This window comes from Trichoplusia ni, chromosome 1, assembly GCF_003590095.1.
Source record: "Trichoplusia ni isolate ovarian cell line Hi5 chromosome 1, tn1, whole genome shotgun sequence".
NCBI lineage: Eukaryota > Metazoa > Arthropoda > Insecta > Lepidoptera > Noctuidae > Trichoplusia > Trichoplusia ni.
In genome coordinates, this window is record NC_039478.1 from 10159566 (window position 1) to 10276321 (window position 116756).

The 116756-nt window shown below is 34.2% G+C and overlaps 6 protein-coding genes across 7 annotated transcripts; all 6 read left to right on the top strand.

The window, feature by feature from the left end:
- Window positions 1-13149: 13149 nt before the first annotated feature.
- On the top strand, window positions 13150-24499 carry LOC113494128 (alpha-tocopherol transfer protein-like). Its single transcript, XM_026872304.1, has 7 exons — window positions 13150-13224; window positions 20160-20334; window positions 21533-21686; window positions 22038-22158; window positions 22788-22919; window positions 23432-23645; window positions 24273-24499. The coding sequence occupies exons 2-7, from the start codon at window positions 20166-20168 to the stop codon at window positions 24425-24427; spliced, it is 945 nt and encodes a 314-aa protein (XP_026728105.1). The 5' UTR covers window positions 13150-13224; window positions 20160-20165; the 3' UTR covers window positions 24428-24499.
- Window positions 24500-30365: 5866 nt separating this feature from the next.
- LOC113494130 lies at window positions 30366-38229 on the top strand. Its single transcript, XM_026872317.1, has 6 exons — window positions 30366-30558; window positions 33363-33519; window positions 34082-34199; window positions 34497-34631; window positions 36715-36928; window positions 37482-38229. Exons 1-6 carry the CDS (start codon window positions 30396-30398, stop codon window positions 37634-37636), a joined length of 942 nt encoding a protein of 313 aa, XP_026728118.1. The 5' UTR covers window positions 30366-30395; the 3' UTR covers window positions 37637-38229.
- Window positions 38230-43527: 5298 nt separating this feature from the next.
- On the top strand, window positions 43528-51916 carry LOC113494139 (alpha-tocopherol transfer protein-like). Its single transcript, XM_026872329.1, has 6 exons — window positions 43528-43741; window positions 48698-48854; window positions 49209-49326; window positions 49781-49915; window positions 50542-50755; window positions 51279-51916. Exons 1-6 carry the CDS (start codon window positions 43582-43584, stop codon window positions 51431-51433), a joined length of 939 nt encoding a protein of 312 aa, XP_026728130.1. The 5' UTR covers window positions 43528-43581; the 3' UTR covers window positions 51434-51916.
- Window positions 51917-58237: 6321 nt separating this feature from the next.
- On the top strand, window positions 58238-63330 carry LOC113494148 (alpha-tocopherol transfer protein-like). Its single transcript, XM_026872341.1, has 6 exons — window positions 58238-58467; window positions 60016-60172; window positions 60795-60912; window positions 61678-61812; window positions 62289-62502; window positions 63135-63330. Exons 1-6 carry the CDS (start codon window positions 58305-58307, stop codon window positions 63287-63289), a joined length of 942 nt encoding a protein of 313 aa, XP_026728142.1. The 5' UTR covers window positions 58238-58304; the 3' UTR covers window positions 63290-63330.
- A 5366-nt stretch (window positions 63331-68696) lies between these two features.
- Window positions 68697-85242, top strand: LOC113494156 (alpha-tocopherol transfer protein-like). 2 transcript variants are annotated; one of them, XM_026872352.1, is made up of 7 exons: window positions 68697-68882; window positions 78498-78722; window positions 79613-79772; window positions 80329-80449; window positions 81461-81595; window positions 83663-83876; window positions 84691-85242. In XM_026872352.1, the coding sequence occupies exons 2-7, from the start codon at window positions 78554-78556 to the stop codon at window positions 84843-84845; spliced, it is 954 nt and encodes a 317-aa protein (XP_026728153.1). In that variant the 5' UTR covers window positions 68697-68882; window positions 78498-78553; the 3' UTR covers window positions 84846-85242. The 2 variants fall into 2 exon arrangements, with proteins under 2 accessions (XP_026728153.1, XP_026728162.1); XM_026872361.1 differs by lacking the exon at window positions 68697-68882 and adding an exon at window positions 78116-78294.
- A 5701-nt stretch (window positions 85243-90943) lies between these two features.
- LOC113500424 lies at window positions 90944-109931 on the top strand. The gene is made up of 12 exons (XM_026881218.1): window positions 90944-91240; window positions 96445-96601; window positions 97226-97343; window positions 97756-97887; window positions 101690-101903; window positions 102684-102836; window positions 106145-106309; window positions 107015-107171; window positions 107539-107656; window positions 108167-108298; window positions 108789-109002; window positions 109701-109931. Exons 1-12 carry the CDS (start codon window positions 91078-91080, stop codon window positions 109853-109855), a joined length of 1878 nt encoding a protein of 625 aa, XP_026737019.1. The 5' UTR covers window positions 90944-91077; the 3' UTR covers window positions 109856-109931.
- The last annotated feature ends 6825 nt before the right edge of the window (window positions 109932-116756 follow it).

Below are 116756 nucleotides of genomic sequence, written 5' to 3' on the forward strand. Positions count from 1 at the left end.
TTAACATTAATTACACTGCTCAGATAGCCGAGTGGTACAAATCACCAAGCTAAATCCAATGTGTGCGAGTTGTAACGGACCCGTGTCACTTGATTTTTGCAAAATCTTCTACGATAAAAAGAAATAAATTTTAAAAAATAATCCTTAATGGAGCTTTTTTCGTTTCTTCGTTTTTTTTTTGTTACAAAATTACTATATTTCTAATGACATGTGTCCTTTTCTACCCAATTTATCTCATTTTCAAGTACTTCCAAGAAAAGTGGGGGATTCCTGAATATTTTACTATTAACCCTCATAAAATACGCGAAGTCTTATTCAATGGGAGTCCATTAATAATGTATAACCCGAACGTAACTCGTTGACATACCAAATTGAATATTATTCGCAAATTGAATCCGTCCGTACTTGTCAACTGGATTCATATTCTGTGGACGCTACTATAGTTTGTCGATTGGAACTCACTTCGACAATTATTTCATAATATTGTGGGTATATATCTCAGAATCGATTTTAGGTTTTGTACCGCGTAATTCAGTTTTTAGAACGTTAAGGTCAAATCGATCGGTCGAAACATAATAGCTACAGGCTAAAATTCACAAATATTTCTATTACCGGTATCAAACAAAATAGAATTTTAAATGAGAGATTAAATCAATATTAGAGGTTTAGCAGCGGTCGTCACAGAACATTCATGAATTTCATTTCGTTTTGACGAATCATCGGTAAAGATGATCACAAATCACAATCTTTTGAAACCTGTAGTAGTGGTTTCACCCACTCTGCATGGTCAGACATCGGACGATAAAACGCCCTCTACATCAGCCAGATTTTATACTCACCGGCGGAGGCTGGGATGGCATCAGATTTCATTTGAACTTCCCATACTTTTGTGGTTTCATTGACCTGTGGGGTTACGGCAACCTGTGAGGTTACTTATAATCATGGAGAGGATTTTTGTAACAATTTTTATTTTAGGGAATAATAATCGTGTCGCGGTGGTTTTCTCAAATATTCAATTCACATGCACAAAGAAACCCAGTTTCAGAACAAGTATTTGTGGATCACACATTTGCATGTCTTACGCGGGGATCGAACCTGCGACACATCGAGCACTGTTGTTTTGGCGTATTGGCCTCTACCACTCCGTTCAACCCGTGTAGAAATGAATTCACCTTGATCGACAAAGGTAAAATTACTGCCAATTTTTTTAATCCACTTCGCAATTCTTTCACTCACACTGAATGAATCTGGACAAAATTTGATACACAGATAGGTAAATATCCTACCTAGTATAAATTATAGTTATATTTTTTGTTTAATGAAGGAATACCAACACAGAAAACCTACTATACCGAACCTATTTTCGAAGTTGTCATCGGCTTTCTGTCAGAACTCTAAAACAAAAGAAAATCTAGCTCAATTTATGCCATGTTTTATAATAGACAGACAACAGCAGGTACCTGATGGTATTGTAATCGAATCTCCGACATGTTTTCCAGAAATCCGAGAGCCACACAGCTACCAAGCTAAGTCGTACATATACAAAGTGGGACATGTCAGCTTGACTTCACTTCACTAAAAGCTCCACTATCTACGAATTTATAAACTCCGAACTTTATACTAGTGACTCTGAAAGCAATAACAGCGACTAGTTTAAAGCTAACTGAGCTATGACTCAGGTTAAGCCACACTTGATAAGGTCCGTCCGTGGATGAGTGATCGTCTGTATAGAAACGAGTTCATTTTGTTTGGCACTTTCATTACTCTTCATCACATATTGAATTACTGTTTTAGTCCTATTTATCATAGCGTGATGGTATATTCTCTATAGCCCTCTTCAATAAATATACTTAGTTTGGGCTGATTAGTTTCTAACTTCACGTGAATGTGGACTGAAATCCAAAACACAAGGAAGAAGTGCTAGCGGGCTCTTTTAAAGGCAAAATTTTAAAAATTTATTTTGATTCTTATTCACGTGTCTATAAAGTTCACATTCATTCGAAGGCCAAGGAGTCAAGGCTGCTCCTTGCTGCTGCTTTTTGGGTGGGTATACTCCTATAGACAGCATTGGACGTATGCGGTTTGGTGTCAGTAACATTTAGGTGTCTGATAAAAATAGTTTCAAATTATTTTAACAACACACAAATATAGATACTATATACTCCGTTTAATATTATACACTCAAGTTTCACAACTACAGCTTACTTCAAAACAACTATCAAAATAATAACACTATAACACCGAACATATTCACCTTTCACACATTCTACGAACAATATTCTCGTTTATTTTATCACATACTTTGAGCAAGATAATCCTTAAACACCTCTAAAGTCAGCTAAAAGATTAAACAGTAATTTGAAGTTACATTTAAGACCGTCTCATTCTGTACAACTATGTGTAGTATGTAGTAAGGAGAGACCCAAAGGGAGTTGCTTATTATTAAGCTGAGAACACATTAAGGTAGATGCTATGAGTTCAATGACCGATCTTAAGGCTGTTTATACACTAGGCAACGTCATTCTTGATGAAATCCAGGATAGTGTTAGTAAAACGTGGTATTAAGGGCCTGTTTCACCACAGCCACAAAAGTTCCCTTTGAATTACTGGACAGAGGTTTTCATACAAAGATTGACAAATTTTTTAATTTATCGACCAGAATATAAACATGAACCTTGCTTTTTTTTCAATTAAGCCATATTTGTTTGTTTGTTTTTTGAACCGATTATCAAGGAAGATGTATCGTTTTTTCTGCTTAATGCAAATAATTTGTAACATTTTTTTCGTTTTTATGCTAAATTTATAAAAAAATCTCTCAAAAATAGTAAGCCACGTTACTCACGCTAGCCTAGTATCATAGAAAAATAAACCCAAAAATTCCATACCACAAAATGAGGGTGGGTTAACTTGTACCTATTCAATAACACTTAAATGAATAACTTCAAAGCTACACTGCACTTATGATCACCTAAAACAATATCAAATATCTAAAAATAAGCATTTAAACGGTTGAATTGAGCAACCTCATTTTTTAGAAGTCGGTTAAAAACTCCCTGAGGTAAACAAAATACAATTCACAAACGAGTTATAAAATCAATTTCGGAAACTGTAGACTTATTATTCATACGAAATATTCACTTGAGACCTAAGTTTGAAATACTCTCAGAAGTATATAAAAATAATAAAACTTTTATTGTGTTTTGCTCGAGAGCGATTTTGCTTTAGCTTTTTGTGTAGGCGTTCAATTTTTTTTGTTTGACATACGATGACTTTGAGATTCATGATTCGTTTTACGTTAATTTAGTCAATTATCAATATCTTTAATCTGTTGGTTGGTCTACTAGTTAAAGATGTTTGGTCAAATATTCGTGGGCGTATGGTTGTTCTTGAAGCAGAAATATCAGAACCTTGATTTCAAAGCAGGTAGCGAATACGCAAGCAAAGCTTCGGGTAGAACCTAGTGCACAATAAAGCGATATCAATAAACAGCGGACTTTAACGCTGCGGTTATTAAAGTTACTCGTGAAAACACATATAATAAAACAGAGCTATACCCCAAACCGTTATTCATAAGCCAATTTTCAACAACAAAAATTTTACAACCTACTTTATAACCCAAATAGCTACGGCTAAATTCCTCCCTGGTTACAGCGAAAAATAAAAAAGGGAAGAGGCTGAAAAATCTAATATTACTCAATTCCGAAGCAACGCAACAATTGCATCTCATGAATTTTAAGGAGATGTTTTCTTTGAGCCAAAGTAGGTTTAATCTTGAGAGAGCGATAGTGAAAAAACATGTAGTTATCAGCTTATATCTTTTTTTTTGAAGTTGAAAATTGAAATGAAGCTCTTTGGGAGGGACGGTGAAGATCTTTTTGAATATTATGAAATATCTGACTACATATTGGCTATTTGGTTGCTTAGGAGAATAACCAATTTTCTCCATACCCATGGTGCTATCTTGGTATACATCAAATTGGGCTTTATACAAACTATTCCTGAAATAATCTGAGACTTTGAAAATAATCTCTACTACTCTAAAGAAAGACATTTATTTTGTTGAAATTTTGGAACTATTGCCAAAAAGATTACGATTTGAGACCACTTATTTTACCGTTCAATATCCTTGCCGTTTGCTAGGATTTCGTGGTCTTTATGATAACATAACTATTGATAACATATACATAAGTATAGCAAACTTTCTATGAGTAAAACTAATAAACAAAAACTTTATTTCAAATTATGCTAATTTTTAGATAGCTAAGAAGTCTGACATCCAGTTTTTTTTAAGAAGTTCCAATAATAAACAATTGTTTTTTGTAAAACAATGGTACTTAGCATCTGGTCAGACTGGGAGCAGCCCGAAACTTGGCTGATGTAGTTAGCCAGCAATTGATTTTATACCCAAAGTCGCTGTATTCATAGCATGTTTCACGTTTTCAGCCAAAAATACAGTAATTAATACCAGCTAACAAAGAAATAAAGCGATAATGGATCAACATTGTGCTATATCACATCGTCCAATACGTTTAAGAGCAAACGAACAGTTCACAGAACTAGCACATACTGGTTTATGTAAAAAGGAATGACCCAGTGCATTAGTGAAACGGATGCCTTACCCGTCTGTGTACCAGATGAGACCTAGCTAGTGATGTGACCCAATACTGTTTTGTCGATAAAATTTAAATTTAGCTTTAATTTTTTGGTGTCGTCATTTTGGGTAATTTTTAAATGAAATTGAATCAAAAGTTATATAACTTTAAGTTAATTTAGGGTCATTGATGCGAAAACAATTATTTGCAATCCTGAACTGTCCTTTTTATTTAATGCCAGTTTAATCACGGGTATTTTTCAGGATAGCCCGAATAGTTTAGGACCCAAAGGGAATTCTTAATCACGAGCTGATGTGGTAGCTACTCTGATAAATTAAATACGCGTGGAAAATCCGTTATTAAGTTAATAATTAACTCCGCTTCAAGAAAGTCTTTAAAATAATATTCTTAACATTCACATTTAAGCTTATAGTCATATCAGTTTATGATATTCACAGACTCAACTAAATCTTAAATTTTCAAACAATAAATACTTTTCTTACATTATTTTTCAACTTCCCAAATCAAACAATAAATAAATGCATTTTCCGAAACATCCATAACTTTTTATCGACATTACCCCATCCCTATCAAATGTCGTGCCAGAAGATTATTATCCCAGAGATTACCATTCCACGAGACACAGCCAAAATACTAAAAAGAGTAGCAAATCTGCATTGCTGACTTCGAAATTAGGTGAATGTTTTATCATATGACTGGAATTTTCGTCTTTTTACATTGCGTTATATGTAATTAAACATTTTTTTTTATTCTGTGTGTAGAGGCTTATTAAGTCTATTTTTTCGGTAATTTAAATGTTTTATTGAGCGGTACATCCTATTTTTTATGTGGGGGGCTTTGAATGGGAAGTCGAATATTCATTTTCGAAATACCTCATTTGCTCAAAGCAAGTTGTTTATTCACATGTACTGACTTGGCATTTAAAATTGAAGATATATGTTCAAAATCATGAAATATATCGACTAATTTCACAACCGTATCTCATGCAAAAAGGAATTACAAAACAAAACTTAATAAAAAAATCTAGTCACTACTAATAACCTCACTTTACTCTACCTACCAAAACCCGAAGCTTTTAAAGCTTTATAAAACAGATTACCAACACAAACATATTAATGGAATCCAAATAAAAGCTCAATATTCACTCAATTAGTGAGTTCGAATGAGAGACGGGTGTCATTATGAATTCAGTCAATTTTAATGTGAAATCATCGAGCTGACCGCGTCGCTCTGTAGGCGGTGATGGACCCCCCCTATTGTGGCAAGCTCGTGTTAATGCACTTGATATATTGACTCTCTGACTTATTTTTAACGCTTTTTTAATGATGTCTTCTTTTTTTGTGTTTATGTGCACTTAGGTTTGAAGAGGACACAGTATTTTATAGTAGTGTACAAAATTTTTCTTTCAGCAGATCTAAGACAGAAGAAATTGAGGCCACTGTGCGGAAACTCACATTGAAATAGTGCATTAACAACATTTTATAATTTGGAACAAGATTTTAGACCTCAGTCGATATCCAACTTGTAGGGGTTTGCGTATAGCAAGAAAATTTATACCTATTAATGTATTTAGAAATGTTTGAATAGGACTAAACTAAATAACTTAATAACTTTACAAATCATGTGTATTTAAAAATGAATTTGGATGATTATTTGAAGAATGTCTGTTTCACACATAAAAACGTCACTTGCTTAACATCTCCGGTGAAAACGAAGCCTTATCTTCGCCTCCTTGTTTACCTACTGAAAAAGAAAAAAAATATAATATGACTCATTTCTAGACGAAAGATATTACTTTTGAGCTGAAGGTTTCACGGGGTCGTCCTGGTAAACAAAATCTTAAAGAAGATATAAATGTAAAAAAGATAGCCAAGTTCGGTATAAACTTGAGTGCAAGACTAATGCTTTTGTTTACACGTTGCTTTAAATTACGCTGTAATTTATGATGCCTGAAAAAAAAAATAACCTATGTTTTCATAGATATGTATGAAAATATAAGTTGCTTTGTACTTACGTAATGCGTTTTTATATGTAAACATATAAACATTAGAACTTATTTGCCTTTTTTGCTCCACTTTAATTAGGTTTAGATGTGTGAATTTTATTTCATACTTAGCTTATTCAGATTAAAGACTAACGTGACCAGGGACTAACATGCTTACGCTAGTTAAGGGTTCGCACCATTGTCTGTCTGTCTTTCAGTGGGCCGTAAGTAAAGAACTGTGTTAGCTACGCAATTTCACTATGCAAAAAATAATGAAAATACTCGTTGAGGTTAATCAAACGGTCGGTTCGGTCGGTCATTGGTACGGTCATAAACGTGACGACAATGACGGGTGTCCATTTTCTTTATTTTAGGAAACCTTAATTTTCAAAAGTCTGACTCGCACGTGACCGATTCTGTTTGTCGGACTTGGCCTCAAAACACCGTACACCCAGAATCCCGACAAAAAATTAACTTTTACACAAAGTGAGATTACTTTTTGATTAACATCACGACGCTCACTCGCTATATTTCGACCTTTCCAAACTTATATTAAGAAGTCCAATATTTGTGTATATTTTGACAAATGCTGTAAAAAAAAATATCATTTTTCAACTTGAGATATTTCACTTAAAAGTTTTGTGATACATCTTCTTGTAAAAGTCTGATTTGTGATGACAATTGTATTGTGATTTATAAGTATTTGAATGTTAATCATTTTCCTTCAAAGCTTTTTTAACAAGGTTTGTAGAATATTAAAATAGTCGAACGTTGTCATAAGTCGTTTTATTAGAACTCGATCTTTAAAGTCTTAGTTATTTTTATTATTTAAGCAGGTGCCTTAATGTGTGATGAAGAGATGCAACTAAGTCAACGCCTTCTGGTAGTAAGATGCTGTTTTGCACAATGTAGTTCGCCGTCCTGGTTGAGAAACGCTTGTCTTTACTGTGCATTGAGCTATCTCGCTTCCACAATTCAGTATTTATTAGATTTAAAAAAAACTAAAAACCAACGTGTTTACTCAAATTGTATCAAAATCGATCCAGCCGTTTTATAGTTGTAAATTGCATTGTCATTGAGTTTGAAGCTACCCTGAAAAATTCAGCCTGCTGGCTTATCGGGATGTGCCTCAAAATTGAGTTGCAAAAATCCAACTGGAACGACAATGAAACAAACAAGAAAAGTGAGTGTATAAAAACGTGGAAAAAAATCTCTCTTCACTAGTTCATAGTACGGAGGGCTACCATCACGTAATAAGATTATTATTATTGCAGGTGTGAGAGAGAGATAGCGCTCTACACCGTGTAAAGCGCTGTCACGCTCCCACAACCATATCACTCTAAGACGTGATGGTAGGGTCTCATTTATGGCTGGTTCAGAGAAAACTAGTCGTAACACAAAGAATTTAATTTATTTCTCCTCTTTGAGAACTGAAATAATAGTAATTTCCTGCATAAATTCTGCTGAAACGACGGCTAATGAAACGAAAATGATATTTAATTAATGTGAAGCTTGTAGTAGTTAATTACTTCTATTATGAAATATCTGGGCTCTTTATGTCACTGTAAACTTTGAACTATATGGCGTTATACCATAATTAAATGTCTGTCAATTTTAAGTGGCTGTTGAGCTTCGTCCTATTTTTGGGACTTTAAAGTGTCAATTAGATCTCAAAGTTAAGTTTTGTTTCCAAATTCGAAAACAGGTATTTTTCCAAATTAAAGGTGATTCATAAGTATAACACTCTTTATAAAGCTGAAGAGCTCTTTTTATTAGCTTACACGGTCTAATCTCAGGAACTGGTGGTCTGATTTGGAAAGGAAAGGAAAGAAAGAATTGAGAGGAAAGTTATAAAGAATATACCTACCATCACCCAAATGATACAAACACGGAAAGAAGATGAGTGCACTCTAAAACTATTAATTCGATTTATAAAAAATGTATATCTTTATGGCCAACAGCTAATAGTTCGATCATTTTTTAAAAACATATTCTTATCTAGACATTGAAAAAAATATTTGAGAATACCTACCATTTAATAGTTTTCATGGTAATCTCATTCACCCTGTATAGCATAACCAAGTTTTAATGTTTGTTTACGTCATAATAACAAGATGACAATCGAGATCTAGTTGTGTCTCAGATAATGCATCATAATTATGGTTTATTAAGAAGGTCGAGAGCATGGACACCGGACCATTTCAAAATAATTGTGTTTTGAAACTGTCATTATTTAGTAGGTAAATATTATGTAACATTTATTTTTATGACGGAGTTTTTGAGGTCATAATCTAGTTTAATGTAATTGTGCTAGGTTTATGTTTAATGAGTCATGAATTAAGGAATTTAATACTTCTGTTGAGGAAGTTTCACAAACATTCAAGTCACATACACAGAGACACCCAGACTTAGAACAAGCATTCGTGGATCACACAAATTATTGTCGTTGATCGAACCCACGACACTGTCCTGGACAGTGGATTTTTCGGAGTGACCATAACCACTCGGCCTAAAGTGTATTCAAGTTCTGACAGATTATAAGTTATGTCCTTTAAACCAGAAACTGCAAGAGTCCAATTTCCGATAGCGTTCGTGTCCAACCAGACGTACACAATCCAACAAAAAGACCTCTCAATCAAGAAGTTTTGCTTGTCTTCGACACAAAAAAACCGATTCTATTCAATAAAAAATCATTTAAAGTTTGGTCTTTGCGCAGGAAGTCTTAGATACAATTTGATGAGACTAATAAAGTCATTGCAGGCAAAAGAAGCGTCGGTCGTCCGGGAGCAAGATGGGTCGATGACATAGTAAAGGTCTCGGGTCGAGTCTGGATGAGGCTAGTACAGGACCGTAGAAATTGGCACGAAAAAGGGGAGGCCTATGCCCAGCAGTGGGAGGATAAAGGCTGTGGATGATGATGATGATGAATAAAGTCATATATAATAATTCACATTAGTAGAGTACGTTTTAGTCCCTAGAAAACATCAACTAATGCAATGTTTCCGTATTTGTTTTCTACATCTAAATATATTTCGGAGTCTGCATTATTTAATCCATATCTAAATTACATAACTTATGCATATATATTTACTCGAATGCGGTGTCTTAATTCATTTGACACTATTTTAAAATAAACTGGTTAAGTGCGAGTCGGACCTCGAAACTTAGGGTTCCGTACAAACGAATAAAAATTGATCCGCCTAAAAATTTATGGTCTTACCAACCACTTTTCCACGTTTTTAAACACTCATTTTCCTGGTTTGCTTGTTTGTCCTTCCGTTTGGATTTCTTGCAACCCAATTTTGAGGCATTTCTCGATAAGCTAGCAGGCTGAAATTTTCAGTATAGCTTGAAACCCAATGACAATGCAATTTTCAATATCAAAAACGGCTGGACCGATTTTAATAAAGATATTTGATTTTTAAGAGAGATTTTTTTAATTTATTAATTTTTATAATCCTTATTTATTGTAATAGCGGATACAAAACAAATAATATAAGAAAATTTCAACTGTTAGCTATCACAGTTCCCGAAATACACCCGTTTTGGTACCCCAAAAATATACTACAAAAAATACATACGTCACGTGCCAATAATCCTTTGCAAGAATGTCGTCATCCGCGTTTATATTGATACGAATTTAAAATTTTATTCATCCATGATTGGGTAGACAGAGGTCATTGCCCAAATTAACCATGTCCCACTTTCGTAGCCTCGTGCAAAAAAACTAAGTTATGTTTGAAACTATTTTAATATTCAAGAAGCATGATCTACTGAGGGACTTTAGAAATGAGTAAACTTGGATAAAAATGTAAGCAAGTATTTTAAATTAGTTGGCTGTTAATGAAAAGTAGTTTACTTAAAATGTGAATGGAAAAATATATTATAGGATGATGAAATGAAAAGATGCACGTTTCCATTTTTGTTTTAAATGCAGAAAACATCACATACATTGTTCTGAACCCAAAGTAAGTTGCTAAAGCATTTGTGTTATGGAATTCAGATACAACAAAGGTACCACAAACTCCCAGACTCGAGACAATGTAGAAATGTGGATTTTTACATTGACCCGACCGATGATCAAACCCGGGACCTCAGTGCTAGCGACACCTTGAAACCGGGGGGAACCGCGTACGCCATTCGACCACGTAGATCAACGTTTGCAAAGTGAAGTCCAGTAAAACAAGTCACAAAGCTCTGATACTTTTTTGATCTGATGACTACAATTTTGTTCGCTAATATTTCGCAAACACTCGTGCTAGGTGAGGATCGAACCCACAACCTAGGTTATAGCAGTCGAAGCCTCCAACCACTAGACCAACAGGCCAAACTACAATAACAATGAAATATAATATCTCTTAGCGTATCATTAAATACTTAGTGCCTTCATAATGGGTGAGTAATTATAACACCAAGAAACCTCTGTACTTTAGAATAATACAGTTATTATAACTTCCTTTTTTTGTAAAACCTTTATAAAATTATATTATGACGGAATAGGTAACAATTAGGTTGCTGAGCGATTGTTGTTTGCTCTAGAATTAAAAATCAGTCAAGGGCGAGTCGGAATCTTAACCCTGAGGTTCCTTAAAAATAGGATAAATGGGTGTAAAATAATTTTGTCATAAACCTCTACCACAAGTTTATTTGTGATCCATCAACAAATATTTGACTTAATCAACCTGTCTATCTTTATTTTTCCTATGTTTTTATACACTCAATTTCTTGTTGAATTTTTGCAACTCAATTTTGCACTTCCCGATAAGCTAGCAGGCTGAAATTTTCAGGTTAGCTTCAAACCTGATGTCAATGCAATTTACAACTACTGAAACGGTTGGACCGTATGTGATAAAATTTGACTGAAGTGACATTTAAAATATGGAATTTTAGATTTTTTATTTATTTATCATGTGTAGTTATTGTAGTTGATATCCCGAAAGTAGAAATAGATCACCTGTGCAATACAGCCTGGTGTTGGAAGGACCGTCGGAGACACGGAGAGGTGGACGAACAGAGGTGTCTTAGTAATGGGATTTCGATTTTGATCTTTTGTTTCTAATCGTAACAATAATTGAAGGCCTAGATTGCAATTATTACAGTACAGCTTACATTATAACTAATTAGACTTATGTTATCACCGGGGCTTTTTTCACCTTCTCTTTAAATTACGAATATATTAAAAGTAACCTTAAAAAATCTTAAAAATAGGTCTAGAACTAAAAAATTAGGCAAAATTGAAGCAATAGACGTATTACAACCTCTTAAAGTAAGGCCGTTTCTGTTTTGGAAGGCTCTTCAACATGTAGTGCTATCTCGCTTCCACAATCGCAAAAAATATTTTAAAAGGATTGCTTGCATATCGAATCTGCATTTTTGTGATCCGGTCATTGAACTGCAAGGTCACCGACTCTTGATTTAAGATGAAGGTAATTTTTTTCAAGAACCGGTTTCTTTGGAATCGAGATGGTGTAGAGTGGTGACTCTCTTTGCATACTAAGAGCAACTGCTCTAAGACGTTCTGGTATCCCTCTAACAATAATGATAGAAATTTTAGGAAACTGTTTGCTTTAATAACTAGCAACGCACTAAGTCTACCCTGCACTTAGTAACGTTGCTAAATTAGGTAATGCTAATCTTTGCTCTGGCTGAAGGCTAGTCATTTCTCGCCAATAAAGCCGATGATGCAAGCGCAGCCTGGGCCCAGGTTACCTGCAGACCGGCAAGATTATCCTAAAGGGTTACCACGGCCCCGGTACACAAATTGCAGGAAGGAACATGGTTGGATTTTGCTCAGTAAACATCTGACTCCCTCTTTCGATCCGAAGAGCGAGGATTCATTTGATGATTTCTCATCCCAGAAAGGTTAAGGTCTACAGTATAATTCCACTCATAAACTGATACCTTTTCTCTGTTATGGAGTGAACTCATGGTCTCATTGAAGGTAACATAATTGACGTACATCTCGTCACAAAGTACAAAGACATCCTCGCAAGTTACTCTCAAGGCGGAAAACCAGAACAAATATTTGCAAGGTATGCTACGCAAGATGTGTTCACATCTAGATGCTAGACCAAAGAGTAGATTGAAGATGTGACACTGCTTTGCAATTTTAATTCATTAATTTCACTTTCTGACATTATTTATTTATTTGTTTATTATAACAAAACTACAGTCACAGATAAACCAATGCGATGTTATATAATTATGTACCTTGGTATGAATGCTAATGGGCTAAACAACTCGACTGGACTAAACTACCCGCCTTCCTGATAAAGGAAGTGGGTTGTACTGGCTAAACCTAACTGCTTTGCAACCTCGTCAGCGTTTGGCAATACTAATTAGACGAAACGTAAAATGTCAATAATATAAATTACAAAAAATATCAATTCGCTATATACCCTTATATTGATCTGTATTAACCTACTAATTAATTGAAACAAATGTTTGTACCATACATACGCAATGTATGCCTCTCAGAGGCAATAGGCACAAAACTTTTATTGTGTCTTATCTGTATGATATTCTTCAACTCTTCCATTCAGCCGCCAAGTAGTCCAGTCAACATTATATTAGCGATCTTAGTTGGACGTTAGTCGTTTGACCATATGTGTGTGTGATCAAAACCGGGTAAGTGACTTTTATATGTATAAAAAAAAACTTGTGCTAATTTTCTTGTTGGTGGAAAGTGTATGTTTTAATTTAAATTGTAAAAGAAGAAGATTTCATATATTTTGTAACTTTTTATGCGATTTTAAATTTTTGACTAGTTTGAAATAAGTGAAAACATTACCAAAATTTCAGTGCTAAGACATTACAGATAAAAAAAAAATCAGAAATTAAGGGATTTGTTTACTTATGATATTTTAGTTTTTTTAATTGTTGAATACCTTTTGAAACTGGTTACCAACTAAGTTTCATCCTATGTAACGTCATTTTAATCATTTCGATCGGTAGAATTTTCTGATACTTTCGTCAACCACCAGAGTGCATTATACACAGTACTGCAGGTTCAATACCCATGTATGCCAAACATTAACGGTAGTATACTCCAAGTACGTACCAAAAAAATATTTTTGGTAGTCTATTTTTACTGCCTACCCCTAGAAATAGCTGCTCCAAGTGTATGTGTTATCCGTATAAATTATATTAATGTTTGAAAAACAAGAAATAAGACAGAATGCTACAGATATCAAAGTATTCCATTCAAAGAAATAATAATATCAATCATTAAAAGGAAACTCATATATCTAATAATTCATATCCAAGAATATACATATTAATCTTACTAATATTACAAACGCGAAAGTTTGTATGTATGGATGTTTGTTCCTCTTTCACGCAAAAACCACTGAACGGATTTGGACGAATCTTTGTACACGAATAGTTTAAACCAGGTGCAATAGATAGAATATTAATTATCCTGAATATAATATGTTTTCGTGCTATCATTTTCGGTTTGTAGTGGGTGGGTCTGCGGGCAACAGCTTGTGTCATATTCCACGTTTATGGTTTCCAGTAATCTATTTTACGCAATTATCTTTATAAATACTTGTTACAAGAAATAAATATCAGTCACAGTTTATTATATAAGTTACAATGGTATGTATTGTATCAATTTACAACATTATTTATCAACATCCTCTTAGCCTATTAAGGTTCTAAAGGAGAAGGAGAGAGTTGTTTTTAAATTCAATCTTCTTCTCTCATATGTTAATGTACTCTTACTATTATAACAATACTATTTTGTTGAATCAGCAAACTTTTTTCAATATAAGCTACTTAAAGGGAATTTGTGGTGCAGAAAACAACATAACTTACAAAGAAAGTTAGAGGTGGATCACCCTTTAAAAAAAAATTGTTTATTTGTTAACAGTTAAGTTAACATAAACATAAAATCTTACAAGGAGACCTCCTTTTAAGTAAGTATTTACCTGTGCTAGGAGGCCTCGCTCTACCTAATAACATCATAAACACCCTTAACATTTAGGAGTTAAAAAATAAACTTTATCCAATCCTCAGACCTACCCAGTATGCACAAAAATATCATAGGTTCGGTTATTAAGCGGACGGTTAAGCCTTTTCAGAGGATTTTCACCACAAACATTCAACACGAGAATTTGTATACAAAATAAAGTTAAACTAACAACACATAACGGTCCTCTAACCTCACTTAATTAAATCAATGCTTTAACCATATACCATCTATGAACAAGTTAACAAAACAATGCAAACAGGATTTACCGGTAATCTCGCATAGTGTCTTGGAAAACCGGAATCAGACACATTAGGGCCGGACTTTTGTGAAACAAGTTTAAAAAAAAACCTACTCACAACTGACTTCAAATAAAACTAATAAGCCAAACTTGATGAAATTTCGAAGAGACCAAATGATAGCTATTTCTTGTTACATACAAAACCAAAAAATCGATTCATCCAGTCTGAAGATCTGATCTGGAAACATAAAAATAAAAAAATATAAACGAAATGAGACCCTTCTGTTTTTGGTCAAAGTAAATCGGTTGAAAATGAATAAGTCTTCTGACCCAAGAAAATGTAATTTTTCATTATACGTTATTTTCTTTGAATAATTATATCGCCTCGTAAGTAAAACTCATAGGCTGGTGAAATAACAGAAGAAGAGGTCGATTAAAAATGAATTTAAAGTAAGCAAATATATTTTGAAACACGTTAGATAATAGTTTCGACCTTGCCAAAGTTTCTCCGTTCTGGCCAATTTTTGATCTCGTAATCGTGTGCAATAAACCTGATCTTTAAATTACTACGAGCTATTATGATATTTATAAATTAATTATTCAACAAATTTTAACACTTGAGACCTTAATTATAATAACCAATCAATGAAAAACAGTGAATTTTCCACAGCAAGTTACCGGTCAATAGCAAGTCGTATTCGCAACTCGCGGGTTCCGTACAAAGAAGATAAAGAAAAAAAATTTACAATTGTCACTCAATTTTATGTCCGCACCATGTTTAACCTTCACTGATATTTTCATTATTTATTGAAATATCTACCGGCAGCAAAAATATATCATCTGCCTAGCTATATTTGAGATAGGTACAGTCTTGTGATATACCGACAGCCTACCGAGCCTTAAAAGGGTTCCAGTTTTACCCTTCACACAGAACTCTAAGAAACAAAAACATAATAAAAATGTTACTACATAAAAACAACGTGTCAAATACAAATCTGTGTGTTTAGCAAGACTATATAGTTATTATCATTTTATGGAGATCAAAAACCGGAATTCAAGGCGAACTGATATCGTAATATTTTTAAAAGTTGTATCAAGAACGTTCTGGTTAGCTAAGAATTTCTCCTACTCATTTGAAATAACTAACTAATATTGCTCGATCTGTTTTTTTGGATTTCAACGATTTAGCTATAACCGTTTGTGAGATACATCCCGATGATGGACGGACGGACGCACGGACAGCCGATCCTCAGTAATAGGGTTCTGTTTTTATCTTTTAGTCAGGACCTTAACAAGTGTAAATCCCCATTATTATGCGTATTATATGCTTAAATGTCAAAACAATTACTTAACTATGGCAATTATTTTGTTGACGACAATAGAGTTATTATAAATTCCCCGGACTTAGATCACATGTAGGTATTAGTTATTTTTAATTATCAATCTAATTTGCTTAGAAAAAATACCCTAGACTTCATTAAGGATCTAATGGTTTTGTAACGGGAGTTTAATAAAATCCAAATAACTTCTTTTTCGCCTCTTTACCGAATTTAAACGTTGTTTTGAGGAAGGTTTCAAAAGCATTCAAGTCACTTGCATAAAGACAACCAGACTTGAAGCAATCATTAATTTACAATATTGTGTAATATGTGTAATAGTTAAATAACAAAACACAATACTTGATGCAGTGATCGAACCCGCGATACATCGCGCGCAGTCCGTTTAGCGTGATGACCTTTACCACTCGGCTATCCATGCAATCACTTGCAGTAACCACGCAATACATTCAGATTTAGAACAAGCATTTGTGGATTATAATAACTAAAATGCAATAGTGATTGACGATAAATATTAAAATTAAATTAAATTAATCAAAAAGCTTTTAGTTAAATTGGTTTGAATGACGCAAAAAATATGAAAACAAAGTAAAAAATATAGAATATATAACTTGAACATAGTTATCGATTTTCATGCCACGTAACTAACTTCACGATGTAGAATTTCAGGTGTCGGTGTGCGCGCGCATCGTAAAATCCACTTCCATCATTTTTCTCCATAGCGCCAAAAGAATGAATTCAAAAATGCTTGTCCAAAGTAGGGATCGAACCCGCTACTACTGTTATTAATCTGTGCTTTTGGCCATCCGTGCTGTAGAATTTCAGCATCCAAGCCGCGAAAGGTTACAATGACTCACGCTATTATTGGCGTTAATAGATCGTCGCTAACCAATTTTGTTCAATTTCAATCGATGACTTAAATTGCTTAGTTTTGTGCCTCAAATTAATAAAATTTTATAATATCTCTTTTACAAACATTCACTTAAGTTCTAAAGTTAAAAGGCAACGTTAATTCTACGATACCTAACAATTTTCGTCTCCTAGCAACTAGAATCACTCGCCACCTAACCTCAAATAATTTCATATCATTACTCGTCCACGGAAATCGAAAAAAGAAAAAAAAAGACATTATAATTAATCGAATAAATATTTTTAACGGTAACATTCCAATTCCAAAAAGTATTCATTTAACTTCACAACTACGTCAGACCTCGTACGGATATAGGTATTATTCAAATCAAAGTGTCTTGACACAAGTGTACACATTGACGACATGTGTGTATGTTGGCAATTAGTGTGTGCATGTTATACACAAACCATGGTCAAGCATAAGCGATGTTTGTTTGTATCACGTGAGCAGGCAAATGTTGGTACGCAAACATTGGTTCAAATGTTAGGGCCGTTATATGCTGGTGTGCCCGGATTTTGCGTGAATAGACGAGTGGTATATCACGCTGAGCCCAGTTTGATTGAGTTGGAGAGTTCGTTGAATTTGGGTGTCAACACGCGTCTAAATTAAGGAAAGGATTCAATTCTTTATCGCTAATAAATATATACAAGCCTAAATACGTGCTAAAGAAAACTTATCAAAACTAATAATTAAAAAAAAGAAAATACCTTAACAGTCATGAATTTTATAAAATGTCTATCTTTGGGTAAAAATTTTCAACCTCCTCTTCATGAAAATTCGTTTATAGAACCGCAAGGTCACCATGATATGGCCAACATGAGGTAAACGTTGTTTGTATGCTTTTGTTATTTCATTTTTAAGGTTGCTAATTAAATAAACATTTAGGACGTAGCCCGCGATGGCAAAGTACAAAGATGAGTCACTGCCGGGAGGTTTATTATAAAAAAAACTTGCAAAATCAAGTTCATTTACTAAAGAAAAAACTAAATCTTTCTAAGAAAAAAAACTACTCTCTTTACAACAACTGCGAAAGTCTGTTCAGTATTAATTTGAATGCTAGTGAGTTTAAAAAGTCCGTCAAATCATTGAAATCAATCAATCATTTAAAACTTTCTTTTAATATTTTAAAACACTATTGAAATTTTGTAAAAAAGTACGATGTAGCCAGCTGACTTTCCAAAAAAGAAAAGAGGCAAGAACAGACACACAACAATAGGAAACAGTAAATCTATCTCCAATCGCAAATCGCATTGTCTCAATACAATAAACACCAATATAACCTTGCCCTTACATTGTAGTTGTGTGGGTGTTATTACGTTAAAATCATCAGCATATTGCATCATGATCGCTGATGTCACAGGTCGAATTAATGTCCGTACAAGGCCCATGGTTGAGGCAGAGTTATTGAATAACAAAGATTCGATCTTAGATAGTAGGTTAGGTTAGGTTTTGCTCTGGAATTAGATTAAAATGATCATCTCAAAGCATTTTCTAACCATCATCATTCAACTGCCCTTATCCTATTTTTTTATCTTGTAGCATGTCTTCTTTTTCCATACCTTTCTATCTTTCGTCATTTCACAAGTAACTCTTTTTGCAGCCATATCTTCTTTCACACAATCCATTTAGCGTTTCCTTGGACGTCCTCTTTCCCTATATCCATATCCGTCGACATCAACACCTTCCTCGCCACATTTCTAATGGAATGCTATAATTAGCAAAATATTGAAAATCAACCTACGTAGTAGTTCGTAGATAATTCGAAATGGGTTCCATATTTTAACTATCAAAAGCAGTTGATTTAAATTGGACTATTTGTGAGTCTGCATCATAAAAACAGTTATAACATGTTATGTCCGTAAATAATCCTAATATCCTTTGACAAACAACTGGTCAATGACCTGACATGCAATAACAATTTATTATACTATTTTATTGAAGGTAGATTGTCAATAGTTTCACAGTTATTCGTACGCTCAGTATTTTTTTGCCTCTCTATTGTTTATTACTGGTAAATGTTTATAGCACCAAATTACCAAGACAATATTACAGTCCAATATAGAAGTTTAAGTTTATGGGAATTATGTTTATTCATGATTAGTTATATAATTATCTATTTGTCACAAATATTGTTAAAAACAAGTGTAAATTTGAACCTACTAGCTTGTCCGGTTAATGAGCAGTATATAGGTTTCTTTTTGTTAGGCGGGGGAATCCTCATAGACACCCACTCCCTCGGGAGAGGACATGGGTAGTGTCAAACTCTTACTGACTAAACCTGAACCGCTGTGCTACGTCATCCGCGTTTTTGTGTCGGTGTATGACAATGCGTTGCAATCCTTCATACACGAGTATTATATACCCTGGTAGCTGGCAGACAGATAGACAGCCTTGGAAATAGGGTCCCATTTTACCTTTTGAGTAAAAAAAAAAAATTGATTCACTGACGTTTTGTCAAATGAGCACAGCAAAAAAAAACAAATTGAAACCAGATCACAGTCACTACATCAGTTAATATAACATTAGCAAGGATAACCAGTTTCTTACTTGTATATATTTATTTACATATATGACATATAGAGATCAGTGTCACAAGTCTGAATGGTTCCACATGACTTACGGAAACATAGCTTGCCTTGACTAAGCCCAGAACTAGTTGAGTAAGAAGGAAACATTATGTTTTTTTTAATAGCCTATAAACGTATTAAGGTAAAACACGTTGGTTGTCGAATTAAAATTCGCACTGAGTTGAATGCTGCTTTTAAAGTCAAAATATCAGTATCATTGTGAAGTGTAATTTGACTGTACGGATAGCCCAGTGACGTAACACACAGAAGGATAAAAGTAAGGGTTCGTTATGCATAAAAAAACATAAAGTGTAAATAGATATTAAAATTTTCGAAATAAATATGAATCCAAAATGTACCTAATTTTACAAAATATGAGGCTTATTCGATTACAAAATCCGAAAAAAACATTACTAATGATACTGAAACCGTAATTTCCTTTGATCTAAAGCGCTATTGTAAATTTTAACCAACTTCTCGTAACAAAAAAAATATATAAATATAACCTTCTCAATGAAACGTTTCTTCTTTTCAGTGCAAAATGGAGAAGATCCCGCATCACTCGTTGATCACTATAACGGAGGAGACGGTGAGGAAAGTCCGAGAACAGAGTGGCATAGAAGATGTTCAGAGGATCAAACAGAGCGTGGACATTGTTGAAGCATGGCTGCAGAAGCAGGACCACTTGGCTGAAGCCAACAAATATTTAAGTAAGTATATAATTTTTAACTCCCGACGTAAAAGAGTGAAGTTATAAGATTGACCTGTCTGTGTCCATTTTATAAGCGACAGACAGACAGACGACTTCCACTACTAAAGCTAAATAAAATTACTCAATTGTTGGGGAACGATTTTTATTTAGTCTGGTCAGTATTCAAGGTGAATTATGTGCGAGAGTGTTTAGAAATGTTTGATAGAATCTTATGTAAAAGTTGTCGAAGGTGATTTGTTATTATTCATCTTGTGTAACTACTGATTACTTAAGTAACTTTTAACCTAATCTCATAATCGTTCACGATTTTGTCAATAAAGGACTCCGGTTCCCCGTGTTTGCGACGCATATTCTTACCTTAATGTCTCAATTTTGTACAATTCGTCCTTATGTATTTCTGGGTCACAAGCACGTAATAAAAGTTATTTTCTTTCTTTCTTTCTAACTAGTCAGACGATCCCAATAAATACTCGTTATCGAAAACTTGAGTCTGAATGGTTTAGGATGCATTGACAAGTCTGTATAGTCATGCTGCACTGGATAAAATAAAGACTCACTCGAAAACTATGGAAAAAGAATTAAATGTGTACAAAACCTAAACTGGTTTTCGCAAAACGCAATGTTTTACAACATAATTGAACTGACCTTCAGACGTTTATAAATAAACTTAATTTATTCAGATGAAGATATCACTTTCGAAATACGAACGATATGAAAGTTAGAAAGCATAATGATTATCTTGTTTGGACAAACAATTTAGAAATCATCTAAATTAATAATTCAAACTAAACTGATAATTAATAGTCTAAAGCAAAAGCGACGGAAAACTACAGTGACCTACTTACCTGGGAGTCTGTCACCACGTCCTAAAGCAAAGTTTGTGTGGAAGAGAGATGTCACTCTTCGCCCTGTATTGCGTTGTCACACTTCCACAAACATAATTTTTGACTGGCTTTTTCGTCTAGTGTTTAGTGACCCTGATTGTTATACCGGAGGCCGAAGTTTGTTTGATTCCCACCTAGGAAAAATGTATTTATTTGTATCCAATCCTGTGCATTTAAGAATATTCTATCTATATTACGAAGCTGGTACCTCGGATTATCTCAGAGGTTACCTTTTCCGACTGTGGTTAAAGAGATTTTACAACTAAAATTGACTTCGACGCAAGCGACTTATAATCAATATGATCTTTCCAGATAAGGTTCTTATAGAAAGAGTGTACCTCATCGCGAAGGGGTCCATAGAAGCAACAAAAAGGAGGATGGAGAGATTGTTGACGTCAAGAGGGATGATGCCAGAGCTGGTACTGAACAGATCTGTGGAGGAATTTGAAACGTTATGGGATGTTGTGTAAGTCGAATATTGTTTGCTGCTATTTTGGACATTGTTAGTAAAATAAACTTGCAGAAACTAGTAATATTTCGTATTGACAATGTTATTTGTGAAGAGGAAAATGATATTTAAAAATAAAAGCCGGGTCCCAAGACTAAAGCCTGGACCCAAGACTAGGATTTACAATCATACCATGCATACCAGGCGTACCATGACAATATGTATTGTGAGATTACTTCAGCCATGAAGATAAAAAACCATTTTGGTTTAAGTAAGTTTAGTTAGAAGTAACCATGCTCCAATGTTAGCTAGGGTCTCATACCAAAATCTCAAATAAATGATACTGATGAATCATCCTTATATTTTCAGGAACTACGTACCTCTACCAAAGCTGCATCCCACAGACATGTCCAGAGTCATGGTGACACAGTTCTTGACTGAAAAGCTCGAACCATTCAGCATTCTGTCATACTTCAGATACTGTTTTCTGGTGAGTAATGTAAATGTTTTAGCACACTATTCACGAGACGGCTTCTAGTCTTAGTACAAGTGAAAAAGATTTTGGTAGTGATGTCTTGACTCCCAATCTAAATAGTTTAATCCTTGTGTCCAAGAGTTTACCTACAATCATCATTTAAACTTAAATCCGGCCTTTATAGATTTTTTTTTTAAATGACTCCCGCACTAAGGAGTTTAATCCTTGTGTCGCGGGGCTTTTACAAACATACAAATCACAAGCACAATGACACCCAGACTCAGATCAAGCATTTGTGGATCACACAAATACTTGTCGTACGCGGGGATCGAACCCGCGACACGACACGCACAGTGGTTTTGGCGTGGTGACCTCAACCACTCGGCTATCCGTGCAGTCACTCGGCTGCCAGTCGAAATTCTACACTGTAAATCAGATCAGTGCCATTTCCTTGAGATCTTGAAGCAGGATTGCCATCATTCTGTTACCGTTATTTTATATTATGTACTGCACAACGTTATCCTAGAAAGCGCTAAAGGTCAAAATACCAGCATCTAATAATTATCGAAAATATTTTTAGTATTAGTTATATTACCTATCTTATCTTATGGCTGTTACAATAATATGTCTGTCACTCTTTCCAGATCGGAGAATACAGAATAAGCTTTGACTACACGCCTTCAGAAAGATACGTGATCGATCTGACTAACATACACCTGGGTTTACTCAGCAAATTGAACCCCATCGTTGTGAAGAAAGCTGAGGTTTTGTGCACAGTGAGTTTAATATATATCTTCTTTTTTTGCCAATACATATATGAATGAATTGAACACAAATGAATTTCTTTTCGTTAGTCTCGCCAAAACTCGAGAACGGTTGAATCGATTTGGGTAATTTAAGTCTTGAAGTATTAGAAGCAGTTCAGGGAAGGTTTAAACGGTGAAAAAATATGGAAAAATTGCGGCAAAAAATAACTGTAGTATAACCACGGGATCAGGTGCTACGCAGGTACCTGCGACAAACAACTAGTTCTGAATAATTTCTTATGTTAAACTACCTTGAAAAGGCAACATCTGGCAAGTGGGCATAGAATTTCATTTACGAGGAAATATTTAGTATTCCTTACCATTACGTAAGATAAATTCGTTAGGTTATCGACAAACTTATGTAGTTGTTCATGAGTTATAGAAACTGACTATTCAGTTATTTTATTTAGAAACTGTCTGGCATTTTCATCCAAAACAGAATCCAAGGTGAACTATAAAAATATCCTTATTACTTCTTTCAGGAAGGTATCGGCACAAAAATCAAGGGCATCCACATCCTAAACGCTCCACCTTTCGTTGACAAACTGGTCTTCCTACTGAAGCAGGCGTTAAGAGAGAAGGTGGCGAACAGAGTCCACGTCCACAGCACGTATGAGGACCTTCACAAGCATATACCGAGGGAGATGCTACCTAAAGATTACGGTGGTGATGAACCCTCAGTTGCTAAATTGAGCGGTAAGAAACATTCAGTATAATATTCCGAATCTTTTTTAATACAATACCAGACAATGTACCATAGCAATGCTTGGCACAGCCCTGTTTTCATGTAGCGAAGATTTGAGCATTGATCTCTAAGCTAGCTCACTGCTGGTTGGCGATTTCAGATACCAATATTTGGAATCCAGTATTCGTCACTATGGTTTCCTTCACTGGCGTAGTGTTTACTGGGTTTGCGAATTATTTCTCTGAAAAAGTCAGATTGGGATTTTCTTCTGCTAGGATCGAATTTGCTACGTACATACAAATGCTTGCACACAAGGCCCCTACAACATTCTATTTTAATATATACATACACGTAAATTTTCTCCCTCTCTACCCTAATTGGTACTATTATGATACGAACTGTTTTGGATCCAACATCTTATGACACCTAAGATTGAACCCGAAAGCTCTTTTGCTTTAAGTAACAGAATGTTAAAAACTTGAAAAAAAAATATAGGCAGAATTGAAATTCTTCGGTATGCTATGTACTTTTCTTCTCAACACACAAAATTTTCTTCATCCATTCTGCTGTGCAATTGTATCTCATGCTAAGATAGTTAAAACCAGAAAAAATAAACTTATTTTGTATCTTATTTCCAGAGCAATGGAAGGAACATCTTAAAACTGATGAAGCGAAACGCCTGATCAAAGAAACTGAGAAATTAGTCAGCGACGAATCTAAGAGACAAACTTCTAAGTTTAATGAGGAATACATGGGAATGCCGGGATCCTTTAGAAAATTAACTGTAGATTAAAATAGTATTTAATTAAAGAAAATTTTAGCAGTTGCAGTAAAAAACCAATTATTATACATGCCATAAAACTACTTTAACGGATTTTCTCGCGGTTTAATTTTAGATTTTAGTTCCTGCAGGTAAAAGTAGTATCATGGTCACCATGATGCCTGCAAAGTTGTCGAAGCGTCGGCAACTAAACTCTAAAATTAAGCCGCGATAAAATTAGTTTTATTACAATGTCTAACATTCGCGTAATCGTAAGAAACCACTACATATACACTACTTCCATGCCATTAAAGTTGAAATTACAAAAAAAACTTAAATTTTATGGTCTATTGAGATTAACTGCTGGCCGAAAAAAAAAAACGTTTTTATTTGGATATTGATTGGAACTGCTAAAGTTTATTTTAGTGTGATTGGGAAGCGTAGAGGGAATATTATCGAGTTTTCTAGATCAATATTTTTTTAGGGATTTTTTTATTGTTTTGTAGAAATACTTCAAAATGAATTAGCTTTTGCATACTTACTTTGACAATTAAACTTCTTTAAAAATCATTGTTGTCTCAACAACTCTAGATAGTGTTTTCATAAGTATTTATAAAATAATTATAGTTTTATTCATAGTGCGATGACCTTTTGACCGGGCATGACAATTCTAGTACAGTCGGCGTCAGAACATCGTTAACACAAATTAAGAAAATATTTTTGTGCAAAAAGTTCTATAAAATTATTTTTTGTTGTGATGCTTACTTTGACTGCGTATAGACAAGTGATATAATCTACTGTCATAGGTTTCACCCCAACGTAGGACAAGCATTTGTGTGATCCACGAACGCTTGTTTTCAGTCTGGGTGTCATTGTGCATGACTGACGTCATGACATGACGAGGTTTTTTTTTGAACCGGGAGATTTTTTTTTATCAAACTGATACGAAACAGGTTTGTCATAACAGGTGTGTAGTTGAACATGCTAAGCACCAAAAGTGTCACTTAAAAACATTATCACTTTATAAATCGGATTGTTTTAGATTTCTGTTTCTGATTGTACCTGCCTAATTTATTGAAAAAGGGTTTTCATAATTTCCATTTTCATAAAATAATAAAAGACGTTTTCTTTTATAAATGCACAAAGATAACTTTGACAAATATAAATATTAAAAAGTAATTTAGCGAGATGAATTGCTGGCTCAGAATTTATGTTATTTCTGAATAATTATTTTGCTTCTCTCAACTGTAAAGTGAAAAAGTACCGTACAATAATTTGTGATATTCAGCATGTAGATATAAAAACCCTGTCCGATTCTTGATTGACATAAAAGTAACTGCCAGACGTGATAAAAAAGAAATTGAAAGAGATCTAGGTTTTTATGTAACAGCAAAATATATTTCCTTAAATCAAATTTTACGAAATTTCTCTAACTAAAGTTATGGTAGTTATCATTTATTAGTTTTCAGTGCAGCCAGAGTTAATCTGTACGATATTAAGTAAAATTAATGAAATCGATCTAAGAAAATTATTTTGTTACGCAACCTTTAACAAGATCAGACTGGCTTTTTTTAGGACATACTATATTAATATTACAGACATAAAAAGTTTGAAGCGATTTGGATACAATTAGTTAAATATAAGAAAACTGTAGATGGGAAACATTTGAGGCGTCGTAAGTGCCTCTACATTATGTTTCAAGGGTATTTATGATAAATATATTTTTTTATAATTATGTTCAGATCATGTTTTATTTCTCGTTTCCTATCCACTTGCTATAGAAGGTATAACTACAAAAGTTTAATTTGAGTTTTTTTTATGAGTAATCCCAAAACCTTGACAATAACCTTACAACCTAACAAGTAGCTTATAAATGGTCAAATATTTTCACACGTTTATCGTTTGCATAAATAATATAATTAGTAATTGTTAATTTTGTAAGGTTTCGTCCATCAATGCTTAAAAGGAACTTTTTACTATGGTGCCATTGTCTGTCCGGCTAACCGTCCGAAACTTTGGAAGTTTGTTTTACAGGCAGACGCCTTTTACACCATGGCAAAATAAATATATGAATACTAGCTGTTGCCTGCGATTTCGTCCGCGTGGTTAGAAGATATAAGTTAGGAATTTTTAAACGAAAGCCCTCGAAGATTAATACTTTTCCCCGTTTTTGCCACATTATCCATTGTATCTCCGCTCCTGTTGGTTGCAGCGTGATGTTATATAGCCTAAAACCTTCCTCGATTAATGGTCTTTTGAACATAAAAATCATCATCAATGATTTTTTCAATTTGTATCAGTAGTTTTTGAGATTAGCGCGTTCAAACAAACAACAACGTAGGCAGCATCGGCTAGTCAATCATAAAAATCAAGCTTAAGCATCGGCTGTATCTACTACTGTGCACCGTTTAATTCCTTGGACGGCATACGTCTTATATTTAACATCCTTTCACCATTCTATTTCCATATCAAACGTGACATTTTCTTTGAAGAATTTGTCTAGAAAGAAGAGCTACTTAAAAGACCGAGTCTTATGTAATATACGCAACGCATGCAACTACTTTTCGTTACTATATTAATACTGAATAATAAAAACAACCTTATCATAATACGTAACCCTAATACACGTCTTGTATGTCTTTTCTTTCAAAATAAACAGTCCGGCGCTTTTTTTTGGATGGGGAATCCTTAAATAACTCCTTTTCCATTCATCCTTCCTTTTAATATCTATAACCCTACAATATTCAAGAAGCCGGCGCGTGCTTTGGCATTAAAACCGCTACCTTAAACTAAGCTATCCTGCGGTCTTACCTTTACGGCCTAGTGATAAGACACTCCTTCCAAAGCACTAGATACTAAAATTAAAATTCACAAATCCATCACGATCTTCATTATAAAGCGTTAATTATATACAGGCCTGGCCATGCAGATCCACGCCACTTGTGGAAAATTTGAATACGTACGTTTGAATTTCTTTTATCATTTCCTATTCATGTAACACTGTCTAAACCCCCAAATATCATAATATTAATACTTTGCGCTTTGACTGGCCTGTTGGTCTAGTGGTTAGTGACCCTGACTGCTATACCGGAGGTCGTGGGTTCGATTCCCACCCAGGACAAATGAATGTGTGATGAGCACGATCATTTGTTCTGTGTCTGGGTGTAATTTATCTATATTATGTATGTATTTAGAAATATATAAGTATGTTTATCAGTTGTCTAGTACTCATAATACAAGCTCTGCTTAGTTTGAGACTAGACGGCGTTGTGTGAAAGTTGTGGAATATTTATTAATTTGGTTCTAGCTTAAAAATTAAATAACATGACGTCATTCCAAGTTTTAAGTGTTTATACATACATAACAAGAGTACGCTTGAGAGTGCTTGAGCAAAATACAAGTACCCAGTTTAACCTTTTAACAATAAGCACATTACATCACGATTTATCGTTGCGAAGGCAAAAAATAATTTCTGGTTTCCATGTATTTTCTGTCAAGACTTCTATGTTTTACGTTTTGACTGTCTAGTGTGCATGTCGACTCCCAAAACGCAGAGTAAGTCGTTTTGGTATGAAGGATTGCAACGCATTGTTATACACGCGGCTGTTTAGTCAGTTAAAGCCTGAGGTTTAGTCAGTTAAAGTCTTACATTGCCCATTTCCACGGGGAAATGCTTCCTCCTTCATTGGGTGAAAAAAAAGCGTAAATACGTCTTCCGTCACTCTATTGGCCAATGGTATCCCCTCGATGCGTGATAAATTGCTATGAATTGCCATACCCAGACCAAATGCGGGAGCCGTTGCACGGTGGTTTAGGTTTAATCAGTAAAAGTCTGTCGTTGGGTGAGTGAAACCACCCAACGACAGACAGTGAGTCAAACACAAAACAAATGATCGGCACAAAAACATTTTGTCATGGGTGGGAATCGATCCCACGACCTCTGGTTTAGCAGTCAGGGCCATGAACCACTAGACCCAACAGGCCAGCCAGTATTAAAACACCATAATGCACTACTCAAGCGTATTTATCGGGATCGCCCAACTAGTTTCCGCCGTAGTTTAGTTTTGCCCGGAACTAGTCGGACGATCCCAATTAACACGTTTTAGCAAACTGTTATCAAATTTCGTCATCATACAAGTCTATCGTCGCTTATTTGAACTATCATTTTGTTGACAATTACTAAAGATCTCTATATCACACACATCTAGATGACATCATCCTTCAATTACCTATGTCCTATTGGACGAGGAATATGTGTTTCGTAAAGCGTTTCCTAGTTGACAAGGCTTTGCACCTAAGATGCACGTTCCGAACGAAATTGCTCATGAACGTCCCACTCCCTATAATGCGAGCAAATAGGACTAGTTTTGTGTAAGCGAGATGGCTACATGAAATATGGCGGTGTCTCGCTCTAAAACAGCAAACGTATTGTTTTAGGGGTTGCGTAATGTGTGGTTTAAAATAAAAAAAACAAGCAAAATTATATGCTATAAGAATTTTGTCCCTATCGAACTAAATTGAGCCCTTGATAATGTTCTACAGCAGCCATAAGTCTTAATTTAAAAAATCGTCCGAGATCTATTTAATCTATATCTATACTAAATAGCTTTTGCCTGCGACTTCGTCCGCGTGGTTAGGAGTTATAATTTAGGAGTTTTTGAACGGAAGCCCTCGAAGATGAATAATTTTCCCTGCTTTTCCACATTTTTCATTGTATCTTCGCTCCTATGAGTCGCAGCGTGATGGTTTATAGCCTAAAGCCTTCCTCGATGAATGGTCTATTCAACACAAAAATATTTTTTCAATTTGGACTAGTAGTTCCTGAGATTAGCGCGTTCAAACAAACAAACAAACAAACTCTTCAGCTTTATATATTAGTAAGTATAGATTTTAACTCTTGATTGAATTAATTTTACACCAGTCCATTATTTGGATCTGACCATGGCATATCGTCTACATCGCATCTTTTTATAATCTCAGCCAACATTATATTGATTAACGCACAGATGTTATACAATGTTGCGTCAATAAACTTCCAATATGAATAAGCATAATTCACTGTTTGTATCTCGAGTTTGTTTGAGAAGTTCTTTAGTTTCGTAATAATGTTTTTGTGGCTACATATTAATAGAAGTTCGTGTAAGGATTTTGACTTTGGAGATTGATTCAAATGATGAATCTTAAATGTACTATGTGACGTCATCATAAAAAATTATAGGAATAGATTTAATTCAACCCATTGAGGTTCCAGGTTGCACCACAACACCCGGTAGATCGCCTACCGTATCCAACCTGAGAATAGATAATAGGGAATAGAATAGATTGATCAACAAAACAGGTTATAGTGCATTATTTTTAAGTTTTTGTAGGAGAACCTGTAGCTGAAAATATTTTCCACAACAATATTTTTGATTTTGGTATTGGTCGATTATAATGACCACACCCTTAGTTCTAAGATACTACATCATAGAACTAAGGGGTATACTTAATGATTAAAACTTCGTATTGGTACTTATCCGAATTTGAATCTGTAGGCACGAGCACATAAATATGGCTACAGTATCACTGATCTACTTTTAATAGGTATTTAGGAATATCCTATACTTTAACCAACCTAATTTAACAGCTGCAGCAGTTACACATAATTAAAGAAAATATTCCTTAATTAATTTAACAAAATAAGTATAATAATCGGAATAACACCAGCCTATACTATGTCGCATTACAGAGAATAGACCCCTTCCCGAATAAAGAAGTTTTGAACATTGAAAGAAAAGCTTCACTAAAATCCTCCGCATGTTAAATCTTTTCAATCTCGCAAATTCAATTTCCAATATGATTTAACAACTTTTTATCGTATAAAAACCACAATTACACAAAGACAGGTCAAACTACACGTTCATAAAAAAACAACTCATCGATCATAAGCAAATACATATAAGAGCAAGATTCAAATTTCCGCGCTCAGTTGATCAATATTTACGCTCGAGTGCGGTTCAAAATGGAGTGTTTAAAAAGCAATACGATCATAAAATTCAGACCGGATACATTGTTTAATGTGAGAAAAGATGTGAATTTAGAACAATCTGGAAGGATTAACGAAGCACTTGATATTTTGGAGGACTGGGTGCAGAAACAGTCGCACTTCGTCAAGAGAGATTTTTGTTAGTACCTTCCACTTTTTTTTAAATCTTCTTGGTATTTCTGCGGATTGCCGAGTGGTTATAACGCTAAAACCACTGAGCGCCATGTGTCGCAGGTTCGATCCCCGAGTAGTTTGATTTTTTGTAAAGGCCGCGATACAAAGATTAATTCTTTAATGCTTGAGTCGTTTTTTTTTACTATTTTTTCACCTTTGTCCGTCTGTTTGTGGCAGCAGACCTCCTGAATGGATTGAGCGAATTCAGTTTAGTTTGATTTTTATTAAAGGCGAATTATGCGCGAGTGTTCTTAGTCATGTTTGATACAAATCGTTTGAGCAATTCAAGGGTTTAAAGGTTTCCAATTTGGAGTTTTTATATTTATTAGCCATAAACTCTTTTGGTCTCACGAAAAGACATTGCTTTACACTAACAAAATTTTACTTAAGAGGTAGTAAGTAGGTCTTTCGTGTGATCATAAGTGTATTTATTTGCTCTATTTACCTTTTCAAACTTTGTTGTGACTGGATTACAATAGTGCTTTAGTTAAACATTGTTTTAAAAAGTGCTTTAATTAAGATTATGCTCATGACATCCATACAATTTGATTGAATCACTTCTGATTTTTTTTTACAATAATTATAATAATTACCTATTGTATGTTTCCTGATATTTGTTGAAACTGACAAGGCCCTATGTATCCGTGAGTGAGGTTGTGTTTAAAGGTGTAAATGAGTTGATAAAGACTGGACAAATACTTGATAACTGACCTTGAAAAACTGTTCGTGTCGTACTGAAAAGGTTTTCCTATTCTTGATATTATTCTATACTGATGATATTATTTTTTACAATAGTTAAATATTTGCTTCTAACAACCTATACTTAATATATAAAGCTCAAGAGTTTGTTTGTTTGTTTGAACGCGCTTATCTCAGGATTCAAATTGAAAAATTATTTTTGTTTGAATAGACCATTCATCTAGGAAGGTTTAAGGCTATATAACATTACGCTGCGACTAATAGGAGCGAAGATACAATGGAAAATGTGGAAAAAATAGGGAAAATTATTCATCTTCGAGGGCTTCCGTTCGAAAATTCCTAACCTATATCTTCTAACCACGCGGACGAAGTCGGCAACAGTTATAACAACATATAATCCACCTTAAATATAAACAACAAAACAAACGTGATAAAATTTGAAAGGGACCAAATTGCAGCTATTTCTGATTTAGTGACAGCAAAAGACCTCTTTCAAGTCGGTCCAAAAATAAAATTACTACGTAATTAAACAAGCTAAGTGCTACAGATTCGATTTCCGCGATATTTCTTTTTTTCTGTCGATACTTTATGCTGGACAAGATCGTAAATCCAGTTCAGAAAACGACTTTCGAAAGCATTTTTTTGCAAAAAATAGTTTACACAAAAATATTTTATTGTCGGACCACACGGATAACTGAGTGGTTGAGGTCACCCCGCCATAACCTGTGATCCACGCAACCATTTGTGTGATCCACGAATGCTTGTTCTGAGTGTGGGTGTCTTTGTGCATGTGATTTGTATGTTCATTCTTTTTAAACTCCTAAGTGGGGGAGTAGTTTAAAAAAAAGCACGAATTTCAAGTTGTTGGTAAGATAAGAAAAAATCTTTCAGTGTTAGATAACCCATTTATTAAAGAAAGCTATAGGATATATACCATTACGCTATAATGAAAGTGAGCAAATCAGTCATGATTATATGTTTCAAAAAGGGGATAAATTGAACTCGCTAAAAAACAATGAATCCGATTTAATATTCAGCTACTTTAAACAGCGCGTCTTTGTAAAAATAATTATTTTGGTCGCAGATTAGAATGCAACGAACGTGAAACACACAAATACTTTAATTAATTCATGAAGTCGCGACTTTCATTGGTGCTTATTCCCAATAGAATATGCCATTACACTTTGGATACTTGGACTGCAAGGATAGTCAGGTCACCACCAAAGGTCACGGGTTTGACAAGCATTCATATGATCCGTGGCCGACAAATGCTTGTCCTGAAGCTGGGTGTCTTTGTACAAGTGACTTGAATGTTTGTGAAACCCCCCGCGATGCAAGCGACACAAGGACCTCCTTTCTGCGGGAGTCGTTTAAACAATTACATGGTACAGTTTTACATTGCACATTACTTAATGACACTGTATTAGATTGCTCAGTATGGGTTACGAAGGTCAGACGAAGTAGGCGTTTATTATAAAATGTTGTCGTAATTACAGCTTACAATGTAGAAAAAAACTGAGAATAATCTTGAATACTGTTTATGTCAAGTTTTAAGATTTATATGGTTATTGGGACGTGGTTTTTAAAAGTCTATTATTTTATATTTTTTAAACTTTAATGTGTGAATGGGTGAACAATTGTTTCTTTATGAATGGAAATTACAACTGACACTTATCCGTAAAGTATAAAAAATAAATAAACACATTTCCACGCATCGACCAAACGCGTGAAATGTTACAAGAAGGTGGGGTTGTAAGGAGGATTCCCACAGCCCTAAAAAAAAAACGAGCTGTCGGGCTTTAGACTGAGAGTTTCGTACTTAATAGGTAAAACAAATTGGTTGAGTGACACAAAGTTTTCTTAATACAGTTTATACATCTAAGTATTCACCAAGATTCATCAGCATAGATTTTATAGTTCCGGCAAAGAGTGACTACAGAAGGGCAGTCATACGTTACGAATTAATAAGTTCCATGTTTTGCTATTTGTCTACGAAACCTTTAAAAAAAAAGGTATATAAATAACAAAAAACAAACAAAACTATATCAAACATTTGTTAATTGTTTACAGCTCGAGATTACTTGGAAAGAATACTTGTAACTGCGAAAGGGTTGGTGGAGAGGGCAAAGGAGAGACTAGACAAACTCTGCACGTTCAAGACTTTGATGCCGGAATTCTTCACAGTGCCTGATGTTAAAAAAGAATTTGAACCCCTCTTCAAAGTTATGTGAGTACCAAGAATTTTGTCATTCTGATTTCAACATTAACACTTACATTTAAGGGTTTGTTTTCGTGGCGTAGTTGTCTCGTTATACAGGGATAAAGACATTTTTTCTATATTTTTATGAGCATTGATGGATACGGATTTTGCGTTTTTTAAGGTTTTTAAATTGCGAGTGACGTCACATTTGTCAAAGCTCTTATGCATCAAGCCTTAAACTCCTCCTTAGCTTTAAAGCAATAAGCTTTGTATTTTTTTTTTGTTCCGATAAGGTTAAAAATACGAGTCTATTATTTATTATAGATACTATTTCCAAAATTGGCTACCCTGAAAAATGTCGAAACATCCAATTAAAATCAGGGATCATTGCATCTGTTGTAATGTCAGGTCCCCTTGGATGCCAAAACGGGATCTGGAATCAATTTCTCATCTATTAATCACCAGTGCTTGTTCCTCCTTAGTTCAAACGAGTATCCGTCAACCAGTCGGAATTTCCTGGCTGACATAATTATATCGTAATTACGTGCAATATACATTAGCAATTATATCTTATGGCTTTTTATTACAGTGTTTGCGCTCACTTGCCTCAGATGACCCCGGAGTATCACAGGGTGTTTTTCATCAAGGTCATCTCTGATAGTTTGGACTCTTCGCTCATGTTTAGCTTCTACAAATATATTACTGCGGTAAATATGTTTTTTAAATTAAGAAATATTTTTATGTCAAAATTATCATCATCATATTTTAAAGGCCAGTCAAACCAGCAACTGTAGAGGTCGTTGCAAAACAAAATTGTTTGGACTTTAAAAGACAAAGTGACGCCTGAGCTTTCTTTTGACATTTCCTAGGATTGTCGGATAGAAGACGAGGTTCATTTCCTTGCATTTTGATAATAATATGCGATTCTAAACTTTTTCCTGAACACTTTGTGATCAATAAGCACCATTAGAATTTAATTGCTAAAAAAAAAATCTGTTTTTCAGGTCAGCGAATACGCCATGCAAGCTGAATACTGTTCTGGTTTCCAGATCATTCTAGACTGCAGGGATATTAACGTTATGAACTTTGTGACTAAAGTCAATCCTATAGATCTCCGTCAAATCATGACTTTGATGACTGTAAGTATGAATTTATAAAAGTACATGAATAAGCAATATTTATTACTCACGCGTATAATTATATCAGGGTTGAATAGTTTCGGACACAACTGGAGTCCTTAATCATTAGCTTGCGACTATTAGCGAACGACTCGGGCAATTCACGATAAATACGCCTGAAAAAACCGTTGCATCATAAAAAAACTGCTTTTAAAAAACGATACTGTGCTCAAGAAAATTGGCGATATTCAAATCACATGACTTATCGAAAAAAAAAACAAATGCATTTTAGTAATATTTGCCATCTTTGTATGAGCGTACGAGTAAAATGATTTAGACAGTTAAAACGGCCAAATATCTGATCTGAGAGAAGAAGAATTTAATAAAAAAAAACAACAATCAAAACATATGTTGCAAATGCTTGTCAGTCACATGTAAAAAGACAGCCAGAAACAGAACAAGCGTTCATCAATCTCACAAACTCTTGGCCTAATCGGGGATCGAATCCGCAACAAGTCGCGCAGTGGGTTTGGCTCGGTTATCTCAACTGCCAGGCTATGAACTGCAAAAGTGATGGTCACTTGCAACTTACTAGAGGTTTTTCTTAGCATTAGCTCGTAATTATAACTTGTTTTTAGTACCCGGTAATCTGTTTCAAAGTCAATATAAGTACATTATAATTGCTTTTATTTTACCTGTATTCTTAAAATCATTAATTATGTGGACTAATGATGGATTGACTACAATTTTGTTCTTACTTGAGATAATTGTAAGATAAATACCGGTCTTGATAAATTTATTTTATTAAAATAATTATATCGATGATGACTTGGTGCGGCCAAAGTATTTTTTTTCTAATCGCATCAGATAGATAATTAAAAAATATTGGATATGTATTTTGCCTTTAATTGAACAATACTATTGAAAGATAAGCTTATTTAAAGTAAGGAGGTAGGGCTTGTGAAGTCACGCATAATTAGGTACCATGCAATGTAATTTGATTGATTTATGTTTGCTGGTCTAAATACAAAATACGTATACATTATTTTTAATTAAACTAGGGTCTAGATCATCCCTATTAAAGGCAAAATCATCAGATCAGAAGCATGATGATAGTAAGACCGAGTACGAGTATGACCCATAAGGAGTGGTTTTATAAGTTTGACGTGTTTGTCTGTCTGTCCATGGCATCATAGCAACCGAATGAATAGAGCAATATGAATTTTGTTTTTTAGACATTATTTGATACAAAATTGTCTCATTAAAAAGTTGTGAGGCTGAAAGTTTTTACCATCGAGGTCTTTTACTATTTAATTTACTCATGTGTCAAATTATTGAAGTATAATTTCGATATCGATTGAACTGGCGGACGAAATAGGTCGCATTTTTTATGACAAACTGAAATATTGGAATATAATTATAGATTTTTAATTTTTTATAATAACTATCGTGGGACTGATTCATTATTAAATGATGTAACGGTTTACTCACGCGTATTTATCGGGGTAGCCCGACTAGTTTCGGACCCAACCGGAGTCCTTAATCATGAGCAGACGCGAGTTCGACTCGCGATCCCGGCGCGTCTGCTCATGATTCCTCCAAATTCTTATTTTTGTTATGCCCGACAGGGCCCACAATGCTCCAAACCTAATGTATCTTGTGTACCTACCACCTAAGTTCACATTGTGGAATGCAATAAATGTATTGAGTATTGAGTATTGAGTATTGATTAAGGACTCCGGTTGGGTCCGAAACTAGTCGGGCTACCCCGATAAATACGCGTGAGAAAACCGTTACATCATTTAATAATAATTATAGATGGAGGATATTTTAAAAACATTGGGACAAATCACATTATCAATCAATCAATCTGTAATATATTATGTCTGTTAATGTAAAATAAACTGTTTATAATCCCATACAATAATGTGCCGTGTATCATATTCACATTTTCATTTTCTGTAATAATAGCTTTAAATATGTTCACCAGCGTTTATTATAATTTGTAATATTGACAACATGAAATACCACAATGAAATAATGACCATAATTTTAAAATGCAGTACAGAATAATATTTTACAGGCTTAAATTTTCCATTTTCAGGAAGGATACGGTACAAGAATAAAAGGCATTCACGTCATCACAGCATCCAAAATGGTCGACACACTGGTGTCACTCCTGAAACAAGTTTTCAGCACTAAACTCGGTGACAGAATACATGTGCACAAGACAATTGAATCATGGACGGGGACTGTGCCGAAGGAGATCTTACCAGCTGACTACGGTGGCGATCAAAAGCCTCTTATAGAACTGAACAGTAAGTAATTCAATATGAATTAATATCTATTTGACTAGATGGACCGAGGTAAAGGTAAGCCCACAGTGCACAAAATCACATCCCCGAGAAGGATAATCATATTATGTCTAAACCACGGACGCTTGTTCTGTGTCTGGATGTCTTTTTGCATCGTACCTTGAATAGTTGTAAAACCCCGGTCACACCTCCCGTATTAGAGTCAAAAAACGTTCGTGGTTTGTCCATCACCACGGATTAACTACGGAGAAACTTACTGATTATGGGCGCCTCTTAGTAATTTAATCACGAATAACATAAACAAATAATCCATTTTTTTCCCTTTAATTATGGAAAATACGTTTTCACCAATCAGCTGTCTGTTGATCAAATAATTAACGTCTTTTATCAAAACCCGTCACCAAATAGCTGAGTTTTCATTTCAGATTTTGCACCCAAAGAGTAAAAACAGAACCCTTTTATAATATCCTACGTCAAGTCTTATCTCCACACCCTTGACTGGTTGAGGTTTTGCAAGTAACAGTTATATTTTATCCATCTTAAATTTATCTTACAGAATCCTGGCACGAAGCTATAAGTTCCAGCACATTTCTGGACTACATGAGCGAGATGAGCAAAGCTAAGACGAACGAATCCTGCAGAACTGCAAATAACTTTAATGAAAACTATGTGGGGATGCCTGGTTCCTTCAGGGCTTTGAGTGTGGACTAATGTTGTGAGGAACAATAGCAAATTAGGGGAAATAAAACTGTCATAAAGTGAAGAAGCCGCTTTTTGTGCAACATATTGGTGCCTTTTAACTATAGTTTCAAACATCGCTTCAGAACCAGCCTATATACATACGTCCTAGTGCTAGGCACAGGCCTCTTCCCATATAGGGAAGATTTGAGCATTGATCAATACTCTAGCATACTACGGTTTGGTGATTTAAAATGACAATACTTGGAACCCATTTTTCCGTACCATCCTTTATTAGGACTGCCTTTGAAAAATGAAGATAGCAAGAACATATAACTTTAAGACATTGGTACTATGCTGTAGTTGGGGTCTAACCTACACCTCGAACATGGAACCAAAAGGCTACTGCATAATTTGAGGGGAAAATTGTTAAACTTTGTATAATCGTTGATTTATAAAAAATTGCTCAAATAGCTTTGTCTAAAGATCTTTTATTTAACCAAAGGGTTTTGGTTATTAGCGCTATTCTTTAAAAAATATTAATTTCACTTGGTGTAATGTGTGTAGGAATGTAATCATGTAAATGAATAGCATAAGATTTAAAATTAAATGTTATAATTATCTTCTTGACTGTTTTTTTTTGCGTTTACTTCTAGTCCAGCAATGTTAGTCATTAGGGCTGATGCCTGCAAGGTCTATGGAATTGTCAGAAAAAGTTCCCACTGCCCCGGTACACAAAGGAAAGAATATGGGTGGGTCATTTAGTCAGTAAAAGTCTGACTCTGTCTTCCACTTACCCCAAACCGGGAAGACTATTTGATGATTTCTTATGAGAACAAAAACTTCCTACCCCTAAGCTGCTTCAGAAAAAACAACCGGTTGGCAGGTCATTTCACTATATTCTTTAGTATTTGTTAATATAGAGACAAAAAAATATGTGAAAAAATAACTGTCTAGCTAACGCGGTTTTTGAGATCTAGCCTCATATAAGGTAACAGAGGGATGGATAGACAGACAGCAGTGCCTCAGTGATTCTGTTTCGTTTTTACCTTTTGAATGCAGAACCCTAATCAGAAGAAACAGAGCTACAAAAGTAATATTATACCGGTTGTCGAAAAGAGATGCCGCTCTTCACCGTATAGTGTTGTCTCGCTTGTATAATAATATACTTTGTAATGTGTAATGTCCGTACTTATTCTTAATGTCTTAAACGTGGTCATTATTTATTTTATTCTGTATACTGGTTTTGTGTATGCATAAAAATGTGCGTGAGGCCTTTGTTAAAAAATAATATATTTTCCCATAGTCTTAGGTAGCCTTTTTTTTTATTCTAAATGTGTTAGTAAGTAACGTGATATATATATAATATAATATGTATAAAACTATATTTCGTTATTCTTATATTTTTGTCTTGTTTGTCTCTTTGGCGGGTCACCTTAGGGCGGCCAATTCTTAAAAGTGGACCACGATAGGTTTAGTTTAGCTAATTGATCATGGGGATCTGAAGTGTCTTTGAGAATCAGATGCATCTACTTTATGAAATCAATTTCCTTTTTTTTTCTTTTGCCTGTCTTCTGCCTTCTTTTGTCTTCTTTCTTCTTCTAGTACAACCTGGATTTTTGGTTTTAAAATTTTTGCAAAATTTAAAAACTCTCAGATATGTTGGTGCCCTACCTCATCATCATCATCATCAGCCTTTAGTAGTCCACTGATGGACAAAGGCCTCCCCCAATGTGGGCCATAGCGCCCTGTCTTCGGCTTGCCGCATCCAGCATCCGCCTGCAGTCTTTCGCAAGTCGTCATCCCACCACGACAATGGGCGTCCTACACAACGTTTGCCGAGTCGCGGCCTCCACTCAAGAACTCGTTTACCCCATCGGTTATCGGTTCTCCGAGAGATATGGCCAACCCACTGCCACTTCAGCTAATTCTAAGAGTTACCTATTCATCAGATATTTTCTTTCCCGTTTTTAACAAGTGACGATTATACCATATATTTTGTTCATTAAGCAATCACACGCTAGTATTGTATAATAAAATATGATTTATAAAAAAGTTTAAAACAATTTTGCATATAAATAGGAATAAAAAGATCCATCCTAAATTAAAGATGATCTTTTTTTAATTACGTCAATACTCGCTTCTTATTCTATTGTTTACATAATATTGCCATCATAATTGTTGAAGATGGTCATGAGAATAAATTGCTAAATCTTAATTAAAACCTCATTCGTGATGAATAATCTGCAACCTAATTCATGAAACCTTTGAAGTTACAATTCGCACTACTGGCAGGCCGGAAAGTAGAAGTGGGATATTTCAATGAAGATAGTGATTATTAGACATAATATGTCATGACACTAATTAATTATTGCGTAATATTAAAGAGTAGTTATTGAGATTGTGTAAACTAACTAGATAATGTGTAATGATTGGACAGCGCAAGGCTGGGGAGTTTGTTGCGCCGGTTTGTTGTTGTTGTCTGTTGGGCGGGCGTTGTTGGGGAAACATTCAGACTCGGCTGGGAATAAATAATAATGAGATAATAAGGCTTGAATATTTGTTTCATTGAATACCATATACCGATGTCGGCTATTCTGACCCCAAGGCGCCGACATACTATTTTGTTCTGATCAATTAATTCTTATAATCCAGAAGTAAATAGTTTACAAACGATAGTGTCAAAATATAATTGGTCTCAGATACAAGGGAAGGGTGAAGCAATCCGATGGTTTTAGCCGGTTATTGACGCGGGCCCGGCCTCTATAAATCTAAAATCATCCCGGTATCACCTACATACCAAATTTCAGGAAATCGGTCCAGCCGTTTTTGCCTGAGAGAATAACTAACATACATCCATACATTCTCACAAACTTTCACATATTTTATAACATTAGTTTAATCTTACCGATCTCAGCGCGTACGACACGGAATATCTCAACAATAGGTCAACAGTTTCATTTTCTCAGTGTTATATACTTTTATGATTACATTGTAACTAAATATGTTTTGTCAACAACCATTTAATTCACACATATAGTTCAATCCTTTACACCTATGGCCAGCCTTGGAAACTATAATTGGAGTTTAATAACTAAATAAACAGCTCGCGTATGTATGATGGCCTAGCTGTTGCCCGCGACTTCGTTCGCGTGGTTAGAAGATATAAGTTATGATTTCCATTGTATCTTCGCTCCTATTAGTCGCAGCGTGATGGTTTATAGCCTAAAGCCTTCCTCGATGAATGGTCTATTCAACACAAAAACATTTTCTCAATTTGGACCAGTAGTTCCTGAGATTAGCGCGTTCAAACAAACTCTTCAGCTTTATATATTAGTATAGATAATATCTAAAAAGAGGTGTAAATAGCAGCCAGGACCCCATTTAATGTGCTTTCCGCAAAGCTGACTAATTCGTTATGTCATAGATGAACACCCATCCATGGACCGACTGTATCAAGTGTAGCTTTACCTTTGTGTATAGGCTTGTTGATCATCTTGTGCAATTGTAACTTAACACATCCCACAGTTCTATTTCAAAGAATTGAATAATAGCAAGAAGGTATTTTTTTCCAAGTAAATTCAACATTATTAATGCTAATTTTATAATTATAGGTAATAAAAGAAATCAATTAAAGTAGGGTATCCCACACGAGACTTTCGTACTTATATCACAATACTGTATAGCATATTTTGTTTGTTTGTCTGTACGTTTGTAACAAACAAGCAATAAATATTAAAATGTTTAAACTATTAAACTTTTTAAAATTTTTAGCGTTATTTTAGAAAAAGAATCTGTCAAGTGCGAATCGGACTAATATAATAAATAAATAATAATAGAATCTTTAATAGTTCTTATTTTTAGTATAGCACGGAATATTTTTTTAAATATAAAAGAGAATTTTGTAAGTTTACACATATGTAGATTTAAATACAATACAACGAAATGTTAATTTAAATATCTCGCTAATTAAATCAAAATTCATGATTTTCATACTTTATACACGGTGATTTTTTAGTCGTCTTACAAAAGCAGCCCAGTTCATGTATCCAATGACTAGAACATGTTCATGATAAAAAAATAGGTATTTATGAGATATGAGGTATTTGCAATTTTTATTCAATATTATGATGCAATTCGTAGTTTTTTAGAAACATAGCTCTGTTGCAAGAGTATATTTCAGATTTCTCTTGTTTATTTTTCTTCGTACTTATTATCTTAGTTGATGATAAAAAAATAATAATCGCGCCTAGGGGTATTTTACGTCGGATACATGAACTGGGCTGCTTTTGTAAGACGACTAAAAAATCACCGTGTATAATATTAAATTAATTTATCCAAAATTTTGAGTTCAAATTGCTTATATTTTCAAGAAAACTGCTCATTACGTTAATTTTAATGTACCTAAAGCAAAATTTAAAAACTACAGTTTGGAAAACATTATCGTTTTAATTTTATTTTTATTACACAAGATTATTGTTTGGAAACTTGTTTTGTGCGCAACGAAATGTTTGATGACGTTAGTCTTTGCGTAACTCATTTATTTTTGTCTGGGTGAACAAAAACATGAGAATACCCTTGGTAAGTCGCGGTGGCATCGCGGTTATTTGCATGGTCTTGTAAGCATGGAATGCAGGTTCAATCCCATTGAAGGAAAATCGCAGTATGACTTTTTTTTTAATTTATTGTTTTTACTTTCTTAATTGACATAAACACCACAGACAAACAGTGAGGAAGCCGTCGAGAAAAAACTTTGATCCCATATTTTGATTAAAAAAAAAACTGTAATCATTTCTCTTCTTTAAATACGACCCCCGTATTAAGGAATTTCATTATTGTACGGCGGAGGGTTTTACAAACATTTAAGTAACATGCTCAAACACACCCAGACTCAGGACAAGCATTCGTCATAAATTTGTGATTTTTTCTTTCGCCTATTCGTCCAAAATCCTTCGTGTTGGGAATCCCAAACAAATGTCACGTCTTAAACAATCATTTGACGTTAACATTTTAACATATCAATACCTTTTTTGACCCCGCAGAAACTAGGAGTTCCGCGATCCCTAACAATGACCCAAGGATAAAACATGATAAAATAAACAATTCAAGTGCTTATCCATTATAATAATAACATATGATAGTCATAAATAACTAAAATCTAAGATTATTTATTGAACTTCGGCCGTATGTACGTAAATTTTTATTTTTTACGAATTTTATACATTATTTGAATAAGTGCTAGTTTAGTCTCATAATGAGTTTATGTATGACGTCAGTATTTATAGACATATAAAATTTGATTATAACTTATTAATGATTTTATGAGAAATTGTATAAATAAAACATGTTATAGGATTTTAGACACGATTGAAAAGAAGAATAACTATTTAGAAACAAATGCATACCGAGTACTATACAATAAGTTTTTAGAAAGCATGTTGCAACTTTTTCGTGTCTGTCTGTCTGGGGCATCATAGTGCTCGAACGGATGCATCGATACCAATTTATTTATTGTTTGTACTAAAGGTGACTTATGTGCCGTTTGAGCGTTGTTGTAGATGACAGTGGGAAGAATCAAATAAAAGTAAACAACAATAAAAATAAAAATATTCTAATTAAAATAAAAACTCGTCCAGAGCAACTTAACAGAAAACTGAAATATCTAAAAGAAAACAGTTCAATTATTACGAAAACAAAAGCTTTGAAGAAATAATCAAAATCAAATCTTAACAACTAGCTACACACCATATAATACACAAAATTTTGAAAATCGTTGCATCTGTTCGAAAACAACAGAACAACATTGTACATTACATACAACATTTATTACTTCAAAAACGCCAAGCAACACCGCATGAAAACCTAGTTACGTTTTATCAGAATAAATTATTCTAAAATTGAACGATCGTTTGAATATAAACAATAATTACAATTTTACTACTTCAGTTGATTGTAAATTGTTGAGCTGGTGCGAAACAATGGTTGTTCTCAAAGATAAGATTTTGAATTTTCACCCGGACACCCTGTATGTGGCGAGGAAGGATGTGAACTTGGAAAAAGAGGAGAGGATTGAAGAAGCCCTGGATATTCTAGAAGGTTGGGTTAAGAAGCAGACGCACTTCGCTAAGAAAGATTTTTGTGAGTATTTGTAAAATTTTGTAAATAAAAATTAAACTGAAAAAGGTTCTGTCAAGATATTTTTTTGGAAAAAAAATAAAGAAATTAAGGTAATCCCTTAGATAGATTCAGAAGAAAACATTGATTATTCGAGTGTCCCTCGTTTACTTTCAACAAACCTCAAATAAAAAAAGCATAGGTAATTCCTTAAAAAAAAAAACAATTTGACTGACAAATACATAATTAAGAAATAGGTTTGATTCGAGTCTTCTTTTTCTTCTATAAATATGTACCCATACTGTTCTGGAAGCTATCAGACCTATACAAATACTAGCTGTCCCGGCGAACTACGTACCGCGTAACAGTCGATGATCACAGTTCACAGTGGAGACAAAATATTAAGGATACCCTCATCACTTAGGGTTCTGAAAAATAGATAGTAGCCCATTCTCAGACCTACTGAATACGCATATAAAATTTGGTAAAAATCATCGAGTACGGTAACTAACATCGTGACACGGGAATTTTATGTATTAGATGATAAAGAGCGTGGTAGTAAATACTATTACTGTCAATTCAGCCTATTGTGATCCAGTCCAAGCCCACTACCTTTTTTTGGTCATCGGTCATTGGGGTTGGAGGCGTGCCACATTTTCCGTGTCCTGTTCTGCCGTCCAGTCATCACAGATCTTTTAGTTTTTAACCTTTTGTTCTAAACATGAACTATGCTGATGTTATAAGGAGGTAGTTTGTGAGTTTGTTTAATTGTAGGGGGTAAACTCAGGATCTGCTGAATCAATTCTGAAAGTTATTAACCAAAACAAAGAAAAGTTATTTGTGCGTGTCAGGGGCTATTAATTATACCTGAAAAAAATATTTTTTTAAATCCTGCAACTGTAAGTTCTTCCTCCCAACTTTTAAATGGCTCCTACGTTTTTATAAACATGTCTTAGAACTCTCGAACATAATTCACCTTCAATAAAAACCAAATCCTTCAATCGTTTCGGGAGCTATGAAACCAGAGCTACAAGTTTGTAGCACCCCTCTTTTTGCTAAAAAATAGATTAGATTAGATTAGTTTAGAATATTCTTTACTGTACACCATGGAATTACCGCAGTGATTCTTAATACATACAATGTTAGGGTACAATGGCGGTCTTATCGCTAAAAGCGATATCTTCCAGACAACCTTTGGATGGACAGGGAAAGTATCAGTATGTACAGAGGTAGGTGGTGCACTATTGTTAAAAACATGTAAAGGTATACATAAACATACATAACACAGAAATAATATGAAAGAAATAAAATAAAAACATACAATAATCAGATAATCAGTGTTTGAGATGGCTACTTTAAAGAAAGGAGATGGTCTTTTACCAGTTTTTTGAAGATGCTAAGTGATACCTCTAATACCCCTCAACGACGGGAGAACGGGTCACTCGTACTAAAGATTATCTCAAAATTCTTATTTTTACTGCATAGTAATACAGTATTTTACCATTCTGTTGCATACACATGTGTAATTGCATTGCAAGCATTTGTAAATTTATCGCTTATTTAATGTTCTTGGATATCAAATTACGTTTCTTATTTCGCGATTATTTCATAACAAATTATAAAAACTAAGACAGCATAATATTTTGTGTACAAAAAAGTGATTCACATATGTAATTATATTTTTAGAAGATTTATTTGTGAGAAAATTGTCAATTAATTTTCGTTACATTTTAATTGTTTATAATTAGTTATTATGTGATTTTTTTATGGTATACCTCATCATCATCGTTATATATACCTTTATGGTGGCCCTATTTGCTAAATTATTGCTTCTTTTTCTTGCTTTGCAGTTGATGCAGAACTCTTTCGTGCCTCTTAAATGTTTTCCTTAGTGCATGAAGAGATTCCAAAGACAATTTAGATTTGGAAGTCAGACTAGGTTTCTGAATATTATGAGGTCGAGTCTCGTGAAATCACCCATTTTCTACCAGTACATAAATAATATTTACCAGATTATTTGGTTAAACGCGATGATAGTATAAATTATTAGTTCTTTTTTTTATCTTGCACGCTGTGTCCCACTCCTGGGAAAATTACTCCAGAAAACCGTCCACGATTTTCTTTAATGGGCTACTATATAAGCAGCCAGCAATTGCCATCACTTCCTAGCCAAGTCCTAAATTATAATCATTTGTAACATATTAATATTTGTTCTGCATCGGATAGTCCATTTCTCGAGGAAAACTAGGGTTAATAACTGAAGTGCGAGTCGGTTTCTATTGTTAATCATTAAGTATAAAATATAAAGATCCCACCCCAAATGAAAGCGATATTATTTTATAAAGCATACGTATACTTCCAATTTTCTTAACGTACTACCCTGTCCGACCAACCACAAGACTATATTTCGATTTTATAAAAATAAAAAACTATATTACAAACCTATTTTTAAAACAGCCTGTAAAACTTGAACAAGATTGCAATATTAAACTATATAAGCTTGTTTTCTAGATACTTTTGAGCATAAAAACGATTTTAAACAAACAGTTATATTTTGTTTATTTTTGCCCTTTTTGAAACCCTCAGTGTAGTATGAGTCGCACATAAATCGTGGTTTTCGTATTATTATATCTATAACTAGCTGTTGCCCGCGACTTCGTCCACGTGCTTAGAGTTTTCCCCGTTTTTTCCACATTGTCCATTATATCTTTGCTCCTATTAGTCGCAGCGATATGTTATGTAGCCTATAGCCTTCCTTGATAAAAAGTCTATTCAACACAAAAAGATTTTTTCAATTCGAACCAGTAGTTCCTAAGATTAGCGCGTTCAAACAAACAAAAAGAACAAACAAACTCTTCAGCTTTATATATTAGTATAGAAGTATCCATATTATGTTATGTAAAATGTTAATATGTTTTTTTCAATCGGTTTTGTTATAACAATGTTACATTTTAATCCCTTGTCATTAGTATCTTGTACCTGTCAATTTTGTCATAATGTTATTTTTCTGAGGTCGTATTTGCATTTGCGTGCGTATTTACTACGCGTCAAAATAAGCAAACTAATATTAAGTTTTGATTAACTTTTGATAGACGTGTTTGATTGGATTTGGAAATGGCCGTGGTTTTGGTACCTATGATATGTCCTTAATTCTTCCCACGTTTTTATACACTTACTTTCTTGTTTGTTTATCGTTCCGGTTTGCAACTCAATTTTGACGCACTTCCCGATGAGCTAGCAATCTGAAATTTTCAGAGTAGCTTCAAACCTGATAACAATGCAATATACAAGTATAAAAACGGCTGAACTGATTTTGAAAAAAAAGTAGATTGGAGTGATTTCTTATTCTTCATCGAGTTCTTATTTTTATAACATTTGAAAAAAAAGGGGGTTTTGGCTTGTTAAATCTATTATTTTTTGTAAGTATCTCTCACTTAACTCTTTGCGTCTCACAAACATTTAAATCACATGCACATAAACGCTTGTCCTACGCAGGGTTCACACCTGCGACACGTCGCGCACAGAGGATTTGGCATGATGATCTAGTCGGCTCTCCGTGCATTCGTAACATTGCGTATTGCATTTTTACAATATCCTTAACCTTGCTCATCATATGATCATAGTGGTTACGATTTTATTGTTTAAACCTTTGACAAGTCACGTTTTATGTATATATTTTTATGACAATAACTTTATGACATCATATTATGTAAACAAGCTGTAAATACATGAATAGCAATTACGAAATTAAATGTTAACTGACGTTATTATTCTAATTACGGGTAGTATTGACAAATATTTAAGTATTTCTAATGGGCTTTTGGTTGGTTGTTGCAACCAATAACATATAAGAAAAACCGGTTAAATGCTGGTTGAACTCGTGACTCAGAAGTGAGGTATAAATAAGCTAACAAAAAAAAAAAAGATAATAGTCACCCATACAAAAGCTATGACTGTACCCAATGTTGCACAATATCGATTTGAATTCCTATTATTTGTTGTTATAGAAAAATTACATACATATACATCAAAGTGTGAAAGTTTCAACTTTCAAGCTGAAACAGTTCATGAGATGCAAGCTAGTGATGAATGGATGGGCAGACAACCTAGCGTTATAAGGACTACCTTTTTACCCTAATTAAGACTTATATTATTCGTAAATCATAGAAATAATTGTGATCTAAAACGTCATAGGATTCGTGAGGCAAGCAAGCCCGGTCATTGATCTCGTTTTAAATCGCTGAATATATTGGAGTATTGAATGTAGCGTGATCAAATAAGAATTGCTGATATGTTAAGAAAGATTTGAAGTAATATTAGTTAATACAATACTCTATATTGTATTGTGTATACATTGGATTAGATACGGCGAACTCAAATTTTTGTTTGTTTGGCACGGCACCTACACACTTATTTGTTATTGTTCTGTATAATAATAATAATAATTTTGTAATTGAAATGACAGCGTGCTGCTGGGGAGTTTGTTGCACCGTTTCTTCTCTCACAGCAAAAGTAACCTGACCTTCAAAAAGTGCTACTTAGTAGCCTAATTTAAATAAATGAATTTTGATTGATTTTGATCTATCAAAATTCCAAATGTATGTATGTTTTTTTTATATTTCAAACGACTTTAGCATAAAAGAACTTAATTCCTTTGTAACGGGGTTTCATAAACATTCAAGACATATGCACAAAGACACCCAGACATTACAAGCATTCGTGTATCACATTTTTTTTCTGTAGCTTTGGCATGGTGACCAATACAATGGCATTTTTTTTTAATTATTTATCAGTCAGCCAGTAAAATATGATAAAAAAATGCGGATACCCGGGTATCCGGAGATATTGGTCAAACTAAGTTTATAAACTTTTATCATCATTATGTTTATGACATCTAACCGTGGTCCCTTCGTTAAATAGGAAAGCTGTTTTAGTATTTCAGTCAATTATCGCTAAAAATACAAATAATTTCTATTTCAGCTAGAGACTATCTCGAAAGGACATTGATAACAGCGAAGGGACTGGTAGAAAGAGCCAAGGTCAGGATCGACAAGCTGTGCACATTCAAGACCTTGATGCCAGACCTGTATCCATCATCAGTGTCCAGAACTGACTATGAAGTACTGGAGAAATACTTGTAAGTATGGAGTTATTCGTTGTTCTATTCATTCAAAGATAGGATGCTTAAAGCAGCAGTAGTGGACTACAGTAGGTAGATGATCTTATTATGAGTCTTGGCTTAAGCGAGGATGGGACCGGGGTGATTTTAGTCGGTACAAAACTAGAATATTCCCCTAGCCTCCGACCAGTTTCAAATTCTTCCCACCCAGAAAAAAAAGTGGTTTTATTTTCTATCCCCCTTTTTTATCGTTTTCCAGTCATTAGAAATCAATGTGTTATTAGGCTTACTAAAAGGCTAGAAGAACAAAATCTAAGTAGCAGATTAAGAGAAAATTGCAAACATCCTTTATATGACTCTTTTATTTTCCAGAAACCACGCTCATCTGCCAACTCTTACCAAGGACCATTACAGAGTATATCTGTTACAACTTAATGCTGACGATTTCTCATCCTCTGTCGTGAATACTTACTACAGATATATTGTCGTGGTAAATATTATTTTTTCCTTTATTATTATGTCTATTTTTAATAAAAAAAGGAAAAGCTCTTTGAATTTAATTCTGATTGAAACGTTCCTTGTGCAAATTGCTATACATTGCCGCTGATGATGCGTCACTTCTGATACTACAACTGTGCTGTTACGCAATGTATTACAACTTCACGATTTCTATCGCATTGTATATGTGAGTCTTTGTGAAAAAGAAATGCCTACTTGAAATACAGATTCTTAGTTTAATTTTGATCGTGTAAGGGTCAGCGTACACCCATTTTGTCACCGGTCTTAGAACCACAGAAATTAAGAGGATGACTCGGGTAATGATTCATGCCTTTTTCTAACGAGGCAAAGACAAAAGTACAAAGGTTTTTCAGAAACACTTAAGGGTTTTTAAACTGGAAGCCTTTGACACTTCAATGTAACAACCATGATCACTTTATTTTCAGACAAGTGAATATTTAAAAATCCACGACTACAACTGTGGTTTCATTGTTGCTCTGGACTTCAGAAACATCAATATTTTGAACGTAGTAGCAAAATGCACTCCGATGGAGTTAAGACAGATTGTAACGTTGATGACGGTAAGTTAAAAAAACATTGTTTTTGTAATTTTATCAAAAGATTTTAAGTCAAAGATTTGATGTTGCCCAGTACAATTGAAGGTGTTGAAAAATCTCTGTTTTGTGTAACTGTCTTTGCTAATCGATAACTTCAAACGGATATAAGGTCGCGTGTTTAGATTATATAATATATAACTTGAATGCAATATTTTCGTTTGTTCTGTCAATCATGATTGATTGATTGATTCAATCTTCCATGTTCTCACAATATAAATTGAATCGACATTTTTTACCACATGTAATTATTCAAATTTCTCTGAACTGCCATATTCTTAAGTTTTAGTAATCGAAGCAGAATTTATAGTGGTAAACCCCTTTAACGACTCTCCCGTTAAGGAAATTGATCCTTGTGTCGCGGAGGGTTTTACAAACATTTAAGTCACATGCACAACGACAGCCAGATTCAGAACGATCGTTTTTAGATCACACAAATGCCTGACTTGGCGTATCTTTGCAAATTGCAGACAAAAAAGTGATTGTATTAGTTTTGACGGCTGACGATTTATCTATTGTTTAATATTCTAGAGCTAATAATTGTAGTAATGTTAATGAATTTATTGATAAAAATATTGTATTTACTTTTATAGGAAGGCTACAGCATGAGAATAAAACAGATCCATATAATAACAGCATCCAAGATGGTGGATGCCTTGCTTGCTTTATTCAGGCAGGTGCTAAGCTCAAAGTTGGCGAAAAGGATAACGTTACATAAAAATTTAGACACCTTCTATGAATATGTCCCAAAAGACATCTTACCAATTGAATATAATGGAACTGAAAGATCGTTGAAAAAACTAAACGGTATGTATTCGAAGTTTTATTGCATGTTTTTCTTTTTCGTTGCTATAAGTTTTTTGAAAGGAGTTACAATGTATATCTCTCTGCCCGTACCGTATGAAACGAGATATGAAAATCGTTTTATTAGCGACTTTGTCGCTTTTTAAGATAGGCCCCAAATGTAACGAGCTTACCAATTAAATCTGTTGTGAAATCCACTGATCATAACTTTATCTACATGGCTTCTCTTTTAAACTTAGAAAAAAACCGCGAAACAGAAGATTTTATAGATGATCATTTTTATGATGATAAGAAACTGGCGATACTAATAAAATGTTCAGTAAAGACATAGCGTTCCTGGAATTTGGATTTAGATTAATATCGTTTGACATCAACAAATCCAGCTCGCATGCTACAGATAAACACATATTTGCAAATCTTTTTGAGCAGATTTTCTAGCGACCAAAATTAAAAAATCCCCATCCTATAATCGCTTTAGTATAATTATTTTTTGGAAAGAATTTTGATGAAGAATTTTTGTTTACAGAGGAATTTATTGCCGAACTTACTAGTGAAGAATTCGTGAAATATTTTGAAGAAATGTACAAGGCTAATACGGATGAATCTTGCAGACCTTCAGATAAATTTAATGAACAATATGTTGGAATGCCTGGATCGTTTAGAGCCTTAAGTGTAGACTAAACTGTTTGAGGTTCTAATATAAGTATATTTGTCTCTTTCTATCTTATGAGTGTTTATGATGAAGGATAGAGACAAATAGGTCTGGACCCTGATACAGAATGTGAATTCGCAAATAATGATGATGTTTTTATGTCTTTAGGCCAGTTTAATATAAACGAAATAAAATGTCTGTCATTTTAAGACGACAATTTAAAAAGTTAAAATAAAGTAAACAAGTTTTGTAATGATAATCATGAAATTTGAAATCTTAATACCTTGTAATAGAAATTAGATTTATCCTAAAACTCTGTAAAAGTATTGATTTTTAAAATAGTTTCGTCGTTTTAGTTTTAAGAAATAACTAATTTTAGTAAATCCATTTTAATATAAAATATATTTTAACGGAAGTCGGAATTAATCATTTAAGTTTTACAGATACTTGTATGTAATTTTATTTTAAACTAAAATGAATGTGTTTGGTTTTTAGTAAAAAAACAATAAGATAAAAAACATCTTTGCATTATTAACACCTTATTCATTCTTTAAGACGTTCCTTTATTTTGTCCTTCTTTTTCCTTATGAGAAATCATCAAATACTCCTTCTGCTTCATTGAGCAGAAGTCAGACTTTTACGGACTTAAACCTACCCATGTTCCTTTTTTGTCCTTTTTTGTACCGGGGCTACGGTATCCCGGACAATCCCGCTGGGCCGGCAGGCATCAGCCCTAATGACGCCCTCTGTGCTTGCTGATATCTCTTTGAGTCACAAGCGCATAAACACCGATGAAGTCAATCATGTACTTGCTAATAAACACCACCGTTCATGAGACACAGCCTAATGATTGAGGGACGAACGGAAGGATAGACCCACAAGACGCCCGTAATTAGGTTCTGATTTTAAAGTTTCTGTGGGAAATACAAAAAGCTGAGTTAAGACCGTGGCAAGCACCTTATGATCATTACTGTCTCAACACAGACACCAAATTTAATTTCTTCTTTTCTATATAGTTGATGTACAAATCAACGCGTGTTTGAGTTTAATAAAAACGCGGCTTGACACACCCCTAAAAAATTTAAGGTTGTTGTTTATCTCTCGATGTTTTCCTTCACCATTTTTAGGATGTTATAATAGGGTATTGTACAAAAAAAAACTGATAAGTCCGTCAGACAGATTTTCCAAAAATATTAAAAAGCTATTTTTCATTTATCACATCTTAAAAACTTTGGAAGATTAAAATCACTAAAATGACGAAATGTATCGTAATGGGGGCTAGTAACATCACTCGCTAGTAAAAATCGTACTGGTAAGTGACGTCATATGAGATTTTAATCACTGTATACCCTTAATTTTTTGTTTACGAGATAAAAAAAAAGATACGTATCCAATATTTTTCGGAAATCTGTCTGACGGAATAAACTGTATTCCTCTTACTCGAAAAGACTGATGAAAGAGGCTGTGAATGAATAGATACTGCCGTTTACGTCAATCTTCCATGGTTATATAGGGTGATGTATTTAAATTATCTAGATATAATTATCTTGTTAGTGCCGTTCTTACATGGTATTATTAAACTTGAAGCAATTATTACTAATTTATCATCATTAATTCTTTTAATTGGTATTGATTATAGGAAATTGCAATCATGCTACTATTTGCTGTGGGTAAACATTACATTCCTGATTGCACTTATTAATTTTGCATTATTCTTTATTATACATGGGGACATTTTTTCAAATACTTTCGTAATACAGGGTGTACCTACCACAGCCCTCGACTTAAATGTTGGTCTAGTGGTTAGTGGTCCTAATTAATATAAAGGAAGTCGTGAGTTCGATTCCCACTCAAGACAGATGTTTGTGTGATGAGCAAAATTTTTTGTTCTCTCTGTTTGTGAGTTTTTATCTATACTTGTAGGAATCTCTCATATTACAATTTTTGTTTAATTTGAGTTTTAACTCTTTTTTGCCTTTAAACTAATATTGCGGCATTTATGAAAATGGGATTCTCTATTAAAAAGCTAATTTTTTGAGGACTTTTACGAAGTTTTAAGAAAGTAAAAAAAAAACATTTTTACCTACTCATTGTGAACCCAAAATTTCATGAGAATCGGTCAAGCCGTTTCGAAGGAAACACCGCGACATGAGATTTTTATTTAATAGATGCAATATAATTAAGTCTATGTTATTCATAAGACGCTATTGTTACTTGAATTAAACAGTGGATGGCAAAAACTGACCGTGGTACTTGAATAATTAAAAAAAAAACAAGGTATGTACTGTAACATGCAGCTATAAATATTAAATATAACTGGTCAAGTATGACTCGCGACACTGAGGGTTCCGTAAAAATAAGATAAGAAACACAAAAAAAATAGATCAACCATCTTAATGACGGTACCAACCATTGCATAACTTATGAAAAATAAAAAAAATAAACACCTCACCTGTGACAATTCCAACTATATGCAATTTATCATGAGATATACCCGGTGACAGACAGACGGACTGACAACGGACCCTGTGTTAAAGATTTCGGTTCACCCTTAGTGCACGGAACCCGAAAAAAAGAAAAAAAACGGGTTTAACTTTTTAACCTTGAATTGTATAAAGTTAAAGGTCAAGTAGAGTTGCTCGTTAGGTAAAGATGTTTCGATAAAAACAATTAAAAACATTTAATTGGGTATTTAATCAGGCAAGATTACTTAAAGCAATCTTAATTAATTACGTTGAGATTAACACGACATTATATAAAAAAAAAACATTCAAGAAATAGATTTGACTTTTACTTGCAAGTTTTTTTCGATACCTATTTTTTATTTGAAAAAACCTCTCCTGCATTATTAAAATTAATTCTCTTAGAGGAGACGAATTTTACAAAAAATTAAGTCAAAGATACCCAGATTTAGGACAAGCACTTGCGGGACACAAATACTTGTCTAAGCGGGGATCGAACCCGAAACGTCGCTCTCAGTGCGTTTTTGGAGTGGTGACCTCAATCACTCGGCTATCCGTGCAGTCAAATAAATAAATTTGAAAACATGATAACGCATTTTTGTAACACCTTGTATGTATAAAATGGAAAGTATTAAATCACAATTAATTGAATCTCAATTATAGCAAGTTTACTTTGTTAGCAATACAATAGACGATAAAATATAATTTATATCAAATACAGGCCATAAGTTATAAAAATAAACGACATTTTTATGACATGAAAGTACATTTCTCGAAAACTACTTATCCGATTTTGATGTATCATTAATTTCTTATTGCAACTTTACTATAAACCGAGGAAAAATTGTTAAACTTTATAGCTGTTTATGTATTTTTTGTTCCTATCGTATACAAATTAATTTATAATAATTTTATGAAAAGCACAGGAACCTGCAAAAAAAAAACATTTTTTTTTTACCACAAAGACCTCCATCTTCAAACAAAAGTACTAAGCCAGTCTTGATGAATATTTGATGGGGATAAATAAAAAAATCGGTTCAGCACATCCAAAGTTAAGCGTAACCAACATAAAAAATTAGAACCTACTTATTGAAGTCAGTTAAAAATATGGCCGAGTGGTCACCCAGTGGTATAGGTCACCACACCAAACCTATTGTGCGCAAATTATCGCGGGTTCGCTCCCCGCGTCGCACAAGCATAAATATTATTACGTCAGGGTATCTTGGTTCATGTTACCAAAATATTAATGTGGGGATGAAAGGGCAAGGTGTCAAGCTGGTAAACTGAGTGAGAGCGGGATAGTGTGAAAGAGAAGGGTAAATGGGAGTAATGGTGGAAGACGATAAGAGAGAAGATGCATGAACAATTAAAGAAACTGTTTTATAATTGATTTTACAAAAATAAAAGAAGCTAAAACACTATTAAGACGTTTGATTTCCCACATTAATGTATTTTTTGGTTTTATTTTCAAGTTTAAATTAGTTTTATTTTAAGAAAAAAAAACATAGTGTTTTGTTTTCGTGTTCAAATAAATACGTTTATGAACTCTGTATTTAAATGAAAAGATTGAACTGAAAAACCATTGACGTAATACTTGTTTATTTCAATATTATTTTTGAAATTGTGTCAATTTCATTTCAGAATTAATTCTCAGGGACTAAGGTTCAAATTAAACCCTTGGGTTGATTTACGTCAGTGCATTCGATTCGACATATCTCCAAGTCGTATCTTTGGCGTGGGATCAAATATTTAAGCTGGTGATACACTGGAGTATTTATTTGAAAATACCGAATTACTTCAATCTACTGAATGTCCATTCTAATAAATCCATCAAAGTATGTTAAAGTAAAAAAAAATCAAAACCTTCCTTTTCTTGATTGATTGTCACTCACTGTCAATTCACTGTCATTTCGTAAATATTTTTTTATAATGAAGTATGTTGTATAATTTGTTTAGATTTTTTTTTTTTATAAGGCCGAGGAAGAGCTCTTTCCCGAACCGAAGATTTCGTCGATCAATCGACGTTCGATATTTGGACAAAAACAACGGATGCTGTTTGTTTACATTATGAGCATTTCTTCAAACAGAGCAGCGAGCATTGGTACAAACGTTGCATTACAAGAAACGTTCGACATAATGCTCAAGTGTGTCACCATCTTAATATATATTTTTTAATTCAATGTATTTTTTACTACTTATATGCGTAAATAACTTCAGTCATTGTTTTCAAAATAAAACATTAATTGTTGTTGTTTTTATCGTGTTGTGGTGTAATGACCGGTTTCGGTTAGACCATGTCTGAAGGCCAAGGTCAAATGCAGGCCCAAATTCAAGTTTGAAATTCTCCCGGCACAGGTTTTGCAGGATATAATATCACTCTTTAAATATTCAAAACAAAATATGTTTGACTAAGGCCCGATTTTTCAATCGTCAGATAACTTTTGTCTGAGGAATAAATATGGCCGTTTGACATATTTTCTATACAAAAGCTGTCAAAACGTCAAACATATCCGTCGAATAAAAGATATCTGGCGATTGAAAAATCACCCCTTAATCTTATAAAATAAACCTGTTGTGAAAAAATCCAATATTCAATTCCGATTCAATTTTTTTTTTGGAAATCTGGCTAATGGCCTAAACAGTTTTTTTGTTGTCAAATAACCTATTAAATTTAACTTAAATTAAGCTGGCGTAAACTAAGCTTCTTCTTTAGTTCAGACATTAGTGTTTTTAATGTGAGTAAAAAAACACAGTTTCTTTTCTGGACTAGCCTTTGGGAGAAAAAGCCAGATCGAGAGAGCAGAGCTGAATCTAAGCAAGCCTGTGCCATGAAATGGCATGAATGTCCAAAAGAGCTTATGCACCGGCATCATTTTTGAGGGTACAACCCGACACACAATGATACCACCAGAGTGGCACGACAAAATTATGTCTGGCGAAACTGACCTGCTGAGTAAAATCGCCAGATATAGTGTCTTAACGTACAAAATAATTGTACTGTTTGTTGTATGTAAGCACGAGAACTTAACTACTCCTAAACGGCTAGATCGATTTGAATGATATATTTTGTACGCCCTTTGGGGCCCTAGTAGCAAATCAGCTCGTCGGAACGAATTGCACCGGATCAGATAGTCAATGAAAAATATTTTGAATGCCGTTTAAGTGCATACGATAAAGAATCCTCTTAGCTTCAAAAACTGGTTCTCGTAAATACTGTTTAAGTGTATGTTGAACTCGTGTCATTGAGGGATCCACAGAAAAAGGCAAATTTGTTAAAAAAAATGTCACCTATCGAATTTATGATCTTACGTGTTAAAACAGCAATAGAAATCTTTAAAAATTTTGGCCTGTTGATAAGGTAATGGACCAACAGGCTGAGTCTTAGTAATAAGGTTTCATTTTTACCTTTGCTTACGGAATCCTAAAATGTGACATAAATGTGTGTATAAATCTGTAATTATGTTAATCAACTTATGTAAGTTATTGAATATTGATTTGAAAATAATATATTATCTGAGTTGTATATTATACGCCTATACCATAATGAAGTTATTAGTCATAATAAAATCGGTTCAAATCCAATCGGCTTAAATCCAATTTTAGACCCCTCTTTAACCATTTCGAGTATAAAAAGTAAAAAGAAAACGTTTATCGAGTTCCGCACCAGAAAAGTTTAAAAATGGTTAGTATTACTAATCCGCCGTCTGTCCATCTGTTCGCTTCATCTGTGGCTATAATTTGTGATAATTCGAAATTTTCAGAAAAAAAGATATATCTTATCGCTATAAAAACAAACACAAAAATACAGAATAAAATAAACATTCAAAGGTCATTCATTGGGTTATCATGTTGCAGACTACTTTTTTTTGCACATTTAAGATATGCCAACTTCTTAACTCTTCAAAATACTGCTACAGAACCATACGTGCGCAAGCCAAATTCACGCTTTGCCGTCTATTTAACAAAGTTCTAACAATAACGCGTTAATTATTTAGTAAGTTTTTTTTTTTAAAGACGTTGCAATGTTTCTGCAAGAAGTCTTACATATACTACTAGCTGTTGCCCGCGACTTTGTCCGCGTGGACTTCAGTTTACAGACAGGCTGAGTTACTTTCAAATTACGCATATTATATTTAAGCCAAATTTCAAAGCCTTTAAAATAAGTTTCATTCAAACTTTGACCCCCATTATACCCCCTTGCAAACCTTTTTTCCAATTAAAAGTTAGCCTTCATCCTTTCTCAGGCTCGAGACTATCTGTGTTCCAAATTTTATTACAATCGGTTCAGTAGCTTTGGCGTGACAGCGAGACAAACAGACAGAGATACTTTCGCATTTATAATATTAAGTAAGTATGGTTAAATATAGGTATTTATAGCTGTGCGAAACGAAATCATTTTAAGTGTTATTCTGACGTTGGAAGCTGAGGCACGCGTGTGATGGAGACTATACCTTACAATCGTTTATTATTACTGCCACCAAATGCCCTTCATAATATACGGAAAATACATAACTTGGACCAACCGAAAAGACTCGCTGAAGCCATTTATTTATTAAGGGAGTGGCTGAAGAAACAGGATCATATCGTGAAAAAAGATTTCAGTGAGTTTTTTTTCTGTTTACTTATATTGTTGTGGCTAATTGGTGTTTGTAATTTTAAATTCCGTTTTTTTCAAACTTTATGCTCATAATTTGTTTACTAAAATTATGAACTCATATGTGAAATACTTGTTAAAAATTGAAAATAATTATTTTTAATCCTCTATCCGATTTTTGAATTACATAGATTTGTTTGTGTACATAAATTATTAAATTAATAAATAATGTTATTAGCATTAGAATAATAATTTAGTTTTCGTTTAAAAAACTAATACAATATTGATGAAAAGCATAAATAAAGATTTCAAACAGATAATGTGATATTTTTTGTAATTACCAAATTTTACAACAAATTTAAATGCATTAGTGGTTTCTTAGGTTTACGCGAATGTTAGACATTGAAATGAAACGACTTTTACGGATTTTATCGCGGTTTAATTTTTGGTTTTAGTTCCCGACGTTTCGTCTGGTCTGCCCGTGACCATCATACCTGCAAAGGTGTCGAAACGTCGGGAACTAAAACCAAAAATTAAACCGCGATAAAATCCGTAAAAGTCGTTTCATTTTAAATGCATTATATTAACGTTTTGAATATAATGCATTCAGACATATTTATTTTGCATCCTGGGTCCCATTTCTGGGCATGACTATAATCCATTTGGATTTAAGGTTTTGTGTCTTAAATCAGTTTTTACCAATTATTTAGAAGTATAAAAATAAAGACCAACCAGTCTCCTCGATATTAACATATTTTCCCACGTTTTTATTCACTCAGTTTTCTTGTTTGTTTGCTTGTCGTTTTGGTTGTATATTTACTACTTATTTTGAGGCACTTCCCGATAAGCTAGCAGGCTGAAATTTTCAGGGTAACTTCAAACCCGATGACGATGCAATTTACAACTATAAAAACGGCTGGGCCAATTTTACAGAATAATTAAGAGAGGACAAAAAACTTCATCTATACTCTATATACTAATATATAAAGCTAAAGAGTTTGTTTGTTTGTTTGAACGCGCTAATCTCAGGAACTACTGGTCCAAATTGAAAAATTATTTTTGTGTTGAATAGACCTTTCATCGAGGAAGGCTTTAGGCTATAAACCATCACGCTGCGACTAATAGGAGCTAAGATATAATGGAAGGCAGGTATACCTAAATCATAACTTATATCTTCTACCCACGGGGACGAAGTCGCGGGCAACAGCTTGTAACTTATAAATGGTAAACAGGATTTCACACATTGGCTTATTTTTTTATAATATTATGGGCCATGCATGTTGTATGCCTAATGTTTATCAATAAAATTAAAGTGTCATTTCGTTATTTTAGATACTAAATTATTCATTTTTTTTGCCTATACGGCTGTTATTTGGACCTTTGTTTAGGATTGATTTCCGTATGTTAGTTCACAACAAAGATATTAATGCAAACATAAACTGGGTTCACACAGCCGAAGATAGATCTCGATGGAGTGCAATTAGGGAGGCTTATGCCCAGCTGCGAACGAATATGGACTGTTCCAGCTCACACATAAACCATTCTGCATTTTCAGGTGACGAATATTTGGAGAAATCGCTCATATCATGCAAAGGTTCGGTAGAGAAAGTGAAACACCAGTTAAATAGTTCATGCACTATGAGAACTATGATTCCAAGGTTTTTCGCTGTGAGCAACGCTAAAACTGAACTGAAGGAACTTTTGGATCTTGCGTAAGTATTCTATGTTTGAGTTTTAATAGAAATTTTGGTTGAATGGAAGCTTTTTACAGATTTTGTATGGTTGAGTATAACGATGTGGTTAACGTGGTCCCAGATGTGGACTAACACACCCTTATAAAAATCAGGCTTCCTTTAGATTTTTTCCTTCAACGTTTTTAGCAAGAGATAATTGCCTCGTTACCCTACTCATGTTATGAACGTGAAACTTTGTTTGATGAATGGATATTTGTTACTTTTCACGAAAAAACAACTGGAAGAATTTGGACGAAGGTTAGTACACAGATAGTTTCTAACCTGGATTAACATATAGGATAGTTTGATTTGTTAGTGATAGTGTCTTTGATTTGTAGCGGATGGAGAAGTTGGTAATTGCTAGTATGCACATGAATTACGTATATTTGTTGCGAGCCGAGATTCAAGCTACAATTTTTGATTGGTAGTATTGATAGCCTTCGGAATGTCCAATGGCTATATCACTAGGCTCCAAAGCTTGTTTTTTTACCTTTTACCCGTAAGGATTCTAGTAAAAATGCATTCTCCATTCTTGGAGTTTCAAAATTGGTTAAATGTGGAAACTTGCAATGGTATTCAAATGTAATTATGTTGATTACAGATGGCTCATACCGCTTCCGACCGTCACAAAGGACTTTTACAGAGTGATCATGGTCAAAGTAAATGATAAACAGTTTACAGCTGAGAGTTTCATGCAATTCTATCAATACTCTATTATTGTAAGTATACATTTTTTTTCTTCAAGTTTTCACAAACATTCAAATTGCGTGCATAAAAGCACCTAGACTCAGAATCGGAGATCACACAAATGCTTGTCCTCCGCGGGGATCGAATCCGTCAGACGTCGCGCTCAGTAGGTTTGGCATGCTGACATCAAACACTCGTCTTCCGTCATATGCCAAGCTAAAATGAAAGTAGGCTTGTCACATTATCATTGTTCAGGATGGGCAAAGAACATCATCTACTGAACGCTGGTGGAAGATGTGTGACTGTCTTGAGATCTTGTCAATGTCGAAGATTTTGGATTCAAGGGGGCTTTACCCAGCAGTGATATAAATGAAAGGTTTTTAACAAGTCTCTTCGACTTATGAGCTTACGATAAATGTGTAAAATAAGTAACTAACCAGTTAACTGGCCTGTTGGTCCAGTGGTTAGTGGCAATAACTGCCACACCAGAGGACGAGGGTTCGATTCCCAACAGGAGTGTAATATATTTTGTGTGACGAGGAGAATCATTTGTTCTGATTCTGGGTGTTATTTATCTACAATATTTATGTATTTAGAAATGTATAAAGACGTTTACCAGTTTTCTAGTAGTACTCTTAATACAAGCTTCGCTTAGTTTGAGACCAGATGGCGTTGTTCGGAACTTGCGGAATATTTTTATCACATTAAGTCATTTGAGCTCTTACTCACTTCAATTTACCAAAGCCCCACATTGCACATTCTCTTAATTAAAATATAATTATCCTTTATCATTACAGGTTTGTGAATACCTAAAAGCTCACGACTATGTGAACGGTTTTATCATTGTCCACGATTACAGTGAACTAAACGTCGTGGATTTAGTGACAAAAATGAGTGTTACGGAGTTGCAACAATACGTCACTTTGATAATTGTAAGTATACATCTATAAATAATATGAAACTGGATTGTCTGTCTGTTATATAATTGAAATAACAAAGTTTGCAAGTTATGTGCACGAAGACACTCAGACTCCGGACAAGCATTCATCGATCACACAAATTATTGTCCTACGCGGGGATCGAAACCGCAGCACGTCGCGCACAGTGAGTTTGGCGTGGTGACCTAAAACACTCGGCTATCCGTGTACGTGTGCTATTGTACGGAAGCCCCACCAAGTCATATCTTAGTTCCTTCTATCTTATACATCACCAGTTCTGTTGTAAAACCAAAAACACCACACCACCACCACGGAGTGAATGTTAAAAAATTCAACCCATGTTTGGAGGGATATGTCAGACAGTCAGCTGGCCAAAAATACCCCGGCCTCGCCCTTACCGACGCCGCGACGCGAGATCGCTTGCGTGTGCGCTGAAAACACACATTCATAATTCTTCCAATGAATTTCAGGAAGGCTACGGGGCAAGATTAAAAGGCATACATATATTAACTGATTCGAAAACAATTGAATTATTCGTGAAAACTCTCAAACAGTTGTTCAGCAAGAAAATCGGTGAAAGAATATTTACCCATCCAACTTACGAGGACTTGCATGAAATCATTCCTAAAGAAATGCTGCCGGTAGAATACGGAGGGACTGAAAGGTCTATCAAAGAATTGCAAGGTATGTTATATTGTTACCTGGGTGCAATGTTACAACGGTTGCTTTGTAACATTGGGTGTTTGTGGTACCTTCGTTGTATCTGAATTCCATAACACAAGTGCCTTGGCAACTTACTTTGGGTTCAGAACAATGTATGTGATGTTGTCCGCATTTATTTATTTGTAAAAACCAAAATTGGATAACTGGTAAAAAAAATATTTTTAAAAACTTTCTAGAATTGATCAGAAAACTAAACTTGTTATCCTGATTCTAAATAATATTATGTAAGTACATATTTTTAACTGATCAACTTTTACAAAAAAGAAACGTGCTACTTTCATAACTACTGGTAAGGAAACATCATACAAAAACTCATTTTCAATTATAATATAGCTGAAAATTTTAATGAGCAGATATGACTTACTCGTAACACTTGCAAAAGAATAATTAAAATTTCAAAAAAAAAATTCAAAGAAAAATTTCAAATCTGGCATAGGCCTTTGGTATGCTTTATGTCTCTCAGTAAAATAAAGATTCTCCTAACAATGTCAGCATCCAAAAAAAAAATGCGAGAGAAGGCTAAAACTAAAAAAAATAATTGTCTTTTTATTTTCAACGTCTGTTACTTTAATAACTTCTAAATCTCATTTCAGGGGATTGGCTCGAAGCAATAAGTTCAGATGAACATGTGGCTTACATGAAAATGATGAACAAAGCCTGCACTGATGAATCCAAGAGACTAACGGGAAAATTCAACGAGGATTACCTTGGAATGCCGGGATCCTTCAGGAGCTTGACTGTAGATTAGAATCACTAGGAAATAGATAATAAGAAATTATGGGATACTTAGACGTCTTTTTTTGGATGGGGAATCATCAAATGACTCCTTCCGCTTTGGGTTGAGTGGAAGTGTCAGACTTTTACTGACTCAATCCCACCCATCTTCCTTCCTTAGACTTTTTTGTTCTTCGGGAATTCGCCGGCCTGATCCTGGCTGGATAATTTGGTGGTGAGCTCCCCATCACTAACCGTCCACTGGCCCGCAGGCAACTGCGGTGGCCGGGAGGAAACGAGGGATATATTTTAGTCTGGACCCTTAATAAATTTGTCTGTGTAAGGAATCTAGTTCTAGCTATATTAATAAGAAATTCTAGTATTACTCTATCTAATAGGTGGTATTTTTCACTTTCTGGTGATCTAAGCCCTGGTGGTCTCGGTGCGATATACCCCGAGTTTTGTAAAGTCAGAGGGTCTACCATCTTGGTTTCTGAGACTTTTGCAGTTGTGAAATAGGATGCCACTCAAAGCTGTATGGTGCTGACCTACATACAAGTTCAATAGTTTTTTCTTGCGTAAGGAGGAATTGATTCCTGTAAGTGGGATTCGTTCCGGTAAATGTATGAAACTGCTTCTACTTCAGGTATGTGAGCGTAATAATTTCTTTTAACGCTAACGAAATAATTTTGTATGGGCACTTGTTGGACCGTCTGAACGAAAAAGTGTAGCAAAGTCCTCGGATAGTGCTATTCTGTTAGATAGCAAAAAGGTTGAATCAGAAGATGATGGTCCAAAAAGATAAAAAGTTACGTGAAAAAGAAAACTATTTTATTGCATCTCTTAGCGTTTCGTTTCACCCTTTGGGTATAAAACTAAAAAAAAAACGTTTAAACACTACAAAAAGACTGACAAAACAATAATAGCAAATGTGCAGCAAAAAATGTTGCTAAATAGCAAATGACTTTAAGAGTGATAAAAACCAGATGTGTTTTGAAGGCGCTTACTCGATCCATGCAAATGCTTAAAGTGGCTATTACTTTGTTTTACACCAATACTCATAGATTACAAGAGGGCATTTTAAGATGATTGATTAAGTCTCGTGTGACGTCACTTACTAGTACTCTTCTTACTGGCGTTTGCTAGACCATACTTTCATAAGGTTCCTCGATGTTTTGATGACCACTGATACTTTTTTTATTGATTTGGTGAAATTAGCAAAATTTGTCCTATATTTATTTTTATCTATCTCAGAAACAGGGTTCCATTTAAATTTTAAGCACGAAACCCTAAATCTAGATAACGATAGATAGTCACTGTATGGATAAATGCAGATGATGATGACACAGTGCATCGACATCAAACTCTAAAGAAAAGGCCGTAGGGTCATAGGACCGTTTGTGAATGCGAGTTAGCGAACTTCACGCTATAGAGCAGCGTCTCTCTGTGTGCGTAAATTGTTAAGCTGTGTGTGTTATAGAAATAAATATCAGAGCTTTCCTGTTTCGGAAACACTTAAAATTGTGGGACTTGCATTTTGCGTCTCATCGGGCTGAGAATGAGATTAACGAAAGACACCTGTGTTGATGCATACGCTTGGGTACCATAATATTGTTGCAACAGCTGTTTGTCCTTGCGACCGTTTTCGCGAAAACAGTAAAGAAATTATTTGTAGTGCTAGCAGAACATGACAGAACACAGATACTAGAAACTTTGTACCATGTAAATCTACCCATAAAATAAAAGACATAATAGACACTTAATTATAGTCTAAGGCGTATACAGAGCTGGAACAAGAAAAACATTTGATACAAGATATAGTAGGTCAAGAATAATTGTTTTACTGGTAAACGTCTGTAGGTAACCATTACAAAATGACCCTACGTTTGAGGTCAAACGTGACTTGAAACAGGAAGATCACGTGCGATCTTTCTGTTTGAAGTCACTAGAACTAGAATCAAGAATGAGAATCTGTGAAGATGTTGTCTGCTATGCTAGACTTTATTCGTATAGATAAGTTACTTTAGTTTAGTAAGTAACAATAAAAACTAACTGGTTGTGAACTTCATGCTACCTAGCTTATTTGCTAAACCATCCAGGATTCAAAGGCATAGAAAAAAATCGCCATTAAGATGTTAAGATAGGAGGATACCTCAACGGCGTGCGCGGTGCTCGTGCCTCTCAAATGCTGGAAGGAGAAAAACCTATTCAAAGTTGTGGTTCTAGCAAGGAGCGTCCCTGCCTGGGATCGCGCTAGTTTGCATGGCGTTCCCGTGTTCTCAGGTAGAAATTAAGGGTGATGGTCTGGTGATGGGCTCCTTTTTCCGCACGTAGGCTCCAAGTCGGCCCATTGTGCGCAAGAGAAGGGTGAAGCACACCGGTGGTTTTAGCCGATAAGAGCCTTACCTAGCACGGAGAAAGTCAATGAGGATGTCCCCGGAATAAAAAGGAGGATACCTCAAAGGCATAGTTTTGCCATTACAGGAGAGCGTCAGTGTCTCTTTCCACATCTGCAATGACATTAAGAATCTTAATGTGTTCATTGCACCGTGACAAGTCTCAAGGACGTTACTTGGTTAGTGACCTAGGAAGCTTAGTGGGTGACTCGCACGTATAGTCAGGAGTCGTAGGTCGAGTCTTGAAATTTGAATTTTTCATTGTATTATTTGTATTTAATTGCAAAAATTATCCGATTCGCAGCACTTCCTTCGGAATCATTATTAAAAAATATATTTTTAATTATTTTTCATTATTCTAAGGGCTAATTACATTGCCCACCAATTAATATCGTGTGATTAGACGCGTGAATACTACTCAATAAAAACTCAGTTGACAATTATTTTAACCTATTGCGTGATAATAATCCAATTATCAACTAAATGACGTGGAATCTAATTATGGTTGTTAAGAGTCCTTTATCTGAGTGCCGTGAGTACGATGTATTAATAGGCATTTGTTTCTTAAGATTCCTGCACTATAGAATTAAATCCTTGTGTCGTGATTGTTTCACAAAACATTCAAGTCCCATGAAGAAATCCAGGGCAAGAGAAAGGGACAAATTATTGCCCTACGCAAGAATTGAATCTGCGAACCGGCGCGTATAGTCGTTCTTTCGTGGTGATCTATACCACTTGGATGTCCACAGAGTCTAAATTCTGAAAATATTCTGGGCAAGTATGACTAGGACTTGTCCCACCAAGGATTCCATACAAAAACAATGTTAGCCATCAAATTCATGACAGTACCAATTTGTTCAATGATACAATACTATTTTTTTTTATTATTACCCTTTCTTACACGCAATGTATGAGAATCACATTTCCTTTTGAAATAAGTCACGTGACTTTGACCTCTCATCTACATACATTTGAACGTTTTCTATTGACATTGACATTTGTAGAACTTTTATTGTCGCTTGGCTGTTCAACACAAACTTCTCACGTTACATATTGATATAAGTCAAGATTCTATCAGGTTTATATTACACGGTACTATTTTTAATGTTATAGTCAATTGGAATTCACTCAGAACCAGCATGTTTCAGATTACTTTCGATAAGATTAAAAGGAAATATGATATTTATTGATCAAGATGAGATTTATGTCCAAACGTTGTGTATTTAATGCTAGCTAACCATGCAAAAAATAAAATAATACTTTAATACCAGTATGAACTATCGCATTGTTGATAAACTGATACCATGGAAACATATAATCAGGATAATCTGGTTATAAACTATCTGTGAACCAAGTTTCGTCTTAATTCGTTCAGTGGTTTTTGCGTGAAAGAGGAACAAACATTCAAATGTAAAAACTTTCATGATTATAATATTAAAAGAATAGTAGAATATACTGGTCTATTTTTCGTCAATCGCTTTGGTTTGGTTAGAACTTTGTCTGGCTAACTGCCTGAAATTGCTGTAGTTTGCATCGCGTTCCCGTGGTCAAATAAGGAGCAAAGAAAGAGTGAAGCACTCCAGTGGTTTTTGCCGGTAAGAGTCTGTCTAATCTAAAAAATCTGTAAATCTTTTTATAGCGGAGAAACTCCATGAGGATTTCCTCAGCGTAAAAAATGGTTAGAACTGTGTCATTATACACGCGAAATCAAGGCAGCAAAAAATCGCGCTATATTTTGCTAAATATAGTTCTTTGTTCAAATAGCGAAAATGATTCAGGAAGTTAACTAAACACCATTGTTGAGTAAAGAGGTTAGGCTGTTAAACCATCAGTTGATTAAGCTAATTGCGTACGACGTAAATAAACTATCAGAAAAATATCACACTTGTGTCATAAAAACTATAAAACAAAAACCATCAACAACAGCCCATTCATTTAGAAGCTGCAAGGTCGCATACAAACACATAGACACTATTAAACAATTAACGAAACTACATTTTTTCCTTAAAATTATAATGTTCTTGTCTTATAGATATTTCTCTACTTTAGCCTCCCAGTATGGCCTACACATAAAAACCAGTCAAGTGCTAGGCGGACTCGAGATAAAAAGGGTTCCGTACACATAGACTGTCACTAGTATGACCGTATCAACCGTTGTTTGACCTTGATTATCATTTTTTATTAAAACGGCTACAGCATTACATAATCTATAAAAAAATCAACTTTTACTTTTTGAGACGATGCTGAGATACAGTCTGGTGACAGACGGACGGACACAGCGGAACCAGTGTATTCTACTTTTACCTAAAGTTAAGTTTGAGCGTTAAGTGGTAACACACATACATGTAACATTCCTAAACTAAATGTAATAGTAAAGAAAATACATAATATATTGTAATATCAACACAATTCGCTCCTAGCAACTCCTTTGAAACTGGAGCTTGAATATATTATACTAGCTGTTGCACGCGACTTCGTACCCGTGCGTAGAAGATATAAGTTATGATTTATACCTGCCCTGTTTTTTCACATTTTCCAATGTATCTTCGCTCCTATTAGTCGCAGCGTGAAGGTTTATAGCCTAAAGCCTACCTCGATGAATGGTCTATTCAACACAAAAAGAATTTTTCAATACCGGTTTTCAATATCAGACCAGTAGTTCCTGAGATTAGCGCGTTCAAACAAACAAACAAACTCTTCAGCTTTATATATTAGTATAGATAGTAGATATAGATTACTAGCTGATACCCGCGATTTCACATCCAAACAAACTTTCGCTTTTATATAGTAGGATAGGATGGCCGTTAAACGCTGCTTTGTTGTACAAATTATTTCAAGCGAATTATGGTTATTTATGGAACAAAAAACATATTAAAACACTTTATATAAGATAAAATAAAACTATTAGGGTTAGACATCCCTTTTCCTTAACTTAAAATAGACAGTAACCGAATCCCAGATCTTCTAAATACGCAAATTAAATTTCATAAAAATCGGTCAAGCCGTTTCGGAGGAGTATAGTAACCGACATAGTGACGAGAATTTGATGTATCAGATACTCTGCATATATAATATTCGAGTCAAGTATAGCACACGTCAATCATAGTCGCGTCGTTATCGGATAAGCACAGACAATGTTTTTGTTATAGAAATAAGATATTATTTTCAAAATTCAGAGGAAAATTTTGTGCAGTTTCGTTTTGTGATTTGAGTGTGAAGTTTGTTTTTAATGTAAGTGTTTTTTTTTTATTGTTTTATTGTCATTTTATTTATAGCGTTATATTTTTATTTGAATCAAGAGTACGATGGGAAACGTTTCTTTGAATTCTAGTTTTGATTGCATAAACAATTTTTTTTTATGACAAGTCTTAATATTTGTTAATAACAGTTTAATCACGTGTATTTATCGAGATAGCCCGACTAATTTCTTACTCAACCGGAGTCTTTAATCATGAATTAACGGGTTCTGAAGTTATTTTAATAGCTTGTTTATATTCATCATTATCATCAACCTTGAATAATCTTCAGGTGGGTATTGGCCTCCCTTTGTTTACACCAACTTCCTCTGTTTCTTGTTCTTTGCATACATTCTATTCCTGCTATATTTTTATATTGTCTGCCCATCTCATCCTTGGACTACCAGGAATACTAGATTATAGCTTTGAAATAATTACACAAGAAATTTTAAAATGCCTTTTACAATTGTTTTGTTAAATTCCATAAAATTGCGAGTATTTATATAAATAAAAATAGAATAAATAAATAGATAAAAATAAAAATTCGATGACTATATGAGCTATTTCCCGGAAATAATTTAGGTATATAATGACATTCTAAAAAATCTCATAAATATTTAGATTCGTACTCTGCAGCCGGTTCTATCTAATCAGCCTCAGATTCAAGATATTTTATCTCAAACTAGTTTCTAGATAAGGACACAAATATTATACTAACCTTCGGGTTCTATGAAAATATTCTAAATATACAATTTTATTACATATTGTGCTACCGAGTTCCGTAAAAAAGGCTTAAAAATCAAAATCTATTTATTCAAACTAGGCTTCAAAGTAGCACTTATTGAAGGTCAATTTTACATAGACACCTCCTCGTATCGGGCACCCTTCAAAGAATTCAAAAAATAAATTGTGGGTACAAATAAAGCTAGCCGCAAATTGATTTCTCACCCAACCAAGGAGTTTATGATCGTAACAACCGTTGCTTAACCTCAATCTTTAGGTGTAGCTCAGACGGCGGAGTATGCGGCGTTCAAAAAGCCTGCATGGCGCGCATGTGCATTACTGCATATAGTTGCATAGGTTCTATTTTCGCAGACTAAAAAGTTCGTCACAGGTAGTTTGTCGTCTGCCTTGCACCTTATTCTTGGTATATGTTGTTAGAACGGCAACAGGAATATATTATCTGCAAAAATAAATAACTGTTTACTGTTTAGCTGTGACAGTTCATGAGATACACCCTAGTGTAGGACAGATGTCTCAACGTTAATTAATTGATTAAAAAAATATAAAAACCTACGTTTTAAGATGTCAGTCCATTCAAATTTTATCAAAATCGGTCCAGCCATTCATTACATTGTCATCGGGTTTGAAGCTACCCTGAAAATTTCAGCCTGCTAGCTAGTTGCAAATAAAACCGGAAGAAACAAACGTGGCAAAAACTAAATAGATACATAACGAAATAATATAAAAAATAAGTACTAAATAAATATTTATAGCTGTTACTAAGATAACTCAAATTAATTCTGTAAATATTTTGGAAGTAAGACAGCGATATTTACTCGCGTAGCGGCATCTCGCTTCCACATTGTCAACAGCCGGGTAGAGCTCGTGATATATATTGTAGTACAGGCAATGATTAAAGGGAACTCTCTATAACAATAGCCTTTTATTCTTGACCTTAGTTAAGCTATTGTTATAAGGCTTTCAATGTCATTACATTCAATAATGGTAATTTAACAAGCCTATTAATATCCCACTTCTGGGCAAAACATAAAGGGATTTTTTAAGCATTGATCACCACGCTAGGTCCTTAGGTTGGGCGGTTTCAGAATCACCACGCTAGCTCTGCTAGGTTTCACATTCCCATGCTTGGAATCCAAGTTTCCTCATGATAAATAATAATACCTAATAATAAATTAATCATTTATTTCTCACCACAAACCAAGTAAAGAACAAAAATATGATGTTTTCCCTTACCATTTGTCAGTGGTGTCTTAGAATAATTAGGGAGAACTTAGTGTCCAATATGACTTTCAAAAATTGAAAATTAAATTTAAAACATTCCTTTGCGATGGAAACTGCATCTCGGGCATTCAAATCTAAGTCCAGAACCAGTTTCATTACATGCATAATTATGGTTATTTTACCAGCCTAATGTTGAGCTCGTGAATCGTGGAAGGATTTGGGGGAGGCCTTTACCCTTTGTGGGACACACTGGGCTAAATAAAAAACAATGTTGAGAAGGTTTCTTTAAGAAGGTCCATGTACTTCTGGTGCAGTTGTAGTTTAGTCACGACCTTCTTAAATTATGATTTTAAAAATCTAAGCAAAACGTACTCACAAAGGTTAAAACCCACTAGATTTACTCGAGATAAGTATTTAATGTGCACTCGGTCATAGTACAAATATGTCTAGGTTAGACAAATATTAACTAACATGGAACTTCGCGGAAGATTAAACATTATTTCTTGTCAGTTAAAAATTATACAAAAGTTATCCTATACCTACATATGTATAGGTATATGTACTAACGCGGCTTCGCCCGCCTGGGTGTCGGTTTTAGAAGTAAGAACATAACGCACTTTTAGCGTCGAAGTTGGATAAAAGAAAACTAGGTAACTCAAAGTGCCAGCTACCTCCAAACCAAGTCTAGCCGTTTATACGAATAGAGGCATCAGACATACAGACATGTCAAAACACAGCCTCGGCCACAGCCACAACCAATGTATTGAACACATCTTTTGTATATTCAAGTTGCATCGTAAGCATTAAACTACTTAAACTTATTTAACTACAAAATTTAAAAGTTTTTTTATTATAAAAGAAAATATTCATTAAAAGTTATCTTTGTAAGTAGCTTAGACATATATTTTTTTAAACGACTCCCGCTGTAAGGAATTGAATCCTTGTGTCGTGGGGGTTTACAAACATGCAAATCACATGCATAAGGAAACCCAGACTCAGAACAAACATGCGTGGATCTCACAAATGCTTCTCCAACGCGGATATCGAATCCGCGACACGACGACGTTGTTAGGCATTTCATCCCCCAATACATGGTGAATGCCTTCTTATCTCTAATTCCTTATAATATGTCGGTATTTCAGTATCGGTATATGGCAACGAAGTCCAGTTTTTAGCCAAACAATTGAATTCGCTATTAATTTATTGAATAAAATTTGTTATATACAACAAAAATACCAAATTGACATTCTTGTCATAACAAGTCATTATCCATTATTCTATTATCATTACGCACATTACTCAGTCCACTTTTTGTATCTATCTTAAAAAAGTAAAAAAATCACTAATAGTACTTCAAAACCAGTGTCGTTAAGTACCTATTTGTTTGACGTAGTCACATACATTTTAAAAGTGCTTATTTTCCAAGAAAATTATAGTATGTTATTACAATTATGTACACAAACGATTAGAGCAAGGCAGGTTACACACGAGGCCGTTTAACCAAGCTACATTTCTACGGAGTTAAGTGACGAAATGCAATCGAATGTATGATGATCATAGGAGCTCGTGGCTAAGCTATATAACTGCATAAATGAATCGATCACAGGTAAAGCTGTACCTGGCACGGTCGATCCGTAGATGGGAGACCATCTTTGTTATAACGAGTTATGTGTTTCGGAAGGCAAGTTAAATTGTAAGTCCCGGTTATTCATACATCTTTGACAGTCGTTACGGGTAGTCAGAAGTTAGAAAGTCTGTCAACCAGTCTTACTAAGGAGTATCATGTTGCCTAGGTTACTGGGTTGAGGAGATCGGATAGGCAGTCGCTTTTTGTAAAACACTGGTATTTAGCTGAAACCGGTAAGACGTTGGGAAAAGGTTACGCTGATGATGACCTAAAAGATTTTTACTTTTTATCCAGTCATCACCCTTTCATTTCGGATAAGAAATTATCAAATGATTTCTTTTGCTTTGAGTTGAATTGTTTGTTGTGTGGTTGTTCTGGTATGTACCCTGCCTAAGTTGGTGTAAGTAACCAACAATTGTGACGACTTCATTACAACGTTAGGGTTAAAAGATCCCAATATAATTATAAATAATTATTTTGACGTATAAGAGACGGTTAATACAGTGTGTTCCGAGTTTCCATGTGGTCTAGACTATAAAATAAACAACAATATTTATAAAATAATAGTTTATTATAAATTTTATTTTTTTAGTGGAATATTATTATAAATTCCGGGATATAAAGTCAAAGTAATTTTATTGGTGAGTAACTCTATAGCAAATATTTTATTGTTAATAATTTAAATTTAGCGGAAGCGGTGGCGAGACGACCTCAACGCTTATCGCGTGGGCTGGTTCCATGACGGCTAGAATAGAGAATCGTGGAAGGATTTGGGGGAGGCCTTTGCCCAGCAGTGGGACACAGTGAGCTGGAGAAAAAAAAATTGATGCGAAATTATTTTATCACAAAATTGATATCGATTCGATATCGATTAAGCACAAAACATTCCTATGCTTTGATCCTGGCTATAAACTATCTAATTATTTATATTATTTTACGTCCTAAACTCTCTTACAAATTGCACAGTATAAAAAAAGTCCTAAACAAAAACAAAAGACCAATTAAGCTTTCTTAAAAGAACCTCTTTTAAAATTAAATTTTGATATTTAATTAAAATAATTTTGAAGGGAAGTGTCCTTCAGTCTTCCTGAAGGATTAATATCGCAAGCTCAATTTCGGATTAATTAATCAAATACGTTGATTCACCATTGGGACACTTCATAAATCTAATTTAAGTTAACATTTTTTTTTTAATTTCTGTCTTGAAGTATATTATTTTAAATGTGGTTCGTTTTTTGACACCTCCAGACACATGCACCCAGACTCAGAATAAGCATTCATGGATTACATAAACGCTTGTCCTAGGCGAGGTTTGACTTCAGTCGGTGACCTCTCGGCTATTAGTAACAAATTTAAATTTAAAAGTAGAAAGTTATTGAGAAGCTGCGTTAAACTAATTATGTCAGAATAGATATATTATGTTTCGGTTTTTTTTTAAGGTTAGATTTATTTTATCCTTTTTTTAATTGGAGGTCCGGTGAAGTGCATCGCGAGCCTTCATTTAAGTCAATATGGCTTTCTCGCAATTTGCTTTGACAGAGTGAGATATAATCGTCATGTCTGTCTTATTTAACCGTCCTCAGTTTTCATAGGTATTAAGAAGTTTGGAACAGCCTGTCTCTCAAAAACCAGATTATGTATTTCTGTAGCCGCTTTGAAAATAAAAAATGTATGGGACTCACAATTTAACGTGCATTAAAGATAGTCACCCATCTACGGACCGACCGCGTCAGGTGTTGCTTAACCTGTGATCTTCATACATTCGATTGTTTTCGTTGTAACAACAAGTAACAGTAATTAAATCGACGTTATGCAACGTCTCGTACGGTCAAAAGTTTGATGAAAACATTAGCAGAATCTTAGCTTAGTTTTTTTCTGTTTCAAGTTCAAAATAAAAGAGTTAAAACTCCAAATGAGCGTATTTCCCTTGCCGCAAATTCGCAAAAACTTCTGAAACATTATAATAATATTTAATGTAATGTGTGTTTTTGGTAAAAAACTGTGCAAAAGATGTTTAAAAGTAATGAAGTGTGTCCACGACCATGACTCTTGGCCATTTCGGAAAGAGATAAAAATCTGTTAGAGCGAGCTAGAAAAATACTTATTCGTTGTGTGAGATAGAGAAGTGAATATTTTCTGATCTGCTATTTCAGGAACAAAAATTTAAATAATTACCTTAAGAACTTAATCGTCTATAGCATCCGCTCGAAAATTATTGTATTTTGTCTCATAGTCGCGTATAACTCAGATATCGCTACTATTATCGCAAATCAGAAAGTAGTTCTGTTTTATTATCTGTCTAAACAGCTGAAACAATTTGGTTGGAAGATAGCTTACACTCCAAGCAAAAGAATAGGTTACTTTAACATTGGCAAACCTGAGTAAGCACTTGTCATTAATAAAACTGAATGTTTTCATGATTTAACCTTAAGGTATGTCCAACAGTGGATTATTGACTGATGATAAAGGTTAAGCTATGCGGATGCGGTTGGTCCGTGGATGGGTGGCCATCGACATCAATGGTCACCCATCTATGGTGACGACTTCCGCCGTCTTTCGGAAGGCGCGTAAAATTGTGGGTTGTAAATTATAAATTTATAATGGCTGTTAATTATAAATATCCTTTACGTTTAGTCAGAAGTTAGAAAGTCTGACAACCGGTCTTACTAAGAGGTATCGTTTCGCCCAGGGTACTGGGTCGAGTATGAAGGATTGCAACGCATTGCCATACACCGACACAAAAACGCGGATGATGTAGTACGGCGCTTCAGGTTTAGTCAGTAAGAGACTGATACTACCAATGTCTTCCCCAAAGGAGTGGATGTCCATGAAGATACCACAGCTTTAACAAAAAAAAAGATTCCTGGATCAAGGAGGTCAGATAGGCAGTCGCTCCTTGTAAAACACTTCTACTCAGCTTCAAACGGTTAGACTGGAAGCCAACCCCAACATAGCTTGGAAAAGGCTAGGATGATGACGACTCCGACTTTGACGACCTCCGTGGTCGAGTGGCGTACGGACCGGTTTCAAGGTGTCGCTAGCTCTGAGGTCCCGGGTTCGATCCCCGGTCGGGTCAATGTAAAAATTCTTATTTCTACATTGTCTCGGGTCTGGGTGTTTGTGGTACCTTCGTTGTATCTGAATTCCATAACACAAGTGCTTTCGCAACTTACTTTGGGTTCAGAACAATGTATGTGATGTTGTCCGCATTATTATGATGATTATTTAATAATGTTTTAACTTATTTTTCTATTCTTACTTCGCATAATATATAACGACAAAGTTATAACATGACGCACATTATCATTAGATCGCATTACAATGGCTTGTTGCAATGCTTCAATGCCTCAAATTACTTTAATAATGCAATAAAGTATTGTAACCACAATATAAAATGCTTGGCGATGTTTTTCTTTAAGTTTTGCTTATAAAACAATTTTGTTAGTTCATGGCCACAATTTTGCTAATTAATTATGCTATTAAATACAATAGCATAATTAACTTAATATAAATAATAATAATATGAATTCTTTTAATCCGCGTCTCGGAATTAATGACGTTGTAAATACTTTATTTTATAAATCTGACTTAATATTTATTTACAATTTTACAGAGTTAAATATTTACAAGTTAAAAAACAAAAAATAATTAAATCAAAGCATCCGCCAGAAAGTCTTGCATATAATATTGACGCTCAAAAAAGGATTTTAAAACAATCAAGTTGAAGAGCATAATTATTTGCCAAAAAAAACGATCGAGAACGAGCATTCAATTTGCAATTCCTGTCAAACATTTTTGAACTTTGAAGTTTCAGTTTTAAAGTCCATTTTCGAGTGTATATTCTAAAGATTTTTGTATCCCTGTTTAAGTAGTAAGACGTTCGCTTTTGTGACGTGTGACGTCATTAGTCATGAATACTACGGTATTACATAGGTCTTTAAGGTGCCATATACCTAATTAAATACAATTTAATAATTAACTTCATTTTGCTTTAGTTGTAAACAATAATATAAACTAGTTGAACTCTATAACTTTACCTTGGCAATGGCCTTGGCTAGATATAAACAAACAGACAGAAATAACAATAAAACTGAGTGAGAACCTGAACGTACTCCGACAAGTATTAATGTCTAGTTTTCAATTTTATTATTTTATCTTGTTTTGCCTGGTTTAGCTGGCCTAGTATTGTAGTCAGGGGTCCTGACTGGGTGCATGAAGGATTGCAACGCATTGCCATACACCGACACAAAAACGCGGATGACGTAACACGACGGTTCAGGTTTAGTCAGTAAAAGCCTGACACTACCCATTTCCTCCCCCGAGGGAGTGGGTGGCCATGAGGATTCTCCCGCCTTACCAAAAAAAAGGGGTCCTGACTGGTATACTGGAGGTCGTAGGTAGAATTTCCAGCCTGGAAAAATACATGTGTAATCATTGTGAGCAAGATCATTTTCGTCCTGTCTCTGAGGATGTTTTTCATACTATGCAGCTATAATTTGGGATATTAGTGTGTATTATCAGTCATTTAGAACTCATAATAAAAGCTTGGTTTGTTTAAAACAACAAATCAATGTGCGGAAGCAGTAATAATACAATACAGTAAATAACTTGATACCCATATTTTAATTAATTGCCAATAAGTAGATTTCCCTGACATTTTATTGCTGGCTTCAATACATTATTCTACATATTGAGATGGATAAAAACTCTATCCAAATCTATACTTATATTATAAATGCGAAAGTATCTCTATCCATCAGTCTGACTCGCTTTCACGCCAGAACTACTCAACAGATTGTCATTATATTTGGTACACCGATAGTCTAGAGTCTGAAAAAGAATAGGCATAAACCATAGGCTATATAAACTACTTTTTAACTGGAAAAAGGGTTGTAAGGGGGGGGGGTCAGAATGACCATAAAAATATGCGTACAGCGGAAGTAATTCTGTATGTCAGTCTGTCTGTCTCTATCTGTAAACTGAACTCCACGCAGACGAAGTCACGGGCAACAGCTAAAGTAGAATAAAAAATAATACATTATCGACGTAACCATTTCCTGCCCGAACATAGCTCATTTGTGGCGTTTCATAGCAACGTCTGTCCAAGCTTTATATAAAACTAGCCTTTCGCTCGCGGCTTCGCCCGCGTCGAGGTCGGTTATATCGTGTTTCCAAGAGAACTCTTCAAAAGTCCGAGATAAAAACTATCCTATGTTCTTTCTCAAGGTCAACTCTATCTCTGTACCGAATTTCATTATAAGCAGTTCAGTGGTTTAGACGTGAAAGCGTAACAGACAGACAGACGGACAGACAGACAGACAGAGTTACTTTCGCATTTATAATATTGGTAGGGATCCTGTCTCAATCAAGCCTTTAACACAACGTTACCAGTTTAGTTTATTTATAGCAGACTTATTGGTCGATTCATGTATTAAATTGCCAGCCAAAATATCACTAATCTGTTTTACATACTGCAGATATAAAACACACAGTACAGATATAAAAAAACTTAATTATAGGATAAAAAGCCTGTTAATAAAATATGGATATTTTTTGCTCGCTGGCTGGTTATTTGATACATAACTGCATCCATTATTAGTAGTTTTTTCCTTATAGCTGTGCTTGATTACCTGTTGTGGCAAGTTAGTTGCGAAATAGATTGTCCAGACTTGGGTAGTGCTTGGTGAGACTAGATTTTAGTCTTTCGAATTTTTGATTATGCATTTTTAAATTGGCATTTAAATTTTAGTATTCATTTGTGTTACGAATAAGGTGTCTAGCTGTTATAGTTTGACTGATAATCAGGCTTTATAGTGTAAGTTATAAGGTTATTCGCGATTATTTTTCTTCACACATTTTTATTCATTTGTATACCTATTATGTCAATTACGTTCTGGTAAATGTATGAAAATTGATTAAGTGATTTTTCAAACTTGTTTTTGTTACTTAGTAACTTTCTTACCTATTTTCATATTAAAGTTGTGAATTCAAATTCTGCATTTTTCTGCACTTTTTCAGAACGTACTACTGCAGTCACAAGAAAAGATTTAGACCGAGAAACAAATACAGCCACAATGGATTACATAACGGAACCAGAAAACAAATTGTTCAGGCACGGTCCAGAAGTTATACAGAAGATAAGAAAAGAATATAATTTAGATAAAGAAGAGAGAAGAGAAGAGGCTATTAGAATTGTAGAACAATGGATCAAAACTCAAGAACATTTTATAAAGAAGGAATATCGTAAGTTTACTCCAAATGTTCATATTATTTCCATAAAAACCTATATGTGACCGTTATCTATATATCTATATACTAATATATAAAGCTGCAGAGTTTGTTTGTTTGAACGCGCTAATCTCAGGAACTACTGGTCCAAATTGAAAAAATCTTTTTGTGTTGAATAGACCATTTATCGAGGAAGGCTTTAGGCTATAAACCATCACGCTGCGACTAAAAGGAGCGAAGATAGGTACAGTGGAAAATGTGAAAAAACAGGGCAGGTATAAATCATAACTTATAACTTCTACCCACGGGAACGAATTTGCGGGCAACAGCTAGTGTATAACATATGAAAGTTATATTCGAAAGTTAGAGATAAGTCTTGAATCTTGAATATTGTGTTTTGGTGCTCCTACTTCCCCCCCATAGTATAAAAGTCAATCAATTAATAAATCTTTTATCAATCAAAGGTTGGGGTAGAATATAGTTTGGCATAACGTTTTCGCATGACTTTTATTAGCATCAAATGCAACATTTGTAACATTTCCATACAATTAACATTAAATGCATTCAAAATTTGCAGCTTCTATGTTTTCCTTTTGTTGCTTTTTTTGTTTGAACGGTCAGTCAAAAAAAGATCAATCCTTGACTGGTTTTAATTATTTAACAAATTATTGTAATTGAATGAAATTTGAAGCTTGAACCTTGAACCAATGATCTCTTGGTTACTAGAAACACAGTCATTTAATATCATATACAAACAAGAATACTTTGAGGAGAGCATGGTACAATGCAGGTATCGGAGAATGGAGATTATGCTTTTTATTGCTCGACTTGGCGTGTCTTCTGATCATGAATCTACTGTAGAATGTTGTTGACATTAGACTTATAAATGATTCCAATGATTTCAGCTAAATCCTATATAGAAAAAAGTATAATAACCTCAAAAGGATCCATAGAAAGGGCGAAGATGCAGATAGACAAAATGTGTACGATGAGGACTTTGTTGCCAAAATATTTCCAAATAACCAATATTCAAGAGAGCGAACTGATGGATATGTTGCAAAAAGGGTAAGTTCAATAAAATTTACAAAACCATTAGAAGAAAGAGAAGCTTTTTTTGGTATGGCGGGGGAATTCTCTATGGCAGCACGGATGGCCGACTTATAGACGGTCATCATGCAAATTCCACTGCGAGTAATGTGTGGCAGGTTCGATCCGCGCTTAGAACCAGCATTTGTGTGATCCATTAATGCTTGTCCTGAGTCTGACAGTCTCTGTGCATGTCACTTGAATGTAGTGAAACCCCAACGATAGAAGGATTTAATTTTAAGATTAAGGCTATAATTTAATAAGTGAGAATCTTGTGTCACCGATAAAGTGCTTAATTTTTCCTTTGGGCGTTATATAGTGTTTTAATTGATGCTTTTTTTGGTTGAACCTCATCATAATTCAGCCCCTATGGTGAGGGAATTTTTAGTGCCAGACTCTTACTGACGAAACCTAAACGACCATTCTTCGTCATTCGCGTTTTTATGCCCGGTGTATGGCAATGCGTTGCAATCCTTCATACAATGGATAAAATCTCTATGAAAGTGGCTAAACTATTTATTTTTTCTCCTTTCAGTTACATCGGATTGGTACCGCAGCTAACTCAGGAACTGCACAGAGTCATCATCATTAAGATCAAACCAGATGCTAACATTAGTTCTGGAGATTACACAATGCTTTTCAAATTCTTCGTCATTGTAAGTAAAAACAGTACAGTTTTAGACTTAAGTTCCTCCTTCTTTATCCATAAGACATTTCTACAACCGTAAACGTCATTATATAACTTTAAGATTTTTTTATTATTCTCCCGTAATCCTTGTATCACGGAGAGTTTCACTAGCATTCAAGTCATATGCACAAAAAGATTCAAAAATCCAAAAATTGTAATTTAAAAATGACATTTCGTTCTCATAATTCACGTGACTTTGCACTTTCCTCTTCGAAAATTCAAGTGTTTTTGTGTATTTGATTGAAGTTAACCATTGAATAAATTTTAATATCACTTGGCTAGAAGGGCTGAGAGTGAGAGAAGAGCCTAAAATGGAGAGATGTAGAGCTTAATTTGGTAAAATTGATAATTGATAAAAAGAGTCGACAGAGTCGGTTTATTCAGTCCGAAGTTCTGAGGTGACAAACCAATAACAAATGAATTGAGAACCTCCTTCTTTTTGAGTCGGCTGAAAAATCTTTATCCGAAATGCAAGAAACCAACGATAGGTATCGGCATTTTCAAAAGACTGTTTTTAATAACGTTGTTCTATTTGGAATTTACTATTGGCCTAGAACTAAAACTCGTTACATTTACATAAACCATACCCTCAACTTTATAGCTCATCTAAATGTTTAACACCTGGATTTACTGCCTATTTTAAAGTTAGTGTATAGTATTTATAGGGTTCGGTACCTGAAGGATGAAAAGGCGCTATCGCGCCTTTATTATTTAGGCCCTCCTGTCCGTCCGTCTGGCACTAGGCTGTGTTTCATGAACCGTTATAGCTAGGCAATTGAATTTTCCATTGATGACGTATTTCTGTTGCCGTTTTGAGAGGCAATAATAAAAATTACTAACCTAACCTAATTTAAGTAACTGTTAGTGCGGTTACAAATTGATAAGTGAACATTTTCTTTTAATCCTGTACCCTAAAGTCCGGTCAGCGGTCCGGTTATTTGACCGAACTATCATAATCTTTTTTTTAAACCCGTTGCAGGTAGCTGAATATTTAAAATCCTACGATTATTGTCAAGGATTTACGATAATTGGAGACTGTTACGACGCAAGCGCAGCTGATGTTTTATCTAAAGTTAATCTACTTGAGCTTCAGCAAATTATACCTTTATTCACTGTAAGTACGTTTTCATCAACATAGTGATCCATATAGGGAAGTTTTGAGCAGTGATCACCACTCTAGCTTTTATCGTATTGCCAATTTCTGATGAGAACATTTTCAAGGGGGTTTCCTGGATTAGATTGGTTTTCACGATAATTTCATTCACCGTTTTATCAGCGATGACTTATCTGAGGGCACGGCAGTGCCCCTGCCAAGTCTCGAGCAAAACGGGCACGGCCGTACCATCTTTTCTCGAAGCGATTCGCGGCTGTTTCGCCCCCCCTGTATCTTCGACGTGGACAAAGCTAGGAGTTTAGCTTTTCGGGGAATAATAGTAGGCATTAGAACAAGCTTAAGTTCGAAATTACATGCCAATTGAATTAATGGTTTAGGAGTTACGGTCGATCAAAGTTACACCATTTTGTCACTCACTGACTCACTGACAGATCATCAAAAATCTAAGGTACTTCTAGCAGACTTAGAAACTTCAAATTTTGCACCAAGATAGGTCCTTAGCCACATATAAAGGAAAAATTATAAAAACATTAAAAAATAATATGCCATAGAAAACAATTTTATATTTGCGGTTTGGCAAGAACATTATGTATGGATTTTGACTGCATTGTTAACTTTGTTCGTTGTTTAAGTACCTATTCAATTGGATGAATACATGCATAGAATAGAAAAGAATAATATAAATGTAATACACAGACTATCATTAATACAAATTAATACATAAAATTCATAATTCATTAAATTAATAAAGCTAAAACTCCATTGTATTGCGATAAATATTGTATGCGCGCTCGATAGATGGCGTTGTACGTGTCTGAATCGCGCTATGGTTTCGTTACAAAGCGCAGTCTAAGTAGTACTTCAGAATAATTCGATAATTTTCATTTGATAGCGCCACCTGTCTATGAAAAACCATTTCGAAACTAAAAAATATTGTAGTGATAATTGATATTCGGAGAACTTTACGTGTTATTTAGTTTAGTTTAGCTATAGTTTGTAAGTTAGTAGATATATATATGCATATATATATAAGTTTAAGCTTGTTTACATTAGAAGTAACGAAGTCTCAGAGAAGAAACAAAAGAGATAGAGATAGAGAATGGGTTCTAAGCAAAGCAGTAGCTGAAGTCCTAGAAATTATGACACCTAAAAAAAAAGAAAGAAATACACTTACAAAAAATAAATGAGATCCCACCAAAAACATTAAATGTAAAAAAATGCCAAGTCTCTCGATGCAGTCTTTCCATCGTAAAAAGTTTTGAGATCTCATAGAAGCCAAGTCCTATTCAAAATATTTTGTAGTTATAAATCAACATTTAGTAATTGTATCAATAGTTTTCTTTATATTATAATTATAGTGACTTGGCAATGAGCACAAATTAAAAGCTGCTTGATGCCTGGAATTATGTGCAAATGTTACTGACGAGACCAGTGATCAGATTATTTGTTATGTGTGAATCATGATGGTCACTACCGACTACATGCTCCAATACAATAATTAAGAATACCTTACGGGCCATCGCTTTATGAAAGTAAATGAATCGAGAGTACACTAAGACTGACTGCCGTTGCCGAAATTCGGTTGGGACGACACGGATAAACCAAAAGAAAATTAATTTTGTGATATTAATGTTTACGCATGCGGTGTGTGTAACTTTCATCTCCTACAAATATGCCGTTTTATTTGTTTCTTCTTGTGCTCATTGCCAAGTCACTATAATTATAATATAAAGAAAACTATTGATACAATTACTAAATGTTGATTTATAACTACAAAATATTTTGAATAGGACTTGGCTTCTATGAGATCTCAAAACTTTTTACGATGGAAAGACTGCATCGAGAGACTTGGCATTTTTTTACATTTAATGTTTTTGGTGGGATAATTATTAAGTACACATACATTGAAAAAGGCACATACATGCTTTGCCAACCTTGGGATATAGCCTACACCTCGCGCATAAAAATCCATGTCTAAAACCGCAAGGCCACCACGCCTTTCACGATTCGAAGATAGTTGACGCTTTAATTTCAAAATCACTTACCTAAATGGTTTAAAAATTTCAGGACGGTTTCGGTACAAAAATAAAAGGAATTATTTTTGTAACTGCTTCAAAATTCATTGAAGGTTTTGTGAAACTTGTAAAGCCTTTCTTTTCTGAGAAAGTGGCGAACAGGATACATGTAGCAACTACGAAGGCTGGTGTCCAGGAGTACATCCCTAATGATATACTGCCTGAGGAGTATGGAGGGAAGGGAGAATCAGTAGAAGTATTACATGGTAAGCGAGTTGATTATAATTTTATCCTACTATTATTATAAAGGCGAAAGTTTGTAAGTTTGGATGTACGGATGTTTGTTACACTTTCACGTAAAAACTACTGAATGGATTTGAATGAAACTTTACCACAATATAGCTTATACATCAGAAAAACACACAGGCTACAATTTTTGAGGTTTCTAATGTTAGGTCGTAAAAAACACATTTTTTGCGCTTACATTGCAAACGCTGACTGAATCCTACAAGATAGATAGAAGGCAGGTATAAATTATAACTTATATCTTCTAACCACGCGGACGAAGTCGCGGGCAACAGCTAGTTTAATTTTAAAACTAATTTGACCCATGGACCTATACCCTAAGGAATTTAATTTTTATCTCACGGGGGTTTTAGACACAAGCAAGGTAGCATAGGTAAGCAAGATGGCCAGACTAAAAACAAACATCACACAAATGCATGTCCTACGTTGAGATCGAACCCATGACACATAGCGAGTGGTGGGCTAGGTTAAATACTCCACTTGGCTAGTGCAGTCAATATGATTTGTAAAGTCTTTATATTGACATGTGTTTTAACAGACTCCGGTCATAGTTCTATTATAAAACTTCTGTTCATAAAATACAATTAGCATTTTTTTTTAAATCTAGATCATTCTTGAGGGTAAAAACTGGTCTTCCTACTTCTTGACTATAAAAACACACTTTGACAAATACACAATAATAATTGACGTCCAAAGGTATTATTTTTAATTCCCTTTGGCTACTGACCCTTTAACGGAAAAATGATTATAATATGGTTATTTATCTTTTTCCAGATAAACTAGTACAGAGTTTATCATCAAAATCTCACCAAGAACTCCTAAAGGAAATGAATGCAGCCTGCACGGACGAATCGAAGAGAAACCGGGATAAATTCAATGAGAAATATATGGGGATGCCAGGAACATTTAGGACGCTGAGCTTAGACTAAGTTATAGAAAAGATAATGACACTGATTTCAATGCGTACTATTGCTATCTTTTACTTTCATAAAGAGTAAAATAAGGACAGCCATAGTTTTACTTAGAAATGTTAAACAATTTTGCAGTAATAACCATTTTGCTTCAGCGCATTTGATTATTAACGGATTTTTGGGTGAATTTTAATTGTTTTTTTTTTGACTTCGTAATTTCTTGTTGTCCTTCTCTAATTTTATCAAATGAAGAAGACACCAATATCCTACATTTAGTTTAATATATGTTCAGAGGGATCAGAGTCAATGTCTTCAGGTAGTATGTGTATTAGGGTCTATGTTGTTGCCTAACTAGTGAATTTCGGGGACAAAAACCATCCTTATAGTAATGACAATAAAGAGGATAATACTGTAATTACTGATGTGATATTTTCTTTTTATACTCTTTGATGCACTAAAAATAAGATAATTGATCAAAAAGTGTTTGTTGACGAAAATTCACAGTACATTTCTAAAGCAAGCCTTTAGTACCTTAACCAAAGGGTAGAAATGTAATCCCAAACAACGTACGCTATTCTTTCGGTTTGTATGACTCCAAGCCGTTTCCCATGAACTGTTATAATATATCTACATAGTTTCCAATGAGTGACCAATATTTATTAACCGACTTCAAAAAAAGGAGGAGGTTCTCAATTCGACTGTTTTTTTTTTTTTTTTTTTTGTTTGTTACCTCGTAACTTGCGATTGGGTGAACCGATTTTCATGATTCTTTTTTTATTTGAAAGCTTGTGCTTCCCGTGTGGTCCCATTATCACCATTTCAATATCTGATGATGGGATCTTGTAGAAATCGGGGGAACTCTTCAATAAATAACAGCAGATTAACCGCAATTGTTGCTATAGCATATCTAAGCATTGTTTACGCCATCACACAACATATTATCACGCCTGTACTCACTACAAAGGTTATAAAAACTATTTCGAAAAAAAATAATGTTCAAGGTCACTTACAAAGTTTTACAAAAAACGCAATACTGAAACTAAAATAAACATAATTAGATGTTTGTTCTGATGAGATATTCGGTTATTCAAAATGGCCTCCATAATTAACATCACTCTCAAATGGTAACAGACTGGGTGGAGGCTTTCGAACAAATATCACTGGGAATTCTGGGCAGTTTCACGGGGGTAAAGAACTCATTTGGGCAGCGCGTTTAGTAGGCGTACCTATACTAAAAATCACTAACTTTCCACTAAAAAGTGAAAAATAAAATTAATTTTGGAAAAAAATAAAAACCGACTTCAAGACTACACTAACAATATATACAATTGAACTAAAAAGTATAAAATAATATTTTAATTACAAGCCAAAGAACACTAAAGGAAAATCAACGAAATTATTGATACTTATGCATACTATTTACATTTTAAAATCAGTTATTTTTGGAGTCGGTGCCAGGCAAAACAAAAACAATATATTAATGACACAAAAAGAAATTACATAAATAATTGAAAAACAACCGATAATTGAAAAGAAGACAATAAAATAATTTATCTATTAATAACACAAAAAAGAAACATAAAATAATACATACAAACATAAAACACAACCATCAGCGTCTTCTGCCCTCACGCGTCTGCCCGCATTTGGCACCGATCTCAAAAATAACTGATTTTCAAATGTAAATAGTATGCATAAGTATCAATAATTTCGTTGATTTTCCTTTAGTGTTCTTTGGCTTGTAATTAAAATATTATTTTATACTTTTTAGTTCAATTGTATATATTGTTAGTGTAGTCTTGAAGTCGGTTTTTATTTTTTTCCAAAATTAATTTTATGCAAATGTTTTTTGCTTTTGCCTATTTGTACGGAGCCTTCAGCATTGTGAGCCTGACTAGCACTTGACCGGTTATTAATTCAATTTTACTCAGTTCTCTTGTTTTACCTGAGGGAATAGGGATCCTTCCAACTGTCATAATAAGACCACTCTTAATCAGATTGAATTAGGTGTTAATTTGGTGGGTAAAGTGATATTATTGTTAGATTCAATAGTATAAGAAAGCTTAATAAACTAAAAGATTTTTCAAAACGAGTTTTATTTTTTTTCTCTAGCACCCAATTTACGAATTATAGAGATGGAATAATCATAATCATAAAAATACAAGAAATGGCATCAAATAATCAGTAGACTGCACCTATAGCTGACTAGCAGTGACTTACGTGTCGCAGGTTAGATGCCTGCGTAAGAGAAGTGTTTTTGTCACACGAATGCTTGGGCTGAGCCCGGGTGGCAGATAGCATCCTCCTCCGTGACCCAACAGCAAAAGTAGGAAAACGGAAAGTAGGAAATATAAGAGAACAAGTCAGGACATGATGCACAGACGTCAGACATTTTGGAAGAAAACAACAATTAAATAGATGCTGGAGTATCTAGATAAATAGGATGAATCGCTTTCACCATACAAAATACAATTTCTGTCTTTTGATTGCTAATCATTTTCTTTAAGGAGTTAAATTAAAATTGACTGCATGGATAAGGGTGCTTGAAGTGTCCATAAAAAACACAAGTACGCCAAATGTAGAAAAAATAAAAATCCCCTCACGACACCCGAAGTAAGTTCCATAGGATGGGTTTGCTTAAATTACTCACAAGAATTTTCAAAAGTAGGAACAGGTGAATGAAGTTTCTTCATTCTTAAACTCCTTTAATAATATGGAAATATAATAACAATGTAGTGAATAACCTCTAGTTCCTAATTGACTACTCCTATGCAAGTAAACGGGGGGAAAGAATTCATTAAAAATGGAAAACTTTAGATACAGAATATTTTAAACCTGATGGATGAAACTGCTACAAGCAACAAAAATCGTTAGCAAATAAATGAAATGAAATGAAATCATTTATTCTGTAAGTAGGATATATCATCACTTTCACATGTCTTCTTTTTTTTTGAGAACGCTGGAGTCGACATTACCTATCTGACTACCCTGAGAAGAAACAAAAGATATATACCACTGCGTAGCAACCAACTAACGAAAAACTAAAAAATACAAAAGTAATAATCTTAGACGTCAATATATAATATCAAGAATATAATGTTTTTCTATAACTTCTAATTTTTTCCGTACTTTTAACTAATTTATTACCGACGGCGACGTTTAGGGTTATTAATGAAACAAGTGACTTCTGCTATGTACAAAACAAAATGAGCTTTATTGTATAGATATTACAAATGCTTTTCTTGTTACAAGTATTCATTGTCATCATGCAAGACCTCAGTAGATTTCGTTTGCTAGTTAACTCATGTATCTATTGTCTCAAACTTTGGCTTACCCTTTTTGATAGTTCCACTAGTGGTTATGTTGTGTCCTGGGTTTTGGGGCTCCCTTAAATAAGTAAATGAATAAATGCGGACAGCATCATATACATTGTTCTGAACCCAAAGTAAGTTGCTAAAGCACTTGTGTTATGGAATTCAGATACAACGAAGGTACCACAAACAACCAGACCCGAGACAATTTAGAAATGTGAATTTTTAGATTGACCCGAGAGCTAGCTACACCTTGAAACCGGTGCGTACGCCACTCGACCACGGAGGTCGTCGATGTGAATCCGAAATCGAAAACCGTGGTGACAAAAACTCAAAACTACCCTAAGAAGGAAGAGAAGTGTGGCCAATAGTGAGACGTTCAAAAACTGGTTTTATCACATTTTTATACCCTTTTAATGACATCTATAAAATAGTAAAATGCTCTCATTAAAACCACATTATAGTGAAACAGTAAGCTATAACTAATAGCAATGACAAATTGATTGGTTAAGAACAATGGTGATAATAAATCAAAGCTTGAATATTAATGAGGATAATTTTTAACCAACTGCAGCAGAACGGTTTTGTTATTTTTGCGTATGTCCCTTTGGAACGACTGCTTGCCATCCTGTCTCTTAAAGAAAGGCTGCCATGCAACATATGCAGAAGCGTGATAGCATAATACACATCATAAAGCGCCGTCTTTTTTTGCACGAGGTGGTAGAGTTATAGCTACCATAGGTATGCCCCTTCTAGATGGTTACTGGTTTCTATTTGGAATGGTCATCTTTCAGCTAAGAGAAATATAATCCATTTTAGTATTCCACTACTTTCACACAAAGCCATCTAGTCTTAAATCCGGCAAAGCATGTATAATGAGTACTAGGCAACTGATGAACATACTTATAAAATATATACATACTATGGATAAATTACACTCAGACACAGAACAAATGGTCGTTTATCACACAAAACAGTCTTCTGGTCAGGAATCAAACTTACGGCCTCCGATATAACAGTCACGGCCACTAACCGCTAGACTTATCCACTAGACCAGGCCAGTTAGTACAGGCTGGACTGAGGAGTTTTTATTCTGTGGATGTCCAATTTATCGCCTTAGCCATGCAAAATGATATCCGCTTGTTGCATTTTACGTAAGCATGCTTAAACGTGGGATAGGATGTAACCGGTTCCATAAAATGGATCATGCAAATGAACTTGGTATGTTAATGGGGTAAAAACTGTAATTAGACCGTTTATCATCGCATTGTAGCCATTTTTTCAAGTTAATTGTGTAAGGAAGCTTGTAAGACCAATAAATTAAGTTACTCTATAATAATTAAGTCATTGTTAATTGTTTATCGATTAAAACAATCGGTGAAGCGCGAGTCGGAGTCCTTATTAAAAGTCATGTATGATAAAAAACGCAATATTAACTTTTTTTGAAATTTCCTAAAACTCATTTGCATGGCAAAACAACTTTATTTAACCAAGTTTAAACAACAAAATTCTCGTGTCGCGGTGTTTGTAGGTAAACTCCTCAGCTTAACCGATTCTCATGAAATCTTATGTGCATATTGTCTGAGAATCGGATAAGATCTGTTTTTCATACCGTTTTTTTCATAAAGCAACACAACATTTACTGGGTCAGGTAGTCTTTGTATAAATTTTTCGTGTCACAACGTTAGTTTCTATTCTCTTTCGAAAAGGCTTTATCAATTTTGATATATTAGTTAAGCAGGTCTCAGATTTAGCTGACATCGAGTGGGGCGGCGCAGAGCCGCGCATGAGCGCGCTCTCTCGCCTTAACTAGGGTTCTGGGTGATGGCACGGGGCTGTCTGTCGTCCGAGTATAGGACCCACGTCGGGGGCCACATTCGGTGCTATGGATGTGGTCCCAATATGAGGCGAGGAGGCCGACGCTCTTTACACGTCGGCCTCCACACAACACGAGAAAGTGGCCTACCGGCCCACATTACTGGCCGCTGGAAGCCCGCGGTCGGTGTATGAAGCATTGCAACGCATTGCCATACACCGACACAAAAACACGGATGACGTAGCACGGCGGTTCAGGTTTAGTCAGTAAAAGTCTGATACTACCCATTTCCTCCCCCGAGGGTGTGGGTGTCCATGAGGAATACCCGCCTTATAAAAAAAAATGATTTAGTTACTATATATTTTTCATACTAATTTAACCCTAACATCTTCTTTTATTCGTATGTAATGTTTTTACTAGTCCAGAAATTACCTAGAAATGATTTAAATTTTAAAATAACGTTTACCAGTATTTACTATATTTAATTATTACTTTTCATTAAAATTGATCTAGTCCTGTCAATTATTGAAAAAGTTAACACGAATAGTGATGCCATCTATCTTACCAGCAACTTTGATAACTGCATTTTAGTCATCCACGTATCCAAAGTGCGACAAGCTAAAATTAAACATTTTAAATGTGATGACGTAAAAACTTCGCTTGGTCCGTTCGAGACCTTTGATGCTACCGACCGACAGACAGGTAGACAGTCAGTCAGACAGACAAGCAGACCGATAAACAGCCAGACAGATAGTCACCAAACCCAATGAGCGCGACGTATCGCGGGTTAAAATTCCCTAGGACAAGCATCTATGTGATCCTCGAATGTTTGTCCTGAGTCTAGGTGTCTTTTTGAACGTGGCTTGCATGTTTGTAAAACCCCCGCGACACAAGGACTAAATTCCTTATATACTGTCAGTATATTGTTGTAAAAAAAAATCTTATAAAATACCCTCTTTTTGCACGGGTGTTAAAAAAATAATGCTTTCAAACCGAAGCCAAAGGAAGCAACAAGTTTCCAAGCAGTAAACTTTCATATATTAGCGCGGCAAATATAAAATCAGTACCATTTGTATCACGTCACCGCCGTGTCCACACCTCTCCATTTGTCACTATTTACAAAATGGACGCGATCAAGTCCAACCCCATTTTGAATTTCCATGACAACCAACTCGCGATAGTTAGGAAAAATTATGGTTACGAAGATGTCAACAAATTGGTTCAAGATATTGATCATTTTCAAGATTGGATTTCTAAGCAGAATCATTTTAAAGTGAAGGAGTTTGGTAAGAGATTTTGTTTTTATTTTTTACCATGCTTTTAAAAAGAGGGCCCTTATTATTATTATATTTATTTATTAAACTGTTTACATTATACGTTTATTATAAGTTTGTCGTTTCTGCCTCTCTATCTATGGCATCATCAAAATGGGTGGAGTGATTTCAATCTAGTTTTTCTTTTTTTATATAAGATTAATTCCAACATGTTTGATAGAAATTGGTTGAGCAGTTTAAAAATGGTGATGGGGGCAGGAGTTTCTTTTTCATTTTAAAGTTTACCTAGGAGACTAATAGTATTTGTTGTTTATGTATTTAAAACGATGTATACAAAAAATAATGTTCTGCGATGGACTTGCACAATTGAATAACGGCTCAAACGGCAATTTTTTAATAATTTCCAAAATCGTAAATTTTTACATCATCAGTATATAATTGATAGCTGTTGCCCGCGACTTCGTCCCCGTGGGTAGAAGATATAAGTTATGATTTATACCTGCCCTATGTTTTTTAATATTTTCCTTTGTACCTTCGCTCCTATTAGTCGCAGCGCGATGGTTTATAGCCTAAAGCTTTCCTTGATTAATGGTCTATTCAAAACAAAAAGATTTTTTCAGTTTGGACCAGTAGTTCCTGAGATTAGCGCGTTCAAACAAACAAACTCTTCAGCTTTATATGTATAGAGTATAGATTAAAAATGAGACTTGGTTACTTGTTTGGAAGTGATGGCCGAGTGGATTGAATTCAAAACGCCTGGGTTTAGTTCAAGTCTCATGAGATAGACATAGGAAAGTATTTGGAAAATGCATTTGAATACTTGTTCGACAACAGACTCCAGAAAAACCTTTCAAGTGCGCATTTGACACGCGAAAATGAGGATCTGTTTTTCCCCTCCGAGTACGAAACAGGAATGAAATCATTACCTTTATATTTTCATGATTATTTCATAAACATGTATTTTACTGTAGTCATAAAAAGTAAGTTTAAATTTGTATGTTATCCTAACATAGTTATATATGGGTGTGTTCTTGAAACATTAATTAGATGTTATTTTTTATCCTTATTCGCGTTTTAAATTAGTTTTGTGTTTGTAAATGGAAGTCATTTTCATGTTCTTCATAGAAAGGCGTTTCAAAAGAAATTTACACTTGTTAAGACAATTTACAAAGTTATGATCTAATTTAAAATATTTTCTTTTATTTTTCTATCCTCCGGAATAGATTATTTCCATAAAAATGTTGTGCGGCAATTTGTAGAGAGCAACTTGTTCAAATAATCGATTAAATCTATACTCTATACTAATTTATAAATCTGAAGAGTTTGATTGTTTGTTTGAACGCGCTTATCTCAGGAACTACGGGTCTAAATTGAAAAAATCTTTTCGTGTTGAATAGACCATTCATCGAGGAAGGTTATAGGCTATATACCATCACGCTACGACTAATAGGAGCGAAGATACAATGGAAAATGTGGAAAAAAAAGGGCAGATATAAATCATAACTTATATCTTCTACCCACGCGGAGGAAGTTGCGGGCAACAGCTAGTGTAGTATAACACAGACATCATTTACTTAGATACCTATTTATGACCTTAAAAAATTAAGTATAAGTATATACCTGGATTTTGGCCACCCGACTTTGTTGTAGAACATGCCATTTCCAGATTCCAAATCAAGAAATGTCATAAACTCCAGAAATATCTTTTTTTTTAGTGGACAATTCACAACTTAAAGCATACCTGTAAATCTTAAAAAAATAGCTCTATCAACTCAAATTTTATAGTACGAAAGCAATAACTTAAAACACTAAAATTAAAGATTCGTGGAACATTCCTTACCTTCCTAAATACATCATCTTTTATCATACTTAATTTCTTGCACATTTAAATATATTCAAACATTATTCAAAAAATAAATCCGATGTTTATGTAAAACATATTGTTATGTATATTTTGAATAACTATCAAATGAAAATGGAGAAAAACATTACTCATTTTTACAAAAACAAATTGACAACACGTAATGGCTGAGGAATCGAAAATATAGTGTTTAAGGGGTATCGTGTTGCCCAGGAAACAGGGCCCCGATTCTGCTATTTTACAATGGCGGATGAATGAATTGCAATTGGATTAAATTTGTAATTATTCCTATTCTCTTAAGTATTTTGCCAATACAATAGTTGGAAGTTAATTGTATTGACCTTGAGTACTGTATTGAATTTACAATTATTGTGTAGAAAAATGCTTAAGAAAATACGAAAATAGTCATTTTAAGCCAAATTTCGTTCATTCATCGGCCGTTATAAGTACCAGAATTGGGGCCCAGATAGGCAGTCGCTCCTTGTAATACCCTGGTACTTAGCTTCATCTGGTTAGACTAAGAGCCGACCCCTACATTGTTGGAAAAGGCTAGGATCGCTAGGATGATGATGATGAGAAAGTATAGAGTTTTTAAGCAGTGATAACTTAGTCTAGTGGTATAACTGTTGGACTGCCAAGACAAAGGTTGTAGGTTCGAATCCTAGTAAGTAGTAATGTCTTTTCAAATTCATGTCCATATTCAAAGTAATTATCTTTTGCTTTAAAACTAGTAGGAAAATATTGGGAGGAAACCGGGACACTGGAATATTTTTTGTCTTTTGTCATAGGCCAACTGTCAGGTTGGTTTAAAGTCTAACACCAGGTTGTTCATCAACCATATGATCAAAATAAGAATTATTTATGGAAATGGTTAATAGATATATTTTCATAATTAGGTACGAGTATGTGTACATTTCGCGCATTTCAATGTTCCAATAAAAATAGGGTTTATTATCGTAATAGTGAAGACCATTTAAATTAACTGTCATTAAATTGTATTTTATGTCTTGTTTTTCACCTTTTGTCCTTAATCTTTTGATTACAATCTGAGGGCACGGCAGTGCCCCTGCCAAGTCTCGAGCAAAACGGGCACGGCCGTACCATCTTTTCTCGAAGCGATTCGCGGCTGTTTCGCCCCCCCTGTATCTTCGACGTGAACAAAGCTAGGAGTTTAGCTTTTCGGGGAATAATAGTAGGCATTAGAACAAGCTTAAGTTCGAAATTACATGCCAATTGAATTAATGGTTTAGGAGTTACGGTCGATCAAAGTTACACCATTTTGTCACTCACTGACTCACTGACTCACTGACAGATCATCAAAAATCTAAGGTACTTCTAGCAGACTTAGAAACTTCAAATTTTGCACCAAGATAGGTCCTTAGCCACATATAAAGGAAAAATTATAAAAACATTAAAAAATAATATGCCATAGAAAACAATTTTATATTTGCGGTTTGGCAAGAACATTATGTATGGATTTTGACTGCATTGTTAACTTTGTTCGTTGTTTAAGTACCTATTCAATTGGATGAATACATACATAGAATAGAAAAGAATAATATAAATGTAATACACAGACTATCATTAATACAAATTAATACATAAAATTCATAATTCATTAAATTAATAAAGCTAAAACTCCATTGTATTGCGATAAATATTGTATGCGCGCTCGATAGATGGCGTTGTACGTGTCTGAATCGCGCTATGGTTTCGTTACAAAGCGCAGTCTAAGTAGTACTTCAGAATAATTCGATAATTTTCATTTGATAGCGCCACCTGTCTATGAAAAACCATTTCGAAACTAAAAAATATTGTAGTGATAATTGATATTCGGAGAACTTTACGTGTTATTTAGTTTAGTTTAGCTATAGTTTGTAAGTTAGTAGATATATATATGCATATATATATAAGTTTAAGCTTGTTTACATTAGAAGTAACGAAGTCTCAGAGAAGAAACAAAAGAGATAGAGATAGAGAATGGGTTCTAAGCAAAGCAGTAGCTGAAGTCCTAGAAATTATGACACCTAAAAAAAAAGAAAGAAAGACACTTACAAAAAATAAATGAGATCCCACCAAAAACATTAAATGTAAAAAAATGCCAAGTCTCTCGATGCAGTCTTTCCATCGTAAAAAGTTTTGAGATCTCATAGAAGCCAAGTCCTATTCAAAATATTTTGTAGTTATAAATCAACATTTAGTAATTGTATCAATAGTTTTCTTTATATTATAATTATAGTGACTTGGCAATGAGCACAAATTAAAAGCTGCTTGATGCCTGGAATTATGTGCAAATGTTACTGACGAGACCAGTGATCAGATTATTTGTTATGTGTGAATCATGATGGTCACTACCGACTACATGCTCCAATACAATAATTAAGAATACCTTACGGGCCATCGCTTTATGAAAGTAAATGAATCGAGAGTACACTAAGACTGACTGCCGTTGCCGGAATTCGGTTGGGACGACACGGATAAACCAAAAGAAAATTAATTTTGTGATATTAATGTTTACGCATGCGGTGTGTGTAACTTTCAACTCCTACAAATATGCCGTTTTATTTGTTTCTTCTTGTGCTCATTGCCAAGTCACTATAATTATAATATAAAGTTAAACTATTGATACAATTACTAAATGTTGATTTATAACTACAAAATATTTTGAATAGGACTTGGCTTCTATGAGATCTCAAAACTTTTTACGATGGAAAGACTGCATCGAGAGACTTGGCATTTTTTTACATTTAATGTTTTTGGTGGGATTCTTTCTTTACTAATTTGACAGATATTTATTCATACTTACAATCGTATAACTAAGAAAATCCCTTATTAACGTCGATATTATGGGTATTAAGTATTTCTAAGTATAAGTATTTTTCGAAAAAAATGTTTATTTTTTTATCACACGAAGCCTGGGTCAAATTTCACATTTCGCTTTTGCGAAATGCTGTTTGCGTTCATTGAACTTGTTTAAAAATTTGATGTTTTAAGAATATCTTTACTTTTTTGATAAACTCATCGTAACTTTTGTATCGAATATTTGATGGCTCTGACTCCGGTACTGTGCCAAATTTTTTTGGATCTCTGACGTTTTCCCACTTTAAAAAAAATCTCTAGCTTTCTCGTTTTCTCACAAGGTTTTCCTTCACCGTAATTAGCAAGTAGGTAATTAATACTTTCGTTTACGCACATGAATTCGAAGAGGCACTTGCGGGTGCCGAGATTTGAACTCAAAACCCTTGAAATTTCCGCCGCTACTTTTTACCGCTAGCCTTGGACATGGTTGTCCAACTATCATTCCACAATACTATCAGAGCTTCCCATCTCTTAAGGTTAATAATATTTAATTCAGATCGACAGTTCTTGGAGCGCTACATCATCTACAACAAGGGGTCAATTGAGAGAGCAAAGCAGCGCTTTGACAAGTTACTCACCTTCACCACTCTGATGCCCGATTATCTCCAAAACTTTGACATCAAAAACGAATTTAAAGCCCTGAGGAACATATCGTAAGTAACTCACAGCTAAAGTTTGACAGTGTGTAACGACGAGGCATAGCAAACAGCAAAATTTTGGGCTTAAATGTAATCTGCGGAAAACGCCTGGTGAGCTGAAATTATGAATACATCTTTATGATCGCGTCGCGTTGTTTTAAAGTTATAAAGGTCAAAAAGTAAAGAAAATCAGTTTTTCGCAAATTTGCCTTCTGAGCCAAATACAGTTAAATTTAAAGTTGTTTACAATCGTGAAATGTAAATTGTATTTTTGTGTAAAAGTTAGCCTACTTGAGTAGATTATGATGATAAGCGACTATATTATGGCAAATACTCAAACGTTTCTTAACCATCTGCGAAGTATAATTTAAGACGAGGTTTTTACATGGTTACCCCCTGAGTAAGGCAGTCAGCTAACTACGATTTTTCAGCAGATGTAACTTAAAATTATAAATGAACGCTTTCAAAACTCTATAATTGTGTATATAAATACACAATTATAGAGTTTTGAAAGCGTTCCAAATTGAAACAAAAGATAATTTAGATCTTTTGTATAAATCTTTTCATATCGTGATGCTTTACCGAGATCCCCATTAAATACTTTGTACATATATCTACATCCCTTACATCTTTTTTTAGGCACATTTGCGTCCTTCCAAAGCCAACTGATGACAACTACCGAGTCATAATCACGAGTCTCACCGGACAAGACGATGATGACTTCCAGCTCATTTCATATTACAGATATATGTTCGTGGTAATACATTATTTTTTGCTACAATCATATTTCCTTAATTAGTAGTAGTGAGCTCCTAAAGTTTTAAAGACTTGATAATATTTAAACGGCAAAGTTTTCAACAGTAATTCCAAGTAGCCATCGACGTAAACAAAAATTTTGTGGATGAATTTCATTTTATTAAAAAAAAAACAACGGTAAAACTCTTCAAAGATATATGTATTATCCTTATAGACTTAAGGTCTTATAATGAAACTTGCCAGTCAAAAGTTTATTGTTAAGTGACGTCAGAAGAGATTTCAACTCACTGTATCACCTCATAGTTTTTGTTACCGTGGTAAAAGACAAATTATGTAATCAATATTTTTTGGAAATCTGTTCGACGTATATATTGAATTTTATACGATTTAAATAAAGCAAATTAAATTTGCAGTTGGGCGAATATATGCTGCACAATGATTACTGTTGTGGCTACGAATTTGTTGGAGACACAAACAATTTTACAATGGGAACGGTCAAGAAAATGAACCCTATTGTCATTCACAAAGCCTTGACATTACTTGTGGTAAGTATTATTATCTAGTGCAATTACTTGCGATTATATAAGCATAGTAATTAGTAAAGGGTGATGTCTTGTTTATGAGTTAGTTCGACCAAGGTAATGAAAGGTTAATTTATTGGTTTTTTACATTTGTTGATCTGTAGAATTTATTGTTGTATGAGGTGTCTTCGAAACAAATGGCCTGGACGGATAGCCGTGAGGCAAATCTCACGTCATCATAGGCGTAAACAAACTGTGCACGATGAGTCAATTTTCGCTTAAGAGGCCGGTGTAAGCAGCGCGCAACTGCAATTCGACGCGAGCCAAAAATCGGACGAAACATTGCTATCTCTATCGGACTTCTCGCGGCGCAGCGCGTAGCTGTGTGCGTGCGTGTAGTACTTTTGTAGCGAGTCATTCATAATGACTGATAACCACTGCATTGTACTAATTTTGTTTAGTAAATGCTTTATTTTTGTTATTTAATTTTCGGAACCGTTGGTGAACACAAAAACCAGTAATGCTTTTTTTGGAAATTATTGTACGATGTCTATATCAGAAGATTTAATGATATTAGGTATCTTAAATCTAAAAATCTAATAAAATAAAACGTGAACGAAAACTTTTCAATACAAACGTAATACCAAAAGACGGTATTTAATTTATCTAGGTTCCTAATAAACTTTTAGTTTAAAACGTTCACTATTACGAAATGCCAGCGAATTGCATTTCGCATATTTTAACACCGCTAACAGCATGTTTTCAACTTATTTTTTCTGTAATTTAATTCTTAATATTTAATAATAATTAGTCGCAGTGTGATGATAAAATAAATATTTTTCAATTTGGACCAGTAGTTCCTGAGATTAGCGCGTTCAAACAAACAAACAAACAAACTCTTCAGCTGTATATATTAGGACCTATAGAAGTATAGATAACATTTATGAGCTTAAATATGATAGAAAATACAAAAACTTTGCTAATATAAAGCGCCTTCTCGTTTATAACCACAACAATATCATAACGGGCCGTGCAGCAGAAATCGTAATATTTTAATTTCGCTATAACTTCAGAACCAAACGTCCAATTTTAATTATTCAAAGACCAAATATTATCTACATTAACTGTACATAGTGATGAAATAATTAATTTTGATAAGGATTAATAGCATGAGTAAAATAAACGCGTTTAAATGTAGTCCAAAAAAAATGAAGATTTTTCAATAAAAAAAATGGTTATTGTACCTCACTCGACATAGATAGGTATAGTGTGTCGCGAACTTTTTTGTAGATATTTATAACATCTACAATTACTTAGAACATTTTATGGTTCTATCTTTAATAGTTCAGGCAGGGTACGCAAAATAAGTAACTTTTTTGGTTGATTTTTTACACCTTGTGTTCGAAAACCCTAATATCTTACGGAAGCCTATTTTTGTGCAAAATTAAATATAGCCTAAATTACTCGTGGATAATGTAGCTTTCGAATGGTGAAATAATTTTTAAAATCGGTCCAGAAGTTTATGAGCCTATTCAATACAATGAAACAAACAAAGTTTTCCTCTTTATAATATTCGTGTAGATTAAAATTCGGTAAATTTAAAATGATCAAGAGTATGTTTTCGTTATGAAACTTATTTTTTGGTACCTAATAGGTAACAAATATTACGTAAGTAATCCAACCCAAGTTTAATTTTTTTTTGCAATAAGAAAGAGTACCTATTGTTTTACACTATCCCATTTTTCCATTAAATCTTTTTCCAAATATTTCACTCCCACCACATCCATGTATTGGCTAGAGGCCTCCGTCGACTCCGTCGTAACTCGCCTATACCTACGCGATAATCACCTACAGCGAGCGACAACTGTTACCTACTAAGTTCCGTTTAAAATTTTAAAGTAGGTATGCTAGAGGCGGTTTATTTAAATATTATATTAAACAGTACATACATTAATGTTAGGTAATATTTCGTAAGTAAATAGTTAGTTAATAAAAAATATATTTATTACTAGCTTTTCGCCCGCAGCTTCGTCCGCGTCGATGTCGGTTATATCGCGTTTCCAAGAAAGAGAACTCTTCAAAAGTCCGGGATAAAAACTATCCTATGTTCTTTCTCAAGGTCAACTCTATCTCTGTACCAAATTTCATTAAAATCAGTTCGGTGGTTTAGACGTGAAGGCGTAACAGCCAGACAGACAGAGTTACTTTCGCATTTATAATATTAGGTATAGTAGGGAATATTAGTAGGGATTAAAACGTTTTTTTTTTTCATACCTACTTTGTTAAAATTTTACTTTGCTTGTAGGTACGTACTACGTAGTAGGTACTGTGCCAAATTTCATTAAAATCAGTTCTTCGTCTTCTTAAAGTGCTTACAGATATAACAATTTTTTTTTCTTTCTTTTTTGTTAAAAAGCTACTCCCGCACTAAGGAATTTAATCCCTGTGTTGCGGGGCTTTCACAAACATACAATTCACATGCACAAAGACACCTAGCCTCAGAACAAGCATTCGTGAATCACACAAACGCTTGTCCTACACGGGGATCAAACCCGCGACACGTCGCGCCCAGTGGTTTAGGCGGGATGACCTCAACCGCTCGGCTATCCGTGTAGTCAAATTGAATGAAAGTGTCAAAAAACCTTGACAAATATATATTTTTGCTATTTAGTCTTGAAACCATAATTTCAAATTCAAATGCTACAACAAATACATTATAACACTCAAATTTAAAGTAAAGGAGAAATCCAATTAACATTGACAGAGTAGGTATTAATCTAGGCGCGCTATACCAGAGTAAAGCAGACAAAAAGTAAACAAAACCTATGTGCTCGCCCTCGCTCTACCCCATCCAAATTATTAAATTTATTTAACTATTAATTAATTTTAATAATCACTTATTACGTCGTCGTCAAAAATGAATACTTTATTTAACTATAAACAACAAAACAATCTTTTACATCGGTAAACTACCTAATAGTTATAATGCCGAACCCAACGCCAGCGCATGCCACGAGCAGTGCGTACACGCACACAAACATAGCGTGTTGGACGTTGGTGAGACATGCGACAGCGATAATATGGTTTCAGATTTGTGATAAATTTGGTTGTGTTCCGTAATACCAAAAATTATGAATGAAAACTTATTATATGTCCACTTTTTTTTGATAAATTGCAACTAGACTATATAATCTGTGTTCCTATTAAAAGGATATTAAGAATATTAATGTTTTAAGTACAGAAATATTAAGTTGAAAACATGCTGTTAGCGGTGTTAAAATATACGAAATGCAATTCGCTCGCATTTCGTAAATAGTGAATGTTTTAAACTAAAAGTTTAATAGGAACCTAGATAAATACCGTCTGTATCCGAATAACATAACTTTAAGTCGGTGATATGTTCGTAGCGACAATGATTTTGGTATTACGTTTGTATGGAAAAGTATTCGTTCACCGCACCCTTAAGACAAGCATTTGTGTAATACTGTTCTGAGACTAGGTGACTTGGTATATAACCACTTTGTCTAACCCCTGCGACGCAGAAATTAAATTCTTTAGTGCGGGAGACGCTTTTTTTATATTACTAAAATAAAAGATTGATGGCAAATATCGTAAAATTATTGCTAAATAACTTATACTTTTATGTGTTGTTTTGAATAAAATACCAATAAATAAAAAAAGACCGTGCGGTGTTTAATGTGATAATATATGTAAAACGCAAATGAACCAACATTTTAGGAGTAACCTTTGGACAGTAGTAGTAAGATTCAGGATAATATTATATTGCAGTAACTAGAAGAAGAAAACAATATTTTTTCTTTAACAGGAAGCCATGGGACAAAGAATGAAGAAACTTCACTTAGTCAGTGGTTCAAAATTCTTCGACACAATATTACTGTTGTTCAAGCAAGGATTGTCAGCTAAATTAGCATCAAGATTGATCGTGCATCCAAATTATGAATCCTTGTATCAGCATATACCTAAAGAAATGCTACCCTCCAACATGGGGGGAAATGAAAGAAGCATGCAGGAATTAGATGGTAAGAGGTTAAAAATCTACCTTTATTTCAGAGGCGTTTCTTTATAGTAGGGTATATGAACATGAAATATAAAATAAGTTGACATAAATTATATTTGATACTAGTTGTTGCCCGCGACTTCGTCCCCGTGGGTAGAAGATATAAGTTATGATTTATACCTGCCCTATTTTTTTCACATTTTTCTTTACATCTTTGCTCCTATTAGTCGCAGCGTGATGGTTTATAGCCTAAAGTCTTCCTCGATGAATGGTCTATTCAACACATTTTTTTTTTAATTTGGACCAGTAGTTCTTAAGATTAGCGCATTCAAACAAACAAACTCTTCAGCTTTATATATTAGTATAGATTTGTTTGGAAATCTATAGTTTCTTTAATCCTTGCATCATGGTACAGACCTTCCCCATCATTTCTGATGCGTAGATGCCAGTAACCATATTCAAATTACATAAATGTTACTAAGGGGAGAAGCAATGCAACAGCAAGATAATAAGGCATTGTTAATCTTATGTACATTAAGTATTAAGAATGGCCTGCAGGACCTAAAGTATCTCCTTGTAATACCCCGACCTTTTCTGACTTTATAAAGACTGTGCAATTCCGTCTGTGTGTATGTTTGATGGCACAATTACAATGTATTTGCTGTGTACCTATTATTTTAATTATATTTATCACAAAATAGCAATTAGTATTTTATAAAAACATATGACTTAAGCAATCAAAAGCTTTATAAAGTTCAAGATAGTCGATGATTAATTTCTAATTGATACTTTTTATTCACAGGTGTGGTATTTAAAGAAATGTGCTCTGATGTGCATATAGCGAATGTAAAACATATGGAGCAAGCCTCCACGGACGAGTCCTGCCGAGTTTCCTCCAAGTTTAACGAGGAATATTCTGGAATGCCGGGATCCTTCAAGACCTTATGCGTGGACTAAATCTTCTAACGGTTGTTTATATATTTCGGTTAAAGTTCCATGGGATAAGACATTTTGGAAGTGAAAAACCCAAACTGGTTTCCAAAAAAACGGTATTACGGTGGGAAGATGACTGTAACCTAAATTATTTTTGAAGTTTTTGACTAAAAACCAAAGGTTTAAAGTAGCGATGTGGTAGTTAATAAAATCGGTAATTAAATTTGTTAAGACTCCTTGGTTGTTATTCTATCCCTTTCCAAAATTCAAACATTTTGTTCATCCTTGATTGTTTATAAGATCCATCAAATAACCTAAAAGCAGATTTGATGTTTCTGCCAGGATATTCCTTTATTTTCTATTCTATTTAGCTGATGCCCGCTCCGCTCGCCTGGATAGCTGGAAAAACATTAACCCTCCTTTAACAAAGTCCTATAAAAGTTGTCTGTGCATTAATCAAAGGTATCAACTCTCTCCCTACAACACCTTTAACAAAATATACCGTAAAGATTAACATGAAGAGGTTAGCATACACAGACACATACTTACACTCGCGTTTAAAATATTACTGAGATGTCACTTGTTGTCATATTCATGATTCTTATCTTGTTTTGATCGATGGTAACTTTCTGCTAAATATTTCATTGCCTGACTTTTCTATTACTTATTCTAGTGTTATGTTATCAAAATGCACATAAATTTCTAACAAAACATTTTTATTGCCAAGTGTGAGTGAATCTGCAGATTGGAGGTAGAATTTTGATAACTTAAAAACTTTGATGAAAATACAAATTAAAATTTGCTGTTACCCGCGACTTCATCCGCATGGTTAGGAAATAAAATATTTTCTCGTAATCGTTAATCCATTATGTCAGCTAGCTCCATACCAAATTTCATTAAAATCGGTTCAGTCGTTTTGACGTGAAGAAGTAACAAACATACACACTCGCAAACTTTCGCCTTTATAATATTAGTGGGATAGTGGGATATCAAAGTGTTGACCTTTTCCTAATTATCAATGTCATCGTCAGCGCCTCAAATTATTGTTTATCGCATGCGAGGTTCAACATGGTCATTGATTTACTTATACCATAGAGCTATCTTCTTAGTCAGATCAGTTGGATTAATGATATTGGTTCAACAACAAAATGAATACGACCGACTTCAAATAAGAACAACTGAACCAAACTTGACGAAATTTTTATGGAGCAAATGACAGCTATTTCGTGTTAATTTAAAACCGAATTAAAAAAATCGATCCATCCAGTCTTAAGTAACTATTAATAAACATAAAACCTTTCTCGTTTTTGAATCCGTTGAAAAGTGTAAAAGGAAAAATGTTAGCTAACAGTAATTAGTTATCGACAGATCGTAGTGTTCCATCAAATGATTTCCCTATTTTTTTCTTTACATTGGTATGCCGACAAACATCTGATAAATATGAACTAACTTATAACAGTCTTTGAATTTGCTGGTATTCGTAGAATCGTATTTCCTCGGACAAAGTTATATGCTAGTGAGAAATAAATATCTATAAACTCTTTTTTTTTTAAACGCAGCTAGCTTTAAAAAAAAAGAGTTAATTTTACAGAATAGGTAAAAAGTTAAGTTTGCAGAAAAATAAACTAACTATAATAAACTGACTTTTCAGCGGAACGACGTCTCAGACTTTAACTGACTAAGACCCACCCCATTTCCTTCCTTGATGTTGAACCTGACAATTCCGTTGATGAAAAAGACCTACAAATGGGTTAAACTCTGATACAAGTTGCCTGATATATTTTGTTTGATACATTTGTCTTGAATTTGGCTGTACGGTTAGCCGAGTGATAATTTAAGGTCACACGCCAAACCCACGGCGCGCAACGCGGGTTTGATCTCGTACGACAAGAATTTGTTTAAGTCCGAGTGTCCTTGTGCATATGACTTGAATGTTTATGAAAACGCGATACAATGATTAAATTACTAATTGCTAGGTTGTAAATATAAAATCCTAAAAGCAGAAGAATACACGGTGATTTTTTAGTCGTCTTACAAAAAGCAGCCCAGTTCATGTATCCGACGTAAAATACCCCTAGGCCCGATTATTATTTTTTTATCATCAACTAAGATAATAAGTACGAAGAAAATTAAACAAGAGAAATCTGAAAAATACTCTTAAAAATGATAAAATTGCCGCCGCCCGCGCCCTTCACCATTATTACAAGGCTCGGACCGCACTCGCAACAGAGCTGTGTTTCTAAAAAGCTACGAATTGCAAGAAAAATATTGAATAAAAATTGCATTTAATTTGTTTTCAAATCTCATAAATACCTATTTTTTTAACATGAACTTGTTCTAGTCATTGGATACATGAACTGGGCTGCTTTTGTAAGACGACTAAAAAATCACGGTGTATATCTACTAAGGTCTTCTAGTCCTAAACTAAGCAGTGTTTATAGTTACCAAATAACTGACAAACATACGCTCACAAAACTGACACCTATCATGTGTTCAACACACAAACGTAGGTTAATCACGAACAATTAAATACAACCTCTTGTTTGGTCAAGGTCACGTAAAACCACGCCAACAACCACAAACACCAAAATGACGAATCGCTAAAATTTATTGAACTGACAAGTCGTAGTCATGTCACTGGTCGAAAGTACCTACTTATTACTATAGATTTTAAGTTCCTAATTATTTTCTATTTTAATGCGATTAAATATTTTCTACAGGATATTTCACATCTAGACAACTCCATCTAGTCTCAAACTAAGCAAAGCTTGTAAAAGAACAAGACAACTCATAATTATTTTTAAATACATGCATACTTAATAGGAACAAATTATGTTCTAATCATACAAACATTTGTCCAGGGTAGGATTCGCACCCGGTACGACGTCCGGTATAGCAGACAGGGCTACTAACAACTACACCAGCCGTCAAATCACTACCATTTGCTATAGTTACTTTTAAAGCAGTCTATTTTTAACCCACTTATCATCTATAATCTTGTTTTTGTCGAACTCTTGCATACGTCAAATACTAAAACAATAAAACTTAAAAACAAAAAATCAGCTATCTGACGTCATTGCGTTGATTATATAACACATTGTGTTCTTCCAACCATTAAGAAATTAAGACATATTTTAAAAATAAGAAATCTCAAAATGTAGTTTATATAAGCGTTTGCACAAATATTTAGACCTTATTACGAAATAACAAACCAAGGTGTACATAAGTAAGGATAATTTGAATTCTTTAATAAACAAATAACTATTAATTTTGAAGTGACCAAAAGTGAGTTAAAAGATCAAACTAGTGATAGAAACACTACTTCTTGAAACATGGAAGAAATAAAAAAAAACCCAGTGTTACTATTCAATCCAAATCAACTTCGCAATGTAAGAAAACAGCTGAACTATGAAGAAGTAAATAAATTGATTCAAGACATAGATCATCTTGATAATTGGATAAGACAGCAAACTCATTTCAGAGTTAAAGATTTTGGTAAGTGTTTCTCTATACTTCATTTTAAGATTTTACGAAGGTTAACAAAATCCGGTACTGAATTTGCAAAGTAAAGAACAACTTCCTCAGTGAGAAATTTAATTTAATCCTTGTCTCGAGAGGCGTTTCACAAGGAATCAAGTCACATGCATAAAGATCTCCAGATTCAGATCAAGCATTCGTAGATAACAAAAATGCTTGTCCTACGCGGTGATCGAACCCCCGGCACCAATTTTACCTGTGTGACACGCACTAGCCAAATGAAGGAGCCGTTCAGGTTTATCAGTAAGAGCCTGAAACTACCTCTCTAGAGGAGGCCGGTCCATGAATCCACCAAGAAGGAATTTAAACGTGAAGAAGTAACACTCAAAAACTTTCCCTTTGTAATATGAGTCAAAAGCCACTACTCACCACAGGGAACTACGTTTGTTAGTAATTACCCAAAGATATATGTTTCCAAAGATACGCACCTATGCAGCAAACTTTAAAAGCTGGCATATGAAGAATTTTGAATCCAAGCAAAGCAACAAGCTACCTACGACCAATTGCGACCCCAAGAATATATCATTGAGGTCTTCTATTCTGTTTGGTAGTAGCCGCTTGAATTACTTGAATTATATTCGTATAGATCTACCCAATCATCTATATTATATAATATTTGAATGTATTAAAACAATTCCTTAATCCACTTCTGAATGATTGCAGATCGGGAATTTCTGGAGCGTTTCCTCATTTATAACAAGGGATCCATTGGGAGAGCGAAGCAAAAATTTGACAAATTATGCACTTTTAATAATTTGATGCCTGAATTAATGCAAAATTACGATATTAAAAATGAATTCGGAGTTACACTCAAAGTAGCGTAAGTTAATGTGATTGATTATATAAATACGGAAGTTTCATATTCCGTTTTTGAAGTTACGGAAAAACGTATAATTCTAGACAGACTGGCAGGTCTAAAATTCTAATTTTAAAGCCATGTTTAGTATTTTTAATTTTCCATCCAGATTTAAGTTAGTTTACTTATGCGTATTTATCGGGATCACTTTACTAGTAGACCCAAACGGAGTCCTTAGTTATGAGCTGACATGACAGGCTCGCAGTCTAGAAACTAGTCAATCCATCCCGATTAATACACGTAAGTTAACCGTCATTAAATAAACAGTTACGAAGTCTTCTAAAGCAAGCTATAATACCCTAAGGTTCTTCATATTTTCTATCTATTTCAGTGACGTCTGCGTCCTCCCTCAACCTGTAGCTGAGAACTATCGCATCTTAGTCACTAGACTCACTGGATATGATGACAGCAACTATATCCATATTAGTTACTTCAGATATCTTCACCTAGTAAGTATTCAATTTAATCTTGTCATTTTTTTGTCCAATACTTTTGGTTTCATTTTTGTTGTGTATTAAGTGCTTCTGTTATCATGCATCTTCGATTAATCCTTAAATTCTTTAGACATATTAAATATCAGAATGTAATTTTAGAAGACTTAGAACTATAGTTGATTTCTAATAAGGTTTTATCACAATAATACAATCCAATTATCATCAAATACAATATGTACGTCTCTTTATTTTTCTACGTTTAAGTGGCAGATTTTTTGACCATTTATAAAATGGAACTTAGGAAAGAGCTTAGGAAATACATAATTTTGGTCACCACGCAAAACGACCTATTCGTCACGTGTCGCGAGTTCGATGTCGGAAAGTAAGGACAAGCATTTGGGTGATCCACGAATGTTTGTTCTGAGTATGGGTGTCAAGTGACTTTAATTTTTGTGAAACTTCTTCGACCCAAGGATTAATTTCCTCACCTCGAGAGTCGTTAATAAAAAGAAAACTTTATTTCAGTTAATTCAATACATGCTCCGCAACGATTATTGTGTTGGCTACGAATTATTAGTTGATACTAGGAAACTGACGCTATCAACTATGAAAAGTATAAACCCTATGGCCACACATAAGGGCATGACGTTGCTTACTGTAAGTATTTTTTAAACTTTATTCCTTTTCAAACCTTATTTGTAATAACGATATCGCTGGGTAATATAAACATTTTGGAAGATCGTTTGATCTTAAGTTAACGGATGATAGCGTGCTTTAGAGAATGGAACTCAATTTTTGAAGGGAATTTGCGAAGGGTTAGTGACACTGGTGATATCCAATTGTTTTTGTTTTTGACGTTCAAAAAGTCCTTCGTTTTGCCGTCTCAATGGCGACAATGGACAAATAATTCACTCTATAAATATGACTGCATGGATGAAATGCGCGAAGGAAGTGTCTTACTTTCTTCGCGCATTTCATCCATGCAGCATTTGTTTGATCGAGTAATGCTTGTCTTGAGTCTGGGTGTCTTTGTGAATATGACTTGAATGTTTTTTAAAACTCAACACTTTGCAATCATTTATAATTCCTTAGTTTTGCAGTCGTTTTTACCAGGAAAAAACCTAAAATAATTAAATATATTTTACAGGCCGGATTGGGACAGCGAATAAAGAAAATACATTTGATGAGTGGATCCAAGTTCTTTAACGCAGTCGTCGCGATTGGAAGACAAAGCATTTCGGCGAAATTGTTTCAGAGGATAATAATACATGATAGTCTGGAGTCATTGTATGAGCATATCCCAAAAGAACAACTACCTGTGGACTTTGGAGGGCTTGAGAAGAGCACTAAGGAATTAAGTGGTAAATGATAATTTTATATATTTGACACATCGCCATCTAGTTTAAAACTAAGCAAAGCTTGTACTTTGAGAACTGATAAACATACATAACTGACTGACATAAACATGAAATACACCCAGACGCAAAAACAATTATCGTGCTCAGCACACAAACATTTGCACAGGATGGAAATCAAACTCGTCATGAGTTTGGATAATATTTTTAATGATTTTCTTGTCAGCTGTAATCAGAGAGATGTAAAGTGGGTCTCTTCTCTTCAAAAAATATCCTCTTTTGGGGTAATGTTCCGATGGTAGAATGGGTTCAAAAGCTTTCTAGACTCTTTTTTAGGGATTAACTTTCTATTGGGGCAATTTAATGTAGATTCTTATAAACCATTTACAGGGTAACTCGGTATCATGTCTTAAAACTAAAAATGCCGTAAGCCTGCTAGATTTATGTAAGCAAATTTCTATAAAACCAAAACATGTCTAAAAGAGAAAAAAAGGATCTCTTATTAAATATCTACAGCTTTTGAATAGTAGTCTGAATAAAGGAATCAAATTTGGAAAACTCAACACTATCTGGGGGCACGAAAGTGGCCCAGCCAAGTCTCTAGCAAAACGGGCTTAAATTAAACAAGTACATTATTTAAGAATGGCTTTTTTTTTAAACCATTTTGACGTCATTTAATTTAGTCGTAATTTCTTTTTTTCCAGATCAAATGTTCAGGGAAATAAGTTCAGAAGAAAATATAGAGAGAGTGAAATACTTAGAGAAGGCTTCGACAAACGAATCCTATCGGATGTCTTGCAAATTCAACGAGGAGTATTCCGGAATGCCTGGGTCCTTCAAGACCTTGTGTGTGGATTAGATTTTAAGGAGAATTACTGCAGTAAGATTTGGACTTATACGTGTTAAGAATAAAAATATTGAGAGAAAAAATTAAATAGAAGGTTTAGGAAAGGAATTCAAAAAAAGATTGTTGTCAAATAAAAAAATATTTATCTAATTTGTCTATTTATTCATAAATTATGAAGATTTTTCACGTTTTAATACGTAGGTTTTCATTTATCAATGCGCCTTTATGTTTTAATCGGGCAATTCTTGCGAATGACGAACCACAACACTGCTAATTAAATATTTAGAAAACACTACTGAACTCATTCAGAATTACTTAAAATCTCCCACTTCAAACTGAAAATGATCCCATGGAAATATAAAATCTAATAAAAACTATCCTATGTGTTAATCCAGGTTATAAACTACCTGTGCACCAAGTTTTGTCTAAATCTGTTCAGAGGGTTTTGCGTGAAAGAGGAACAAACATCCATACATACAAACTTTTGCGTTTATAATATCAGTAGGATTGTATGTATATTCAAATATAGCTCATTTTGACATCATCGATACATCAAATCAGAATAAATATAATAGATGGATAGCTATAAGCTTAAGTCGTAAATAAACAGCCTTAGGTTATGCTAAATATGAGGAAGTGTAAAGGCAATCCACTCGGATACCGGATATTATAAAATTGCGAAATATTATTATTTACGATATTCTTAAAGGTTATTGAGTCAAGGAGTACAACCTACCTCGTAAACACATACCGTACCCCCAATATACGTGTATTTTGATTTTCCCACGTTTTTATAAACTCACTTTCTTGTTTGTAGGTTTGCTGGTTTGTTTGTTTGTCGTTTCGGTTGGATTTCTGCAACTTAATTTCGAAGCACTTCCCGATAAGCTAGCAGGCTGAAATTTTCAGGGTAGCTATAAGCTCGGTGACAATGCTATTTACAAACGGCTAAAATTTTAAAACGTGGGTTTTTAAAATAATTAGTCTCAACTTAGTGTTTATCAGCACAATTTGACTGCACGGATAGCCTAGTGGTTAAGATCATCAAGCCAAACCCACTGAGCATATCGTGTCGCGGGTTCGATCCCTACGAAGAACAAGCATTTGTGTGATCCATCAATGCTTTTTCTGAGTCTGGGTGTCTCTGGGTATGTTTGTGAAATGCCCCGCGAAACAAGGATTTAATTCCTTACTGCGGGAGCCATTTAAAAAGAAGAATAACAATAACGTGTCTTTTTATTAGATCTTGGTAAGTGCGACTTTCATTTGTGGAAAAAAGACACTCTTATACGCTGTGCAATGCGCTATCTCCCTCGCACAACTGTCACCGTCTTGGTTTAAGGTGAGATGGTAGACCTTCAATAATAGTAATATATGGCTTTTTAATAAGGCCATTATATGACCTCACTCTAGAACTTGATTATAAAGCTGTTTGTCTGTTTTTTTTTGTTTTTATTGAATCGGTCAGTAACCCAAGTCAAGTTTGTTTCTTAACTTGATTTTTGGCGCAAATTATTCTGATTTTTTTGTTGTGGTTCAGGATAGAGAATGAAATTAATGTAAGATGTACTGAATGCCCTTGTCCAGCTGTGGGAAACCGTGGGCTAGATAAAAAATGGAAATGTTATCTTTCAATGAAATATCCATTTTGAGTAACTGAGATTAATTTAAAACATAACAATATTATAAACAAAATATTTGTTGAAACATTTAGTTGTAAAACTAAAAGACTTCAAGGCTTCAAACGTCCAATGTCAAATAATCAAAAACAAAAATGACGACCAAACAATGAAATTTATTATTTGATATATTTGCAAATATTAGAAGGTAAAATTGTTTATCAAGGTAAACAAGTCTTAAATTGTAAAGTCAGTTTCAAATTAAGCCATTATTTCTATTTAATTAAACTACACTATTTTTATTTAATTAAATCTACATCTGTAAAAATATGTGAGAATATTGACAGTTATAAATGACCATATTGCGTGCATGTTCATTGTAGGACCTTATAAAATACAACGCTTTCTGAAACCGAAACCGTTGCTTTTTGTAAGGAAATGAGTCCTTGTATGGCGGGGGTTTCACAAGCATTCAAGTCACTTGCACAAAAACACCCTGACTCAGAACAAGCATTCGTCGATCACCCATGTCTTACCGGGGATCGAAACCGCGTCACGTCGCGTTTAGTGGGTTGTTGGCTATCCGTTTTAGGGTTCCGCACCGAGGCACCGCTGTCTATCCATTTGTCCTTCCGTATGTCACCAGGCTGTATCTTATTCACCATGATAGCTAGGACTTGTTGCGGCATATAGATTATAACAAGAAATAATGATCAACCTTGTTATGGTCATAAATTTGTGGCTATCTTCGAAATGATTAATCACCCGACCAATTAGTTTTTTGAGCCTATTTGTATGGAACCTTCAGTGTCACGAGTCCGACTCGTTTAATTTTCCAATAATTCTTGTGTGATTGTAAATTTTATATCGACATTATGATAACTACACAAAAAACTGTCTTTTTTTTTGGAACTAGCTGTTGCCTAACGTATGATGCTATTTTTGGTACCTACTTATTCATCTCAATGATTCAAGTATATAAAAATGAATAACTTAAAGCAAACGTAAATTAATGAGATGAATTTTGATTTATATTTGTGTTACATGCAAGCAATGTCAGGTAAGTATTAGAGCAATTATTTATGATCAAATTCTTAAATAAATATTTAAGTTATTTACGTTTAATTTCAATAAATAAATAATTTAATTTTGATACCAGTAAATACACTTTTGGTACGTATTTGAATCTTTTACAGTACGCTACTAATAATATAAAGCTATTTTATATTTATATTTTCTTCTATGTTAATATAAACGCAAAATTTTGTATGTATGGATGTTTGTTCCTCTTTCACGCAAAAAACACTGAGCGGATTTAGACGAAAGGTGGTGTATAGATAATTTATAACCAGGATTCACAGAAGATAGTTTTTATTACGATATTATGTTCCCGTGGGATCATTTTCGATTTTTTGCGGGCGGGCCCGCGGGCAACAGCTAGTCTACAATAAACAGTCGCTGTCAAGCGTTCAGATAAGTTAAAGTAACTGATCTACGGTAACTTTAAAATAACGTCTTTATTCGTAAAAGATTAAGGTACAAATTCCCATTTATAGATTATACTAATAAAGTTATTAAAAAAACAAGTTCAAGGATAGTATAAAAAATAAACAATAAAATAAAAAATACACACATTTATTGTTGATATAACTGGCGGTTTTTTTTTTTTTGTCATGTCTTCATAGCATCGTTTAATATTCATTTATCATTAACGATGACGATTTAGAATTAAACAAAACAAACTAAACAAAAAGATATATTTAGTATTTCAATAGATTATTTTTTTTCAATCTTCGCTAATTGATTATTTAGTTTTAGTTTTTGTTGTGACTTAACTTCATTATTGTCAGCAACAATGATAGCTTGACGGTAAGACCAGAGGTCTGAAAGTCAAAGGTCTCAAGTTCGGGCCTCATAGCAAACGAGACTTTTTGAATGTTGCCTCCGAGTTGAGTTGAGTCTGAGTTTAAAAAATGAAGTATCGTTTTTTTGGTTAGGTGGGGGAATAATCATCGAGACCCACCTGTTCGGGGGAGGAAGCGGGTATTATCAGGCTCTTATTGGATAAACCTTTGATCTTTGTCTACATGCGTATTATTGCAGAGAGTCATCGCTTTTACACTACGATAGTAAATTATCTTCTAATATATAAAATTCCCGTGTCACGATGTTAGTTACCGTACTCCTCCGAAACGGCTTAACCGATTTTTACCAAACTTTATATGAGTATCCAGTAGGTCTGAGAATCGACTAACATCTATTTTTCATACCCCTAAGTGATAAGGGTTGCTCACACTAAAAAAAAATATTTTATTTTTGGAACGAAATTGTTTGTTTTTATTTTTTTTATAACGTGGCATTAAAAATTCATAGAACTAGAAAAAAAATCGGTAAAACAACGTTTGCTGGGTCAGCTAGTATAAAATATATAAAAGACCTTCAGTCAGTGTCTTAGAAAAATTAAAAAAGTACATGTATATAGTTTTGAAACAATCAAATTGGTACTTTGCCTGCGTTGGGATCGAACCCATACCTCGTGCATACAAATCCATGCATTTAACCGCAAGGCCACCACGACTTCCTATATTGTTAATTCATTGCTAAATAATGTATCTACATAATATTATCTAATATGTTGTTCCAAATATAATCCGAGCAGGATCTCTAAAGCTATTAACATGAACCGTCACACTCTATAGTTTCGTAATGCGAACATGATTCTTATAATTTGACCCGGTGTTGGTATGTTGGAATCATCATTAATATTACATAATTAGATGAAACAGAACCCAGATGTATTTTAAGCAAGGTTTGTCTGACGGAAATTCTACTTTTTCTGATAAATGTAACTTTTTCATACAAAGTTTTATTTGCTGATAATTTTGTTTGTTTAAATCATTTTTTGGGGTTTTGTACCTAAATGATAAAAACGAAAACTTATTTAAACCTTCGCGAGTCCGGCCCGCAATTGACAAATTATTTTTTAAATTTCAGTATTTTGTAATGATTTTACAAATTTTATTCAACAATAGATCATTTTGAATGACCAACACATGTTTTTCTCCGTCTTTCCTAAATTTGAAAATGGTTTCAAAGGAAGCACATTCGCGAAGATTTTAACAATACCCTATAAATCAAAAACTCTTGCTATTCAAATGTTATATTAGCATAAAAAAACACATATGCATACACACATACATTCAGGTTTGTAAGTTTTAAGCTTATTTTTTTTTTAAACTGTACGACTATTTCAAAAGATCATTGCCTTAATAGCCTTGATGTATAGTTTATAATTAAAATCCTTTGTCTCCCGCTTGCTATGGAGGGAAGTGGAACATTTTTTCTTATTCCTCCTCTTTACTATTTCTGATTAATTTCGTTGCGGGTTCCAAGGCAGTTAATTGTTCCCCCTGGGACACACCGAACTTAAGTGTTTCGGTGGTTTTCGTTGGTTTCATTGTAGATCCTGGCTTACAGGAGTTGCAATGACGTGCATGTGTGGCGGGCTAGTCCCAAAAAAAAAAAAATAGGTAAGTAAAGTATAATAAGTTCTCTTTTTATAACTAGATCTGCTAACAGCTAGGTATTGTGTCGGTTAATCTGTGGATAGCGTCTTGAGTAGTATATTTGTTACTTTCATTGTAAGTTTTATAATTTTTGCCTACTTTGTAATACACGGTGATTTTTTGTCGTCTTACAAAAGAAGCCCAGTTCATGTATGCGACGTAAAATACCCCTAGGCGCGATTGTTTTTTTATCATCAACTAAGATAATAAGTACGAAGAAAAATTAAACAAGAGAAATCTGACATATAATCTTAAAAATGATAAAAAAGCCGCAGCCCGCGCCCCTCACCATTGTTACAAGGCTCGGACCGCACTCGAAACAGAGCTGTGATTCTAAAAAACTACGAATTGCATCATAATATTAAATTAAAAATTTCATTTTAAATTTATTCAAATCTCATAAATACCTATTTTTTTATCATGGACGTGTTCTAGTCATTGGATAGATGAACTGGGGTGCTTTTGTAAGACGACTAAAAATCACGGTGTATAGTGCTGTTTGTTATCTCTATCAAATAAATTAAACTACACACTGTTGACTTCCAATATCAAAAACTTCTTCATTGCGGGTACACTAGTGATAACTTCTTATGAAAAATCGCATCTGTATATCTGTTCTGTGACGTTCTTACTTTTTAGCCTTAACATAAACTAAAGCAAAACAAATACAAATAAAAATAACAAATCAAAAAGATCTTTAAACGGTATATTCTTACGGCAATACTCAAACAAATGGCGATCGAAGAGGATTTTAATGAGCCAAAATGTTAATTACATAAATAATTTTAGGATGACCTAAGTCTCTACATCCAAAAAACAGTTGACTCTAGAACTTCCTCTTAATCTATTTTGAAAAAGAGGAGATTTTGTTCCACCTTCGGCGTCGCTTGAAAACCTTGGTTTAAGATTTCGCGCGTCTCATATTCGCACGTCTTAAGAAGATTAGGTCAAAACTTTATCGAGTGCCGCTTACTTAAGACGTGTGGATATAATTATATAGTTGTTTAAATTGTTATTTTTATTACATTGATATTATTTTATAAATTAATTTATATTTAAAAGTGTCTGTTCTGAATTTTGAAGTTGAAACTGTGGAGTGCTATTTTTTATGTGAGTTTTTTTTTACTTTTTTTATTTTGTTGTGATAATATTTATTTATATTTATAGTTATGGTACTCCTGTGGTGGTTGCGGGATGCCTGGAACAAATAATAAAAATAATTTAAATCAGTGAATCTGTTTTTTCTATTAAATTAATGCTGTCCGTCAAATGAAACTAAAATATTATGATTTTTTGTATAAACTAAGTCAACTTAGCTATTTATGAACGCTACAATTATTTAAAACAGAATTAAAATTATATTAAATTTCAAACTTAAAAACTTTAAACTACAACAAACTTCTTTAATATACAAAAATTGTATCATTTTTATCACGATACGCAAAAACACATCTCCACTTCCCTTGGAGTAATTAATGTTATTTTCCTATGACCAAGAATTCCAAACCTTTTTCCAAGTTATATAATAGTCAGAAATCGCCAACCCGCATTGAACCATGGAGATGAATCCTCAAAAGATCCCTATATGGGAAGAGGCCAGTACCCAACAGAGAAACATTGAGACACTGGTATTATAACTTTATTCCTTCATCCTCGTCTCCAGGATTCAAATGAATTTCATTGTATATTAAACAACTAGCTGTTGCCCGCGACTTCGTCCGCGTGGTA

Excerpts from the sequence above, each read along its gene's own strand:
- LOC113494156 (XM_026872352.1), top strand. The coding sequence starts at position 78,554 with ATGGATTACATAACGGAACCAGAAAACAAATTGTTCAGGCACGGTCCA. Across the intron at positions 81,596-83,662 it reads AAATTATACCTTTATTCACT|GACGGTTTCGGTACAAAAAT; the intron begins GTAAGTACGTTT and ends TAAAAATTTCAG. Across the intron at positions 83,877-84,690 it reads ATCAGTAGAAGTATTACATG|ATAAACTAGTACAGAGTTTA; the intron begins GTAAGCGAGTTG and ends ATCTTTTTCCAG.
- LOC113500424 (XM_026881218.1), top strand. The coding sequence starts at position 91,078 with ATGGACGCGATCAAGTCCAACCCCATTTTGAATTTCCATGACAACCAA. Across the intron at positions 107,172-107,538 it reads GGAGTTACACTCAAAGTAGC|TGACGTCTGCGTCCTCCCTC; the intron begins GTAAGTTAATGT and ends TATCTATTTCAG. Across the intron at positions 108,299-108,788 it reads AGGGCATGACGTTGCTTACT|GCCGGATTGGGACAGCGAAT; the intron begins GTAAGTATTTTT and ends TATATTTTACAG.
- LOC113494130 (XM_026872317.1), top strand. The coding sequence starts at position 30,396 with ATGGAGTGTTTAAAAAGCAATACGATCATAAAATTCAGACCGGATACA. Across the intron at positions 30,559-33,362 it reads CTTCGTCAAGAGAGATTTTT|CTCGAGATTACTTGGAAAGA; the intron begins GTTAGTACCTTC and ends AATTGTTTACAG. Across the intron at positions 36,929-37,481 it reads GCCTCTTATAGAACTGAACA|AATCCTGGCACGAAGCTATA; the intron begins GTAAGTAATTCA and ends TTTATCTTACAG.
- LOC113494128 (XM_026872304.1), top strand. The coding sequence starts at position 20,166 with ATGGAGAAGATCCCGCATCACTCGTTGATCACTATAACGGAGGAGACG. Across the intron at positions 20,335-21,532 it reads TGAAGCCAACAAATATTTAA|ATAAGGTTCTTATAGAAAGA; the intron begins GTAAGTATATAA and ends TGATCTTTCCAG. Across the intron at positions 22,920-23,431 it reads AAGCTGAGGTTTTGTGCACA|GAAGGTATCGGCACAAAAAT; the intron begins GTGAGTTTAATA and ends TACTTCTTTCAG.
- LOC113494139 (XM_026872329.1), top strand. The coding sequence starts at position 43,582 with ATGGTTGTTCTCAAAGATAAGATTTTGAATTTTCACCCGGACACCCTG. Across the intron at positions 43,742-48,697 it reads CTTCGCTAAGAAAGATTTTT|CTAGAGACTATCTCGAAAGG; the intron begins GTGAGTATTTGT and ends TTTCTATTTCAG. Across the intron at positions 49,327-49,780 it reads ACTACAGATATATTGTCGTG|ACAAGTGAATATTTAAAAAT; the intron begins GTAAATATTATT and ends CTTTATTTTCAG.
- LOC113494148 (XM_026872341.1), top strand. The coding sequence starts at position 58,305 with ATGGAGACTATACCTTACAATCGTTTATTATTACTGCCACCAAATGCC. Across the intron at positions 58,468-60,015 it reads TATCGTGAAAAAAGATTTCA|GTGACGAATATTTGGAGAAA; the intron begins GTGAGTTTTTTT and ends CTGCATTTTCAG. Across the intron at positions 62,503-63,134 it reads GTCTATCAAAGAATTGCAAG|GGGATTGGCTCGAAGCAATA; the intron begins GTATGTTATATT and ends ATCTCATTTCAG.